This window comes from Astatotilapia calliptera, chromosome 12, assembly GCF_900246225.1.
Source record: "Astatotilapia calliptera chromosome 12, fAstCal1.2, whole genome shotgun sequence".
In the NCBI taxonomy this organism is placed as follows: domain Eukaryota; kingdom Metazoa; phylum Chordata; class Actinopteri; order Cichliformes; family Cichlidae; genus Astatotilapia; species Astatotilapia calliptera.
The window spans coordinates 18,827,030-18,928,152 of record NC_039313.1 but is presented as its reverse complement, the minus strand read 5'-3'; the positions used below and the strand labels follow the sequence as shown (position 1 = coordinate 18,928,152).

At 39.5% G+C, this 101,123-nt stretch overlaps 7 protein-coding genes across 14 annotated transcripts; 1 reads left to right on the top strand and 6 right to left on the bottom strand.

Moving 5' to 3' along the window:
• Nucleotides 1–1,316: 1,316 nt before the first annotated feature.
• On the bottom strand, nt 1,317–10,099 carry slc2a11b (solute carrier family 2 member 11b). 2 transcript variants are annotated; one of them, XM_026187415.1, is made up of 12 exons: nt 9,953–10,099; nt 8,358–8,456; nt 7,871–8,031; nt 7,660–7,784; nt 7,389–7,518; nt 7,139–7,287; nt 6,658–6,845; nt 6,435–6,545; nt 4,170–4,271; nt 3,262–3,337; nt 3,037–3,164; nt 1,317–2,903 (listed from the first exon to the last, which is right to left on the bottom strand). In XM_026187415.1, exons 1-12 carry the CDS (start codon nt 9,989–9,991, stop codon nt 2,709–2,711), a joined length of 1,503 nt encoding a protein of 500 aa, XP_026043200.1. In that variant the 5' UTR covers nt 9,992–10,099; the 3' UTR covers nt 1,317–2,708. The 2 variants fall into 2 exon arrangements, with proteins under 2 accessions (XP_026043200.1, XP_026043199.1); XM_026187414.1 differs by lacking the exon at nt 9,953–10,099 and adding an exon at nt 8,586–8,735.
• Nucleotides 10,100–12,217: 2,118 nt separating this feature from the next.
• Nucleotides 12,218–22,076, top strand: LOC113033550 (uncharacterized). Of its 2 annotated transcripts, none has more exons than XM_026187464.1 (12): nt 12,218–12,386; nt 13,624–13,735; nt 15,272–15,365; nt 16,149–16,203; nt 18,744–18,884; nt 19,011–19,171; nt 19,254–19,352; nt 19,695–19,840; nt 19,963–20,134; nt 20,245–20,357; nt 21,338–21,425; nt 21,802–22,076. In XM_026187464.1, exons 1-12 carry the CDS (start codon nt 12,275–12,277, stop codon nt 21,853–21,855), a joined length of 1,347 nt encoding a protein of 448 aa, XP_026043249.1. In that variant the 5' UTR covers nt 12,218–12,274; the 3' UTR covers nt 21,856–22,076. The 2 variants fall into 2 exon arrangements, with proteins under 2 accessions (XP_026043249.1, XP_026043250.1); XM_026187465.1 differs by having other exon boundaries at nt 12,319–12,366.
• Nucleotides 22,077–24,421: 2,345 nt separating this feature from the next.
• Nucleotides 24,422–42,613, bottom strand: aifm3 (AIF family member 3). 4 transcript variants are annotated; one of them, XM_026187460.1, is made up of 21 exons: nt 42,154–42,613; nt 37,330–37,544; nt 34,022–34,235; nt 32,777–32,886; nt 31,861–31,970; nt 31,716–31,760; nt 31,532–31,628; nt 31,282–31,394; nt 30,741–30,827; nt 30,501–30,592; nt 30,275–30,405; nt 29,766–29,881; nt 29,440–29,511; nt 29,052–29,115; nt 28,862–28,938; nt 28,669–28,786; nt 28,468–28,566; nt 28,183–28,258; nt 27,947–28,051; nt 25,999–26,019; nt 24,422–25,854 (listed from the first exon to the last, which is right to left on the bottom strand). In XM_026187460.1, exons 2-21 carry the CDS (start codon nt 37,358–37,360, stop codon nt 25,812–25,814), a joined length of 1,821 nt encoding a protein of 606 aa, XP_026043245.1. In that variant the 5' UTR covers nt 37,361–37,544; nt 42,154–42,613; the 3' UTR covers nt 24,422–25,811. The 4 variants fall into 4 exon arrangements, with proteins under 4 accessions (XP_026043245.1, XP_026043247.1, XP_026043248.1 ...); XM_026187462.1 differs by having other exon boundaries at nt 26,003–26,019; XM_026187463.1 differs by having other exon boundaries at nt 34,022–34,199.
• Nucleotides 42,614–44,445: 1,832 nt separating this feature from the next.
• Nucleotides 44,446–45,213, bottom strand: cldn26 (claudin 26). The gene has a single exon (XM_026188903.1). The coding sequence runs from the start codon at nt 45,211–45,213 to the stop codon at nt 44,557–44,559; it is 657 nt and encodes a 218-aa protein (XP_026044688.1). The 3' UTR covers nt 44,446–44,556.
• Nucleotides 45,214–46,829: 1,616 nt separating this feature from the next.
• Nucleotides 46,830–56,022, bottom strand: lztr1 (leucine zipper like post translational regulator 1). Of its 2 annotated transcripts, XM_026188256.1 has the most exons (20): nt 55,702–56,022; nt 55,401–55,597; nt 55,251–55,313; nt 55,112–55,168; nt 54,650–54,729; nt 54,450–54,558; nt 53,611–53,694; nt 53,470–53,527; nt 53,223–53,362; nt 52,935–53,136; nt 52,377–52,487; nt 52,189–52,281; nt 51,636–51,731; nt 50,457–50,640; nt 50,191–50,360; nt 49,375–49,658; nt 48,970–49,119; nt 48,249–48,354; nt 48,055–48,135; nt 46,830–47,618 (listed from the first exon to the last, which is right to left on the bottom strand). In XM_026188256.1, the coding sequence occupies exons 2-20, from the start codon at nt 55,550–55,552 to the stop codon at nt 47,502–47,504; spliced, it is 2,337 nt and encodes a 778-aa protein (XP_026044041.1). In that variant the 5' UTR covers nt 55,553–55,597; nt 55,702–56,022; the 3' UTR covers nt 46,830–47,501. The 2 variants fall into 2 exon arrangements, with proteins under 2 accessions (XP_026044041.1, XP_026044040.1); XM_026188255.1 differs by having other exon boundaries at nt 55,401–56,022.
• Nucleotides 56,023–58,010: 1,988 nt separating this feature from the next.
• gal3st1a (galactose-3-O-sulfotransferase 1a) lies at nt 58,011–69,061 on the bottom strand. Of its 2 annotated transcripts, XM_026186975.1 has the most exons (3): nt 68,486–69,061; nt 60,007–60,157; nt 58,011–59,747 (listed from the first exon to the last, which is right to left on the bottom strand). In XM_026186975.1, the coding sequence occupies exons 2-3, from the start codon at nt 60,132–60,134 to the stop codon at nt 58,604–58,606; spliced, it is 1,272 nt and encodes a 423-aa protein (XP_026042760.1). In that variant the 5' UTR covers nt 60,135–60,157; nt 68,486–69,061; the 3' UTR covers nt 58,011–58,603. The 2 variants fall into 2 exon arrangements, with proteins under 2 accessions (XP_026042760.1, XP_026042761.1); XM_026186976.1 differs by lacking the exon at nt 68,486–69,061 and having other exon boundaries at nt 60,007–60,331.
• Nucleotides 69,062–70,019: 958 nt separating this feature from the next.
• pes (pescadillo) lies at nt 70,020–100,804 on the bottom strand. The gene is made up of 15 exons (XM_026186974.1): nt 100,615–100,804; nt 100,360–100,439; nt 89,196–89,349; nt 88,908–89,017; nt 88,463–88,634; nt 88,283–88,372; nt 87,837–87,953; nt 87,666–87,743; nt 82,804–82,893; nt 72,731–72,861; nt 72,514–72,639; nt 72,015–72,199; nt 70,897–71,060; nt 70,639–70,806; nt 70,020–70,398 (listed from the first exon to the last, which is right to left on the bottom strand). The coding sequence occupies exons 1-15, from the start codon at nt 100,636–100,638 to the stop codon at nt 70,324–70,326; spliced, it is 1,764 nt and encodes a 587-aa protein (XP_026042759.1). The 5' UTR covers nt 100,639–100,804; the 3' UTR covers nt 70,020–70,323.
• Between the last annotated feature and the right edge of the window lie 319 nt (nt 100,805–101,123).

Sequence of the window (101,123 nt, the reverse complement as noted above, 5' to 3'; positions counted from 1 at the left end):
AAAACGAAGAGTTCTTTCATTAGTGAAATCTGAAACAAACCATTTGGCCTTCAACAGGCGTCTAAAAGATTAAGAAACTAATGTAGCTGAGGGAGTGATCTCTGTGGTATTTCAACCTTGTACCAGCCTGTGATTCTCACACATCAATTCTTGGGTCAAAGAGAAAAATAACTAAAACAAAGGGGCCTTATTGAATGACAGAGTTTTCCTGCATAATGTCACTATAAAACAATATCCAGTAAATGCTACCATGGTACTAAAATACCTAACACCTGCAGCTAGAAAAACTACCTTAAGCTCCAAACACAGTCTATTAACTGTATTTGAAGCTGGCTTAAAGGCGGCAGGGTGGAGAGTGTGTGGAGAACAGAAAGAAGGGAGGTTCAACCAGGGCCTGCAGCTTACACATGCCTTGCAGGTTAATCTGGCTGTGTATGGTCTTTGCTTCCTGCTGAGATGACGACTTGCTGTTTAAAATCAGTAGCTTATTGTTTAAAACAAAAGAAAAAAAAAACTTGGCTGCCTACATTTTTCTGCTAAGCGAAGCGTATCATCTAAATCAGGAGTTAGTTGGATTGCTAAGCAGCTGGAGCTGGTTGGATCTTTGGGGCTGAATTTTCATGCTCTTCACACACATTATATTTCCTTCAACTTCAAGAAACTCAGTGGTTTTTTCAGGTGTTTTTTTTTACATTATAAGCTTTGATTATATTTTAATTTTACACTTTTAATGAAGATGTTATGACAGCTGGAACAAAGAAAAAGGAAAAGGAGCTGTCTTCTTGGTTCTGGGTTTAAGGTATCTGTAGGAATGGGAAACAGAACTAACATGAGTACTCAGTGACATAACTGTGGTTAAAAAGCAAGCCATTGCCATTTCCCTGTACATCTGACCACATTTGAATTTAATTATCCTTCTCCTCAATGATACAGAATTATACCACTTTAAGCAGTGTCATTGGTTTATGTGGTAGGTACCATTACTAAGCAACCATGTAACTTGCTGTAACTAACAACCATGTAACTCACTAATCAATGACGGAATCTCTTCTTATACATATTTCTTTTTTTATATATTCAATATATTTTCTCTCTGAGTAATACTATAAACAAATATTAATACTTCTAATACTTTTTCACTCTTTTTCACTCTAATACTTTTTTTATTCATGTGATGCATGACAAACTGTAGAGTGAACTCTTTGTTCTCCTGATCAAATGTCATGCTGAAAGATTGGAAACTGAAATATTAAGCAGCTGAAATGCCAAGCAAAGTTCACAAATGATGAAACGTTTTTATTTAAACTGGTCTTTATTGAAAATTCTCAGAGGAGCACCTTTTATTTTTTATTTTAATCTTTATTTAACCAGGTTATTCCCATTGAAATTAAAGGTCTCTTTTACAAGGGAGACCTGGCCTTAAAAGTTACACAAACCAGCCTTTATTATACCAACATATTATATATAAAGATTACTTCTTCAGTATTAGTTGGGCTAAAGAGACACAATCACAACTGCCTAGAAGATCTAAAAAGGAACTATAGTTTACAGCACAATTCATTATTAAGCAACATACACCCACCAGAAACTTTTAGGTACACTTTGATCCCACTGGGCAGAACCACCTTTAGCAGATGGATACACTGTGGTCACGAAAGGAAGGAAATGGTCAGCAACAGCTGTCAGGTAGGCTGTGCGGTTTAAACAATGTGTGCCAAGAAAATATCCCCACATCGCCACCAGCCTTAATATAACCCTTAAAATTCTAATCCTACCGTCTGAATATTGCCACAGAAACTCAGACTCTTCAGACCAGAGAACATTTTTCCATTCTTCTGTTGTCCAATTTTGGTGAGCCATATGAATTTGTGGCATCAGGTTCCCGTTGTCAGCTGACAGTAGTGGTACCTGGTGTGGTTTTCTGGGTGTAATGGTTCAACATGTCATCCTTTTCTGTGCCTTGTTGTAACGACTGGTTATTTAAGTTACTGTTTCCTTCCTGTCGGCTCAAAGCAGTCTGCCCATTCTCTTTTGACCTCTGGCATCAGAAGTTTTTTCAGACCATTCTCTGTGAAGAGATGGTTGTTTGAGACAATCCCAGTAGATCAGCAGTTTGTAAAATATTCTGACCAGCTTGTCTAGCACCAATTTTTTGCCACTTTCAAAGTCACTTAAATGTTCATTCTGATGCTCAGATTGAACTTCAGCAGGTCATCTTGATCATGTCTGCACGTTTAAATGAGTTGCTGTTACATGATTGGCTGATTAGAGGTAGTGGGTGTAGCTAACAAAGTGGCTGGTGAGAATGTTAACCTGAGACCCTGCATCATCAATTTGCGTATTTCATTTTGCTGTTCTGCACCTTATTCTTCATTCTGCTCAGCTGTGTTTTATACGTTGTTAAGCTGTGTTGACTTTATTGTATTGTGCTGTAAAATGACCTGATTATCCCAATATTAGGACTTGATAAAAAAAAAGTATGTAACAGCTTTGTAATAAAGTAACAACTCCCTGCTCAAAGAGAAAACTTAGTTTATGTCCAACTAATCAAAAATAACAAGGCAAAATTACAAATTGCATCCCAAACATGAACCTGGGTCTCAGGAAGTTATCTCATGTGTTCGCTATAAATATTTCAGATTTGTGTGATAAATATTGTGTGACATAAAGAATCACTGATTAAATAACCCTGTTTAACGAGGCACATTTCATATTGAAGTTGACAACAGTATTGTCCCTGCTCCGTCCGAACAGCCGATCTGCCTCTTTTTGGAAGACTGGAACTCGTTCTGGATTTCCAGAAAGGTTTTGTTCTTGGTTTCAGGGACAACAAGGAAGATATATATTATCACCAAGCAGCAGATAACCAAGAACACCAGGAAACAGTACTGCTTCAGTCCGAGCTGTAAAAAATAAAACAAGTGAGTGGAACATATCCAAGTACAACATCGAGGTTTAAATGTTCATTTTAAATGCAAGAAATGGTGATAAAATATTCCAAAATGATCATAGATCCTCAACCATTTGAACACCTACCACAATGAAGGGGAAGACCAGGCCAATGAAGAAGAAACTGGACCAGTTCACTGACCCTGCAAGCATGTACGCTGCAGGGCGCGAGTTTTGCGTGAACAGCTCAGTTGTTAAGATGTTAGTCACACCACCTTCATGGGGGAAGACACAGAAGAAATCCCTGTTACAGCTGATGTGCAGACGCAGCTGATGATGCACATGCTTCGGTGAAAGAAAGAACATTTTTACCTGGTCCTAAGCCAAAACTTAAGATGAAAGCAAAAACACAGACCATGCTGAGGTATGGAACAACTGGGCTCGCCTCCTGAGAACAAGGAAGTTGTGCAAAAGAAACGTTATAACACAGGTAGGGACATGCCTTAACCTCTGTGTGGCGTTCAGGTCTGTTGGACCCGTTTTCAGTATTTACCAAAAGAAAAAATATGTAATTTTGATTGTTTCTTCAGACTTTTTGCCTTTGGCTCATTTTCTGCAAAGAATGCATACAATAAAACTTCATAGAGCAACCCTGCACATTCATATTGTGTGTTCAGGTGTGTTTTCAGTGTGTATGTGTTTGTGCTCCTGCTTTTCCTGCACATTTTAACCTCTGGGTTGTGGGAACCACAATGTAGTTTCTCACGCTCCATCCCAGGCTGCATATCGAGGGTGGGGCACAACAAATACAAATAGCTTGACCTGTGTGGCTGCGTATTGGTCATGAACTCATTCTCTGCTTAGCACTTTTAGATGAGTCAGTTTTGGAAGATGATGCAGAGAAACAGTTGAGTTTTATCAGATGTGATGGTGCAGACAGGAAGGAACGACGGGACAGACTCAAACTCTGCAGTGATAACTCTAGCCTTTAGCACGCAGGTCACTCGCTGTCAGGTGAGCACTCTGACAGTGCTCACCTGACAGAGTCTGACAGTAAGCACGAGGCTGACCTTTAGTCATCTCCAAAATAAGCTTACCAGCGGCCAACACAGGGAGAAATATGGATGCCAAAAATGGTTAAATTGCATAGTTTACTTGTCCAAGGACTGAAACACCTCCATATGTGATGCAACCAGGGTAACGAAAGCATGAACACCACACAGGGCTTAAACCCTTAAATATCTCTTTTTAAAAAGATTTCTTGGCCTGACGATAATTACCTGAAAAGTTAGGGTCAGCGTGAATAAAACGCAGCAGATAGCCATCAGTGTGTATCCTCCCATGATGAGTACTTTCCTTCCCAGACGGTCAATGAGCATACCCTGTGAGACACACAGCATGTCACAAGACCAGAAAGACTCCAGGCAAACATCTCTTTTGAGGATTACTCTGATCCATTTCATGTTCTATTTCCAGCCATCTTACACAAACGTCTTGAAATTCTTTTCTATTTTTCTTCCTGATGGTTTCTTTTTTATAATCTGACCGCCTCTGACAGTTCATCGCTTGGAAGCGATATTTGAAAGGTCTCATCTTGTGATTTTAAGATTGCTGTAAGTGTCATAGAGGATCATTATTTCTGTGTTTGCTGAAACAAAAAGAAAAATTTGAAACTAAAGTTCAATGTATTTTCCAGTTAAGATAGATTATAAATACAAGTATGCACAACTAAAGCCATTTCACACATAAACTCTGAACAGTGTCAGGAGCTGGACTTGGTCACATGAGACACATGACACCCGGGAGAAGATAGTTCACTTCAGATGTGCTGTCTCACCTGGCAAAACTCAGCTTGCTTCAGGAGATCCTGCCTCCTCGGTAGAGTAAGCCGAAGTTATTGCACTGCAAAGCTGAGGTCTATTGTGACTTATTTTTTAACAAATGATAGTCCTGAGTGGGCTTGCATGAAATCTTATAGTCTAAAACTCCCTTGTATTCATAATCTGACTCAGTAAAAATAATTGTAAAAGTATATTAATATTCGGACCATTACACACATTGTTTTGGGTTTACCAGTTGGATTCTTTGTCACATATTAGTCCAGTAATGGGTAAGCAGTCCTTCACCCCAGGAAAAGCAAATGTTACTTTTAAAGGCTTTGGGCTTAAAAAGTGTAAGATCTGTATCTTCTAACCTCTGACGTCATCATGCATTATGAATAAGTGAGGCATACATTTAGTCTATAAAGAAAACTTGCCTGTAAACAAGAAGAAGTTTTATAAGAGTAAATTTCACTTCACAGACCACCACAAGCACCCCAAGCAATAGCAATGACAAAGAAATTCGTAGAAAAAAAATGTCACATTAGAGTTTTATGATATTTGTATATCCTGAGTTAAACTGGAAGCAGAGATCTCATAAAAAGGACTACAAGTCAGCTTATGCTTTGAGTCATACTTATAAGGTGAATACACTCAGATTAACACACAATAACTGTGTAGGGCAGGGATGATGCATACAGCTCACTTTGATCTTAAATGGGTCAGAGCAGTAAAACTACACAATAAATGTGTAAAATTACAAAAAAAAAGCTCTGGTGGTTCATGTCATGTAATTAAAACATATCTAGTTTTCATTTTTGTGGGCATTTCTATAGTAGGTAGTGAAAAAACAGGAACTTTCTTGTTATTTAATTGTTTATCTATTGGGCCAATTCTGGCCCCCAGGCCTTATGTTTGGCACCCTCAGTGTAAAGGGACTGGAATTTTTTTTGAAGTCAGAGTTAGGTAAAAAATGATCCCAAAATACATTCATCTACACTTAAATCTATTGAGTTTATTGGGTTTTTAGAACATATCTGTGTAAATATAAAAAAACTAGTGAAGGTCTACAATAAAGAGATGTCTTTATGAATGGAAATACAGAAGGCTGACAACGAGGCGCAAACCACTGGTTACACTCAAGAACAAGAAGAAGATTCGACATGTACAGTACTGAAATAGATTCTTTGGGTAGATGAAACACAGAAGCCCAACTGATTGGAAGAGAAAAGCATGGCGAAGGAGAAAATCTGCTCGTGATCTGAAGCATGAAATGCTATCTGTCAGACATGGTGGAGGCCTAATGCATAGGCATGCATGGCTGAACAGCATTATAATGTTTACTGATTATGTGACTGCTGATAGAAGTAGCACAAAGGCATCAGAAGTTTGCACAGCTATAATTTCTATTAAAATGGATAATGATCCAAAGCATACTGCAAAGAGTTTGTCTGAGGCAAATAAATGGGATATCCTTCAATGACCAAGCCAGTCACCTGATTTCAATCCACCAGAGCATGATTTTTTAGTTCTTAAATAAAAAACTGAATGAAGACCCACAAACTAGCAGCGACTGAAGATGGATGCTGTAAAAGCCAGGGGAACATCTCAAGGGAGGAGATCTGGTGATGTCTGTGGGTTCTAAACTTCAAGCAGTTGCAGTGGATTTTCATCCAAATACTAAAAACAATACTTGAAAATACATGACGAGAAACTCATACTTACACATGTTAAAGCGGTGATGCATTCACAGGCACCAGTGCCGACAGTGGCGTATGGTATCTTATCACTGGGAATACCAGACTGTTTGAACACGTAACCTGCGTAGAAGTAAATCTACAGGGAGTGTAGAAAACAAATAAAGAAACAAACACAAAACCATAACTTTCAGTTCTTTGGAAACTCCTTTTTTATCTTTGTGTGAACTTTTTAAAGTGGTCGTACGTACAGCATTGATGCCGTTCAGCTGTTGTGCAGCGTTGAGCACCATGATGGTTAGAACTTGCCAGCGTAAAGAGCGATCAGCAAAGAGCTCCCAGGGTTTCTTGGCCTGTAAACCTGATAAGCTATTCCTCTCCTTCTCAATATCCTCTTGTTCACTGTCACAATCAGCTATACCGTGCAGCTGCTTCAGGGCTGCAGACACATAAGACACACAGGACTTCAAGTTATTGCACTTCCTTCATATCTGACTAATCTGCGGTGGCTGTTTGCTGTTTGGGGGGGTGTCCTGTCAGAAGGTTTCCACCGTCAGAAATTCATCACATGCTTGAAATGAAAAGATAAATGTCTCTGCCTCTGGTTATTTCTGCCAAAGGGTAGTCTTTATACATTTTATTATTTACGCTGTCACATGCACTAAGTCATCTTTCCTGGAAGAACACAATTCCCAGCGATCTGAAATGGAAGGAACGGTGCAGCTGTTTTACCTTTCTTACAACCCTCTTCATCCCCTTTGTCGATGAGCAGATAGCGTGGGCTCTCAGGGAACCAGGGCAGGATCAGGAGCTGCAGAAAAGCTGGGATACAGGTGGTGGAGAGCAGGATGGGCCAGTACTCCTCTTTCCCCAGGAGCTCTCTGTATAATTGTACAAGGACTTCAGCTTGATATTTTCTTTGAAGGGATGTAGCATTGGAACTGTGTGAAAAGTTCTTCTTCTTAATGTGTTTATTCATCACCTGAGGCCAATCACTTGTCCGGTAAAGATCCCCCCAGTAATGAAAATTGAGGTTCCCATTCCCATAGCACCACGCAGTGAAGTCGGAGCTATTTCTCCCAAATATAGAGGTTGAACACAAATGGCAATGCCTATAAAAATATTTAAAAGACATTTCAGAAGGTTTTCATGCAGCATCATTATTAGCCATTATTAACTGGACATCTAATTCATGTATCTGTGTTTCTCCAAGATTTAGAAACAAAACATTTAAGTGTTCCTGATGTACTCACCTGCATTTAATCCAGAGATGAAACGTCCGATGATGAGTAATTCAAATAACCCTGTAGGATAACTCAGACCCATCAGCAAAGCAGCCAGGAGTGCAAATATGTTATTGGTCAGCAGTGTCCCTTTTCTGGAAAGAAAAAAATGAATCCCATTATTTATAAAAGAGAAGACAATTTTTCATTAAAAAAAAAAACAAAAACAACATGTCCATACCTTCCGACCCTCACAGACAATGTTCCACCAATCAGTGCCCCTATAAGTCCTCCTAAAGTGAATATGGACACGATAGTGGACCAGAGGAGGGTGAGACCATCATCTGATATTTGAGTTTGGTAACGCTCGCTCCAGGTTTGGTTGATGAAATCTTGCACATACTGGAGAGAAAAGAAGAAAATTGAACACAAACACTGTTTTTTATCAACACGAGTGCAAAGCAATGTCTAAATACTGCCACTACTCTTATTATCAGTCTACTTTTTTGTCACTGAATAACATCACTGTACTTGGCGATCATTAGACCGCCTGTGCTTGTTAGAACAAATTATGTGTTGTGTGTTTGTGTGTGCGTGTTCTCTAATATCAGAATAACAAAAACAGTGACTGTAGTCCACGTGTTACTAAGTTTGCCCTCAGACCGTGTTTTGATCATTTAGATCAATAGTTATGGAAAAAGTCCAGTGAGAGGCAGCAGAATTATTACCGCTGTGGGCGCATTGATGACAGATATATTATATCCATACTGAAAGGTCCCCCCGATGCCAGCAGCACACACAGCCAGCAGAAGTGATTTGTTTGGAAGCTGCAAACAGAAAAACAGACCCACAAACAAAAGTGTTTCAATATCATCTTGGACAGAAAGCTGCGTCCCACCATGCTGCCAAACGTACTTTTATTTTTCAAAACCCTTAATCCATTACAATCCACTTACCTTTGGCCGCCTTCTATCTTTGGTTGCTTTAGCTAGAAGAGGCTGATATTCATTCTTGTATTCTTTTGGCATGTTTTATATTTTGCTTAAAGTCCTGGATTCTTTGAGGGAGAGCAGAATATCAGAGTATCCTTCTCGCAGGAGCTTGCATCCAACAGGAAACTTAAAGCGGATGGGGGGATGAGTTTATGCCGGGGATAATACAATTGATCTGTTGTCAGAAAGTGTCCTTAGGGTGTGGGGAATTGGCTAAATTATTCCATGTTTATTCAAAGTTCATGGCGCACTAACTGAATCCAAACACAGCATGCAGTGTAGTTTAATTACTTTCACATAAAAGAAGAAAAGTATTTCAGGATCCACACATAGGGGAGTTACATAGCATTATGATTTTGGTCTACCGAAAACATGTTTCACAAAGAGTAGCACAATGTGCACCTATTTTAATATATTTTGGTTTCTTTTCTTTTTTTTGTTTTTAAAGACTTGCATAGCTCACAGGTTTGATGCCATGGAAGTGTGATGCATGCCTACAGGCAGTATGCAGTACCACATTCACATTTTAAAAGGCTGAGAAAAAAAATCCATAGTTATGCCGTAACATATGTCCTAGGCTATACGCTCAGCAGTAAAGATGCTATGTGCGGACTCCCCCTATAGTTCAAGTATAGAAAAGCAGTTGGTGAAGTTTTTTGAATAACTGCAGCCGCTGGATGGATTAACTGTGGAGAGCAATCTGGGCCGGCCATGGTGCAAGGTTTTTGTGGCTGCTGTCTTTTCCATCATAAGGACTCCAGTCTCCGTCAGAGGAGGGATGCCCGGAAATGTTTATAAAGGGCAATTCATTAGCAGTTTAATAAAGTTGATAATAAATATTCATAATTTAAGACATTCTGTATACAACAATCCGAACTGCAGTTATAATACATATCAATACCAAGTACTTTAAACGGATTTTTGTCAATCTGGCAACCCAAAACCACGCGCTTTTAGAATTTAAATATTTATTTAGGATTTATTTTAGGATTTAAAATATAAATGACATTTATTTAGGATTAAAATTATTAAACTACGGATTACAGCTCGCATCCTCCACAGACACTAGCTACGTTTTATTTCATGTGAATTTAACGTTTTTCTTCACGACTTTGCCTCGTGACTGGCTCTCTTTAGTCATTTGAGGAAAGACGTCCGAACCCAGGAATTTTTTTTTTTTTAAAAACCCCAAAACGAACAAAAAACAAGAAAAACAAAAGGAAACAAAAAACCCTGCAAATATTCTAAAATAATTTATTTTATTTATTTCTTTATTCTTTTTTTTTTCTTTCTAACAGCCCTCATTGGTTCCAAACCCATGTATGACTCACCTCTTTCCTTGATTCCGCACGTCCCTCATCCGCGTTCATTTTGAAAGCTGCCGTAAAGTTATGCTCGCAGAAACCATTTACAAAGACTAAATTTTGCACTTGAATCCAAGTTCTGACAAAGTAGCTGCCTACTGTAAGGTGCAGCACATGACCTCGGCTCAGCGTAGAGGCTGATTAAGAGGTTGAGGCACATTCCTGCTGCATGGTGAAGCTTGCTCTCGGGTAAAAGAGGGCTTGTTAACCCAAATATTAAAATAATATTCACTTTGTGTTACACACTTCACACTTACAGCTTGTTTCAACTGTCATGTGACTTTTTTTTAGTTTGGTTCATGTATTGTGGTCACGAGAAAAAATAGTACAATAGGTTCTCACTATATTCAAAGATGATAACACAAATTTATTGTTCAGGTAGCAGAAGATGTCATCTGCTAATTTGTAGTTCCATAAAATTGGATTCTATTTTCCATGGATGACTGCCTCCTAGGTAAATACATATTTGGGTTTGAATTACTTTGGATAAAAGTGATAAAACAAATAATTTCTAAAACGTTGACACTGATTTTATTTCCAAGGTCGCTGCGCTCTTAAATTTGTAAATCATTCAAAGAGTTCTGTAGCTTACCACAAAAAAACAAAAAACGTTTTAATCCCGTGAGAACTTTTGAGACTCTAAAAATGGAAATCTCAAATAGAGTTAACAGTGGATATTTTTTTCAAAATGTACAGCTCAGCTTTAGTTTCAGTCTGTAGTGATGATTTGTTGATCAACGTTAAAAAAGAGACAGAAAAAAAAGGAATACTCTCTTCCGACACAGCTTAAAGCTTATTCAAATAAAACCCACTGAAGTTACTTGTAGTACAAAACAAATAAAAAAAAGGTTGCTCTTTGATAAATATGGTCATTATACTGACCACATTTATGAAACAATGACGCAAAAGATCATTCATTCAGCTGATGCTGTGACAGCGCTGTTTCCACAAAGTTTTTACCATTTCGTTGTACATGTACAATGACAATAAAGGGCGATTCTATTCTATCTATTCAATGGACATTCTATTGCACCAGCTCCACTCTATACTACAGACGCAGCAGAGCACAGTCTCCCTCAGGCTGATCTATTCAGGACACAAAAAACGTGTCATTTTTACTGTTTATGAAAAATGTATAAAAAATTGTAAAACTTGTATGATGCTTAACAAGGAGGTGCAGCAGGTAGAGTTACAAACTAAAAGGTCAATGTTTGATCCCTGGGTCCTTCAGTCAGCTTGTTGAAGTATCCTACTGAACCCCAAACTGTCCCCTCATTGGAGTGTGAATGTGTGCAAGGCATGGAATAAAGTGGAGCATGAATGTGAGCACTCTATCTGAGTGCTCAGTTAGGTAAAAGTGTCAGTCCATGAAAAATTAAGGACTGGTACTTATATCACACTTTTACCTAACTGAGCACTGGAGGGAAACCCCTAACCTCATCACTTGACTTAAACTTTTTGATAAAGATAGGGGTGAATCAGGTGACCCTCAACCATTCCTTAGTTATGCTGCTATAAGGTCAGACTGCTTATACCTTTGATACACTGAGCATTTCTTCTTCACTTTTCTTTCCCCAGGTGTTCATACACTACTGCATGCCATTGAATTGTGTCTTTTATACCCCACAATCTGTGTTTTGTCCTGTCTCCCCGTACCCTCTTTGTCTTTTCTCTTTACCCTTACTCTGAGTTGGTTGCACCAGAAACTGAACTGGTTCTGCAGGAGTTTTCTTCCTGCTAAAAGTGTGTTTTTTCTTTCTCATTCTGGCCGAGTGCTTCCTCATCAGGGGTTATCTGATTGTTGCTGTTTCCTCTCTAACCTTACATTTAAAGCACCTTGAGGCAATTATTGTTGTAATTTGGAATTACACGAATAAAACTGATTTGAACTGTAATAGTTTTAATAATAGTTTTGTCAGTTATAATTTAGCCTATTTATAATAATTGACTTCTTAACGCCCACTTGTAGTACCATTCGGGGCCCACCAGGGGTCCGTGGCCCACATTTTGGGAGCAGTTCGGGAGGGGCGAGAGCTAATTGTAGACATTCAACATGGCAGCAATTTTGTCATATTTCTATGGACAAAGGTCAGTAATACAAACTAATCATTAAATAATATTTAAAGCCACGCAGGGCATAATAACACCTGTGTGTTCAGATGTCATGATGACGTCTGGCCGCAGGGGGAGCGCTTCTTCAGGACATAACGGTGTTTGTGCAACCCTGAAACCCTTCCCCGTGTGGTGTAGGAAAGGGCAGAGAAGCGGGTTCCCCTGGCGTCGTTAACCATGTCGGGTAGAAAGCCCAGGTCTGTGGCAAACCCCCTGGAGTCTGCGATCACCACACCGAGTGAGAGGATACTGAAGGAGTGCCACAATCTGTACGTGGACAGCGAAAACGGTAAACAGTCGATAATCTGGATTAAGGCTAAAGCAAAGTTAGGACCGCAAAGTAGAAACCAGCCCGCCCTGGCTGTGGTATTATGGTAACCGAGCTGTGCCACTGCTGAAGCCCCCGACTGAAGTTTATGTGGACTTAAAGGTGTAATGCTGCTTGTTTAGTGTGTGTGTCAGTCTGCAGCAGCTGCTAGTGTGTGTCAAACACGTGACGTTGAACATCTCAGAGGCTCCTCTGCAGCCTCGCTGGGCAGTGCCCCATCTGACTGTATGCATTGATGCAAAATCACATACACATAGATATATAGAGACTTCATTGATCCCAGAAAGAGGAACATAATTAAAGTGCCGCAGTCGCATAGTGACGGCCTTATACTGTAAGATATTACAGTTAAAAAAATCAACAATTTAATAAGAAAGCCTCCTGTAGTGTGCTTTTTATTAATGGGAGATTATTATACCCTTCTGGGGTGCAAGCAGAGAAAAGCAGAGAGAATATCAACTTGTTTTCTAGAAGGTAAACATTTGGAAAGGTGTGGTGTCACGAATAATCCTGTAACTCATTTTAGTTACCTTGATCACCATGTGTCCTTTAAAAAACAACAACAACTTATTATAGTGTAATAGCTAAATAAAAACACAGGCTTGTATAATTTGTTATATGTCAACCTTTGCCCTCTCTTCCCCTTCCTTAAGAATAACTTGAGAGATAACAAATGAGAGATGCCTCTAGACCTTTGTATTGTATGTCAAAATCAAGTAGATATATTGGAATTACATTTCTAAAAGAAATTTTTGCTCCAAAGAGGAAAAAACCTTAGAATTTATGTTCATTCTTGGGAGTCTGATTTATAAAACAAACATACACATTGTGACCGCATAGGGTTAGGGTTCAGGTAACTTAGACTTCAGAGGTTTAACATAGTAGAATTTTACTTTAAGCATAACTGTCTTGGAGCTCATGCCAGGCAACAGGCATCAGTTTATTTTGCTTTTACTGTGATAATTGTCACTACTGAGAAGAGTTGTGAGGGAGGACAAGTGGTAGTCATTTCATCTGCCACTTTGTAAAATTTTCCTCTACCTACTCTTTAACCATGTACGATTAACTATGCATCTGTGCAGGCTTACTATTTACTCACAACTACATTATTTTATTTTAAAACCAGTCTAGAGCATCACAGTACAAAGGTACCACTATAGTCATTGCATGTCATGATTGTGTTGTGTGTGTTTTTCAGGCTTGGTAAAAATTGCCAGCAGCCTGGGAATCCGTCTTCTGCCTCCCAGAAAGAAGATCATCGTGATGATAATGGGTAACCACTCTGCAGGAAAGAGCTCCTTCATTAACTGGTATTACTGATACTTCTTATTGTTGTTGTGATCTAATAACGCTGCCTGACCATCACATGCTCTGCTCTATGTTTCAAAGAGAGACTGGTGTCGAGAACATCCTGTTCACACATGACTTTTTGAAAGCGCTTTGTGGTTTGAATGCAGCCCAGTTTTGCCCCAGGAAGTGTGGATTTACAAAAGAAAATGGGGGAAAAAACAGGTGTAATTTGTTATTTTGTATGTCAGTTAAATCTTTTGTCACCATCAAAGTTTTGTCCTCTTTTGAATAAATGCTGGGTAGGAAATATGTATGCTGTAAGATTAGTGACCTTTAGGCTACTCCCTTATTCGCGTCACCACATTGGGTGGATCTGCATATTTGAAATGCAGATCGAGGCATACAATGACACTGTAATACTGTCCCACATCCGTGCTAAAAGAAAGAGCATCAAATCACCATTAATAAATACCATATGTACTGAATCAAATATAAACAATGTGTGCAGACATAAGAAGGAGGGTCTTTTCTGAAACAAGCCTTCCTGGGATTTGTGTCTCCTCCTGTCCTTGAACTGGGGACCTTTCACAATCTGGGAAAAACTTCCTCTTCTCCCTTCTTCTTCTTAAGCTTCTTATTTTCCTCTTCTCCTCCTTTTCTTCCTTCTCCTCCTCCTGACCCTTCAGGGGTTGCCAAAGCAGATTATCTCCCTTCCCGACCCTATCCCTAGCATCCCCCTCTGTCACTCCAGCCTTCCCCACAACCATGTACATCTTCTGTGGTCTTCCTTGTTTCCTTTACAGACAGTTTAGAATAATCAGTAACCCAACATGCTTGTCTGTGGTCTGTGGGTGGAAGCCCCAGTACGCAAAGAGAACCCACCCAAGTCCCAGCTGGCCAATAGATTCAAACTCGGGACTTTTTATGTTGTGAAATGGCAGAGCTAACCACTGCACCACCGCGCCGCCCCTGATTCTAACTGATCTGACATATTTTAGAGAGAGGGGGCTTTCTGCTGACAAATTGGTTAAGGTGACATTTTTTTTCTATTGCAATATTTGTTAATTTGTTAAATCTTTCAAGATTCTTATATACTCATCTTCGCTAATGTTGAAGATGCTCTTAAGGTCATCACTTTGATTATTACTGCTTAGAGATTGCAAACTGGTTCGAGGAGTGTTTTTCTACCTGACATTTGTTCTCTAGTCTCTTGATGTCCAAATTCTGTAATATCCCACTGATCACACAACTACATCCTTTTAAACAAGCCACAAGCTATATTATTACAGATGGATGGGTTTGTAGGTAGGTAAATTATTCTAAACATTAAAACATGAAAGAATGAATTTAGTTTCTTGTGGATAAATCAAATTTACCAAGCAAAAATTCAAACAGTGCATTGTTTGAGCTTCTTAAAATGTTAGGATTTGTTTATTTTCCCTTTGATTGTAAACAGAATCATTTTGCAGCGTTTTTTCACATGTAGCTTTCCGCAAGAATTGAGGCGTTGTTGCTTTAGCTCTTTCTCACTTTTGATGGCGTTATTATCTTTCTAGGTATGTTGAAGAGCACATTCAGAAAACTGGGGTGGCCATCGAAACGCAGGGGTTTACCTTCATCACAAGTGGACGCAAAAGAGAATCTCTGACGGTAAGATCAGCGTGGACACGGCCGGCATGTGCAGCTGTGCCACGAAAAGATTTCCCAGCCAGAGCTTAAAAAGGAAAATTGTGACAGTTAACTCTTTTACTTCAGTGCAATCCTTTAATTTTGTTCTCAGTATTTGTTAAGAAGCTTGTTTTTATATTCAGCTATCACCTTTTAGTTTTGTACTCAAGGAGATGTTGCGATTGTTTGACTTCAGTAACATGAACTGAAGCTGCAGTCAGTCATAAAGGCTGATGAAGCAGGGTGTTTGATGTTGGCATTTATGTAAGGCACTCCCTCAGCCAGTGGTGATTTCTCATTCTATATGCTGCTCCACTGAGGGGCTTTGTTGTGTATGCACGCACACACACACACACACACACACACACACACACACACACACACACACACACACACACACACACACACACACACACACACACACACAGAAACATCTTTGCAGCATGAGAACAGGCTTGGGAGACACCTGCCTCTCGGTCGTCTCTGATATCCCTTCCCTCTGCCTCTCTGTTCATATCCTGATGTGGTGAAGGGTAGGAGTATGAATAATACATTTGGAGTGTAGGACTGCAGAGTAGAAGGATTATCTCCAATGTGCAGGAAGAGCTAAGGCGTGCACACTGAGCCGCAGCACACCAGCTCGTGTAAAGCACCAAGATGAGAGAGGACTCTGTTGTAGAGGGGCGGGAAAAGACTGCAGGGGAAAAAAATGCAGGTTTGTCTCATCGGGTTGTTTCTAACACTGTCCTGTTAACTCTTTCGCAGGGGAATGCAACGCTGCATCTCTATCCTCACTTTCGACCGCTCCTGGAGTTCAAAGGTAAGACTTTACTTCTTCAACTCTTTACTATACTACATTTTCATGCTCTCTCAGTGAATGTGCAGATAGTTCCTTCTGTGAAACATTAGATTTGATATATATTCCACGTGCGGGTAAACAGTAAAAACTTGGGGCTTTGCATCTCTATGCCTTTGATCGTGATATTTCTATGCTCATTGATGATCATCACCAATCAGTCTCTACAATTCGCAAATTATTGGAATCGAGAGTTAAAACTGCAGGAGATGAATGTAATCACAAACTGCAAAAAGGTAGCTGTACCTTTGAGGTTTAAGATAAGGCTCTGCTGGTGGCTAATGAATATTTACCTCTGGATGCTGCTGATCAAAGTCGGTTTTAAAGACGCGTTGTGATCTGTAACATCACAAGAATGTCTGCCTGTTTAATGCTCGGTTACTCGTGGGCTGTTATTAATCCTTATCACAGGCTTCTGTGATTTAAGGTTGGGTTTAGGTCCTTCACCTTGATGACTCAATAGTGAGTCATAAACTTGATGATAAATCGGTCCAGACTCCTGTTTTCTTCTTCTCACACACGTGCGGCGCTCTGATATTGTTTTAAGACAGTTTTGCTCAGATCTGTGCGTCAGCAGCGCTCTGGATACGCCACCGGACGGCCGCTGTGAACGTGGTGATCGTCTACAGAGTCTGGGTGTTGCCTGCTGGCTGAGTGGGGGTGTGCAGCGGAGGGTGGGGGAGTGTGTTTGAGTGTTGACAGGCAGTGTGTAGAGAGTGGGGGTTCACTGGGTGCGGACCAGAGCGAACACTGTATGGCGTATGAGTCACACGCCCCATCGGCAGCAGTGCAGTTTAGTCAGAAGGAGCTGCTGAGAAATGTCACAGCTATTAGAGACGGCGCAGCCCAGACTCCAGCAGCAACAGCTTCGCTCCGCAGGCCTGAGCCTCGCAACAATCTGCTGCTGGAATACAAGCAGGATTTTTATTTTCAATTCATTTCAACTTTATCGTCATCGTCGCCGCCGCCTGTGGAAACCAGCTGTATGAGACATTTGTTTACCTGTCACAGCAGCCGAGGATGACTCATCAGAAAAGCTCCATATATTCACATGTGGGAGCAGCTGCTGGCTGCACACTTTGGTCTCCTTTGGGATGTGCTTCTTAATTTGGCTTCATACTTAGATCTTTATGTGTCTGTCTTATCAACCTGTTGTCATGGGTTTAGCCTGTATGCTTTGTGGGAACTGACTGCTTTTGCTGCACATTAAAAAATAATCATATCCGCTGGTTAATCAAGGTCTTTGGCTTCTCAGATTCCTGTAGAAGTATTTGCACCATGTCTGCTTTCACCTGTTCAGCTCAACAATTTCTTTTTTGGTCTTGGTCGATGCAGCGTTATTGCAGCCTTTGCCCTTTTCCTTGTGCACATGATCTCCTGCACGGTCCTCTCAGTTACAGTCAGTTCAGGAACTTAGCGCACATTGGCAAGTATAACTCTCATTTTCAGCTGGCAGAACTTTTTTCCTTTCCCGCACGGATCGATGTATCTGTCCCCGTTTGTGCCTGTTTATTTAGGATTATATGGAATAGCTGAAGTGCGGTCTTGCAGCGCTCTAAATTAAAGCTACTTTATGAAATCCGCACACACCTAAACACAAACATACATATTTTTAATGTTTCTTTTGCACAGCAGGGATATCTCGGTACTCAGAGACTTTTCTTAGGCGTGTGATAAGAGGCAGATCTATTGATATTGTGGCCATGCTGATGTGGGAGAAACATGAGGGTATGCTAATGTGCCAGAGGAGCAGTGGCTCTGCTCACTGCAGCACAAGGATGCGATTTGTGCTGGCTGTTGACACCTGCCTCTTTGCATGAAACGGCCTCAGTGTCATCCCAGGCCTCCCTGGTGTGTGTGTGTGTGTGAGTGTGGGTCGGCGTGGGAGGGGTTACTTTGTCACTAGTAGGGATGCATCTCAATAGTGATCCTGTTCTATTTAAGGGGAGGGGGGGTGTTCTTATGTGTGGTGGTTGTGGTGGATTATCGTAACCTCTCAGTGCGTTGCCTCACAGTCGTTCTTCACTGGCTAGCTTTATGTCCCACGCCCCACACTAAAGCTGCCAGTTGAAGAGCTGTTGTGTGTAACCATGACAACAAAGCTCTCCACAGAGGGCAGTGAGGAAACAGAGGCCTCGTTAATATTTTCATGATTAGAAAAACAGAAATAAAGTTTCATGTGCGAGGGTGCGGCTGCTGTATCATCGTCACAGGACGTGAACGTATCTTTTCACACGTGCACAGCTGTGTCTGTGAAGAATACGATCGTTTTGGAGTTAAATTATAGCTGCCGTCCCCAAAATGCAAAGCTCTTAGCATAAAAGTTGCCTTGAGATCTTGTTGCTGATCTCCCTCAGGCTTCCAAGTATTGACCGCACTGCGGCTTCCTGTAGCACACAATATTATAGCCATTAGAGGCGACATTTTCCTGCATGGACTGAACTCGTTACCTTAGTTACTGTGTCTTTATCTTTTTGCACATGCACGCCATCTCTGTTTTCCAGGTGTTACTGACTACCTATCTGCTGAGATCTCCACCTCCAAGCAGAAGAAATTCAGCCTGGTGACTTTCGTGGACACTCCGGGTTTGGTGGACGGGGACATGATCTACCCTTTTGATGTGAATAGTGCCATCACTTGGTTGGGTGTGTCCTTTAGCTTAAACTTGTCTCTTCAGTGGTGATCTGTCTTCTTCTTCTTCTCCTTTGTGTCTACTGTACAGCTGATGTACAGCTGCAGGAATGTAATAAATGCTTTTTTTCTCTGAGCAGGAGAACAGGCAGACCTGATATTTGTGTTCTTTGACCCGATGGGCCAAGCGCTTTGCAAACGCACGCTCAACATTGTGGAGAAGCTGAGCCAAAAATGCGCAGACAAGCTGTTGTTCTACCTCAGCAAGGCAGATGAAGCTGGGAAGGAGACAGACAGACAGGTCAGTTTACCTGATTTGTATAATTTATTTTTGTTTCAAAGAAAGTTGAACCTGTGAGATGAACTTTTTTTTTTCTCATCAGAGAGTGATGATGCAGATAGTCCAAGAACTGTGCCGCCGTCCAGGTCTTAACAAATGTGGCTTTGAGATGCCAACAATATACATCCCGAACCCACAGAAGGTAAAATGATCTGTGTTGGTTACTTTAAACTGCTGTGTTTGTATAAAAATTACTTCTGGTTGTGCAAATATTATAAACCACGGCAGTGCAGTTATCGCTGCACCATCTTATGATCTACAACCACGAAGCGTGCGTGGTAGATTTGTGCATCCCTCAAGACCTCCGCTTCATTTCTGCTGAGCGAGTGCAGCTTCACTTTCTGCCAAGTCCACAAGGCTGTCAGTCAGAATGCCCTCAGGATTTGTCATGGAACTTTCCAGACCATCCTTTATTGAGATGTGCAGAGTGTTTTTCATGTTCAGTCCAAATCTGACGTGTTTACGAGCTGTTTGTCTCATGTAGCCGAGCAGGTGTGTGAACCAGATCGATGGCGTTTGTCAGACCATCGAGAAGACCATTAACCAGGCTGTTCAGAAGACACTGAATCAGCTGGAGAAAGATTCTGACCTTATTTGTTCCACTATCAGCAGCAGACTAGAGCAGGACAGGTATGACCTCTTGCAGCCTTGATAAAACATATTATGTGTACACTGAGCAGATAAGCATCACCAGATACTATCAGTTGTGGAAAATGTATGATAGCACATTATTGTTATGGTTGTGTACACAGGGCTGATGTGGCTTGCAACAAAAGCATCCGTCTTCATTCATTCCTGTGCGGTGCTTTGGGTGTTTTCCTGCCTTTACTCTTCATCCTCAGTTTTATTGTGAGCACCTTATCCAAAGAGCAGCTGGAGGAGCTGTTGGGTGAAGGTGCAACTCGAACCATCACTATCTTCACAGTAAGTGCTCTGAATGAATATCAGTTTCATAATATTTCATTAATTACTTCATTAGTGACTTAACATAGTGTCCTGAGCTCTCTGACTGTCTATTACTGTGTGTCTGAAAGGGAATAGTGATGTATTTATGGGACTGGATACCTGAAGATGGGCAAGTAGTCTTTGTCATCATTTTTGGGGCTTTTTGCTACCTCCTGCTTTTCCTGGCAAAGTATTTTGCAGGGTAAGTGTGGCAAAATGCAATTTAACTCGTAGAGATTAATTAAACAGATCGATTTTGTTCATATTGACATGACAGCATCACACAGTTGCTGCAGATTCGTCAGCTGCACGTTAATGATGCAAATCTCCCGTTCCGCCACATCCCAAACAGATAGTGATCTGATCAGTAGTGATCATTTTCACACCCTGAATTGCAGCGTCAGTTTTTGGTTCTTAGCCAACAAGAATGGTACCTGGTGTGGTCTTCTGCTCCTGTAATGTTAAAAGCAGATGGGTTAGAGAGCATTTAGAGATGCTCTTTTGCTCACCTTGGTTGTAATGACTGGTCATTTGAGTCACTGTTACCTTCCTTTCTGGTCATTCTCGTCTGATTTATGACATCAACGAGGCGTATTCACCCACTGGATATTTCCTCCTTTTCTGACCATTCTCTGTAAACCTTAGATATAGTTTTGTGGGAAAATCCCAGTAGATTAGCAGTTTGAAATATTCAGACCAGCCTGACTGGCACCAACCACAGTTCATGTGTGTGTTCAATGTCACCCGATCAAGGAGTAAACTAAACAGGGACTGGTTCATTCAAATTTTCAATTTCTTTGTAGTTTTCTGCAAACGGTTTTTCTATTTTTCTGTCCTTTTGAATGCTCTTGATGGTTGAATAAGATCATTATAAGATCGCAAGGGCCTTATGTCGTATCAAGACATTAAAAAGACTCCTTTAACGCTTTAAAGAACTAGGCCTGAGAACCGGCCTGTATGATACGCTCAAACATATAAATCACATTTCTTCCCCCTTCTGATGCTTGGTTTGAACTTTTTCATTTTAATATCAACTTGACCTTGTCTACATGTCTAAATGCATTAAGTTCCTGCCATTTAATTGGCTGGTTAGTTTTGTGTAATGAGCAGTTGAACAGGTGTAGACTGTACATGCAATTACAAACATGAGTATTTTAATGCTGTCATGTTCTTCATTCTCAGCCGGAGGAATAAGACTCTGACGAAGAAGGAGAAGAGGACGATGACAGAGTACAATGATTACATCCAAGATATCGTCAAGACTAAGAAGGTTAGATGTACATTTTGTGTCCTTATGCTCTCTTAACTAAGTTGTTTTTTCATTTGGATTGTGCAAATCTAAAGGCCACAGTAATTAAGTATTTTATTGATTTGTTATTGGTATAAAGGAAATTACTGCCAACTCTGCTGCTTCCCTTCATTTTATGGAGCTTTTTAGTGTTGATCGGGTTTTTTTTAAGTGAGCTGACTGCTAACTAAAAACTAGAATGCTTCATAAGGTAGTAAACTTTATGTCAGTGTTGTGTTTTCAGCTAGTTTAACTTCCCTTGCTCGGCCCAAAAAGAAAAGAAAATCAGTTCATGCGTGTTGTCAATTTATCAAACATCAGGATTGTGAATCTCACACAGGTAACTTTTTTTCCACAGAGTAAATTATATGAATGGTACCTCCAGCAGTGTGCAGCAGAATATGACCTCTGACCCTGGGTAAGCTGAAGACACTTTGCACCAGTACCTGTAAGCTCGCAGGTGTAAGCTCTAAATCAGCCGAGATCACTGCCAGCAATTATCATCTCAGCAGCTGATTTTAAAAGTGCCTTTATTACTAATTATTGGAGAAGCTATGATTGTAGTTGTTTAATGAAAGTCAGACTGTGACTGGATTTTTTTTTTTTTTTATAGTCTATGGGTAATTATTGCGAGAAAAATATGAAATGTTTACAAATTACAAATTTTGAACTTGGGGCTGCCTTTACCAGAAAACACATTTTCACAGTGTCCTCTATAAAGTTAGTTCTCATTGTTGTCATGTGATCGGTCTTTATATCGCACTACACTGTCCTGAGCACAGTGTTACCAGAATGTGTTTTAAGCAATAGCTACAATAACCAATGCTGTGATTAAAGCCTGGGCATTATAGTTGGACATCTGATAAAAACATGTTTATTGCGTTGAATCCTTCTCTTGCTTCCAAAGAGCCAATCACTTATTTTTATATATAAATCGTTGTCGTGTAATCATTGTTAGATGTTCCACAGACTTTCAGTACAGCACAGTACGGTGGCCTAGAGGTGCCACACACAGCAGCAAAAAGAAACATTTGACGGGAAAGTTGGTGACAACATTTCTTGTTTGTGACCGGATAAAATTCAAGTTCCTGGGAACAGGTTGACTCTATCATTATACGAGCATGTTTGCCCTACCCCCTGTAGAAACACAATATTCCCATTGTTCAAACCAACAGAGGATATTGTATATTTTGGCCTTGTGTCACCATTGTAATGATTTACATGATCCAGTCAAAAGGCTGGATTGGCCTTTTGTTCCCGCCTTACGTTCCTGTCCGCTCTCTACTCTTCTATCAAATAGAGGCTATAAAAATGCCACCTAGAAATCCTTGCTGAGGATCTGCTTTAGCTGCGAATGGTCCCATGGTGGGGATTGTAGCTCTCAGCATAACACAACCTCATCTCTTTGACCATATTTCTTTTAAGTGGGCCTCAGGGCTTTCAAGTAAGGTTTTTATATAAGAGTAGCATAGAAGCTGGAAATCTCTCCCGACTGTAGCCGGCGAACTTGATTTTGTCCAGTCACAATAAAAAATGTTGCCCCAACGCTTCTGAGAAAGGTGAGTTTTATTTTATTTTTTGTAATGTTTTTGTTTGTTTGTTTGAAGTTTCATTTAGTTCTTGTTGTAGTTTTTGTTGTGTTTTGCACCTCAGGGACACCATAGTACAGTGCGCTGTCAGGTACCTCTTACTTGTGTTAATAAGCACTGAATCCTGCCGGTCCGTTATTGATAGATGTAACTAGTGACACCATATATTGCCTTCACCACACTGTTTGTAGATGTATTTATCAGTGTTGACAGATGTCAACATGTGAGGTGCTTTTTCTTAGAGATGCACTGATCCAATGCTCTACATTACCATTAGAGCTGCTTTTGAGGTTTTCTTTTTTTTAATTGCAGTGACTGATATAAATAAACCTCTAACATTAGTGAGCAGGTTAATCGGTCACATGAAGATGGTTATCAGCTCGATAAGTTAACTCACAATTTTTCTACATGGCTACGAATGTGTTTACATGAACTGCATCTGATCAATCTGTAACAGCAGATCTGTCCGTTTTATAGGCTGATTTTACAATGGGAGGTAAAACTATAATATTAGAACAATATGAAGCAGTCAAACACACACAACACTGGCTGAAAGCAGAGTGTGTGTACGTAATAGAAAGATTATATTATTAAAAGGCACTTTGTGAAGAATTTTGGTCAGTAAGACTGGAAAAGCACTCCTACATTAATAAAGCCTGGCCGATTGAAAGCCAGAAAGGAAAGTTGGTATAAATGCTGACTGTGTAAGTCAACAGACATACTAGCATTACAGCTCTATCACGAATAAACAGCCACAGTAAATTGTGGATGAGATGCGTGTAAGGCAATTGTTGCCTTACCCTTTCAGCTGCAGAAAAAATATGAAAAACAGGTCAAATATAGATCTAACTTAGCTGCAAATGAGGTCCACATGCACAAATATGTGCCCTGTTTTAGCATCCTATATGAAGGAGTCTATATCTATATTCCTTATTGATGCTAATGACAGAAAAACTTACTCTTCCAGGAATGGTGATACTATTTTCTGCTCCAGAGCAGATTAGCTGTCTGGCATAAGTTTCTATGGTTATATATCCCAGAAAGATGTGAACTGCCTTTGTAATCCACAAAACCCAGGCCTAAACTTGAAGTTACCTGGCTAAGATGAAATCTTGCTTCATAATACATGATGCACTGAAAGAGTTGGTGGCAAAAGCACTGAGTTGACATTTCAGAATTTTTATCAGAATAGAGAAGTTGGATCGGTGCATCCTTACTTTTATCCAAGCCTCCAGGCTATTTGCAATATAGTTGTGGACACTCCCAGTTTGTTTGTTTTTTAATGTTAGATGGCTCACAATTCAGATTTTTTATATATATAGTTGTGAAACTTCATTTATAAATTCTGTGAAATGTTTGTGCTACTGCATGAAATCTAGACTCAAGTGATTTCATCTATATTTTTAATAACCATGAATCAAAGAATGAAATCTGTCAAGAAAAACATGCAAAAACTACGCTCTGTCACCTCTTTGGAAATCATTAAACATTTTTTTTAAACCTGTTACACTTTTTTTTTTTCCAGTTAATACAGTCAAGAACAGACATGCAAATAACAAGTAGAATAACATGAAAAATAAAATGTAACATAAAGCAGTTATTGTTGGAAGACTTTTATTTCAAAGTTTAGTTATAAAAATGCCATTCCAGACATCTCTGCAGGGAGAACAATGCCTTTTTAATCGCTTTGTTGACGTGTGTGTCAGAGCTCAAGTGTTTCGGGATCTGCGGCACTCCAGGATGCAATCAAATATCTGCTTTCTATCATGAAGCGCATTGCAAGCTCTGAACCACTGAAACTGCAGTAACTGTGAGGAAATATTTAAGCAACAAATTCAATTTTTCTGCTTGCAGAGGGACCGGCAAACCCAGGCCACAATCCTCAGTTCCCTGAGTTAGTAACAAACAACGTCTCTACAGGGGTGACGGCTATGCAAATTAACCTTAAGCTACTATTGCTCACTATTCATTTCCGAGGGGTTATACCTACTTGTTAGAAAATACACGAATCTACAATGCAAGCACTAGTATGTGATCAAAGAATAAGAATTCCATTTGTGCACTCTACTAGCAAGGCAACCATAACAGAGAGGTAAGCTGTGAGTCTAACCATTATAATAAATCACAAATTAACGCTGCGAGTGAGAGTTGGTAAGTAGGTTAAAAGCTGCATTCAGGCTTGTGCTGAAGTGGTAACACAGTTTGTTTTTATTGCAGATTTAAGCTTTGCTCATGTGTCTACATTAAAAAAATTTTTTACTATTTGGGGCTTAATTTAACTCCTGTTATAGCAAGTTATACCATGCAGATCTACGGCCTGTATGCAAGCATACGACCACGTCTGTCATTCACTGGAAAATGTATGCTCTTATTTTGTTACAGTGCATTCAGGATTATAACTATTTACAATATTATCTGTACAAAAAAACTCATTGCCCTTCCCTGGCTTCTTATAAACAAAGTGTACAGGTAGATACATCTTGCAGCAGCACAGAGGCTGATACCGGTATTGCTTCATTGTGAAACAAGACAACATCGATAATAAAAGACCTGCCGACACAGTCGCTCAGTGTTTTCAGGTCGTGCGTGGCTCCTTTTGTTATTTTAAAGTATCTCTTAGGAGAAAAAGTGATGTCCTCAGGTAAGCATGTCCCAAACAGACAGTCATATCAGCAGGTTTGTGTGTGTTGTGAATAGACTGTGATAGCTGCTCAGTATCTCAGCACCATGAGTGTCCATATGGAGGTGTCCAAAGGGACTGGGAACTTCAGATGGGAAGTCATTGAGAGCCTTTGTCAATCAACCAAGAAATGTCTCCAGTCCTAAAACACACACACATAAAATCCCATTACATACAAACAAAAACATGCCAACAAAATCACACGTTAGTTGATAAATTACAGCTCCTTGTGAGTGGCTGTTAATGCGTGAAGCAGAAAGGAGAAAAAGCAGATATTTTTCCATACTTGCCAAGTCGTGTTAACATCCTTCAGGTTTTTTGCAAGCATTATTAGAAACAGAAGACACAACAACAGTATGGTCACAAAAACAAGGAAAAAGTGGACACAGGATTCCAGCAACATCATTACGGTACGGTTCTGCTGCATTTAACAGATCCAGCAGTTCCTGATAATAGTCAAGAAACTGATTTGTAAACCCTCTCACAGAGGCTCCTTAACCAGTGTGTGTAATTTCATAGTATTAATTGTGATTAAAGCTTTGTGTTACCATCACAGTTTTTAATCCTATAGCTGCACAGTCATGAAAAAAAAAGTTTTCACAGGACTTTCTGAAATCCTGTGAAACTCCAAGCACACCCCATGATTCAGTAGTTTGTTGAACCACCTTTAGCAGCAGTAACTTGAAGTAATCATTGTCTGTGTGACTATCTGATTTTTTCATCACCCCTCCAAAACTGTGCAAATAGTTGTTATGATGTGTTTGTGCTTATGTGCATTGTTTGGTTTTCACCAAACATGCTGCTATGCTTTATAAACAAACATCCCCACTTTAATGTGCTGCCCTGTTCTTTATTGAGAGAAGTTGGGTTTTTCTAGCAGCCCTTTTAAACAAATTCTAGTTGTTTGGTCTTGTTCTAGTTTTACTTAATATTATATTACTGTTAATGTTTACTCATAATAGAGAGCATCACAAGCAATTAATTCTTTTTAGAATTTATATACAGTTAAAGGCATAATAGTAGTATAATATTATATATCAATAATATTATTGGTGGTTAAAGTGAAACATGGAAATTACAACTGCTTAAACTATTTAAATACTTCATAACTATGCTGGTTCTTTCTTAAAATGCAAATGTACTCAGTGTATTTGCTATACAGTCAATGAATATTTTGTTAGGTACACCTGTTCAACTGCTTGTTACACAAATGCCTAAACAGCCAATCACATCTCAACAACATAACGCATTTAGGCATGGAGACAAGATAACCTGTTTAAGTTCAAACTCTGCATCTGAACGAGGAATTAAGGTGAATTTGAGTGACTTTAAACGTGGCATGGTTGTTGGTACCAGATGGGCTGGTGTATTTCAGAAACTGCTGATCTGCTGGGATTTTCCCAAACAACCATCTCTAGAGTTTACACAAAAAACATCCAGAGGACAGAGGAAAATGACCAGACTGCTTCGAGTTGACAGAGAGGGAACAGTGACTCAAATAACCCCTTATTTCAACCAAGGTATGCAGTAGAGCATGAATGAATGCACAACACATTAAACCTTGGAGCAGATGGCCTACAGTAGCAGAAGACCACATACGGTGCCACTCCTGTCAGCTACAAACAGGAAATTGAGACTACAATTCATGCTCACCTGAGACACAATATTCACCAAAATTGAGCAATAGAAGAATGAAAGAACTTTGCCTGGTCTGATGAGTCTCAATTTCTGCTGTAACATTAAAATGGCAGGGCCAGAATTTGGCATAAAGAACATGGACACATGGATGCATCCTGCCTTGTATCAACGGTCCAGGCTGGTAGGGGTGCTGTAATGCTGTGGGGGATATTTTCTTGGCACACTTTGAGCTCCTTACTACCAACTGGGTACCACTGGGATGTGGTGGAACGAGAGATTCAACCTGGTGCCAGCAGGGTTTAACTAATTGTCAAAAGAGTGTATATAGTTAGTGGGGAAAATGTGTAATTCTTAAAATACAGTTTTAAAATATCAATAAATCATGTAAAATATCTAAATATATAATTGCTCTGTAGTGTGTTCAAATAAAACAATTTATTTGGCTCACAGAAAACTTCGTATGATTATAAACTCCATCTCTCACTGTGGTTTCTGTCAGATTGAAAACATTTGTCAGGTATTTCTTTAACATAAACCTTAGACACCAAAACTATTATTGTAACCACGACCAGATTCTGGTCCGGAAGGACACTTACTCTACATCTCGCTTCTTAATCGTCTTTCCGGATCCTAGGACCTCTGCCACTCGGGATACAATGGGATCATAGTTCATGCTGGCGACAGAAACCACCTCCTCACTCCTATAGATGGACCAGAGGAGGAAACAATGAGAAGGTACCTTCACAATAAAAGATAAATATTAGTTCACAATAGTTAAAGAACAACAACACACAAGCGTACTAAGATATCAGAAAAATTCTAGGAATCTTACCTTGTATAAAATGCTACAAAGCGCAGTTCATCCAGATCTCCTTGTATAATGACATCATCAAATCCGTCACCATAACCTCCACAAATAGAAACAAATAATCCGACTCAGGCCTAATTCTTGGTCACGGGCTTCATTTTTGTTCAGCTAGATGGCAGTGTAGTACCAATATTTCAGGGCACACGCATTTCCTCTCAGTCTCTGATCTTTTTTTCACAGTCAGTCTTCCTCTTAACACAAATTTTCAGGCTAAAGCAAACACTAAAGATGGTTGGAAGGCCCGCCTACCTGCATAGCGTATGGTCTTCCCAAACATGGCTGACCAGAAGTAAGGCACGGTTTTGACCTCAGTGGCTCTGCCCATCATGCTAAGAGCTGCTACCTTTCCTGTTAGTGCCAGTGGAAAACGCAAACATTGACATAGTTGAGTTATAAAAGCCTTAGTTATGGAGTATGAATGCAGTCAAGAACATGCTACAACAAACTCACCGTGGACATGAGCCATTTGCCAGTGAGGGATGTTCACCTTCTTGTTGTTGCGTGGTTGGAAAGGAAACATCACCACATCTCCTCCAGCAAAGACCCCATCAACATTTGTCTGCATATTCTGGAAGAAAGATGGAAGAATTTAACGAAATGGGAGTCAAAGAGTTTAAGTGAGGCTCCAGGCTCTGCACAGCACCTTGTTTACAGTAATGAAGCCCTTGGAGTCTAAGTGGATGCCGCTCTGTTTCAGGAACCCTGTTGCAGGAACGCTTCCTGCAGGAGAGCAGAGCAAGAGTGCAAAAACACACTTTTAATGTCACCAAAGTAATTTTTAGATAATTAATGACAGACAATAAGGACATATTCTGTATTATGTTTCATATCACCTGCTCCAATGACACACACATCTGCCCGCAGGACTTTTCCACTCTTCAGTACAACCTCTTTCAACTGTAACAGGGAAAAAACAGCTTGCAGTTATGTGCTAGTGTATCTATTGATATGCTAACAACTCTCACGCAAAATAAATGTTAATATAAAAACTGGTATTTTTATTCAGTTAGTTTTTTTTACTGAGAAATGGGATTATACATGTAAAGTCACGGCGTCTCTCAAAGTTATTTAGATCATTTCCCCCAAGAGATGGATGCAATCTTCAATATCCCAAGTTCAGTGGACACAATGTCTATCTCCTTATCTGAGTTTTGCCACGTTGTCAAACAAGAGACAATAGTGCGTCCGAGCATTGTGCTGTTTCTCTCACTTTCTGAATACCTGTCCGTGATGGCCAACCATCTCTGACACCTCGTTCAGCATGTAGAATTTCACCCTGTTTGCCTCAAACAGCTGCGAAGACAAAACGGTTCTAGTGAATACTCGAAAACAGAGAGAGAAAAAGTTCACCGCTGAATTTTCATGTGTCTGCATGATCAATCGCCGCTAATGAGAAGATTTACACTCCCATTTGTGGCGCAGTATTGACCTGCGAAACATGATTTGCATTTTAACTAATAGTTTCCTCTCAGGGAGAATGCTGATGATAGAATTGTGGAAGTGCTTCATGTTCTGAAAAGCTTGATTTCCCAGGAGGGCGTCTCTACCTTCATTATGGCTTTCCCTACTTTCTCCCCGAGAGCTTTTTTAAAAGGGACCGACTCGATCCCGATGACAGAGACTGAGTGGGCCTTGTCAGTCAGAGCTGCAGCCACCTCCATACCTGCCGTCATAATGAATAAACAGCACTTAACATACACACTAGTTAATGCAGGATGACACAAAACAGTAATACATTAAGAGTTAACACCTTTGGAAATGAGTGGACAATTTTTTTATATGCAAAGCTGTACTGTGAAAAAAACATGAGCAATGAATAGTAGTTAATATATAAAGAAATATATAATGTCTGAATGAATTAATATATAAATAAAACAATAAATGAAAGAATATAATATAATGTTTAAAAACTGTACAGTGTATCAATATATTAGTTTTATCTGTTAAATAAAAGATAAAAATTTGAATATCTGATACTTTTCTTTTCTGAGAAAATCTTTTTTGCGAATTTAAATGTTATGAAAACAATATGTTTATAAATGTGTCTTTGTCTCACCCACAAATGACGTTCCCACAATCACTGCATTCTTGTTGTTGGCTAGCCACGCTATGCTGTTAGCATCCTCGGGCGTCCTGAGGTGAAACACATTCCTGACATCTTTGCCCTTGTAGTTCATTGGTTTTGGTCTTTCAAGCAGGAACAGGAGCACAATCGGGTGTCAGTTTACTCATTTACATTCTCAGCTCTTTGGCATCACGAGAAAAGAATATTTTTTGCTTACTTGCTTCCTGTAGCAATAAAGAGTTTCCTGTACTCCATCCTCAGGCCATCTTCAAATATCACAGATTGTGTTTTCACATCTATTGCCACCACCTAAAAAAACACAAAACAAAAACAATGAAGGTGTAAATTGAAGTTTTCCTTCAGTTTCTTTTTTTAAAAACAGTCCTAACAAAAAACAGATATATACATATCATTAAACATTAATGAATGATTAATTAAACATTTAAATATTAATCACCTCTTTCTCTTTGAGAAGTTCAATGTCATGATCTTGCAAGAAGTCCATGGAGCGCAGTCTCAGCTGCTCTGCCGTGCTCTCTAAGGACTGAGGGGTAGCAAGTTAGCACTGAGCAAAGCAAACAGTTGGAACAAAGTCTAGAAATGTCATTTAACCCTTTCATTCCCACGCTATTGCTCGAAACTGCAAAGTCACAATTAATCATATTCAGCCTGTTGTAAAAACACAACAGATCCTGCAGTCATTCTAGTCACAGAAGTAATAGGCAGTCTCTTTTTGACTTGGCAGCCTTTAAAGTGTGTTCTTACACCAGATATGACTGAAAATCTTAGTCATATTTGGAATTATGAATTATTTATATATATTTTTTATGTACAAGCCATTTTCCTTTGCTTTGTTGGTTGTTCTGAAGTGTGTAGCTTTTCCTCAAAGAATTGTTTTAGCAGCGCTGACCACAGCAGCACCTCTGCGGTCTGTTATGTAACTTTGGTGGCTAAGTGAGGTCTATCTCATTGTATGTGTTCAGGGTCTGTGTACAAACCTTACTCAGTTTAGGCCTGTCATATGGAGGATGTTTGTCCATAGTGCACATGACAATGCGATCCGTGAAGCCCTCTTCCCTCAGTGTTTCTGCACACACCAAACCGGCTGGACCTGCCAGTAAGTTAACCAAAACAGATGCACATAACATTGCAAAGAAGAAACTCAAAGAAAGATGGAGTTATTTAGGGTCAGCTGTGAGACATAAAACAATAAAGAGGATATACACACACACACACACACACACTAACCTGAGCCAATAATGAGAACATGGCTGAATCCTGTGTTGGAGTTAATGACTGCTGAACATCGGGCCATGGGCTTTGACCTTTTCTGTGACTGAAGAGCCTGAAAATCATTAAAGAAAGATCCTAGGTCAATCAGGTGGTCAGCTGACTTTCCTGCATGAACTCTTCATCTTCTTCTTCGTGTTACCTGCTTGTTTGCCCGAATGATCACCTTGTCCTTTTCAACTCTGACCTGCAAACAGAATTATGTGATGTGTACACTTTTTGATGATCATTAAAAAGATGATTAGGCAGGAAATGTGTTAAGAGGTAGCACCAGTGTGGAAGGTCACCTGAAAGATGGGCAGGCTGTCCAGTCCAGGGAAGTCCTCAATGTCTCCTGTTGCAATGTTGAAACATGCACCATGCCAGGGACAACGCACATGTCCTTTGGACAGCACACCTGAAATAACAGCATATGGCCCATCCATACATTTTGTTTAGCAGTCTAAGCAGCGACATCCAGACATCTCATCCACTTCACACTCAACTGTCACTGCCTGATGAGGACAGAAGAATCACAATATCTGCAAGGACCAGAGATTTCATCCTGAGGCCACTAAATCAGAAACCCTCCATCACTAGTCTACACCTAGAAAATCCATAAAAGTCATGAACAGAATCACTGACAAAGAACAGTCCTGGTCTTTGAGTCCAGCTTTTACTGGTAACAGGTTTACTACTGGCAATGTGGACCAAGCTCTTGCTGTGGTTATACGGGGACTGAATGGCCCTTAGTTACTCCCTACCCTCAAAGCATTGCCCACAGGAAAAAACACATAGACTGGTTGAGCAAACAATCACGAAATCTATCATCATAGAGTGTCCTGGGGTTCATTATACTTACTGACATTCTCATGCTCAAACATTGTGTTTGTTATGGACAAACTGTGGTTAGCACATAAGTTTAGTAACACAGCACCACTCAGGTTCAGATCTGTCAGGCTGCCCCTCCCAGTCATACCCCTCCTGGTCACACTGTTGTTGCCAATATGAGTATTAAAGTCCTTCAGCAGAACACTTTTAAGCACCACGCCAAGTAACTTCAAAAAAGATCAGTACACTTGATTGTCATTCAGCACAAACGATGGTCAGGACCTATTCCCCCTTCTGAGGGTGCAGGGAAACAGCCTTCTCATCCACTGTGGAACACTATGTGCAGACATCGAACTCGCCCCGTCACTCCATAACTAAAAATATATATCTCACCTTTAACCAGAGGTGCTCCATAGTGTGGACACTTGTGGCCCATGGCTGTGAACTCCCCATGTTCTTTAATCAACAGAGCCCTGCCGCTTCCCAAATCAACCTCTCGCATTCTGTCAAGCACACAAAATAAAATGATAGTCAGATCCAGAGTAACTGGACAATGACACGCTTTCTGTAATTTTGCCTCTGTGCACCAACTCAAACAGCTAAGATGTGATTGATGATGTGATTGATGTGTAAACTTTACTTTGAAAGGATTTTACAACCTCAATTCCAAAAACATTGGGACACTGTATAAAATGTAAACATAGAAATAAAGCACAATAATGTGCAATTCGCATAAATTGATATTTTATGAGATTTTATTCACAGTAAAATATAGAAGGTGTGATGGGGGAAACAAAAGGCTGGAAAAGTAAGCGGTACTTAATAGATACAGCTGGAGGAACATTTTGTAGGTAACTAGGTTAACTGGTAACAGGTCAGTAACATGATTGAGTGTAAAAAGATCATCTTTTAGAGGCAGAGTGACATCTCTTTGGACTTCATATAGTCAGTCCTGGTGAACTATCACCACTATCATCAAGTTCTGGGAATCAAGTCCAGATCTTTCATCTGCTCAGTTTTTCATTAAATTACGTGGGAACTGGCCTCACCTAGTTATTAAACTGCTTGTCACTCAAGTGTCCAACCTATTTTTGAGCTTCTGAACATCAGACACTATGTATAATAGATGTCTTTAATTCCTAAACAGTTAATTCAGTACTTCTGTTAAAGTTTGAGCTAAAGCAGAAAGTCTGCACTTCAGCCAAATTTTGATTAATTGATTTAAAACTCATTGTTTCATGTACAAAACTACAACACTATCCCAGTGTGTATGGCTATAACTGCATATGTTTGGTCATGGATGCTTCTAACAAACAATTTCTGCACTTTAAACAGGAGGCACTGTATTTGTGCTACATCTATGCAGGTCACCTAAAAACACTAAAAACAAAGAATTCATTCATTCTGGGTGACCTCCAAACGTCCTCACAATTTAGTTCTTAACTAACATTAACGCTGGGAAATGAAATTTCGCCTTATCTTAACGGAAAAGGAAACACAATCCTGATCTCACAATTTAAGACAGTCTTACCTAATTCAATACTTCCCAAGCTTTACTTTCCTTCAGTATTTTAACATATTTAAAATGTGCATCAACAGGTAAGTGAATAAAAAAAAGCTGCGTGATCACGTTCTTACTGTCCATTTTCCAGATCTTTAACGTGGCACACAGAGGCCTCCACATAGTCCCGGGGTTTGTGGTAGAGAGGGAGCAGGGTGGAGTCATCGTCAGAGCCGTGAGCCAGGGCCCCGTTAGGTCTGCATTCAGCAAAGGGGCTCGCTTTGCCATTAGGCGACAACCCGTCCACCTCTTTTTCTTTATCCAGGAGAGAGAGTTCCACTTTTACTTCAACTGCACAGCAGAGACATGGTCCAATCAGAAAATGTGCGAAAACGCACAGCTGAATAAATGCAGTTGATGCAGAATTATGGTGTGAAGGTTTAAAATGAAAATGATTTCAGGGGATATTGATGCTAACGATCACCAGTGGACTATCTTTATTATTCCATAAACCTGTTCTGTGCTATTTCATTTCTATCCTTCTCTAGAATTTATAGCAGCAATTTTCCTTACAGCCTAGAGAGATGTCTACAACCTTAGGACAAATTGACTCCGACATCCACAAAGCTCAAACAAATGAAAGCAGGAAGCATGTGCAACCCTGTCTTCTTTTTTTCTCTCCCTTCTAGTGCATACCTCTTATTCAGTTGTTTCTTTGGTGATGTGGTATAAAAATCCCCAAAATAGGGAGATAGTTTGACAATTTGCATAAAAAAAAAAAATCATCAGTTCATTCTCAAAAATACGATTTAACCAGGTTGAAGAGGCTTTTTAAATGATGCTCGTTAAATAATGCGATATTCATGGGAGCGGTGGAGATTTAAGTGCAGCTTCAGCTCTCCCAAGATGACAGCAAAAAATACAGACTGCAGCAGCACGGAGCACATTAATCTATGTATTTTGGAGCCACTCCGTTTTCTCTGATGCGCTGCTGTTTGCTTTGTATTTGCGAACATTAAGAAGCGGTTGTGTAACTCCTTTTTCACTGCAGCAGGCTTTATCTGTTCGGCTGGAAAAATGTGCTGATCATCCGGTTCTTACACAGTAATCTGGCTGGAATTTTCTCCCGCTGAGCAAGTCTTAATTAAAATCAATGGAAAATCATAGTAGTGAGTGCATTTGCAGGAGAAAAGAAAGAGAAAGCTTTCCACGGCTGAAGAGAATCTCCAGAAGCAGCTGTAATATCTGAGGCTAAATAAGACGTCGTCACACTGATGCTTCATTTGATCAGACTAAGTAGTTATCAGGGTTATAACATACATAAATATATTTGATCTAATTCTTGTAAGTTGCCCAGCACAGACTTACATTTACTCAGTAGCAAGCATGGCATAGATAATTATGTAAAATGTTCAGATTTTATATTTATTTTTTGTATTTCTTCACATTTTTAGGCAAATGAAGATGGTACAGCAGTTTGTCTTTAAAGGCCTCCCTCCATCATAGACTTTCTAATGGTGCAAATTTACTCCCACTTTTTACTCACTTCTATATAAATGTGAATAAATGATCCTCTACAGTATTTACTGTATATTTAGAGTGGGAGTCATCCTTATTTATAAATCATAGTATAAAGTATCCGAATAAGCTACTTTATAGGTTTCATGTTAATAATGTTCTTTTCCATCTCATGCTTTAACACGGCTGCCTGGGTAGAAGATGCTCTAAATCGCATTGTACATGTGTATAGTGACAATAATAATCTTTTCTATTCTTCTCATTCTATTAGAACTTGAAAGTGACTTCAGCCTTTGACCTGAGACATTTTTCCAGTGTAGATAGTAAATCTTTGTTGTGCATTGAGTGTGCATTAGTAGCTGGAGGTTACACTGTTATCAACACTTATTACTGTTCAGCTGCCTGACAGTCATCATTTACATACAACTAGAGTCTCTGAACAGATGATGAAATCTTATTCAGTGCACCTGAATGTGAAGTCGAGTATGTTATTAGAGTACCTCTTAGCAATGCCAACACTGAGGTGATGCATAAACAGATCTCACACATACTGTACACATGTCAGTTTTAGATATTTGTGTCTCAGTATGTAGTCCTTAATAACCAAAGACAGTAGGGAGAGCATTTAAATTCCTCCCACACACACACACACACACACACACACACACACACACACACACACACACACACACACACACACACACACACACACACACACACACACACACAAAATAAACTGCAAACAGAGGAGGCTGAGGGGAAGTGTATAACAGGATTTGGAAGCAACAGCTCTGAAAATGACAAACAAAGACACCAAACGGTCCCGATTTACATTGAAAAGCTTCATAATTTTAACCTTGTATAGAATAAAAATTAAAATAGTGTGCTTTTTGTATAATTATTGTGTTATATTTTCTTCACTATCCTTACAAGTACTACAAGGACTACAGTATTTCTTTAAAAAACATTCTGCATTCATAATGCCATCAGTTTTAACAAGATTCCCAACATCACTGAGTGAAACAGCCCCAAACCACAACAGAGATTTCATCATGTTTTACAGATGGCTGTAGACACTCACTATTGCACCTCTCTCCTGCCCTGACGTACATATTAACAATTTGAATGAAAAATTTGGCTTTTTGACAGCCACGCTTCAATTGAGAGCATTGCTGATGAGGCTTTGGTGAACAACTGAAGGGTTAAATGCATCACTCAGGTCGTGCCCCAAGTCTTGTTCGATTTTTTCCTATTTCTTAAGGACGTTACTTTCACATACTATTCATGTGCTGCAGATAGTTTATAGGCAGGCTTCTTCTTCTGTCTGGCACTTGTCCAGTTTCTTCACATTTTTTAAGGACACACTGTGCACCATGCTGTGATATGGCATGTTTTTTTTTACTAAAAGCTTTTTGGGAATCACCTTGTTAGTGCAAAAATACAATTTTATATCCATCAGTCTTTGTTACCTTTGGCATTTTTCATATATTCAGCTAAAGAAATTGGAACAAATTTTGTGTTTTTGGACGGCAGTGACAAAGTGCCTATTTAAAATAGTTTTTTTTTCTAATGAACACTGGTTTATCATTGAGTTAGGTCCCTTGTTGAACAGTGTTAAACAAAAAGCATTATTTTAAAAATGGTAAGGTACAAGGACTGGAGTGAAATGAGAGAAAGCAGCCAATAAATCCAATACATTTTTGAAAGACCTACAGAAAACCCAGAAAACCATTTCTTAAGACCACTTTAAAAGAATTAAAAGCCTGGCTCCTTTGAAGCAAAATATAATGAAACGAAGGATGACTCAAGGCTTATAAAGATGTATATAAAGACAAAAAAAATATCCAAAAAAGTAAAGGACATCATACAGCAGTTGTGGATTTTACAAAATTTACTAATGCTTGAATTGGGCAAACAAGCTGTTTACCTGGTTTGGGTTTGGAGAAGCATCCTCCCATGGTGGGCCCAGGATTGAGGGACACCCAGGGAGAGGGAGGGAGAGGGGGAGAGGAGAGGAGGGGAGGTACAGTCAGATCGTGGAGCTGGGCTGCTTGTTTTGGAGGTAACGGTAATGCAGAGCTGGAGGTCTGAGAACCTGCAGGTCCAAGCTGGCCATCGCACACGTCAGCTCCTCCACATAATCTGAATGCACAGAGCGAGTGAAATTGTAAACAACACACACACCGTCACACTGTGATGACTTGCTGTTAAAACTACAAGCGGTAGAAAATGTACTTGTGTTGTTTTTATCATTACCAAACTGATATTTGTCTTTATGTCTGTGTTACTAATGTGCAGCTGATGTCGCTCTGTGAAGGACGCAGAAGTCAGACCCTGAGGAGAGCCCAGCCACTGTTTAGCTTTGTCTATGTAACCTGTTAGTGCTTGTAAAAAGGAAGCAATTGTGTTAATTAGGAACATGTCCACACACACTGTTGCCTTTGTTCATGCATATTGCATGGGAAACTGTTAAATATTAACAGCACTCCGACACCTATTAGCTTTCTCGTCACACTGCGCTTTACAGGGAAGCAGGGGCCCCTTGAGTTTTAAAATCCCCCTTGTTTTGTTTCCACATTGCCCTCACACATTTCTGCCAGCTCTGGTATTTCACCCACACATACTGTAGCTAGTTACTCACTGGCTGCTATGAATCTCAGCATACACAGGATGGCAGGTGTATCACTCAACGTGGTGCAATCCATCACCAAATTATCCTATTGAGGTTCAACCAAAAGGACTGCTTGATATTCTGAGCACATCTTAATGTCCTTGAACTTTAGAAAAAAAAAAACTTTGCAGTACTGAATGGAGCGCTGCTTAGAGAAAGTTCCTGAAGACAAATGAGAAATGGAAAGATCTCCTCTAATTGGACAGAAATCTGCAGCTAACAGTGTGTTGGTGTTGCATATGTAAACTGTATTTATTTGCTCTGGATGAAGGTAGATTTACTCAAGTACTTATGATACTTAGGATGGTCCTTAGGTTCTGAGGTTTGGATTCTTAGTTAATGCAATTGAGTTTAAGGGCTCTGTTTGAGTTTTATTGTTTTTCTAGTGATGAGATTGAGATTCAGTTTTGTAATCCTTGGTTTTGAGATTTTCACTTTTTTTTTTTAGGATTTTTAGTTCCCTCTGGTTCCCCTGTCTTGTATCTGTGTTTGATATTTCATTGTTGTGTTATTTTCTATTTTCCTTTAAAGGTTAACCTTAGTTTAATGGTCTGTTTTTCCATTAGCCCCGCCCTAACTGTATTCAACTGTGCTGATTATGTTCAGTTGTGGCTCATCCCCACCAATCTCCTGTTGCCTCTCAGCCCTCTCTGTGTGTATGTGTAGACCCGCCTTCCCATTATTTAAAGCATCTGTTTATGTTCCTCTCTAATGCAGCTCAGTTTGTTCCCATATATTTTGGCTCTGTTTATTTTGGACATATCAACTGCGATAAAGTCTCTCTTTTATTTTCCTCCTTCTGGTCTCGTATGCTGGATTCAGGCTCTGTTTATACCACCAAACTTGACAACTTAAGTATATTTTTGAGCTACTAGTGCTGCACACAAAAATATTCATTTTATGCTCTGCTTTTCTTCATTTCCAGAAAAAGTTTAAATTAAAATATTTTTAAAAATAAATAAATGGATGTTAAGTGCTCTGTCCAAAATTGACTCATTTCAGGTGGGAGGCGCAGTAGTACAGTGGTTAACGCTGTCACCTCATAGAAAGAAGTTACTGGGTTTGAACCTCCTGGGCCCCTCTCTGTATGGTTTCCCTGGCCCTGTGAGTGCTCCAGGTTGTCCCCAAAACATACGTGTTGAGTTGACTGGTGACTCTAAACTGGCTAGAGATGTTGATGTAATGTGAGGTGTTATATCCAGAGTGTATCTTTCCTTTTGTCCTGTCAGCTCAGATAACCAGGCTGGATAAGCTGATGGATGATTTGACCTTTCAGACCTGCAATCTCTTACAAAGGGCAATTTGTAAAGACCTTTTGCCAGTGTTAGCTCTTAGTCTAAAGTTGCTTTCATAAGGCGCTATAGACTGAGCGTGAAGTTGCATCTGATAATGGAAATATCTTAGCAGGTTAATTGTACATTAAGCAGTTTTTAACCTGCCAGCTCTGTTTCTTTCAATGTAACAATAGCACAGGTATTGTCCAGTGAAATCACAGCATATTTCACTCCTGCCTGCTGTGTGCTCTAACTAGACAACACTCTTCCCTAAACCTTCTGAAGTGTTGCCAGTAGTGAGAACGCATGTGAGGTGTATCATCTCCTGCTGTGTGCCACATATGAAAAGGACAACTGCAGATTCTACAAACATTATTTGGAGTTCAAACACTTTATGAGTTGTAAGTGTTTCAGCAAGAGACAGAATCCCCAATAAACTTTTTAAATGGTTTGCTAATCCAAAGACGTAAAACTATCCCAATACTTCACCAAAAGCCAAAGATGGCCTTTTTGTGAAATATTGGCTAGATCTCACTTCATTAATCATCTCAGGACTCTTCAAATGTATGTCATGGCCCTTTAAGTAAACCCTATATTGGAAATTGCTACTAAAATACACTTGTGCACATTTTTTTGCTAATCATTAAGTAGGGTCTATTTTTCCGTTTTTGTTTCAGGACTTTTACTTAAATAAGGATAATATTTTAATGTAGGAAAACTTGCCCCTTGCTTGTTGTCCCTTAAATAATTCATCACCACTGAAACTTTGATGAACAACAAATTGGATCACAAATAGCTACCATACTGGAGCTCCAGTAAACCCAAGATATTTTGTGCAAAACTAAAGTAGGTTAAGCAGATTTGGTCCTCACAACATATGACGCAGATCCCTCACTCTTTCTCACTGTTGGGCCTGTCCCCAAGCAGTGCTAATAATCCTGCCTGCAAACAAGCTGTCAGCTTCACTCACTTCCCTACAAATGCAAAACCTGTTACTGGAATGTCAGAGGGGAGAATTAGCAAAATGCCAACTCCTGGTTGGTGGAAAAGAGGCTGATCTATAACGTGAACGTGAGTGAAACAAATGCCAGCCCTTTGATGGACACACCCACTGAAATTACCACGCAAACTGTGATAGCATGTGTAACGTTAGCAGAAGAGGAACATGCTGCGATCTCCATATGTACTAAGAGAAAATCAGCTTTTCATTGCCTCATTCACTTCATAACACCTCGACTATTTTAAAACACCTGCTTTGGCAGGTATCCTGACAGGTTAGCCTGTAGTTAGAGTTCTCTGATCCTTGGCTGATAAAAGGCCTCATGCTGCTTAATATTTGACCACGCTTCTTTCTTTCCCTCACAGTCAGCTCTTCTGGTTTGTGAAATGCAAGATAAGCCTGAGGAGTCATCCTGCAATTGCGCAAACCTGCTGCTGAGCTGACAGGCTCTTACTGACCATTTATTTTATTTACTAGCAATTTAATGAAGTCTTCAGTGCCCCTGACAAATGTATAAAAATGAAAGCATTTTAATCCTTGATCTTTTTTTGTTGGTGTCTTTTTGCTGTTCATGTGTTAATTGTTTGCAGTGAAAGGAGACAGGAGGGACAGGGAAGTGCAGCAAGTGTCCCAAGCCATGTCTGAAGTTAAAGGTGTTCCCTGAAATGCCACCAAGCTTCTGATTGACTTCTGTTTACTCCAGTGCCTACGTGTCACAGACTATGAAAGAAAAAAGTGTGGATTACAGTTACCACAATCCCCATTAGGAGGCTCCAGTGTGTGTGTGTGTGTGTGTGTGTGTGTGTGTGTGTTGAATTTCATTCAGATTATTCAGAGCAGTGTGTGTGTATAGTCTTGCTTTTGTTTCCTTTGAGTTGAAGAAATAAATTCAGCTCCATGTGACGCCAACAGAAACGGGAATATAATGTGTGATAAATAAAGTATACATTTACCTGATTACAGAGTCAGGTACAGTCCTAATTAAGCTTTTAAGGGGAATTCAAAAAACCTTACTGCTTCACATGATACAGCAGCTGCCACGTGGTTCAAGAAAACAAAGACCAAATAAGCATTCAGTGTTATTTACTGTCCAACAGCACAGAGTTCATGAAGTAGACAAGTTCCTGTGGCTTTATGTTGACTCAGATGCCAATATGTTTTGTATGTCTGTAAAGCTTAAGTTGGTTAACAATGGCACTACATGGCTCTATCAGGTAATTTTGCTGCTACTTTGAGCAATAACCTCTCCATGATGTCATGGAAAACTGGAACTGAGTTCTTCAGAGGGGTGTACACCCCTACAGGGCAGCTGTACTTCCTTAGAGCAGTTCTGAGAGTGACCAGTTTCTCAGCACACACACGCAGACGCATACAAAGATACACATGGCTGCTGTCAAATTATGATTGGAGATGTGCTGTGATATATTTGATCTGTTTTCATTTTTGTAAAAGTTACTGGTGTATATGGACTGGAAAACATTATCTGATATGTGTGAAGCTGGAGAGATCAGAATTTCTCCAAGATTTTCATCTATTCCACTCATGAATGTGTTTTTATTAACAAACTGATTTGTAGAGAAACAGTGCATGTTTCTCTACAGAAGAGCCCCCAGAGCAAGCAACTTCCTTTAAAAGTACTGTATGTGACCACAGTGCACCAATGCAGGCAAAACCCACTTGAAGAAATAAGTGGGATCTCTCTCGCGCACGCGCACGCACGCACACACACAGCATCACATAAACACATATAAAGTAATTACCTCAAACTCTGAGTCCCTGGTGTAAAATGAATGTGAAGGGTCTTACCCGCGTGCATGGAGCAGGTGCACTGAGATCCTGTCAAAGTCCCTGGTGCTCAGCCGTCCCCGCGGACCACGGCAGCATATTAGCACGGGTCTCCTCGCAGTCTTCTCCCTCTCCGGATTGGCTCTAGTATTCCCAGTCTGCGTGTCCCTCCGTACCCTCCTCCGCACTCCTCTTCTTCCTCTTGATGCAGCAGAGGCTCCAGTGAGTGTGTGGGTGAGTGTACGTGTGTGTGCGCTCTGCCCCTCTCAGAGTCCCCCTCAGCAGCAGCAGGAGCAGCAAGAGCAGCACACTGAGCCGACCGGTCGTGGGAGTTGCTCTCTTTTGCAGTCCAAGCCTGAAAACGCAGCACGGAGGACCTTTGCCAGTTTCTCAGCTGTATGCGGTATTGATGGAGTTGCTGAGGGGATGCTAACACAGCATGAATTCTCACCGTTCCCTGCTCTCCTCCACCCAACCCTCCTCTCTCTTTCCTAAACACACACACGCTCTCTCTCTCTCTCTCTCTCTCTCTCTCTGTGTGTGTGTGAGTGCACGCGCGCCAGGCTTGCTTTTCTGTTCAGACCCTTTCAGCCTCGCCTTCAAATGTCAAAGACCTGACTTGCCAGCTAAACCTGATCAAAGACTTAACTACCCTCCCCAAAGCACTGCCCCAATGACTGCCCACCTATTACACTGGCTGCTCCCTGTAAATGCTGCTTCCATGAGCATCATCTGCTGTTAAAACTTACCAGTGTTTGGATTTATTGCAGTTACACTGACCACCAGGGAACATAAAATAAACACCGAAGGTGCACTTACCGTGTGTGTGTGTGTGCGCGCGCGCGTGTGTGAATGCTACACTTCTATCAGTGTGTGCAGCAGAGGAAGAAAGCCTAAAAGTGCAGTTGTTGCAGTAAATCCTGGGTTCAGTGAGGGGGTAGCATGGAGACGGATTACAAAGGTATAGCCTACTAAGTCTTATAGAAATGAGCTCTTGAGTTATTTCCATTCCTTATGCTCCCACTGTGGGAGAGATGGGTCAAGATCATTCACCTGATAACCACACATTCATTTCTATGGAAATGATGATGACAGCAGTGACACAGGTGATGATCAGCATGCAGGACCAAAACCTTTATGGTGTTTTCAGAATGCTAATGCTTTCACTTTAAAAAAACACAAAACAAAACAAAACATATTATAGAAGAATAGATATCATACTAGATCATTTCCACTCTCCACATGGACTAATTTGATGTTTGGCAGCTGACAGGTGCACACGCACTGCTCTTGTTTGATGGAAAAAGCATATTTGAGTGAAAGCCAGGGTGGGGCATGTGGATATGCACGACAAGATGAACTATCAGATTCGCCCAGTGTGCAGGGAAGGCCATCTGACATCACTGACACATCACTCAGTTTAATTGAATTGCCAGGGGTCACAGAGAGCTGCAGTATCTAAAAAGCCAGATCAAGAGAGCAGGGAGAAGTGAATGAATCATTCCTGGCTTATAAAACAAATGCTCTGCCAAAATATTAATGCCAGCAGTTATCAGGGGTAGATTTAACCTGTTAATTAGATTTTAACCAATCGGTAAGTAAATGCTAATAACGTACATCGCCCAGCCAAAGAAACATCAGTGCCCTTTTTTGGTGAAATAAAACAAAACAGTTTACATCAGTTCTGACAAAAACAGTGAGCAACAGAGTACATTAAGCTCTAAAAGGAGCTGATGGCACCAAGCCCCCTCCCCATGAAATGAAATTCAACACAGAGGAGCTGCAGCTCAAGAATGCAACCCCTGCTCATTTACTCACTCCTGCACGGCAGTGAGCACTCAGACTCTGCTCACAACTAATGTGGGACATTTTCATTACCGACCCGAGTGCTGTTTACTTATTGTTTAGTGTGCTGATTTTAGGTTTCTTTAAGTTTCTTCATCTTTCAGTTCAGCTAATAAATCGGTATTATGGTGCTAGTAGGTTCCTTTCTGATGTTTTGAAACTTTATGACGCTTATTGCACACATCACTCAACATTATAACTAATGCATGAGTAATTCAACCAAAATGTTATTTTGACTAGCTACCATACCATTAAGTGAGGTTCCAATGGTGTGTATGTTCTACTAAATAAATTGTCCTCCAATGCTTTAACAAGAATAAAAACTACAGCAGTCATCTACTGTCTCACATTGTTTTAATAAAATGTGTCGCACACAGTTGCTTCAGATTTTTTTCTTCTAAACAGAGATCACAGAAAAAAAAGTTTTATTTCCAGTTTGAAATCCAGTAAAAAAAAACAAAAGGGCCCCAAAAACACTTCTGTGCTTCTCGGTAGAACTACTGTAATCTTTCACAGGCTGTCATGCTTTCATATAACGTACATGAACACGCAGATATTACACATATGGGAATATGCAAGTTATAAAACCTCCGTCTTTAGGTAGTGCTGTGTCTTTTGCTTCACCTGTGGGCTGTTTGGTACACTCGATGTCTGCCGGTCGTAGTCGCCCATGCACACAGCTACAAAGAACAAAGTCCCTCCGATGACCAGTGCCAGTCCTCCGAACCATCCGGAGAACATCGCCTCCCCATACTCCCATCGTGGCATCACATCAGGAAAACCCTCATCCCAGAAGTCCACCACAGTTGTATAGGCCACAACAGACACAGGAGCCAGAGTAGTGAGCCCAGACACCCAGGACAGCACCCCACTAAAGATGAGGAGCCTTCTCTTCACACCAGGCGGCTCCATACACATCTCAACCCCCTCCAGACCCGGGAAAGCAGCCAGTACAGCTGAAGCACCAGTACCAATAGACACTGACATGAGCACCCTGGAGATCTGTAGGTCCAACGGCAGTCCCATGATGGAATCGTAGGCCTTACACTGAATTCCCACTTCCTCGGTGTAGAGGCAGGTGTGCCACAGCCCAGAGAACCAGTTCTCCACTTCATTGAGATCAGAGTTCATTGTTTTCCAATGTGGAAGGAAGGTGGTGATCAGAGATGTCACCAAGCCTCCAACTGTCACAAAGAGCGCGGTCCTTTGCATCATTTTAGCTGTTAGAAAAACCATCTTCTGCCTTTGTGCAGTGAAGTCTGTGCTGTGATTCTGTGTCCAAATCTAAGTAAAGTTAGGTAAGCCATCCAAGTGGCTCTGTAGCTCGTCCCACCTGCTGGACAGACCTGGACGGCCCACTTCTTACTTCTTTAAGAAAATGCACCTGATAAGTAGGAGAAAATCTCGTACCACACAACAACGGCCATACTGTTTGGTTTCAGTGTTCAATGTCATCCCAGTGAACAACGAACTCTGTATTTAAATGAAACCAGATATGAGCAGAGGGATTCTGGGCCGTGTGTTTGCACAAGTCAACTTGAATGAAACGAGCAACCTGTGCATGAGGGGCACATAAAAAAGAAAGACATAAAAGTTACTGTTTCACGTGACTGTGAACTTCAGTACAACTTTAAACGTTTCAGCAAAATTAGGTGAGGTATGGTCTTTCGTTTTTGATTATATATTATTTGTTTAAGATATTTATTTTGATTTGCAAAATTTCTCAAGTATCTCTACTATGAATAGCACTTTGTGCTCACTGCAGCAATACAAAAGTCCAAAAGAGTCCAGCACTTTGGGAATTCCTCTGTGGGTTGTTACAGATCCTGCAGTACAACTGCCAGCTTGTAGAAAACCAATATAATGCCTCTGCATTTAGGACAAACATTTTGTCTTAGTCCCATGAACAAAATTTACTATAAACGTTCAGAAAATACTTTTCTTTTAGTTTTATTCATCTCATACTGGGATTAAGGGTGACCTCAGTACATACATAAGAACCTATAACACATCTCAAATGAATAATTAAAATTAAACCACTTAATTTAATTTAGATCACGTGAGTAAACCAAAATCGCTGCAGTGCAAAACCTTGCAGATTCAAAAGGAATTCATCCGCTCAAACCAGGGAGTGTTGTCTGAACTTATCATGCATGATCTGTGGAAACTGAGACCCCTGACGGACATGCTAATTTAATGAAAGGTCAAGGTCTGCCCTTCAGCTTTTTCACACTGTGTTTAAGTTGCACTGGCTTTAGTTTGCAACAGTAGTCTGAATTTTAGATTAGCACCAGTAAGGCCAACAAAAGTGTCTTTGAATATTTCACTTTAAACATCAGCTGTTTAAAATTAAAAATTATACTGCTGGACTGGATGAGGACTGCTGCCCCACTTTAACCCCAAACACTAAAAACAGCAAAACAACCTGCCGGCTGATCCAGTCTAATATGGTCCCTGCATAAAGCCAGTGAGGATGGCCAATGCTGTAGTTTTAGGCAAAGCTGACATAATGGAGTTATCGGCTCTTTGCACAGATGGCTGTAGGATTTAAAAGCAGTTTAAAAGTTAGGTTTGGGCTCAAGAATAAAGTCATCTGTTAGAGACTCTAACAGATGACTTTATTCTTTTTGTGTAGTGTTATCACGAATCTAGAGCCCAGAAGATTCGTGATAACACAACGTGACAATAGCTTCTAAAGAGAGGTTAAATCAATCAATTCTGTGGTTTCAGAAAAACTTCAGTTTTTTGACACATTCCTTTGTGTTTATTGATTAACTGACAAAATGGTTGCGCACAAACTTCAATCACGTTGGTATACTGGTGAATCAGAGCACAGGCACAGAACACATGACTCATTCTGTAAGAGATTTATTAAGGCTTCAAGTGCATGATAACAGAATAATATCACTAAATACTAAGTTCAGTATTGTAGGATACACAGATTTTGTTAATGGTAAGAATTATCACAAAGACATGTGCCAGCAACAGTACTTAACACAGAGATATATTATAATTATTTTCATATGATTTGGATTCTTTACCACAAAAGACATATGTAAATAATACAAACTTAAATGAATAGAGATTTAGATAAATAACCCATTTGACTTTAATAGATGTGATGGTTTATTGAGATGATACATCTGATGAAATTGAATCCATTTCTATTGTCACACTTGTGAAAATATACAGTAACCTGTATATTTATCAAAAAAAAAAAAGCCAAAGCAACAGTGAGCAGAATAATCTCTTTGCAAAAAAGGTCTGTCTGTACAAAATAAATAAAAGCAGAGTTATACATGAAAAGATAATTTTACACTATTTAACAATTCTAGGTACAATCTGGTTCCTTCACTGATTTCATTCCTCGCTGAGATGCAGAGGGACAAACAACAACAACAACAACAATAGCAACTCGATACAGTGTGGATAAAAGGCATCAGTTGAATGGGGTATGACACATGCAAGGAATGATTAGGTGGAGCAGGGATGTATGGCTTCTGCAAGAGTAGAAAAGAGCCGTCCTAAATATCGGAGCACATCTCGGCACACTGTTTGTCTGATATGTGTGTGGCTAGCGACTCAATGATGTCCAACAACAGCAGCTGGCTGAGAGACCTCAGGTTGGGGAGCTTGGATACCTTTGGGAGGGGAGGAGAACAAAAAAAATGAAAAAAAGAACAGCAAATTAAGATAAGACAATGAGTCAAAAATGGGGAATAAGCAGCACTTGATTGCTCATGCACAACAAAATGAAGATAAAAGATAAAAAGAAGATAAAAGCTTAACAGAAATACAGCAGAGCTAACACTCCAGTGAAGTAAAGTGAAAACTGAGTGCTTCTTTGTTCCTTTGGATAACAAACAATAATCAGAGCGACACCTCATCGCAATGTGATGAGGTGCTTGTACAGCCGGCCAGCCTGTAAACAGTCTCCTCTTCACGCAGAAGATGGAGGGTGATCCACTAAGAGGCCAAAGGTGTCAGTCTCCCGCAAAGAAGAGGGGACTAGAGGGTTAGCTCAGCTGCAGTGAGTGGGCAGCAAACCCCCAGGGCTTCGGATACAAGCCCACCCACCTTGATGAACTGGTGGACAATAATGTGGAGACAGTGCTTCTTCATGTCCAGAGCCTGGGTCTTATCAGCTGCCTCAAGAATCTGAGAGAGGATAGCGAGAGAGAAGTGAGTGAAGAAATGATTTATTTTGTACAAAAGTGAGGGACTGCATTGTCCAATTAGGTCACTGCTCCCCCTGGGAGAAAGCACAATACCTGCAAGACATTCTCCACAGTGACGTTCATCTCGAGATTCTGCTTGCAGTAAGCCTGCAGCCTGTTGTTAGAAAACCCATAGTAATATGGTGCAGCAAACAGATAGCTGTTAATCCAGGGTCAAGGATGTAAACCAAGTTTACCGCAATGAAACTCACATTAACCAAAAAGTAAGGCCGGGTGCTTTGACAACCCATGTGGCTTAATTTTCGAAAAAGCTTCAGTGTGATTTAGAAACTCACTATATGAAACTGCAAATTTAACAACTCCATAACAGAAACATTTTAGGCCCTATTTTGTTTCTGGCATTGACATATTTATGAATTATTTCATTGTGTCCCTGAACTTATCTACTTATAAACCATTTATAAACATTAACCAACACTAACTCTTAACTTAAACATCACCATCTTCTAACTTACAGATAAAAAGTTCACACCTTTTTTATGTTAAATATTGAGTTCTTTTGTGACGAGCCAGCAGTTTTACTGTTAGTGATACAAACGGTACTCGATACAAATGTCTCTGTAGGAATATGTTGTGTTTTTTAAGGACCTGAACAGAAGAAAAGTATTGAGGTCTGTTTTTAGACAGAAATTAACTAATTAATCATTATTATTATCTAGGCTATCTTTACTCATTTCATTTTTATTTATATTTGCAGAAATGTTAAAGTTAAAAAAAAAAAAAACCCAAAAAACTCTACAATTGAAAAGGATACAGGGAATCCTCTGGAGGCATGTTCACGTCACCATAGTAGATATAACGCAGCATCGACTCAAAGGCCTGCTTACTCGGGACCATCTCACCAATGGATATATTTACTTGACCGTCCACGGGCATGAAGGAGCGGAACATTGCCTCAAAGTAACTGAGGAGTAACAGTATCAAAAGGATAAGTCACACCATTAAGCTGAAATGGACCATGACCAACTGTGATACAACATCAAGCCATTACAGAAAGCAATCAAATCTACTCTAGAGTAGATCTAGTAGTAGTAGACCTAGAGTCAACTATCGGCACAGGAGCATAAAATCCACATTAAATCAAATTCAGCTTAAGTAAGGTACCAAAAATACAAAACAAAAACAAAATAACCCATCCATAAAATCTACGCTGATCTACCTGGACCGAGCTGCTAGTATGGCTTTGTGTGCAGGCCGTGGGTGACCATCTAACAGCAGAATAATGTCACAAAACTCAAAGCCGCTTCCCTCCAGGTAGGCCTTCATGTCCTGCACCAGGGAGGTCCCGATGTCCACAGGCTGGTCAGAGTACACCCTAGGAGGAGGCTGCTGCTTTCGTCGCACAATCTCCACTATCAGGGGAGTGGAGAGATGCTCGAACTCTTTCGTCATGATAACCTGGTTAAAGTGTGACTCCTTAACCACAAAATTAAGGCAATGTTCCTGAAGAAAGAAAAAAAGATGTTGGTATTAGTGTCATAATAGCTAGTACTGTCAAAATTAAAGCGTTAACGCAAATCAAGCCGGCATCACGACTAACGCGGAAAAAAAAAAATTTAACGCATCTGGAGCGCAGAATGACTCAAAATCCCTGAAGTGTTTCTGTCAACGCATTTCGGGCAGTTTGTCCAAGTAGAGTTACCTTCGCACATGCGCAAATGGGCAGTAGATCTGGTAGTGACGGGGAGCTGAACCAATCAACTCAATTTGGAAGATATATAAGTTTTAAACAATCAGAAACAACTTTTTTTGAGTTTTAATGAACAAAATGTTAGCAGGACAGCATCCGTAAACTCTTGTTTGTTTATTTTCCAGACTAGAGTCATATTCATTTAACTTGGCCTCACTCCATCTTTTTACCATGGTCGTCCATGTTCCAGCCCAACAGTTTGAAAAGCAGTGAAATTAAGAAACTTTAACCACTAGAGGTCAGTATAAGACGCTTTTCAGCTGTTAACATTTAATCTGGACGTACCTTGAGCTGGTCGAGCTGCAGTTTGTTGGCATTTTCACAGACACTGAGAACATTCTGCAGGTCGACTGATGCTTCAATGTACTGCACACAGAGCTGCTCCAGCCGGGAAAGCTTAAAGCTAAGGGCCAGTTTGTACACATCCATAATCAGGAGAACATCCTGCACATGACCTGTGTAGACAGATACACACACGAATAAACATTTTCCCTCTCTTTTGCAGCAAGACTGGTAACAACCAAATGTGAGAAGCATGAGCAGAGTGGTACCTCTGCGAGGGTACTGGATCTTGTCTGTGTAGAGAAACTGCATTAAGACTTCAAAAGGCTGAGCCTCCGCTTCTCTGATGGATACCTCCAGCAGCGGCTGTGTGCCCGATGGCCTGTTGCCTGCTGGCATATCTTTTGAGCCTCCAGCTGCTCCTTCATCCTCACTGCTCTCCTGTTTTGTCTTCTGTAAGGCAGTAAAGTATGCAATTATCATTCTGGCTCAGTGAATACACCAGTGACCCATTACTCTTACAAATGCTTATATTATATATCTTGATGCCTCAGACCTACAAGCTTAGATAAATATGTTCATTAAAGCATTAAATGTGCAATATTTATGCTGCCGCACCTTTTCTGTGGTGAAAGCCTCACTGACTTTTCATAAAACTGAAATTTAGAGAATGTAGCTCATCATCCAGTCCATTACATTTCACGGGTTACTAAAATGGGGACCTTGACTTTGCGCACAATTTGGGTGAAGACCCAACTAGGTCAACCTTTAAATTTGATTCAGTTCTGACGAATACTGTAGGACTAGATATTCTTGTGAACTGTGGACCGACGACAGACGCCTCGCCATGGCGGATGAGCTGAAAATGAACTAAAATGATTACATTTGCAGCTTCACTTTGCGCATTAAGTCTGGACTGAGTTAATTTTCTATAAATATGAGTGTCTGAAAAAATACGAGCAATAACTCCTTGATTTTCCCCTTCAACACTATTGTTGGACAAATACCAAACACTAGCCTTTTATTACAGATAATTACCAAATCATTACTCTTTCTTTATGACAATATCGCCACTCTAACCTATTTCAGTGGAGATGGAAACCAACCAATCATGATGTGATCACGACTAATTGTTTCCTCTCCTGCGGTGTTCATTGTTTTAAAAAATTTTTTTAAAAAGGTGTTTCATTTCATGATGCCGCACAGCTTGAAGAGTGCAGGTTGGAGGATGTGGATTCAATTCTAAACCTTTCTGCCATTTAATATTTGAATTGTGACACAGGTGCTTGAAGTTGTGTCACCATTTCACCGTGTTTCTGATTTCCAAGATGTGGAATAGGTTACAGAGTTACATAATCAGCCTGATTTTTCATATTTATAAATATCTTCTGAGATCACTGACAGTCTTGTATGTGTCAGAGGAGATGCACTTGGTGCATTGTCCTAACCTGTCGCTGCCTATCTCGAGCCTGCAGGATTTTCTTCCGCAACCACTGACATCTTGCAGTCACTATGGCGATATGCCCCAAGACTCTCTCTTCACTCTGCAAACAAGACAACAATGTCAAGTCAGACAAGTGGAAAAAAACAACAACAACAAAAAAAAAACAAGTTTGGCAGATCATGTGCGAGTCACCATGAATTTCAAGAATTGCCTTTGGGTTTGTGAGCCTTTATGTAGCTTGCCATCACCAGTGTGTGAATGGGTGGATGACTGGATATGTAAAGCGCTTTGGGGTCATTAGGGACTAGTAAAGCGCTATACAAATAGGCCATTCACCATTTTTATTACAAGAAGACAGTTGAGAAAGCTGGGGAAGAGGGCAGGGGGAAGCCATGCAGCAAAGGTGTCTGGGACAGATTTGAACCTAGGCCCATGCAACAACCTCAGAGCATACTGGTAACCTACTCAACCCATGTAGTTAAACCGGCACCTCACCTTGACGCTTTAATCAGCAGTTTAGAGGCTTGGCTTCCAGTTTTACAGCAATGAAAACTCACCTCGCCCAGAATAAACTCCACATCACAGAACTGACGGTTCTCCCACAGTTTGCCATAATCCTCATGGAGGGTACACTTTGGGTAGCATGAAAACTACAAAAGTGAAAGTTTTAGCAATCAATCTTAAGGCAGGACAGACTTTTTAACTATGGTAGTATATCTCAGCAATGAGGTGATTTGACACCAACCTGGAATCTGTACATCTCCCCACTGCGGACATTGTTGTCCACAGTCCCGCCAAAGATGTACATGGCATCCAGAATCACAGCAGCAGCATGGAAGAGCCTCCCACTGGGCATCTGAGAAAAAACAAAAACAAAAAAAGATAAGAGTTTAATTGCATATCTGTAAAATTCACCTACATGTGTTTTATATTCCTATCTGGGGTGACACAAAAGGAACACCATACCACTATGATTTACAATAATATAAATTGTCTTGCACAAATTTCTGCAACAAAATGCAGACTGTCTACAGCAACGAAGAATGTAAAGTAAGTAAACTCAAAATGGCTCATCACTCAACAGCTTTTCCAAACATATTGTGTTTGCATTACATTAAGAAATAGTACAATAGATAGGAATGGAGCGTACAGGAACAAAGTGTTCTCGTTTAATAATTTACTGTCCTAATAAATAATATTTGTGATATCATTCATCCACCTCCATATCTACTAACATAGTTCTTTGTGTCAACAAATGAATGATATCACAAACACAATGAACATTTTCCAAATTTTTTCATACCTCACTGTCATGGCTGGGTTGGATCACCTCCCAGGTCTGAGAGTCAACATCATAGCAGTGCAGCTCATTGGGCAGGGTGTTGTCAGCAGCACCTCCAAATACATACAGGTGCCGGTCAAAGGCAACCATAGTGTGTCCATAGCGCCTCTGCGGAGGTGGAGGAGAGCCACGCAGCAAATGTTCGGTTGGTATACGTGTCCACCTGAGAACATGGGAGTTATGAGTGTCGGGTAATGCTGGTAAATATAGTATAAGTAGCTGAATGATATAAAAAAGGGTGCTGCTTACATGTGGCCTTGGAACTCAAACTGAAAGAGGTTGTTAGTAATTTTGGCTCCACTCTGTCCAGAAAACACAAACATCTTGTCCCTGCATACGGCGACAGGGAAGTTGCAGCAAGACGGGGGAATTTCACCACTCTGATCGATCTGATGGACACAAAGACAGAAAGACAGACATGAACAATGACCAAGAGTTTCTGAGTCTTTAACTTTAAATGTTGTTCTCTTTTGTTGTGAAAATGAATGAAACATGCCTCTTCCCAGCACGCGTGCTCTCGGTCCTGCAGACTGATGGTCCACATGTCGTTCAACCTATACGTGGGCGAAATAGTCACCAAGGTTATGCACAAAAACAAATACATCTGCAGAAAATGAAATAAAAAATTCATACATACCTGGCATTTCCATCATAACCGGCAAATATCCAGAGTTTATCACTGTAGACTGTGGCCCCATGTGCAGATCTGGCCACTGGCAAGCTGGAACAGAGATGCAGGATTTTTAGGACTAGTTTCAAATGACAACACTTAAGTATAGTCCCAGACTAAATTTTTATTTGCCTCTGTACCTCAAAGGGCCTTGCAAAGACTTAAAACAGTTGTAGATTTTGCTTGTCCTGGATTAAACTAAGCAGACTGCAAGACTGAGGATTAGAGATACTATGGGATTAATTTGAACCTTAAATTAATTTTTGAAGGAGGTGGGCTTAACTTTTATCAGCAATTTTGCGAAGAATAGAGGATTTTGGAGTTGGGGGGGCTGTCATGCTAGGACATAGTAGAAGGCAACTGTGCACAGTGTGAGGTCCTCCAAAGTTTTAGTTTAGCCAGTAAACATAAAGGCACATGCGAAACCAGCCCACAGTTTTTCCAACATATTTTATCCTCCAGACAACCTAAAGCACGGGTGTTGAACCCCAGGCCTCGAGGGTCGGTGTCCTGGAAGTTTTAGATGTGTCCTTGAGCCAACACAGCTGATTTAAATGGCTAAATGACCTCCTCAACATGTCTTGAAGTTCTCCAGAGGCCTGGTAATGAACTAATCATTTGATTCAGATGTGTTGACCCAGGGTGAGATCTAAAACCTGCAGGACACCGGCCCTCGAGGCCAGGAGTTCGACACCCCTAACCCTAAAGTATTAAGGGTGGGAACCACGGAGGCAAGATACAATAATATCATGGCACACAATAACAATGTTTGGTCATTATTAAAAAGAAACGAGTTAATACATTACCTTCCCTCCACTTTCCATTCAGTCCACTGTCCTGTAGCAAACTTGTACTCAAAAAGGTCATTTTTATTTTTCAGGTTTGAATTTGAGTAAATGTCTCCAGTGTAGCCCCCTAGAAAATATCAAATTTGAACATTACAGAAATGCCACCAGAGTTTAAAATGGATAAAATGAAGGATTTTTATAGATAATGAAGGATTTACCAAATACAAACATGCTGCTGCCATAGACCACAGCTGAGTGGTGGTATCTGGGGGCAGGTGGCGTTCCAGTGGTGAAAGCTCTGTGAATTATAGACATGTGTCAACTTTTATTTTATTATATGGTTAAGATTGTGTATGTTTTATATATACTCTGGCTGATTTGGTGTCTTGTATTGTAATACTTTCAAAAAGTGTCCACTGTGGAAATAAACTGATCTTTATGATTACTTTTTAGTGCTCCTTGTTCTGATACTCACTGCATGCACACTATGATGGTCTTAAAATGTAAATGGCCTATATTTGTATAGCGCTTTACTTAGTCCCTATGGACCCCAAAGCGCTTTACACTACATTCAGTCATCAGTCATAAATGTGTGTTAATCTGGGTTATTCCGTGGATTGTGATATGTATTGCAACGAAGTAAAATCAAACCAACTGCGGCTGTGAGGCTATAGCCTTACCGACACCAGGAACAGTCCTTCACATCAAAGCGAAGCAGATCATTCAGCATGTTTTTGCTGTTGGGTGACACAGAATTCTCACATACATATAATAACACATATATCTGAAAAATGTCTGCAGAAGTCTTGTAGCCCTTACCCATTATCTCCCCCGAACACATATATTGCATCTCTGTAAGCCACCACAGTGTGCTTGCTGCGCCTGCGTGAAGCCGCATGAAGTTCAGTAAAACCACAGGTATTCAGTTTGAGTGAAGATGCTGCTGCTGCTCAGCTGTCCACACCTTACCTTGCACCAACAAACTCATCGCACGGAGGGAGTCTTCTCCAGCGATGAACAGTCTCAAATGGGCCGAAATTAAGTGTCAAATATTCCACGCTGTCAGAGCAGCTGTGGTCGAAATCAACACTCGGAGCCACTTTAGTTGACTTACAGGACATGTTTTTGCTAACTCCCCGGCTCAATCAGATTTCAGGGCCACTCATCTGCAGGGACGTGAACGGTTAACGACGCTGTTAATGCCCCAGGATAAGTGCTAATACTTCTGTCACTACATGTAAATCTGGAGTGACATTGGTACTACTCTTACCCAAGTCTTCTTTGTTAAAGATTAAGGCTGTTGTCCTTCAGAGAACTGTTAGCTACAAAAAAGCTCAGCTAAACCTGGCTAGCTAGCTAGCCTCTAGCTAGTGCTACGCCCCAAAACTAGCAACATGAAGAAGAAAACGACAAGTTAACGAACAACGCTAACGTTGCGTTAAAACATCTGGCCAACCGGTTCGATACCTACGATGTCATGATATTACACAGACAAAAAAACAACACCAAGAAATCAAAAGCAGTGGTAAATCCACGCCCCCCACAACCCTGTATGTTGCGGGTACTTCACTTCCTGTAATATTAAAAAGGCGGAGTCAAAGTGCTTTCAGTCCTGTAATCTTGAGTAGTATGAAACACTATAGGTATTAACGTTAATTTACACTTTGGAGTCCTACTCTAAAAACCTGTCATAGATTTAGCACCGTCTTCAAAGCTGGAATGTGTTAAAGAGTCTTTGAAATTAAAGATTTTAAAGCACGTTAAGCAAAGAAAGAAAATAAGGAAACTAAAAAAGCTGCAGTCACTCATTGCTGCAATGAGTTTTATGTTAAAAACAAGGATATAGTGTCCACTTTCACTCTTTATCTCTGAAGCAGTAAGTGGTTCTCTGTTGTTAGCTATCTGCACTGAAACAGAGGTTAGATAACTTTATAAATGAGGGTTTTGTGGAGGATGGCCTGTTTGAGTCAGGTGCCCCAGTGGCTCACCAAACTGACAAGCAGGAGTCAGACAAAATCCCCTCTGTGTTTGATTTTTCCTTGTCTGTTGGGTTGGACACACCGAGCAGAGAAATCTCAATTCCAATGAAGTCAGAAATGAAAGGTGTAATCTTTTAATAATCAATAATGGCACAGTGTAATATGTCAAATGTCGTTCATTTCAGGTTTTATTTGTCAAATTTTAATTCCTGTCAAGGGTTACATATTTTTTTCCATTACAGTACATCCTGATATGTAAAACCGTAGACTTAACAGTGTTTCTAAGTCTATAACTGTCTTAGCACAAATGTTAAGGACATCTCCAAGCAATGAAAAAGTATTGTGATCATGCAGTTTTTGTTAAAAACATAACCATCCTCATTGAACTTTTCATGTTTTATTTTTTATTTTACAACAGCAAATAGCATTGGATTTAATTACAATCTTCTAACACTGATCTTCAAAATAAATGCTTTATTAGGTCCGTTTGGAACCACTACAATTTTGAGGCATTATCGGCACCAAATGCTCATTTTAACAGGAAACTTGTGAAATGTTATTCACCCATCCATAGGCTGATACAATATGGCCATTTATCTTAACCCACCATTTTTAGGAACATATATTTCTCATTTATTTTCAGAGATGTTGAGCCGTCGTGTACATTCATTCAGAATAATCCCAGGGCATTCAACAAAATTAAATGGTTGTTTTAAATAAACAATATTACATTTCATTTTATTCTGAGACTTAGCTTATCATATATTGCTAGTAACAATGGATTATTGTATGGAGGACAAAATCAGGAAATTGCACATTAGTTAAAATCAAATCATTAATAATACAAAACACTAAGAATAAGCAATACTGAATGGAAAGAAATACTGACTAAATATTATAGGTGAATTTACAAACATAAATTAATGAAATGAAATTGCATTTCTTATGAGTGGTTCTGATAATAAGGCCGTGTAGACATCCGAGTGGTGTTTGACACTCTTGGTCATTGTACATTTAGGTAGGACCTTACTTGACAGACACATGTTTTAGGTTATTTTCCTGCTCTCTACACAAGTCACATCACATTGTCACTTTACCTCCCAAAACAACTGGCAAGAGCAACACATTATTGTTGATTATCATTGAGATTTAAGCAGCAAACAAAAACGGAACAGTAAAGTTCTCACATGAAGAAAATGCAACATTTATCCTATAAAATTAAGGTATTTTTACTGCTAATTACATCATTTTTACTGGCTCTTTCATTTATAGATTCTTCTGTTGTTATTTATTAAACATATTACATGACAGACATGGAGAAACACGTTTATAGTTGATAACATTAATGATGATTTGATTTAGAATTTGTAGTGATAGGACTCTCAAGTAGACTGATAGCTAATGCCATTCGTTTAAAAAAATCTATATACATATACACACACACACACACACACACACACACACACACACACACACATATATACATATACATATACACATACATATGTATATATACATACATACGTGTATATATACATACGTACGTACGTATGTACATACAGATATACATACGTACATATGTATATACATACATACATACATATATATAAATAAGAGAGAGAGAGAGATACTCACATACTTTTTAACATCATGACTGATTTTGTCCTCCACAGATTTGTTGCATATTTTCACATATATTTCAGTCCTTAGTGGGGAATCAGTCAGTGAAATGTTTTGACTTTTTCAGGTGAACATCAAAGACTTCATTTACTTCAAACCAACTGATATTCCTGCCATGTTTTCAAAATGCTCAGAAGTTTCTCAGGGATGTAAATAAATATTTCTTATCAATCCATCAACATGCTTTAGAACGTCATTGTGAACTTCATAGTTACGTCAAGTGCTCCATTAGAACAAGCTGACATCTGGGAGTAAGAACAATTAAATGGACTCATAGTGGAGAATACTAAGCCTCGGCTGCATGCAGTAAACTGATTCAGTATTTGTAGAGCATAACTTTTTTTTTTTCATAAGCTCTCATGATGTACATCACAGTGCACAATGATGTACAATTCAAACAGGCAAAGAGACAGGAAATATGATACGTCATTAACCTCCCATTCTATCAGCCATGCAGTAATTCTTAATACAGTGTTTCAGATTTAAATTGGCCTCTGGTGCTCACACACTCAGTTACCAGTTAATTATATCTCGGACATGGCCCCACAACTTGGTAATCCAAAGGTTCACCCCAAGCTCTGTTAAGTACTGAATCTCAGGCATTAACATCTTGCGACACAGCTTCCGATGTGCTTTGTCTATATTCTTTTTTAAATTATAGCCCATGATAGACTTCTCTCCGATTGGCTGCCAGGGCTGCATGTCTGTCTCTTGGATGCTGCCAGCTTCTACAGCATGGCCACCCTCAATGCAGATAGATGTCATCTCTTTGTTCCTCTTCTTGAGCTCTGCCACATCCGCAGCCATACGCTTCCGCCCATACGCATCTACTTTCTTCCAGAAAGTTTGATTAAAATGCTGGTATAGCTTCCAATCAATAGCATTCCACTCAAGGGCTCTAGCTCTCAGCTCAGGAGTAAATTTAGACACAGTGGATCCCTTACGGATATTGAGCTTAAAGAAGAGCAAATCATCCATCTCCCAGCAGAGGGCATCCTTTAGCAGGATGAGTGATTCCTCAAAGTGTTCCACTAACATGACCAGCTGAAAACGGTCACTGATGAATTTGATTCCTTCTTCCACTCGCGGATCATTCATATCCAGAGAGTTGTCCAGTCCAAAGTCAAAAAACAGCAGATTCTTGAGGTAGTAAGAGTTGAAACTGTCTGGATCAAAGTACTTGTGGGGATCACGTAGGAACTCAGTCAGCTTGTCGTCACCTGGTATCTTCCAAGTAAAAGGCACCAGGCGGCCAAAGTAGTGGAAGGAGGATTCAAAAAGCTCTGCAGGGTCTCGCAGAATGGTGATGTAGGATGTGTCCACAGGCAGCAACTTGGACACTTCAGGTGCATTGAAGCGCATGTGATTACAAATAATATTGAAACACATTCCCGGTCTGTAGTCTTTAACCTGGGAGCGCTGGAAAAGAGATGGGTAGAAGAAGTCATTTCTGCTTTTGGGAAAAGCAAATTTGAGCTGGTGTTTCTCTCCAAATCGGAAAAGGATGTTAAGGAAGGTGCTGCTGGCTGTTTTGTGGGTCTTCATGAACATGATATCAACTTTAGGAGCACAGGTGTAGGCAGTGTCTGAATTGTTGATGGTTGGTTTGGGGTGGGACTGTGTTGGACGGTGGGCGCAGGAATAAGGCACCGGAACCCTACATAGATGAAAAGGAGAACAAACTATAAAGACATATGGGGTTTTGTGGAAATTATCTCTAAATGATGTGACACAAAATAAACAAAAGCATCAACCCATCGCACTTGAGAAACTAGAAAGAAAATATTTGTTTTTAAAAAAAAACTTCAGTTTTGCATTTTTTAAATACTTAAATAATTGAATGTGAAATATATTCCTTGCAGACAAATGCAAATTTTACATGAGGGTTTCTACAGAACACATCCACACCATCTTACTCAGGCAGACTGAAGTGGACCTGTGAAGTGGAGAGGCAGTAAACAAAGATCATGCAGCTTGTCAGGAATGTACCCAGGACCAGGCTTTTGCACATGGACCTCCATTGGATTCTTTGCTTGCCAGTCATGGTCCAGCAGAAGAACAGCTCACCTGAAACGCAGAACAAATCTCTTCTTCATCCTCATAATATGAGGTCTGTAAGATGAAATGGGGCCTGATTATTCAAAATCTTGTAGGATCATTCGATTCTGGATTTGACAAGGAGCCAATCAAGAGAATCCAGTAAAGGAGAAATATGCTCTCTCTTTCTAAACCCGGTCAATACTCCTGCTGCAGCATTTTGGATCAACTGAAGGCTTTTCAGGGAGTTTTTAAGACACCCTAATAATAATTAATTACAATTAAAATTGCAATTAAAATAATGACAGTAGTCTATAGTAATAATCAACTTGTTTCTCATCACCACAGGACAGGATATTTTTAATTTGAGAGATATTGTGCAAATGGGAGAAAGCGTCTACATATTTGTTTAATATGCACATTGAGCTACATATTCTGTTCAAAAACAACTCCAAGATTCCTCACAGCGTTACTGGAGACCAAGGTAATGCCATCCAGAGTAAGCATCTAGTTAGAAAACGTCTAACCATCTATATAAGATTTTTTGCGCATTGTACAATACAGCATCATGGATAGATAAAGTTGGGTATCATCTGCATAGCAGTGAAAATGTATGCTATATCTTCTATTGATACTGCCTAAGGGAAGCATGCATAAACATAACTGGAACTAATACAAAACCCTGTGGAACTCCATAATTAGCCTTAGTGTGTAAGAGGACTCTAAATTTACATTAAAAAAGTGGAGTCTGTTAGCTAGATATGATTCAAACCACTGCAGCGCAGGGCCTTTAATGCCTATGGCATGCTCTAATCACTGTAAAAAATATTTTTGGTCAACAGTAATGACAACATGCTCTGATTGCTGTAATAAAATATTATGATCAACAGTATCTAATGTTGCTCTGAGATCCAGCATGGCAAGTCCACTATCAGAGGCCATAAGAAGATCATTTGGAACTTTCACTAATGCTGTTTCAGTACTGTGAGGGGCTGGAGTTAACCCAGAAAGATCAACTGGAGAAAAAGACTCTAGATAAATATCAATGGTATTGAAAGAAGCTGTACACAATGTAATGTTTTTAAAATGGTCATGAGTATTTTTTTCTCTAATGGATAAATTTTTAGGCAGCACAATAGCAGGGTGGTTAGCCCTGTTGCCTCATGGTGAGAAGGTCCTGGGTTCCACCATCTTCTGCCTTTCTGTGTGGAGTTTGCATGTTCTCCCCGTGTCTGTATGAGTTACCTCAGGGTACTTTCCCATAGATTTGAATGTGAATGCAAATGGTTGTCTGTCTCTTTGTGTTAACCCTGCAACAAACACCTCTCATCCTACGGTAGCTGGGACAGGCTCCAGCACCCCTGTGACCCTGAATTTGCCAAGTGAAAGAATGGATGGATTTTATTTGCAAAGAAATTCATGAAGTAGTTAAGATTAAAAGAATGCTTGACTCAACAGAGCTCTGACTTTTTGTCAGCCTGGCCACAATGATGAAGAGAAACCTAGAGTTCTTATTTTCTTCTATCAGTGAAGACGAGTAAGATGTTCTAGCTTTGTGGAGCGCTTTTGAGAAACAAACTACTTTCCAGGCTAAATCATGATCTTCTAAATTAGCGAGACAACATTTACTCTCCAGCTTACAACTTATCTGTTTTAAGGTGTGCATTTGAGAGTTACACGAGGGAGTCAAATATTTTCTAATTTGAGATTCTCTTTTCAGAGGTTCTACAGTATCCAGATTCAAATGCATTGAAGATGTAAAATCATTAACAAGATAATCAATTCTGTGAGATTAAAGTTCAGGTACCTGCTCTGCACTCTGCTGGCACAAGGCACTGAAGAAGATAAAACTGGGGGAATTATATCTATAAAGTTAGTTACAACCAGTGTTGGTCAAGTTACTTGAAAAAAGTAATCAGTAACAAATTACTGATTACTTCCCCCAAAAAGTAATCCCGTTACTTTACTGATTGCTTATTTTCAAAAGTAATTAATTACTTAGTTACTTTTTTAAAACACGATTTACAACCTGAATAGGTGATAAAGCGATAGATCTTTCAGCCCAATTCTACTTTTTCTACATAATCCATCATACAAAATGTAATCAAATGGAAAGGTCCCTTTTTAAAACTTTTATTAGTTTTAATCTTTTAACTTTATGCATCAAGCAAAAATTTGATTATATGCAACATTCTCTGACTGGAAGAAATTTGTTTAATATTCAAACCTATTTTGTGCACATTCCAGCACATACATTTTTTTTTTTGTGTGTGTTTACACTCAGTCTTTCAAATAGATGCAAGTAAAACACAGAAGAAAATAAATAAAGTCAAAGACTAGCGGTCCTGTTGCTCTATTTTCACCTGTAAAGCAGGAGTTGGGTAGGCGGAGGTTTACCCTGGTGCAGGTGTGGCACAGCGGTCAGTGGAAGAATCCGCGAATTTCTCTGTGAATTTCCCATTACCTGGCAGCGCACTCGGTGCTTGCTTGGATGTTTAGGGGTTTTTTTCGCTGTAAAAAGAAGTTTTCTTCCCACGCACAACGGACATTAATGTTTTTGTCACTTTTTATGGAATCAAACTCAAAGTAAGGTCAGTACTTCCACACTTCCGCACGCTCATACTCTCTCCCGCACTTGATATGTTATCCATTGTTGATCTGCACACAGCTGTTGTCACAAACTCGCACTTGCTTACGTCACTGTCATGAGACATTCTCGCAAAAAAAATCACGGTTTTAGTAACGCAGCGTTCCTACGGGAAAGTAATGGTAATCTAATTACCGTTTTTGCAATAGTAATCCCTGACTTTACTCGTTACTTGAAAACGAGCAACGCGTTACTTGTAAGTACTTGTAAGTAACGCGTTACTGCCCATCTCTGGTTACAGCACCTTCAAAAAGACATGTACTGTAATGAAATGTATTCCCCAATTCTGTGTGATCCTTTATTGTAAATTTAAATGTTGGAAAATATCCGACAATAGAGGGTTTTGGGGAAATATTGTTAAATGTTCAGTTTCTGTAGAATAAGTTAGAAGAAGACCTAGAGTGTGGTTAAAGTGGTGGATGGGTTCTTTTACATTTTGAGAGAAGGTAGTCAGAGGTTAAGTTTAAAAATGCCATCCAGAGGCTTTCGTCTTCAGTATCTACATGTATGTTAAAATCACTCACAATAAATATTTTATTTGAGCACTAAATCAGATAAAAAGCCTGAGTAATCAGATGGAAACTCCGAGTAAGGTTCAGGTGGATGATAGATAACAACAAATAAAAAGTTATTATACAGTTAGTATAACTCAGGGGTGCTGATTCATTTAAACTAACATAATCATCCTGCTGTAACCAGGTTTCTGTAGGGCATGGTGAATCAGTTTGTTGACAAATGATTAATGCATGTTCTAACAGGGAGTTAGAACATGCATTAATCTCATATCTCACTGTTTTACTCTTTGGTACAGTTGTATGTGATATATTGGTACTCCTGTGATTTTTTTTTTTTATGTTTGTAAGAAAGAAGCTGCAGAGAGAAATGTAAGCCTGCAACTTTGCTTCCTGGTCTCAACTCTGGATAGTCATGTTTTGGGGAGTTTAATCAATTTGGCCAGATTCATAAAAATGAGAGCTGGTTTATCCAAAGTGGGATGTGTGTCATCTGTCTTAAGACCAGGTTTGCCCTAGAAAGTTTCCCAGTTATCTGTAAAACATACATAATTATTTTTGACACCACTCAGACAGAAGGCAAATTAAGAAAAACATGCAGCTAAACACGTCACTACTGGTGCGAATGGGGACCAGAGAAAGCTGCAGAGTTCGATATTCTTTTGGCAAAGTTACACACTGATTTAATATTAATTTTAGTGACCTTCGATTGACTTAACCAAGTGTCTTTACTGTTGATGTGAATTATAATTTTACAAATTTATGTTTATCTTTAGCCAGGAGTTTTAGGGTTCCCTCAGTGTTGCCTGCTCTGGACCCTGTAAGACAATTATCTATGGTTGCTGGTTTCTCTAGCTTCACGTCTCAAAACAGAATCACCAAGCAGAATTTGTTCCTCAGCGGGTGTGTCGCTGACACAGCATAACAAGAACACTTGAAATGATTGATTTAGATAGTTTCTTGGTTATTTAATTGTAATTTGATTACAGGGAGTATAATCTTTGTTCGGTTGTGTGTGCAGAAGTGCACACAAAAGCAAAGTGAAAAGAAAAATGCACCACAAAGGCAGGTGAAAGTTGCATTTGTCATTTAGGAAAGGAAGCACTGAATGCGTAGCTTTAACGGTGGTTTTGGTACATGTATTGCTCAGTGGGAACACTCTGACAGAGGGCAGGAACAACAGCTATTTTGGTTTAAAAAAAAAATTAAAGAAGCTCACTAATAGCAGGTTTACAAACCAGTAATTTTACATGGACAGCAGTGCTATAGTGTGGCCTATAATTTAAGGTGCTAAAGAATATGAACCCACAGGGAAAGGTTACACTTACATAGTTAACCTTGGCTGTCTAGTTTCACTGAGATTAAGATCTCTTTTTCAACAGAGACCTGTCGAAGAGCAGGTAGGTACAGATCAATAAGTACAATCTTTCAAAATGCTCCAATGAAGTCAGTGAATGTAGTTTCACAATTTGGTCCAGCTTGTTCAAATACATAAGCAGCAAAGTATTTCCACCTTTTCCAAGTTGAGTGTGAATAAGCGGTAACATACTACATACTGTATATAATGTAATTGTATCTAATGAATATTTTAAACAGAAAGAATTTGAACTGTATGAGGAATGACAAAACAACATATTTGTTTCTCAGCTTCCTGTGAAATAAATAATGCATCAACACGGAAAGTGATATTGCATTCCCTCCTGCAGACTGCGATAAGGCGAGCCATCTGCTCACTCAGCTACATAAGTAACGAGTTGAAACTCACCACCTGGAATTTGTAACATTATCTGAACCAGTGTGAACCCAATGCATATACATTCTTTTAATTAAAAATTAACGACAGCTTAGCAAAACATAGTATTCTTTGGTATCAACTTGTCAACCACTAGTGGAATAAGATCGCTTAGAGAGAAAATTACCAAATTAAACTACCCCTTTCCACCCCCAATCCTCAAAAGGTTTTGTACAGTTTTGTAGTTTAGTCAAATGGTTCCTAATCTGGGGTGGGGCCTCTGCAAAGTGTCTCAAGCAGTGTTGGGTGTAGCGCATTACTGTAATTAAATTACTCTACTTTTTCAGTGGAAAAGTAACTGATTACTGTTCATATTTAGGTATTTTAATTACAGTTACTTACAATGTACTTGCGTTACATTGTAAAATAATTAAACTCGCTGAATATCATTATTTAATTTCAATAATTTATCTTCTTAAGGTAAAAGTAAACTCTGCCGCTTTAACATCACTGTAGTGCAGGTTCACGTCATTTCGCGCCACTTTGCTGCATAGTCGTATTCTAAAGCGGAAGATGTCGGACTCTGCTGGAGCCTGTGGCTCTTTTATGAAATGGACATATTCCCGTCTCTTCACTTTTCTGAAACAAGCAGACAAGAATATTACAGTAATATGTAAAAACTATCGGCTGCTGTTAATAGCACGAGTAGTCTACTGAAGCGCCTGACACGAGAGTATAGACGAACACTTCTGAGTGATCCTTGTTCATCATCCATGGATAACGCCGCGGCAACTCCTGCTAAGCAGGCAAAACTTGATTTTACTTCAGCAGCACAGAAAGCGTCTGAAGGTGAGCTTAAAAAATAATTACAGGCTACATTGTGGAAGAGATGCTACCGCTGCGTACTGTAGAGTCTCCATCTTTAAAAAAAATTATTTATTATTTAAAGAGTTTCATTTCTATTGTTTGTCCACTCAAGGTTTATAGGGATTTTAAGAAGTATTTAGTTAAATTACTTATTGAGTAATTAAGTTACTTTTCAGATACAGTAATTAGATAAGTATTTTAAATACAATATTGATTAAGTAATTAGTAATTAGTAATTAATTACTTTTTTAAAGTAACTTACCCAACACTGGTCTCAAGATATGTGAGTGAGCACAAAATTAATAAAGAGTGTGAGTGTGTATGTGTGTGGGGAGGACTTTTCAGACTTATAGTGAAAGAGAGCAGGAGAAGAATTAGAAATATAGAAGTACAAGGACTTACAAGAAGTACATGTACTTTTGGTAACAGTTGTATATATGAATTATACAGAGCTGACCTCCTTACGGACAGAAGCATTCCAGAATGTTTGGAGCTCTCCAACTGGAGAGATTCTCGAATGTTTCGGAGTTGTAGGAGTGTTATGGCCTGGCCTGTAAATGTTCCAGTCAGTGACACAGGGAGGCATTTTGCCAGCATAGGACAGCTCTGTGTTGTGACAGAACTAAATTGCCTGTTATGTGCTGCTGCTGCTTCATAGACATGTCATCACTGTGCAACTCTGTTTCAGTTGCTGTTTACATTCTTGGATTACTGGTTCCTCTACCATCATGGCGTCAATTAAACACCATCCCACACAATAATTTTGTCTTCGTGAAGTAACAGCATACACAAAAGTTGCTAAAAATTATATTTTTATGTATAATGTAGAAAGATAAACCTATTACAGTGACCATTCTAATAACAGCTTTAAATTAGGTTTCCATTAGAAAATGATCATCTGCGTCCCCTCCTTTTCTGATCAAAGCATAACTCCTTAAATATTTTTTCTTTTAGTCATTATTAGGGATGGGTACCGGTGTCGGTTCTGACATAAACGGTAGTAACCAGACCGAAAAGCAGCGCACATTTCGGTGCTTTTTTTTCCCTGAGCTGTGATACACCTCTAGCCAATCATTTTACGTTTCCAAGGATAGTAGGTGGGTCCAGGTACGTACGTTCTTTTAGAGCAGAGCTACAGATTAAAAATGTCCAAGGCAAAGCGGTCAAAAGTCTGGCTGTACTTCACAGCAAAATATGCAAACTCAGCAGCCTGCAACAAGTGCTTTAAGCTGATACCTCCTTTGACAGTATCACAGTAACACCTCAAATCCGATGAAACACCTGGCGACGCATAGCGTTTTTTTAAAAGCCGAGAAATGCGCCGTATTTGATAGCTTGCTGTGAGACCTCACACCGAGCACATCTACTGCGGGTGGGTTGCCTGTTATGCAACATCCCCCAAAAACACGAAGAGGAGAGTCCTGGCCCCTAGCCCTGCCAGTGTAGCAGAAATGATGACGGATGATGATGCAGCAGCAGCCGTTCTTCTCTGCGTGAGTAGCTTAATGTTGTTCGTGTGTAATTTACGTTGAGTAGGCGAACCACGTTATTATATTAATGCATGTAAGGTGAACTAGCAAACATCATCATAGCTACATGCGGCTGTCCTCTTGTTTGATGGCAGATACTCCCTTCACCCTGGCCAAAAAGGCTAAAATGACCAAAGAAAAAGTGGAAAACAGTTAAACATGAGAGTTTTAGGACAAAGTTTGTGTTTTTTCCATTGTTTAAGCACTGCTTCCAGCCAAGAGTGATACCATATATGCCCCATAGCTGCAGAAAAGGCTAACATTGTTATCTTTTTACGAAAAACAGCTGAACATGAGAGGTTTTTGGACCAATTTTGTGTTCTCCATTCTTTAAGCACCGGTTTGAGCACCGGCACAGTTTCAAAAGTACCGATTTGGCACCGGTATCGGATAAAACCTAAACGATACCCATCCCTAGTCATTATAGTAAGTCACACATGGCAGTGTGCGTTTGTCTGTCCTGAACTGAATCTGACAGTGTTTTTGCTGCTTTAGAGAATCCTGACTGTGAAGTACGTCATTGCTTCTTTTGGACTGAGGCCAACTTTCGAATGAGGTTTAGAGCAGATCTAGCAAAAAGTCCATGCAGAGAAAAGTAACTGTGTTTGAAGTTGGGAATAGATTGTTCGCCTGCAAAGGTGCAGTGAAAACATTTCCCACAATAATATCAAAACACTAGCCTGGATAAATAAAAACTCCGTTGTGAGGGTAATGTTTAGATTTTCACTAAAGCTTGATTTATCAAAAATGCATCCCTGGGTAGGATCAACATTAGCATTATTTCACTTACTTTCCTGAATGTTTCCTCATCTATCATGGCTCTTAAGCTTTGCATAGCTGGACTACAAAGTTTGTTTTTTCTCTCTCCCCCATTTATATGAGAAGGAATTGAAAAGAAAGAGCATAACATTGTTTTAAGAGTAAACATTAAGGGTAACAATTACTAGATTTAGTTGAATCGCTGCATTTCGTGCAAAAACACTGGAGAAAAGGTGTTGGAAAAGTACAACATGCTTAGAATTGAGATTTACTAAAAGATTATTGTGAAAAGAGCGGAGAAGAAATTCTTACCCTTATGCGCAAGTCCAAAGACAAACTAGTGGTAATGGTAATTTATTGACAATCGTTTAGTCCGCCCAGTTCCCAAAAAGTGAATACAAGTTCATCTCCCTCTAACGGCTGTCCTTGTATCTTGATTCAGACAAAAACATGCCACTATTGACCCAGCACGGTCCTGCTGTCCTATCACATGTCCTGTGCAGCGCAGCTCATTCATCTGATTGCGGTTCCTCTTCTCTTCTTTCTCTCCGCCTCTGTACGCACACCTGATGCTTTCAGGCAGCCAGCTGCCTCCTCCCTCAACTTGATTCCAAAACTGATCACGCTGAACAAAGCACTGCAGGGAAGCTCATCAAGCCACCTGTGACGTCAGTAATTGTGTCAAGGGACAAGCACTTGCTAGGAAGCGTAAAAGAGGAGGGGTGAGAGGGAGGGAGGTTGAACTGGTGAGGGAGGAGTGAGACTGTACAGTGCCTATTCAGTGTCTACATACAAAAGACCATTGAGTGTAGACACTGGAGTCTGAGCTGCAAGCTGATATGAGGGGTAGAAAACAGCATAAGAGAAACAAATGTAGAAATCCAGAGCACAAAGACCGAGTGTACTAGTTGATCAAGGCTGCCGAGTATGTGTTGTTAAATTTTACACCACAGATCAGATATTTGATATTTATTTCACAACAAACCTGCACATAAGTTTTTCCAGCTTGTATTTACAAAGGATTGATCTTTTAAATCTCCCTTATCTTTATCTGCAATTCATTAACTAAAGGCTATCGATATTTTAACTCTACATACAAGTTATACCACACGGTACCTTCTGATGTGAAACTGCCATCCTAGGCAACCATTTCAGCAGAAAGTGAACATTACTGGAGCAACAAGTCTATCTGGCTTTGTGTACAGATACTGCAATACGCTGTCAAGATACCGCCCAAAAAAAACTAAACAAAAAACAAAACCACACTACACATGAACTCCATCTTCCTCTAAACTGATTTCTCGGTTCTTGGAAGGCAGACTTGAGCTGTGCTGGTCAACCCACATTCATCAAGCTCAGGCACAACACCGTTTTTGTTCAGCGGGGAGTGGTTCTGCCTGTAGGCAAACAGAGTGCTAGGCTGAGACTTGAACTGGGTGGGCTTGTGAGGAATGTAGATTTGGGTCCTAGGCAAGGGATGAGAGGCTGCAGCGAGTGTCAAACTGTGTGAGGAAACCAAGGAGCGGAGGGGTATGATGGGTGTAGCCTTTGCCCTCTGAGATGGTGCTTTGGTCTTGTGGTTCTTCATCATTACCACCCACTACTTAAGTGTTAACCAATCAGCAAAGAGGTTCAACCGACAGCAGCAGCATGACCTGAGCCTCTGCAGATGTGAAATCTTAAGCCGTGCGTTACAGATTATATTCTGACCTTTTGCCATCTTGTCTGATCCATGCACAGCTTTAAAAAGAAACAGCTGCCCTAAAGCTACAGCCTCAAGGATAAATAATCATTTTTCAATATGGCGCCAAGACTAAGAGAATCATTTCTTCTTAGAGATGCAATATCACAAGTAACAGGTTTAATTCAGTCCGTTTAACTGTAAAATGTTTCGGTTACAGATTTTAAAATAAACAGGAAGTTGTATTGTACAATACAGAAAAGTGGAGCACAGATCAAACAGTTACTTTTACAATAATAATCACACAACTAGCATTTGTGACAACCTGCGCTGTTTGAAGTTCTGCAGAGGTCATTAGAGTGCATGTAGCACGCAGAGCTCTACTGCACTTTCAGGTTTTATGGTATGTAAACCTGCAATGCACTGAGTCTCAAAGTTAAAAAGAAAGTCAGTCTGAAGAAGGCACCAGTTATTTTCGGGCCTTTTTCTTTTTTTCTTTTTCTGAATCATCGTGAGCCTTCCTCTTGGCAGCAAGCTTGTTAGCCTGTAAAAAGAGAAGGAGCCCAGTTAATGGAAGATACTCAACACCAGTTACGCAACCATTTTTAAGCTCAGTGAACTCAGCGGGGGTCAACGCTGGGCTGCGCCGTTCTCTCCGCAGCGGCTACATAATACTGGTAAACACTGTGGCCTGAGATAAAATGCTCAGTATCAACACTAAAATATTCAAAGTTAAAGCTTTTAGGTTGAACAAATATTCTTAGCGAAGCGGCAATGTACGCACCTCACGGACTTTTCTTTTCTTTCCAAACATGATTTTGTCATAGAGGTACTTTTCCTTTTTCTTCATCATCATAATGGCCAGACGCTTCTCCTCTGCTTTCTCCTCCTGCTCCAAGCGTGCCTTATTTTCTACCTTCAGCTTTCCAGGTGTCACTTTGACATGTAGAGACTAAAAGGGAATGAGACGAGTCAATAAAGATTCCAAAAGATCTAAAAAATAAAATCACAATGACAAAGAAATCAGGATCTGACATATCACCTTGCCCTGGGATCTTTGTTCTTCCATTTTCTTAAGGTTTTTCTCTTCTGCTACTTCCTCTTCATCATCCTCTTCATCACCATTGTCATCCTCTTCTTGTTCTTCTTCCTCTTCCTGTTCTCCCTCCTCCTCCTCTTCTTCCTCATCCTCCTCTTGTTCATTGCCTATAAAAGGAAGAAAAAGGAATTATTTAAAATTAGTGCTGCTGACATTTCAATCCTGTGTGCCTATATTAAATATTCATCTTTTATTTTCATTACTGTGTGATGCCAAAGTGGCTTTTTAGGACTCTGATCAGATAAACTATAACCTCCACAAGCTGTCTCGCTTACAGTTCTTTTAGTAAATCACAACATTTCGATCCAGCCACCAAGAAAAATTTAATCATCCAATTAAGAAATGCTGGCAGTAATTATTCACATAAGCAGACCATCAGAACAGTTCTGTGTTAAAGTCTCCAAAACAACCCAAAAAAGGAAGCAAATTATTAAACTTTTTAAATCAATCACAAATATCAATTACATTCATTCAGATTAAGAGAGGCCGTGAATGTCTATTTAACTCTCCACATGACATTTTAAAAATTCTTTTATCTGTTTTCAGGTTGTTACATGGCCTCGCTCCAAACCACCTCTCTGAGTTGCTGCACTTGCACTCCCCTTTCCTAGTCGCTCAGATCAGCTGACCAACTCCTTGTATATGCCGAGGACACAGTGCAGGCTCACAGGGGACAGGACTTGGTGTAGTGGCTCCCAAATAGTGGAATTTGCTGCCATTTCACATTAAACAGGCTTCTTTAAAAAAAGGTTTTATTCAAGTGTGTTTTTCTTCCTATGTCCAACCCTTTGCTAAGTGGTTGTTCTTTATAAATAAAGTTGGCTTAACTACTTGATTATGTACAATACTCATAATTTTATGATGTAACAAAATAATGACACGAGACCATGGTTAGAGGTTATGGTTATCTTATAATTTTCCCTCCTATGCATCTGTTGTTCATTCAGATCTGAAAGTATTTTTTGTTTGTTGTTTTTAAAACTAGGACTCTGATCAGAGGGGAAAAGTCAGCGAATTGTGGGCGTGACCCGCATACACACTGAGATATAACTGAACCACACCTGGTTTTTCTCCTCGCTGTAAGGCCATCATCTTCAGTTTCTCTGGAGGCACATAGTCACCTTCCTTCTCCTCCACAAACGGAGACAGGTGAGGGGGTAGAGTCACCCCAAGGAAATAATCCTCCACAGGCAAGAGAATTTTGGCATTGACACAGTCGTATAGCCACTGGGGTTGGATGTAGTATCTAAAACAAGCAAAGGTTTCGAAAATCATCTGTTATGATGGCAAATAAGTGCATATTTTCATGCGTCTACTATGTAATAATGAGAATACAATCTTGCTCTTTGGTGAGGATTTTTTCTGCTGCAGGACCAAGGGGTGGGGGGGATGGGAAATATTCCAGTGAAAGGAGTCATTGTAAAAGTGGGTAATGTACATGAATGACACACTTCCTGTCTCTAGGATTACGAATTCTATGACAAAATCAAATACCTCTATAAGGAAAAAAAAAAACAAAAAACCTTCTCATACATGATGAAAAGCACAGCATTTCTCTACCTGTTGATATACTGTTTGCCAACACTGGGCCTGTCAATAATTTGATGGGTGATGGTCTCATCTGTCACATCGTATGTGCTACCAATGCACACAGACTTGTCCCAGGATACCTGACCTCCAAAACACCTGAAAGGCAACAGAGATACACAAAAGTGAAAAAGTCAGCTTCAGGCTTCCGTGGACGTTTCTTTGCTTCACTGTAGCATCTCTCGCTCACCTGATGACGAATGCCAGAGACTCTCTGGGAACTTCTCTGTTGAGGTAAAACTTGAGTCCCTCAAAAAGCTTCTTCTGAGCTTCTTGCTGTTTCAGTTCCTTTTCCCTAGCCTCCATCTTCTCCATGTCTTCCTGTAGCGAAGAAATAAAGGGAAAACATTAATTATTCTTCAGGGAATTTCTATTTACAATTAAATCAGAAAAGTTTAAAGTCATTGCTTTAAAAACAAGCCAGCAACTAAAAGATGATTTTTATTTATTTATTTTTAAACAACTTCCAACTTGTTGATGTATTATGGTGTCTGATCCATGACAGAGGAATTGTGCAGCTAGATTTATTGGGATTACAACCTTAAAAGAATTCCAAAAGGCAAATGTAAAAAAGCTATGTAAAAAGTACAACTCACAACTCGACAATTAATACATTTACTTATCTCTGAATTTAAGTTGCTCAGATTTAACTAAAGAATCACAGTCAGGTTCAACAAACTGTCTGAACCGGTGTTAAATTGGTCAGCAATGGTGATTAGTAGACTCTTTGTTATCTCAGCTGGAGCTGATGCACTTATACATAAAACAGTGGTTGGTGGCATCTGATGACCAATCCCAGACCTGTCTGGAGACTGAAATTTAACATATGAAAAGCAATTTAAAACCAATAAAAACATGTGACATTTAATTAAATAATCAAGGGTAAAAGCAGAAACTGTTGTGTTGTGACAATTTATATCACACTGACTATGCATGCTTTGAAGTCTAATAGAAACGACTACTCAGATGTTGGATAACCAGCTTTAAAGTACCTTATAAATAAAGTTGGCTTGGCTACTCTATCATATGTATAATACTCAAAGAATACAAAATGTAACCGAATATTAGTGCAGGCTTCATCACATAATTTCCTTAGGGATTAAAGTATTCTGATTTTCTTGCATCTTTTCCACCAGCTTAGCTTGTAGTGTTTGTTGCTTCCAGTATTACCAAGCTACTGCTATGCCTCTGCTGACTGGCTATCTTAAGACAGCAAAAACATTAACATCTCCATAACCAGCTCCTTCAGAGCCTAGACATGGCTTTGCTTGCCTCAAGATGTGGCACACAGCACCACTGCCTATTCATATGGGTGGCAGCACTAATTGCATGGATATGGAGTGGATGACCTGGCTTGCCATGTGCCAGTAACAAATGGAGTTCAATGGTCCACAACTAACAGACAAAGTCCTAGTGGTGAGATGCACTGTGTTATCCTAAAATCACCAAACAGATGCCACTGATAAGCAGTAAGCTACGACAGCTTGCCCTTGGGTCTACGTAGACTCATGGATGGCAGAAGCTGATTTTAAAGGAATGCAGTTTGTTGCATCCCCGTGGACCCCCCAGCTCTGAAATGCAACCATGGAAGTTTGCAGCCAGTTTGCTCACTAATTCCAGGTTAGGAGAATTGAATTGGCTTTTTCACCCACAATAGACCTTGAGCATACTACACCTATATCTTGAAGGGTAGATGCATTGTGACCTTACTCCTGACAACCCAGGAATAAAGTCTATGGGACCCTGAAACACCTTCAAATATTAACCTAGCCAGCGGGCAAGCCCCAGTGTGATGCTCCACTCTGGAAGCAAAGGAACTAGAGCATCTTGTAGACGGAGCTGGTCTTTGTGAACAACAGTGCAACCTGTACTTCATCAATAGGAAGTACAGGTTCCTTTATTCTGGTCAGCCTGAACACTAACCACATAACAGCAATACCATCTGTTCCAAGTTAAATTCATGTTATTGGCTTGAAAGGGGTGTCCTCAAGGATTACCACAGCCTCACTGACTCCGACTAGAGAGTAATACCATCACTGCTCGTGCACCAACTTTCTAACTATAGACTACAGCTACAGTATCATAAATGAACCAACAAACATCTTTGAAATTTCATGCAGCCAGCAGAAAACCACTCAAGGGATTACAGTTCCTTCCTCTGAGATTATATGTCTGTGATTGAGACTCATTGGGGAAAAACCAGAGGGTTTAGATTGTCTCTAAAAAAAAAAAAACCAAAAAAACAAAACACCAAGCTCCAAAGGAACAGGGGGTGTAACTTTCCAGGAAAAGTGACAGGTTAGTAGGCCGCTTTAATAATGTGCAGATTTTATCTGTTACGTTCTCAGAACACACAGGAACGCCCGGATAAGATTCCAAAGCTCAGGTAAAATTAATACACCAGGAAGTTACACCTCATGTCTAAGTAATAATTAAGTCCTGAAGTTCCCTGCTTTGTAGTAAAGCTAATGTCTCAGAAGCACTAACATTTTTCAACCTAACTGCACGAGAAATAGACAAACAAAAAAGTTAAATAAAAATATGTGCTCATCAGGCATGTAAAAAGTTTGAAAAGAAGCCAGATATCTATAAGATCAGCCACAGTTTCCACAGTTGATCTGTTAATGCCTTAACCCCTTAAGACCGGTCGGAGCGGGCACGCTCCGTTTTGCGCAGCCATTTTTAAATTCCTGTAGAACTGGAATCACATAAGCTAGCACAATCATTTTTTTGCATATGAAACCGGAGGAGTTGTACTTGCATCTTATGCATTCAGCTTGTCCTATGACACGGTTTCCTTCCACATATAGCTTTGAAAATAAATTGAATAAAAAGCATTTGCAGCGACAACAACATAATATTCCAGAAACACGTTTTGCTGATCCGATCAGCTGTTCATAACACTTCCTACGTTGGAATAGACGTCAGCATGTCCGCCATTACCTGCCCGGAAGTGACGTCATTTTCGCGGAAAATGTAGGGTTTTTTTTTTTTTACCTTCAGGGCCTTATTTTTAAAAGTCATGTTTGACTTTTCCGTATCGTTTCTGGGATGCTTCAAACAAAAATTACACTGCTGGAAATAGTTTATTTTGATGCACATGCTGTTTTTTGGGGGGTAAATTTGCATTATATTTATTTTCGTTTTTCCAGCAGTATATAAAAATTGGTGTATCTAAAAAACAAAAAACACAACTATGAAGACACTCAAAATAAATTTCCTGTGGTTCGAAACTATTTTGTGCAACTTTTGTGTATTTAGTTTTGAGGGATAAACTTCTTAAATTTCTCTAACTAGAAATATATGTTAAAAAACAACCCAAAATGATTTTCATTTTGTAGTTTATTGCACGTTTTTGCAATTTATGTAGTTACTATGCACTTAATGCATATATATTATATAAATTTGGGCTATAACGGTTGTATTGACATATAGCAACTTGAAACAATCCCAAAAATGGCTCTACAGCATGTAAAAATATCAAGATAAGCTCTGGCAAACTTGGCTCTATGGTAGGTCTTAAAGGGTTAATAAAGCACTTTAGTCTGAAAGCTGTAATGTTGAAAGATCATTCAGGTGAGTTGACTTGAAAACTTTATAAAAATACAATCTGTTATTCTAATTTTTTATTCATAAAATTCTCCCGATTAAGTGCCCATGCTTGAGCAAAAAAGTTTTTCCCCCTCTGTAATTGAAAAATTGTTACACAACTGATTGTTTCAGTGGATGAAAATACTGTTTTATTAAACTGAGAACGTATTACTAAGACTTAAACTTTTTAATAAAAATTAAGAAACCCAACAAACAAAAAAAGAAGCAAAAAAGCAGAACTGTCTTTTTTGGCAAAAAACCCAAAAACACGCACACACAAAACAGAATATTTAAATAAATAAATTAAAGCAGAGTTTGAACTACCTACTACTCCTACCTATAATTATAAAAAAGCAGAATGAATTGACAAAAACAATTGTTAACTTCAAATCAGTCAGTGACAACAAGCTTCCCAGGATGAGAAACATATCGTCAGTAGCAACCAAACAAAGCTGTAAATCCCTTGTATCACAGCTTCAAAAGATCAAATGATGTAACCATTAATGTTTAACCTTAGAGACCAATTAGAGCAAAAAGAAAGAATGAAAGTATTTTCTAAGATAAGATAAGACTTTAATGATCGGACGGGGGGGGGGATTTGTGTGTTATTACAGCTCATTTACAGATAATAGAAGAATACAAGAATATAAAGCCAAGAAATACTAAATTAATAAATTAATAAGATGATACACTACAGTGGGGCAAAAAAGTATTTAGTCAGCCACCGATTGTGCAAGTTCCCCCACCTAAAATGATGACAGAGGTCAGTAATTTGCACCAGAGGTACACTTCAACTGTGAGAGACAGAATGTGAAAAAAAAAAATCCATGAATCCACATGGTAGGATTTGTAAAGAATTTATTCGTAAATCAGGGTGGAAAATAAGTATTTGGTCAATAACAATACTTTGTAACATAACCTTTGTTGGCAATAACAGAGGTCAAACGTTTACTATAGGTCTTTACCAGGTTTGCACACACAGTAGCTGGTATTTTGGCCCATTCCTCCATGCAGATCTTCTCGAGAGCAGTGATGTTTTGGGGCTGTCGCCGAGCAACACGGACTTTCAACTCCCGCCACAGATTTTCTATGGGGTTGAGGTCTGGAGACTGGCTAGGCCACTCCCGGACTTTCAAATGCTTCTTACGGAGCCACTCCTTTGTTGCCCGGGCGGTGTGTTTTGGATCATTGTCATGTTGGAAGACCCAGCCTCGTTTCATCTTCAAAGTTCTCACTGATGGAAGGAGGTTTTGGCTCAAAATCTCACGATACATGGCCCCATTCATTCTGTCCTTAACACGGATCAGTCGTCCTGTCCCCTTGGCAGAAAAACAGCCCCATAGCATGATGTTTCCACCCCCATGCTTCACAGTAGGTATGGTGTTCTTGGGATGCAACTCAGTATTCTTCTTCCTCCAAACACGACGAGTTGAGTTTATACCAAAAAGTTCTACTTTGGTTTCATCTGACCACATGACATTCTCCCAATCCTCTGCTGTATCATCCATGTGCTCTCTGGCAAACTTCAGACGGGCCTGGACATGCACTGGCTTCAGCAGCGGAACACGTCTGGCACTGCGGGATTTGATTCCCTGCCGTTGTAGTGTGTTACTGATGGTGACCTCTGTTACTTTGGTCCCAGCTCTCTGCAGGTCATTCACCAGGTCCCCCCGTGTGGTTCTGGGATCTTTGCTCACCGTTCTCATGATCATTTTGACCCCACGGGATGAGATCTTGCGTGGAGCCCCAGATCGAGGGAGATTATCAGTGGTCTTGTATGTCTTCCATTTTCTGATGATTGCTCCCACCGTTGATTTTTTCACACCAAGCTGCTTGCCTATTGTAGATTCACTCTTCCCAGTCTGGTGCAGGTCTACAATACTTTTCCTGGTGTCCTTCGAAAGCTCTTTGGTCTTGGCCATGGCGGAGTTTGGAGTCTGACTGTTTGAGGCTGTGGACAGGTGTCTTTTATACAGATGATGAGTTCAAACAGGTGCCATTCATACAGGTAACGAGTGGGGGACAGAAAAGCTTCTTACAGAAGACGTTACAGGTCTGTGAGAGCCAGAGATCTTCCTTGTTTGAGGTGACCAAATACTTATTTTCCACCCTAATTTACAAATAAATTCTTTACAAATCCTACCATGTGAATTCATGGATTTTTTTTTAAACATTCTGTCTCTCACAGTTGAAGTGTGCCTCTGGTACAAATTACTGACCTCTGTCATCATTTTAAGTGGGGGAACTTGCACAATCGGTGGCTGACTAAATACTTTTTTGCCCCACTGTATATACAACAGTAGCTGAGGTTCTATGTACACTTATACACAGTATGTGTTATGGATAGAGGGTTGTGGAAATATGCAAGTAATAAATTTAACTATTCTACTACTACTATCCCTGTGTAAGTAACATATCTATAAGTACCTGTAAACATAGGCATGTACATGCTCAATTACATTGGTGGGAACTACTGCGTTAGCGCAGTTAGCTTGTTAACGTGTTAACGCCGTCCAGCCCCACGGTAAGTCGTTAACGGAGATTTGCCGCGTTATGGCGTTAATGTCATTTCAACGAGATTAACGCTGACAGCTAGAGCAGGGCGATATGGCCAAAAATATTTATCACGATATATATTTGAAAATTTGCGATAACGATATAACCGACGATATAATTGATGCGAGACAAAATACAACTCCACAACATTACTAGTGCAAAAAGACAACCTTCCATTTATTTTCACATAAACAAGAAGCTGGTTTTTATGTACATTAAAGCTTTATAAAAATTTAACAGTGCAAATGCAAATTCCTTGCTGAAAGTTTAACCAAAAGGCATTTCCAGTAGAAATGGGCTGACATATCCTGAGCATAACCATGTATAATATCCACTGAAGTTAAAAAGAGGTGCTTTGCAACATTAAACTGCAGTGTGCAGTAGGGCTGCCACGATTTGTCGACTAGTCACGATTACGTCGACTATCAAAATCGTCGACGACTGATTTAATAGTCGACGCTTCGTTTGAAACTTTGTACGATCACAAAAGACGCAGGAATAAGTGGCAGGATTTAAGAGTGTAATAACGGACTGAAACAGAAGATGGCAGCATTGCATGTACAAGGATGTCAGCTACCGTTAAACCCCGAAGAAGAAGAAGAAGAAGAAGCAGCTGTGTCCCAGAATTCATAGCGCGGCCCAGCGCAGTTTCCAACAATGGCGGCAGCTAGTTAGTTTTAATGTTACTCTTATTATTCTTTCTGGGTCACAAAATAAACGTTTAACATATTTTCAGGCGAGAATGTAGCTGTGTAAACCTCAAATATCTGCTCAGTTTATCAGGACACCACATATTTTCAAAAGCGCTCCGACGTTTTCGGAGACATCTGTTACCCACTAGCTCGTTAGCGAGCCGGGGGCTAGGCTCACTAGCGCCGTGAGAACACCGGACTCCCCGCAAATCGTTTTCAAACCCACCGCCGTCTTTCGCTACTCAGGTTAAATATATATGAGTCACTTAGATAACTTAAAATGTTATTGTTTGGCTTTTTTTTTTTTTTAGTATTTTATTTGTTCCTGAGTAAATCAGTTTGTCTGAGATTAAAGTTATAGTTTTTACACAGCTGAATAAACGTCAAGCAGACAGCTGATTATCAGAAGTGTGAGATGCTCCAGAATATACTCCAGTGTCCTGTTATATTTTAGATAGCAAGGAGTTTATTAATCTTCACCGAAACAATCTGCAAATTTCATTAAAATTCAATAAACTATCATCTTGTCTTTATTTTTAGTTAGCACTAGTGATGGGACGTTCTGTATCGAGGCTTCGGAGCGTGTGTCGAGTAATGGAGGGGGCGTTTCCGCGAAGCGCGTATCGAGGCTTGCTTCATTTATGGGAGGAGCTGAAAATGATGACGTCCGAAGCCTCGCTGCCCGGCTGTACCACGTGACTGGTTCATGAAGTGGTTCGAACTTTGCCGCGAGCTATGACAGCGATATAAACCCCTCAGACTTCATTCAAAAATGTGGGAGAGTTGCGGTTAGTGTGAGTTTGGAGACCGTTTGGAGGTTTATGAGAGTGAGGAGAGAAAGTCTGGAGAGAATGGAGCCAGCTAAGAAGAGGAGGATGTCCTCCCCTGTGAGGGAACATTTTGATCTTATTCCTCCCAACAAGGTATGTAAATTTCTACAGAAGATGTATTTTCATGATACTGATGGTGCAATACAATTTATGTTAAGCTGTCTTTACTTTTGTACAAGGTGAAGTGTTTGCTATGTGCCAGGGAGCTGGGATATAACAACAACACCTCATCCATGCTTAGGCACTACAGAGCTTTGCATGAGAATAAGGGGAACACCGATTGTGGAGCAAGACCAGGTGAGCCATCAAATGCAATGATAATATAGGATGCAGTAATGTTACTAAATTATATAACAATATTATACAACTGTAATAAGTTACGTGTGTGATATTTATATTTGTGCTTTGTCTTTATTGTCTTTCCTCAGGAGAACAATCTCAAATAGATGAAGACCTGGTCAGCATGGTGATTGAGGACTCACAGCCATTTAGCATTGTGGAGGACAAAGGATTTAAAAGATTTGTTAAATCATTAAATCCTAGCTATGTTCTCCCCACTAAAAAGGTCGTAAAAGCAGTGAAAATTTAGTTTTTACAGAATAAAATGTGAACAGGCAGGACTGAGGCTCAAAGCCTCAGTGTGTAGCTGTCCATACCTCAACGTTACAAAAGCACAACTACTGTCCACACCCCAACCACACCTCACCTCACAGTAAATGATCATTTCCATTTCAAGCATTTCCAAATAATCATTTCCCATACTGCCACTATAAATATACACAGTATACTGCCATCACTACAATATACATGTTTTACACACTCCTTTTGTTGTTGACATTTACAGGCTGTGTGCAAAATGCCACACTCTTCAAATTCATGCCAGCTATTATTTTTACGTCCAGTAGGTGTCCTGCTAGAGCAAATGAAGCTTCATGAAGCTTCGCGTTGGGGTGAACCAATTGGATGAAAAGCTTCAGTGCTTCATGGGGCTTCATCTGCCCATCACTAGTTAGCACAGACCTTAAACACTTAAAGCTGTAAGCTAATGATAGTTATATAAGAGCAGATGCTGCTGGTGCAATAAGCTGTAGTTTTACGTCTAATGGATGATGATCTGATTAGTCGACTAATCGCAAAAATAATCGGTGACTAGTCGACTATCCAAATAATCGTTTGTGGCAGCCCTAGTGTGCAGTATGCATTTTTCGGACCATAAGGTGCACGGGATTATAAGGCACATTAAGCGAAACAAAGCAGTCAGATAAATCAAACTTTATTAAACTCATTCTTCTTGCTTCCTCCACTTCTGTACCATTGATTCATTAATGTTGAATTCTCTGGCAGCTGCTCTATTCCCATGTTGTTGCAGTATATTAATGACTAACCTTGTATTGTGGATGGATTATCTCAGTTGTTCTCCTGACTGAAGTTTGGTCCGTTTACAGCATCCTGCCATGCGATTGCATTTGTCTCTAACCATGAAGAACCTTCACGTTAACTTTTATAAGTGGAAAAGTGTTAGTGTTCGTCCTCCAGCTTCACTGTTTATGTTATGCTAACATAGCTGTGTCGCTAGCGATCACGTAGCACATCATTATATACCAGCTAGCCCAACTTCAGTAACCCTACAAACATCACTGCTGTTTAGTTTCCTGTCTTCATTTATGTTGGAAGTGATAGCAGAGCTGTACGTTTGATTTTTTTCAGAAATCTCTCAGTCAGAACATGCAATATCATGCTTAGGTAACTAGCGAAACTAGCGAGCTAACTTCCGCTAGCTTCCTGCTAACTTCTAACTCCGTTAAATGTAATAACTTTTGTTTTCATGGATGCCTGGAAGTTAAACTTTATAGTTACACCTGGTAAAGCAGCAATGCTGATCGTTTTATTAAAGATGAAAGAATTTAGACAGTTTTTAACTCTAAGTGATGCTGCAGTGTTGTTTGACCTGAAGCATACGGAGTTTAGGACCCAGATTACTCCCAGATTTAAGAGCATCTTAGTCCGACAAATATGACAATAACAACGGCCGCTTGCATGTTCTGCAAAAAAATGTGCTTTGTTGTGTATCTGACGGACAAACACCAAACCAGTTCCACATCACGGAAGTTGCACCATTTTTACAAACCAATTCTGGTTCATCTGTTTCACTCAACAATCGGCCATGTGCATATGAAAACAAAGGCACTGCGCATGCGCGTTTTACTCCCATTCTATCGCGATATTTCATTTTCCTATCGTTGCCTAACATTATACCGGTATTACCGTGAACGGTATAATATGGCCCAGCCCTACTGACAGCACTGGTGGGGACACAACGAATATGACTGCACATTTATGCCGACATCATCCTAGCGCAAAGACAAGTGGAAGCAGACAAAACCAACGAGCACGCATGCTACAAACTTTACCTGAGCAATTTACCATGACACCACAGTATCGCACACACGTCCATAGATTTATAAGAGGCATTATGCATGAAGTGGTGATCTGTGTGTTTTGATTATATTTCTCAATAACAAATAGTTATGCCTTGCCTGAGTAAATCGTAAGATACATGTGATGTGTCGTGTTTTGCAAGTTAGCTTTCTTACCCCTTCACTGGGAAACTGGTCCAGTTGAGCCTCCTCCTCATCTGCAGAAGAAACCACGCGTGCCAGACTGGCACTCAGAGCTGACAGTTTCTACAAAATCAAAAACAAGGTAAGCACAAGTGTTAGCATTTACACCTCAATGTGTGCGTACTTAATAGATTTAGTTAGTTTAGTCAACAGTTTAAGCATGAGGCTTTTAAAAACATGAGTTTACACAATTTCTCTATTAGCATACTGAATGCTTTTAGGTAGACTACATGTTGAGCTCTAATTAAAGTGTCTGAAATGATATAGGGCAAGACCTCATGTTAAGTGTACTGTATGTGTAAGTTAAATTAATACACTTACAAGTTGCTTTATTACAGACACCATAACAGTTTATTTATGCAAATACCTAATCTGCCAATCACATGGCAGCAACCTTTCTTTCTGGCCAGGCTGGTGATGTCAAGGCAACAGAAACTTGAATAACCACTTATTACAACCATGGCAGAAGAGCATCACATCAATTTCGTGTAAACAACATGAAAGCATGGCTCCATGCTTCTTTGTATCAATAGCTCAGTGGCGAAATAATAATGTGGGCCCCTTAACTGGTCATCATTTAAACCCCACAACCTACCCGAGTATTGCTGCTGACCATGCTCATCCCTTTATGACCAGTGTAACAATCTTCTGATGTTTGCTTCCACCAGGATAACACACCATGAAACAAAGCTCAGATCATCTAAAACTGTTTTCAACCTGAGCATGACCATGAGTTCAATGCACTTAAATAGCTTATAGAAGTCAGCAGATCTCAATCCAATAGAGCTCCGCTGGGATGTGGTGGATAGGGAGATTTGCACCAGGGCTGAGCAGCAGACAAATGCACTAAAATCTCTGAGGAATGTTTCCCCCAACTTGTTGAATCTATGGCATAAAAAATTCAGGCAACTCTGAAGCAAAAAGGAGGTCCAACCCAGGCGTAACGCAGTGTTTCTCAAACTTTTCACATCGAGTACCACCTCATAAAATATATGGCTCTTGAAGTACCACCCCTATGACCGACATTAAAGTACAATAGTATAGGCCTACTGAACACCATATACAGTTTACACGAAACAATTTTATTTCTTATATGAATGTTATTTATTTTAACTGTCAGAAACAGAATGTGACAAGTGATAATAATAACAACAACAACAACAACAACTATACTGCATTAAAACATTCACAGCAGGTAGGATATCCAATCTTTAAGTGATGCCGCATGAACCCTGCTTCTGGGTACTCTGCGTTTATTAAGGCTGTTGGGTTTTTAACATGTTTTACTGCTTTGTATTTTATTCTATTCCATTTGAACAAGCCCCTAAAAAAAGTCAGTGATCACTGTCCGCCTGTCTCGGTTTTTATTACCACTAGTCATTTTAAAGCCCAGTTTTTGTAACCTTATGATGTAACTACACCCCAGCCCATGCAGCAATATATTAATGACTAACCTCGCATTGTGGATGGATTATCGCAGTTGTTCTCCTGACTGAAGTTTGGTCCGTTTACAGCAGGGGTCCCCAATCCCAGTCAACGAGGACCGGTGTCCCTGAAGGACATGCGTCCTTGATCCAACACAGCTGATTTAAATGGATAAATTACCTTCTCAACATGTCTTGAAGTTCTCCAGAAGCCTGGTAAAGAACTAATCATGTGATTCAGGTGTGTTGACCCAGGGTGAGATCTAAAACCTGCAGGGACACCGGCCCTCACGGACTGGGATTGGGGACCCCTGGTTTACAACATCCTGCCGTGCGGTTACATTTGTCCCTAACCATCAGGAACCCTCACGTTAGCTTGTAGCGAGTGGGAAAATGTTAGCATTCATCCTCCAGCTTCACTGTGTTTATATTATGCTAACCATAGCTGTGTAGCTGGCCACCACATAGTATATCATTATATACCAGCTAGGTAGGACTGGGCAATATGGCCCCAAATTCATCTCGATATTTTTTAGCTGGATGGCGATATACGATATATATCTCAATAATTTTTTTTAAAGTCATAAAGTAAGAAAAGAGAATTCTTAGTCAAAGCTGTGTCCCAGATGTCACACAGGCACTTTTGGTAACATACAGCATATATGTACATTAAAAAAAATTACTCAAAAATAAATAAATACATTATTAAATAATAATGCTTGATAAATAAAAGAAAACAATGTTGTTGTTGTGCACAACAAAAAGCTCACAATTGTGCAGTCAAAATGTAAACTAAAAGATGCTGAGCATAATAACAAAGAGACACATTTCGCAGCTGCTCTGTTCCGAAGTTCTACTGCGTGACTGACAGCCTGGAGTTTGAAATCCGCTTCGTGCCATTTATGGTCCTTATACACACACAATACGGTAATAGACTATGTGCACGTTAACATATGCTACTTCTGGTGCGGAAACTCCTGTTGGGAGCTTGATTTCCGGTGTCCTATTCGCGCCTTGTTTACGGTCCAAAACAAGTTAAGCAAATGAATGAATCAAGCGGCGATTTACATTTCTATAGATGTCTTGAGCATTTACCCAATATATCTGTAAATGATGTTCATCGACTTGTCGATATTTTTTACCCCCGCGCCTCAGAGCAAAGGGATTCAAATGTTATATTTCTCAGCTGTCCCTCGTTTATCGCGGGTGTTATGTTCTAAAAATAACCAGCGATAGGTGAAAAAAAGTAGCCAATTTTATTTTTTGACAGTGCAAAACCTTTCATGGACATCGTGGACATACAGCACTGCACTTCAGAGTCACACTGCTAGGGATCGATGCAGCGATTCTGTACTGTACAGGAGAGACGTCACGGAGGAGATCGTCTGCAGCGATCAGGACGCAGGATACAATGTGACGTAAAAAAAAAATAAGCATGCAAACTTGCACTAAAAAAAAAAAAAAAAAAAAATCTGTGAAACAGCGAGGTGAAAGGTGAACCGCGTTATAGCGACTACACTTGACTAGCTGATATCGACATAACGGGGGAAACATCTGGTTTGACTATTCTTCACCTGTAGTTTGAATGCTGAACATTTGCCTGTTTAAATCATAAGACCAGTCACTGTACAGAGATGTGTTTCTGAATGTGGACGATGTGTCTTCTGCTGCAGTAATGCAGTTCTGCTTGTGTTGAGTGATGTAAACAACTGATCATCTAAACTCTTTAAACGTCAAAATTGATCATTAGATTTTTTTTTAATGACACAACAGTGGTGAGTGTTCCCACCTTCTGCTCTTTGTAACTTAACGCGATCTTTCAGTTTTTGAGTTTTGGACATGATTTTGGAGTATATCTTCGCAGTAGCGATTGACCGCAAAGTAAAGCTACCGGAAATTTACAACCCTACATCCGGTCTCAAACCAGGAAGTTAGCATTTTCTCGTGCACAGGGTCTATACTACGTTGAAGCACAGTACGTATTACTCCGCGAGGCTCCAGACTACGGTAGCCGTAATGCTCCGACAATCCATCAAGCGGTGCAGCTCCGTAGCTTAGCAAAGTCATATTAAAACATTTTTTGACAGATTGCTGAGTGCTGTGTACCACATAAAATTGGTTTGTGGTCATCAAGCACAGAATTCATACACAAGGCGTGCTGTCAACTTTTGAGAAAATGAAAGGATTTTAGGCGTTAGCATGATTAGCTCGTTAGCACGGTTAGCTCGCTAACACGTTGACGCCGTCCAGCCCCATGTGCGGGGCGATGCACGGTAACTCGTTAACGGAGATTTGCCGTGTCCATCTTGTTGTTGCCTGCAGGTGAAGCGATGGGGGAGGGGGAGTTGTGTTCAGTGAAGGAGAGAAGCGAGGCCGAGTAACGTTGCGTAGAGACAAAAGTGGACGCAAGAGAGGCAAACCTGCGGCTCCACAAGTATAATTATAACGTAACATAGACTATATCGATATAAAGGATATTGTCACATCTTATCTCGTATAAAAATATATCGATATTTAAAAACAAACAAAAAAAAACCTCAATATAGCGCCCAGTCCTACAGCTAGCCCAACTTCAGCAACCCTACAAAGCCACTGCTGTTTAGTTTTGTCTTCGTTTATGTCAGAAGTGATAGCAGAGTTGTACGTTTTAATTCAATCCCTCAATCAGAACATGGTATCATGGCGTGTTGGGAGTGACTAGTTATCTCCAATCATGCCTTGGGAACATGTGTTGCCGTTTAAGCGAGGAAACTTGTGTTATTTACATCTGTTATTGTTGCATGACTCTTAACTGTTCCTGTTAATGCTACAGTGTAAATGCATTGGCTGACTGAGCGGGTGAGTGCATGTAGGGGGTTATTGAACCTCTGAAGCACTGTGTAGTACAGCTAACTATTCAATAAAGAGCTCCCCCTGAGCTCCCAATGACAACCCCACTGGATATAACCTAGTAAGGAATATGGATCATATTCAGCAGAGCACAAGTCTAAACTTTATAAATGCACATTAGCACATATCCCAGTTTTATGTCTCAGTAAAGCTGAGGGAAAATAAAGACGACTCCTGCTTGAATAACAGAATGCATTGTCTTTACAGATTGCTGAAGCCAGGAAAACAACGTACCCTGTGCTTTAAAAGCTTGTTTTAGAGGTCACCTGGGACATGTTTTTTCCCAAAAAGCATCAACAACGCTTTTGCTATCCTTCCTGGAGAAGTTGTGTGACCGAGTTCTCTCTGCCACTGAAGTGGTGATATAGTTTTAACAAAAATCCAACGCTGCTTTATGCTGGATGGTTTAAGTGAATTTATTCTGTCACTCTGGATAACCAACAAGCCTCCTTTCAATGTAATGAGCACCACAAACAAAAGACATCAGAGGTCTTTTACACTGTTTAAAACAAAGTGACTCACCTCTAAGTAACTTTCTGAATTCATGGCATAGTCATCCTCACTCTCTTCCTTAGGCTCTGACTCTCCATTACTGTCCAGCTGCAAAATGAGAGGCAATATTAACTGAGGGCAGGTCTGGTTACATATGATCAATTTATCATAAATCCTTTTTTATATTACAGTCCACGATACCTTTGGTGGGTAGACCAAGTTGAGGGAACTGTAGAGCCTGAAACTGACAAAGCCCAGCAGAGTGGTGTACAACTCTGTGAATGTTGCCATTACTCTGTAATCAACATCAACGGGGTGCTGAAAGAGAAACAAATATTAGTTTGACCATATTTCAGTGATATATTTATAAGTGTGAGTTCAATCAGAGTCACTTCCAACATAATTTTTAGTATATTCTAATTTTAAAACAGACAGGCTGCTCACAAGTTAAAGCCATCAGCAAAGTCAGTTTTCTTGTTCATAAGTGCCACACATTTTCTGATTCTTAATGAGCAGGTAAGACATTAAGGACAATTTTTTATTTACAATGTTGGCCTGGCAACCTACATTATAACCCAACAGTAATAAAGTGACTATTTATTATTAGCACTGTCCCTGTTGACTGCAATTTGCCAAACTGCACTTACATCATGGGAGAACTGATATGGCACCACCCATGTAATGAGCTGTCCCATCACCTCAGCCTGATAATATATTCCCTTGATGGAGAGGAAAACCTATCAAAACAGAAACGTTTAGCACATTACAGAACACAGGTCAACCAACTCTCACAGAGTCAGATCAATAACAGGCTGGTGAACTTGCACCTTTCGGAGAGAACGTGATGCGATCACATAGTTCATCCACTCCACAGTGAGGCGTCTGCACAGCTGGATTGTCTGCACATGACATTTTCCTGTTCGAGCAAAAGTGGAGAAGAGGAAGCACATGCAGAGGGCATCGTCGATATCACGGAGGGCATCAATGAAGGTTGGATACCTGCCAAACAAAGAAGCACAAGCAATATTTATGAGGTTTTGTTTTGACAAAAACATCTTACCTTTGAAATAAAAATAAAAAACAAAGATAACTTGCATGTTAAAAGCTGTAAAAAAAAAAAAAAAAAAAAAAAATAGATACTGACAGACTCCTAAAGACTCTGTTCTACTGTTACCCTACAATTTCAATTTAATTCATATAGTGGCAGAGAAAAAAAAGAAAAAGAGATCAACTATGCCCTCTTATGTTCAGTGTGAAGAATAACCACCCCACCTTTCTTTGATGATGTGATCCAATTTATAGGTTGGCTTGTTCTCTCTCAGTCTTTCCACTGCAGACCACTCTGTTTTTCCATAAGCCTTCTTAAGCTTACGCACAAATATCTACAAGACAAAAATAAATGTTGAAAATAACACAGGTACCAAAAAGATTGTCAACCAAATTGAAATCAAACGATAAACCAAAGACATGATGAGGAAAAACTGATTCAAGCAAAGTGATTTAAATATCCTTTTTATAGAGGTAAAGAACACTAAGGTACTGGTTTCTTATGTAATATACCTTGTACTCTCTGAACTTTCCAACAATTGGCTCATGGAGCAGAAAGCGGATGTCTTTGAGCAGGTAGAAGGTCCTTGGGGCTGTAGATCCCTTGTTCACCTTCTTCTTGTGTTTTGGCTCATGAGGGTATATGCCTTTGAGAATGCAAAGTCGCCTGAAAATCAGAGAAGAGAAATTATTTGTCTGCAACAAGGCACCTTTCTGAGAAAGGCTGGAAATCGAGATTTGGAACAAACTTGGAGAAAAGTAAGTTGCTATGATGGTATTTAAAAAAAAAAAAAAAAAAAATTTTTTTTTTTATTTATATATATATATATATATATATATATATATATATATATATATATATATATATATATATATATATATATATAAATAAAAATCGTATTAGGGGGAAAAAAATAATAGTTGATTGGTCCATCTTTGAAAATTTAAATATTGTTACATTTGAATTGCTGGTTTTACAAAAAACAAAACACCCAAAAAAAGTAATATTGGCATGGAGAGTAACACTTTCAGAACCATGGATTTATTTTGAAATTACCAACCACTGCTAAATATTCTGATCACATTCACTGAAGATGTAAGACACCTCAGAATTACTTGTTAAATTAATTTATGCACATTATATGTCAGATGTGATTTATGGATATAGTGTTGATCATAGAGAATATAACTAGGTGCAGATTCATTACTAACTACTAACATAACTTTGTCTCACTAACTTTGGTGTCAATACATTCTTTCTTGTTGATGGTAATGTTTTTACTGATGTGCTAATTAAATTTTGCTTCACTTTCGAGGCTGCATTAATACTCTTTGCATTTCACTAACTAGGAGCAGACGCAGTGAAAGAGGATGAGTTTTAATGCTGGGGTCAACCATCCAAAGCAACAGTGCACAAGAGAAGTGAAGAAGAGAGTTCAGGGAGGGTGGAAAAGATGGAAATGAGAGTCAGGGGTGATTTGTGGCAGAAGGATAGCAGCAAGAACTAGAAAAATTTGCATTTCCTGCGAAAATGCAGTGTGGATGCTTTAAGCTGAAGCTGTCTGCAAAAACTAGCTGAAAAAGCTGAAAAGTTGCAGAAATTGTAAAAACTTTGCAGAAGCAAAAGAAGTTTGCTAAAATGTAATAACTTAGCAGAACTGCAATATCTTAGAGGAAACATAATACTTGGCAGAAATACAATAGCATAGCAGAACTTAGCAGAAATATTGTGATTTACCAGAGACACTGTGATGAACTATGAATATTGTAATTTTAAATTAATACTATGTTTTAGCACAAATACTATAATTTGACAGAAATACTATCATTTGGCAGAAATACTATGTTTCAGCACAAATACTCTGGTTTAGCACAAATATTATAACATAGCATAAATACAATTATATAGCAGAAATGCTATATTTAGAAAGAAAAATATAATATAGTAGAAATAGTATGATTTAGCAGAAATACTGTATTTAGCACAAGTACCAAAAAGTAGCAGAAATACTATGATTTAGCAGAAATACTATGATTGAGCAGAAGTACTAAGATGTAGTAAAAGTACTTTGATTTAACAGAAATACAATTATAGAGGAGTAATACTTTAAAATGGGAGAAATATTGATACACACACACATACACAGAGCCTAAAGGGAAGAGTATTTGTGCCATGGAGTGTTAAGAATGTGAGGTCCATATTAGAAAAGCTGGTAAAATCATAACAGTTTGCAGAATTGTAATAAATGATGAATATGAATTACTGGTCTGTGACAGTGTATTAATTTGTAGGGAAAAAAACATGTTGACCAAGGTGGAATCGAACCCACGATCTTTGGCTTGCAGACCCGTGTCATTACCAACTGCGCCACTGGGAAAGAGAGGAGCCGCCTTGAAAAACAGGGTGATGAGGAGTCAGAATTAGATCGCGGTGAGAGGCGAAAAACGCAGTTTTTTGGAGTTACAAAACGTTGTGTAACTCAAAAACTAGGTGGACTAGAGGCATATTTCTTGTGCTGGGTGAATCAGCGGACTTTGGTGTACTTTGACTGCGATTTTCATTGCGCTTTGTACAACCGTCGCTGAGATATGACGAGAGAGGAAACGGAAGACCTCAGACATGATTGGCTGGCTGGGAAGCCGTGCAGGCCCTGATATGTGATATGTGTCTGAGTTCGCACAGAGGATTGGCTGCCTGGCAGAAATATATAGAAATAGTATGATTAAGCATAAATACTACATTTAGCAGAAATACTATATTAAGCACAAATCCTATAAAAAGCAGAAATAGTATATTAAGCACAAATCCTATAAAAAGCAGAAATACTATATTAAGCACAAATCCTATTAAAAGCAGAAATAGTATATTAAGCACAAATCTTATAAAATAGCAGAAATAGTTTGATTTAGCACAATAGTAACTAGAAAAATTTGCATTTCCTGCGAAAATGCTGTGTGGATGCCTTAACGCTGAAGATGTCTGCTGAAAAAAGCTGAAAAAGTTGAAAAAAAAACAACAAAAAACATTGCCCTGAGCAGGATTCGAACCTGGCCCTTCTGGTCTAAAGGCGGCAATTCACCTCACTGCACCAAACTCATTCACACAAAGAAGAGGTGGAGAGAGTGACAATTGTGGTGAAATTAGCAGAAGCTGCTTAGAATTGTGCTGATAAGAGGTGAAAAAGCTAAACATTTGGCAGAAAAGAGGTGAATCAGAAGAATTTCTGCTGAAAAGAGGCAAAGAAGCAAAAAGATGAGCTGAAAAGAGGTGTAGAAGCAGAAGTACTTGCTGAAGATGGCTGTATGTGTAATGACACACTGGAGAGCAGTGACACACAAGAAAGCAGAGCGCATGCAAGCAGGGAACATGTGTAGCAACTGTCACAGGTAGGATTCAAACCTCTGCCACCGGGTCTCACGGCAGATGCCCTACCCTCTGAGCCAAATGAGTTCTGGTCACAAGCAAAGATATGATGAGAGGGACAATGTGCACTGTGGAGCAGAAGCTCAAATTAGCAGAAAAGAGGTGAAGAGGAAGAACTTTGTTGTGAAATGAGGTAAAGAAACTGAAATTTGTGCTTAAAACAAGTGAAAAAGCTGAACTCTGAAATCCTGCTAAAACAGCAGAAGAGGCTGACATTTTTCAGCTACTCATTGAGCCAAACTGGTTCTCACGTAACTGAAAAAAGGTGGAAAAGCTTACAATTCTAATGAAAACAGCAGAAGAGGCTGAGATTTGTGCTGATAAGAGGTGAAAATGCTGAACCAATCAGAGGTACTGCTTCTGTCTGCTTCATCAGGCTGTGTACTTGTATGTATTTCTGCCATAGACTGTTAACAAGAATGTGAGGTCCATATTAGAAAAGCTGCTAAAATCATAAAACTTTGCAGAATTGTAATAAATTATCAATATGAATTACCGGTCTGTGATAGTGTATAAATTTGTACTCAAAAACTAGGTGGGATAGAAGCATAATTCTTGCACTGGGTGAATCAGCGGACTTTGGTGTACTTTGACTACGATTTACATAGCTCTTTGTATCTCCGTCGCGGAGACATGACGAGAGAAGAAATGGCTTAATTTTCGGAGTTTGAAAAATGAGAGGACAGATTTCCACCCCTCAAACATGTTTTTGCAGAAACACTGTAATCTCGCTCAAATAGTATGAAATAACAGTACTTAATAGATTTAGTTAGTTTAGTCAAAGTTTTTAAGCATGAGGCTTTTAAAAACATGAGTTTACACAATTTCTCTATTAGCATACTGAATGCTTTTAGGTAGACTACATGTTGAGCTCTAATTAAGTGTCTGAAATGATATAGGGCAAGACCTCATGTTAAGTGTACTGTATGTGTAAGTTAAATTAATACACTTACAAGTTGCTTTATTACAGACACCATAACAGTTTATTTATGCAAATACCTAATCTGCCAATCACATGGCAGCAACCTTTCTTTCTGGCCAGGCTGGTGATGTCAAGGCAACAGAAACTTGAATAACCACTTATTACAACCATGGCAGAAGAGCATCACATCAATTTCGTGTAAACAACATGAAAGCATGGCTCCATGCTTCTTTGTATCAATAGCTCAGTGGCGAAATATAATGTGGGCCCCTTAACTGGTCATCATTTAAACCCCACAACCTACCCGAGTATTGCTGCTGACCATGCTCATCCCTTTATGACCAGTGTAACAATCTTCTGATGTTTGCTTCCACCAGGATAACACACCATGAAACAAAGCTCAGATCATCTAAAACTGTTTTCAACCTGAGCTGACCATGAGTTCAATGCACTTAAATAGCTTATAGAAGTCAGCAGATCTCAATCCAATAGAGCTCCGCTGGGATGTGGTGGATAGGGAGATTTGCACCAGGGCTGAGCAGCAGACAAATGCACATAAAATCTCTGAGGAATGTTTCCCCCAATTGTTGAATCTATGGCATAAAAATTTCAGGCAACTCTGAAGCAAAAGGAGGTCCAACCCAGGCGTAACGCAGTGTTTCTCAAACTTTTCACATCGAGTACCCCCTCATAAAATATATGGCTCTTGAAGTACCACCCCTATGACCGACATTAAAGTACAATAGTATAGGCCTACTGAACACCATATACAGTTTACACGAAACAATTTTATTTCTTATATGAATGTTATTTTATTTTAACTGTCAGAAACAGAATGTGACAAGTGATAATAATAACAACAACAACAACAACAACTATACTGCATTAAAACATTCACAGCAGGTAGGATATCCAATCTTTAAGTGATGCCGCATGAACCCTGCTTCTGGGTATCTGCGTTTATTAAGGCTGTTGGGTTTTTAACATGTTTTACTGCTTTGTATTTTATTCTATTCCATTTGAACAAGCCCCTAAAAAAAGTCGTGATCACTGTCCGCCTGTCTCGGTTTTTATTACCACTAGTCATTTTAAAGCCAGTTTTTGTAACCTTATGATGTAACTACACCCGCGCCCTGCAGCATTGTGTGGATGCTTTATAGCATCCACACTATTGAGTTCCTGTTTTTGATTCTTTATCTTTATTTTCTTTGGTGTGGATGCTTTAAGCATCCACACTATTGAGTTCCTGTTTCTCTTTATTCTTTATTATTGTGTGGATGCTTTAAGCATCCACACTATTGAGTTCCTGTTTCTCTTTATTCTTTATTATTATTATTATGTGTGGATGCTTTAAGCATCCACACTATTGAGTTCCTGTTTCTCTTTATTCTTTATTATTATTGTGTGGATGCTTAAGCATCCACACTATTGAGTTCCTGTTTCTCTTTATTCTTTATTGTGTGGATGCTTTAAGCATCCACACTATTGAGTTCCTGTTTCTCTTTATTGTGTGGATGCTTTAAGCATCCACACTATTGAGTTCCTGTTTCTCTTTATTCTTTATTATTATTATTCCGGGTGTTTCCGTACACTTTTCGCCGTTTAACTACTTCCACAATTTTTGTGCTATTTTCACCGTTCAAACTTTAAACTATTCAGCTATTTTTGCTAATTCCTGCTACGATTTTTGCTATTTTTAACTATTATACTTTTTAAAATATTAAGCTTTTTTCCTTTAATTTGTCCCATTGAAATGAATGGGAAACTTCTGCAATTCTGCTAAATTTTGCCTGTTTTTGAAACTTAACTACTTCCTCATATTTTCACCTAGAACAACCATTCAAATTTTAAAATGTTCACAAATTATTTGGCTATTCAGGTATGATTCAGCTTTTTCAAATCTTTTACTGTTTTACTTTTATGCCTCTTAAAGTTTTGAGTTGCAAAATTTTGATTTTTCACAAAATACATGCGTTGTTATGGTTGCTATGCTGTTGCCTTCCAGTGTGCCACTGAAGCTTTTGCAGTCTTCTCTTCATGTCCGAACAACTGTTTGCTACTTGCTCAATTTTCACTCAACTTCCACAAATTATACATCAAAACGTAGGTATTTTTGCTGGCTTTCAGAAAATGTCACTATCATTGTTGTGGGATTTATAGAACTTTCGCAAATCTCCTCAGACTAACACAAGGTCAGAAAACTCTCCATATAAAGTCAATGGAGAGCTCGTTCAAAATCATCGCTGGATTTCTGTAATGAGAGGCATATTCGAATCGTCATATCTCCTTAACGAAGCGACTTTAAGACATGAGGCTTGTCCCCGAATATCTTCAGACACTCCTGACGCTCACAATTCAAGAATTTCTTTCTCACCTATTACCGTTCTGAAATGAGTTGGACTTGTTTGAGGGTAGGAAATTCGTCCGTCGCTCAGATTTCTTCAGATTTCAAACTGTGGAAATGAACCACTTTTTTCTCTCGTCATAACTTTTTGTTGGATTTCCACAGAGACCTGAAAATTTCCATGATTGTTCACCAAAGCCTGCTGTCTCTTACGGTGAAAGAATGATATCGATACTCCAAATAGATTTCGAGTTACAAAGCGTTGTTTGAGGGGAAGTCAAGACAGTTTTTGCTTCGCTCTACTAAGTTATGGTGCATTAGAAGTCAAATATCTTTAATAATTCATATTGTAATGATAAATTGTAAACACTGGAAGATTCCCCCATCTCTTCTGAACAAAACGGTGTAAGAATGACCGCTCTAGCCCCTACGGTTAGGAAATTATGGTCATTTGTTTGAGGGGAGTCGTCACTATGAGAAATAGGCTGCAATAATCCTGTGCCTCTCTGTGCCTGTGTGTGTAAAAAGGTGCACCTGTTTTGGCGGGAAAACGTAAACAGCCACTCTGATTGGTGGATTCAAATTCAGCAGCTCCCAGGCTGACCTAGAAACTTACTTCTCTCTCCCTGTGTGTGTGTGTGTGTGTGTGTGTGTGTGTGTGTGTGTGTGTGTGTGTGTGTGTGTGACAGAGAGAGAGAGGGAGAGAGAGAGAGAGAGAGAGAGAAAGCCTTTTAATGGGATGATCTCATTCTAAGATTCTAATTTAATATATTTAGACTGGGTGACTGAATTTGATCTTGGTAGTGTGTCTCTCTGTGCATCAATCATATCTGAGGTCTCCCGTTTCCTCTCTCGTCATATCTCAGCGACGGTTGTACATAGAGCAATGAAAATCGCAGTCAAAGTACACCAAAGTCCGCTGATTCAGCCAGTAGAAGAATTATGCTTCTAGTCCACCTAGTTTTTGAGTTACACAACGTTTTGTAACTCCAAAAAACGGCGTTTTTCGCCTCTCACCGCGATCTAATTCTGACTGCTCATCAACCTGTTTTTCAAGGCGCCCGCCCTCTTTCCCAGTGGCGCAGTTGGTAATGACACGGGTCTGCAAACCAAAGGTCGCCAGTTCGATTCCACCTTGGTCAACATTTTTTTTCCCTACAAATTAATACACTGTCACAGACCAGTAAAAAGACTGCAAAAATCCTGTTTCTCTCTCTCTCTGTGTGTTTGTGTGTGTGTGTGTGTGTGTGTGTGTGTGTGTGTGACAGAGGGAGAGAGAGAGAGAGAGAGAGAATGCCTTTTAATGGGATGATCCCATTGAAAGATTTAAATTTTATATATTTAGACTGGTTGACTGAATTGGATCTTGTGTGTGTGTGTGTGTGTGTGTGTGTGTGTGTGTGTGTGTGTGTGTGTGTGTGTGTTTGTTTAGTGGGAGAAAGAGAACCCTACCCGTATTTGGCAGCATGTCATTGTAGGATTTAAATTGAATATAGTTAGACTGGTTGACTGGATTAGAGCCTGTGTTTGTGTGTCCCTCTGTGCATGTGTGTTTCCTTATGTGTACATATTTCTGATTGTGTGGCTGTTATATATTTTTTTTGCTGATTTTTTTCATTTAACAAGTATATTTTAGGGACCCTCAGCATGTTCAGCATTTTTTCAGCTGTCCATTTTGCTTTTCCAATTTTTCTGTTTAACTTATTACTATTGTGCTAAATCATACTATTTCTGCTATTTTATAAGATTTGTGCTTAATATACTATTTCTGCTATTTTATAAGATTTCTACTAAATCATAGTACAGTATTTCTGCTTTTTATAGGATTTGTGCTAAAACAAAGTATTTCTACTAAATGTAGTATTTATGCTTAATCATACCATTTCTGCTTTTTATAGGATTTGTGCTTAATATAGTATTTCTGCTAAATTATAGTATTTCTGCCAAATTATAATATTTGTGCTAAAACAGTCTTAATTTAAAATTACAATATTCATAGTTTATCACAGTGTCTCTGGTAAATCACAATATTTCTGTTCTGTTGTACAATTTTTCTAAATCATAGTGTTTCTGTAATGTTTAAGTATTTTTGGCTAAATATATTCTTTCTGTTATCTTATACTATTTCTCCTAAATTCTTGTATTTTTGAGAAGTTATCATGTTTCTGGCAAGTTACAATATTTCTGCTAAATTCTGCTATGCTATTGTATTTCTGCCAAGTATTATGTTTCCTCTAAGATATTGCAGTTCTGCTAAGTTATTCCATTTTAGCAAAGTTCTTTTGCTTCTGCAAAGTTTTTACAATTTCTGCAACTTTTCAGCTTTTTCAGCTACTTTTTGCATACAGCTTCAGCTTTAAGCATCCACACTGCATTTTCGCAGGAAATGCAAATTTTTCTAGTTCTTTATTATTGTGTGGATGCTTTAAGCATCCACACTATTGAGTTCCTGTTTCTCTTTATTCTTTATTATTATTATTATTATTATTCTGGGTGTTTCCGTACACTTTTCGCCGTTAAACTACTTCCACAATTTTCAGCCGATTTTCACCGTTCAAATTTTAAACTATTCAACTATTTTTGCTAATTTCTGCTATGATTTTTGCTATTTTTAACTATTATACTTTTTAAAATATTCCACTTTTTTCCTTTAATTTGTCCCATTGAAATGAATGGAAATCTTCCAAAATTCTGCTAAATTTTGCTTGTTTTTGAAACTTAACTACTTCCTCATACTTTCACCTAGAACAACCATTCAAACTTTAAAATGTTCACAAATTATTGGGCTATTCAGGTATGATTCAGCTTTTTCAAATCTTTTACTGTTTTACTTTTATGCCTCTTAAAGTTTTGAGTTGCAAAATTGTGATTTTTCACAAAATACATGCGTTGTTATGGTTGCTATGCTCTTGGCTTCCAGTGTGTCACTGAAGCTTTTGCAGTCTTCTCTTCATGTCCGAACAACTTCCTGCTACTTGCTCAATTTTCACTCAACTTCCACAAATTATACATCAAAACGTAGGCATTTTTGCTGGCTTTCAGAAAATGTCACTATCATTGTTGTGGTATTCATAGAACTTTCGCAAATCTCCTCAGACTAACACAAGGTCAGAAAACTGTCCATATAAAGTCAATGGAGAGCTTGTTCAAAATCACCGCTGCATTTCTGTAATGAGAGGCATATTCGAATCGTCATATCTCCTTAACGAAGCAAAGTTAAGACATGAGGCTTGTCCCGGTATATCTTCAGACACTCCTGACGCTCACAATTCAAGAATTTCTTTCTCACCTATTACCGTTCTGAAATGAGTTGGACTTGTTTGAGGGTAGGAAATTCGTCCTTCGCTCAGATTTCTTCAGATTTCAAAGTCTGGAAATGAACCACTTTTTTCTCTCGTCATAACTTTTTGTTGGATTTCCACAGCGACCTGAAAATTTCCATGATTGTTCACCAAAGCCTGCTGTCTCTTACGGTGAAAGAATGATATCGATACTCCAAACAGATTTCAAGTTACAAACCGTTGTTTGAGGGCAAGTCAAGGCAGTTTTTGCTTCGCTCTACTCAGTTATGCTGCATTACAAGTCAAATATCTTTAATAATTCATATTTTAATGATAAATTGTTAACACTGGAAGATTCCCCCATCTCTTCTGAACAAAACGGTGTAAGAATGACCGCTCTAGCCCCTACGGTTAGGAAATTATGGTCATTTGTTTGAGGGGAGTCGTCACTATGAAAAGTAGGCTGCAATAATCCTGTGCCTCTCTGTGCCTGCGTGTGTAAAAAGGTGCACCTCTTTTGGCGGGAAAACGTAAACAGGCACTCTGATTGGTGGATTCAAATTCAGCAGCTCCCAGGCTGACCTAGAAACTTACTTCTCTCTCCCTGTGTGTCTGTGTGTGTGTGTGTGTCTGTGTGTGACAGAGAGAGAGAGAGAGAGAGAGAGAGAGAGAGAGAGAGAGAAAGCCTTTTAATGGGATGATCTCATTCTAAGATTCTAATTTAATATATTTAGACTGGGTGACTGAATTTGATCTTGGTAGTGTGTCTCTCTGTGCATGTGTGTTTCCTTATGTGTACATATTTGTGATTGTGTGGCTGTTATAGATTTTTTTGCTAATTTTTTTCATTTAACAAGTATATTTGAGGGACCCTCAGCATGTTCAGCATTTTTTCAGCTGTCCATTTTGCTTTTCCAGTTTTTCTGTTTAAGTTATTACTATTGTGCTAAATCATACTGTTTCTGCTATTTTATAAGATTTGTGCTTAATATACTATTTCTGCTTTTATAGGATTTGTGCTTAATTTAGTATTTCTGCTAAATTTAGTATTTCTGATTAATTATAGTTTTTCTACTAAATAAAGAATAAAGAGAAACAGGAACTCAATAGTGTGGATGCTTAAAGCATCCACACAATAATAATAATAATAAAGTATAAAGAATAAAGAGAAACAGGAACTCAATAGTGTGGATGCTTAAAGCATCCACACAATTACTGGACAAAGGATGTTGATGAAGGAGCTGCCTGGCAGGTGGAAAAGAGGAAGACCACAGAGAAGATTCATGGATGTAGTGAAGGACATGCAGAGCGTTGATGTGAAAGGAGGATGCTAGTGACTGGACTACTGTTGTGACCTCAAAAGCCAGGAGCCGAGAAGAAATGCACTTTTGTTTGACCCTGCACAATTGTCTACCTTGTTCAATACAAACGCATGGGTTTCACAGCACCCCCCCCCCCAAAAAAAAATAAAATAAAATAAACTCACTCACTGAGTTTTAAAGACTTTGCGTCATAAATGGGCCCTCGCACCTTTTCTCACCCAGAAAGCGTTAGCGTTACTATACAATAACGAGAAACTAATACAGTGCCGGCGGGGTATGACTAAATCGTGATTTAAAACACACACACACACACACACACACACACACACACACACACACACACACACACACACACACGTGTACAATTGCTAACTGCAACGTTACCTGAAATCTGGGAGGCTGAGCTGCAACTTCTTTCGAGCTCTGTTTCTTGTGATGTAGTTGGTGGCAGAGCCCCTCTCAAACTGAAAAACATAGGAAGATGCTCATATTCAACTTGTGTTAACAAGGCACATAAGCTCATCCGCGTCCAGAAGAATCTACTGTTTGAGAAAAACAAACTTCAGCTAGCTGTTAGCTAACGGGATAGTCAGATTTTGGTAATAAGACGCCCGACATTACGCGAACACCCACACCAACCTTTTTCTTTTGAAGACCTCCCATTTAGAGACAGTTTCTAACCCTCCACGGAGTTTTATCCAAATGTAGTTGTGTACAAATTACACAATTCGCAAGGGTACACAACAACGACCGACACAACACGCAGGAGATGCACGTGTGGCTTGACATGCGCGAAAGAGAGGCCCAAGCAGTAGGACCCAGGGGTGGGCCGTTTATTTGCCTGTTTACAAAGGAAAGCCGAAGCAGTGTTTGCACGTGAAACATTCGTACATATAAAACTTATACTCATCTTTGGGATTTTGTTGTCCACAACAAACAGCATATAGCCAACATGATGAAAAGCACCTTCTTTATTAAATCCGCAGTCATCTAAAAAATAAAATGTCGTGCCAGGAGTAAAGGTTTACATACACTCATCAATGGTGTGCTTTTAATGATTTCTTTGAACTGTTCTTTTTCCTGAGTGGAATGGTTGTACAGCACACATCGTTAATGACTTTAAAAACCAAGAGCTGGGTACAGAAGTT

Coding starts and splice junctions, on each gene's coding strand:
- LOC113033550 (XM_026187464.1), top strand. CDS start 12,275: ATGTCGGGTAGAAAGCCCAGGTCTGTGGCAAACCCCCTGGAGTCTGCG. Junction 19,172..19,253: donor GGAAGGAGACAGACAGACAG/GTCAGTTTACCT, acceptor TTTTCTCATCAG/AGAGTGATGATGCAGATAGT. Junction 20,135..20,244: donor GAACCATCACTATCTTCACA/GTAAGTGCTCTG, acceptor TGTGTCTGAAAG/GGAATAGTGATGTATTTATG.
- aifm3 (XM_026187460.1), bottom strand. CDS start 37,360: ATGGGAGGATGCTTCTCCAAACCCAAACCAG. Junction 30,406..30,500: donor TTTATTGCTACAGGAAGCAA/GTAAGCAAAAAA, acceptor CCTGCTTGAAAG/ACCAAAACCAATGAACTACA. Junction 28,259..28,467: donor GAAGACCATACGCTATGCAG/GTAGGCGGGCCT, acceptor CTATTTGTGGAG/GTTATGGTGACGGATTTGAT.
- gal3st1a (XM_026186975.1), bottom strand. CDS start 60,134: ATGACTGGCAAGCAAAGAATCCAATGGAGGTCCATGTGCAAAAGCCTG. Junction 59,748..60,006: donor GTCCACTTCAGTCTGCCTGA/GTAAGATGGTGT, acceptor TCATCTATGTAG/GGTTCCGGTGCCTTATTCCT.
- lztr1 (XM_026188255.1), bottom strand. CDS start 55,552: ATGTCCTGTAAGTCAACTAAAGTGGCTCCGAGTGTTGATTTCGACCAC. Junction 53,363..53,469: donor AGCACGCGTGCTGGGAAGAG/GCATGTTTCATT, acceptor TGTGTCCATCAG/ATCGATCAGAGTGGTGAAAT. Junction 49,659..50,190: donor TGCAGCTCGACCAGCTCAAG/GTACGTCCAGAT, acceptor TTCTTTCTTCAG/GAACATTGCCTTAATTTTGT.
- pes (XM_026186974.1), bottom strand. CDS start 100,638: ATGGGAGGTCTTCAAAAGAAAAAG. Junction 87,744..87,836: donor ACTTGGTCTACCCACCAAAG/GTATCGTGGACT, acceptor CTCATTTTGCAG/CTGGACAGTAATGGAGAGTC. Junction 71,061..72,014: donor ACAGCGAGGAGAAAAACCAG/GTGTGGTTCAGT, acceptor TTCCTTTTATAG/GCAATGAACAAGAGGAGGAT.
- slc2a11b (XM_026187414.1), bottom strand. CDS start 8,657: ATGCCAAAAGAATACAAGAATGAATATCAGCCTCTTCTAGCTAAAGCA. Junction 8,032..8,357: donor TCATCAATGCGCCCACAGCG/GTAATAATTCTG, acceptor TTTTCTCTCCAG/TATGTGCAAGATTTCATCAA. Junction 6,846..7,138: donor TGAAGAGGGTTGTAAGAAAG/GTAAAACAGCTG, acceptor ATGTGTCTGCAG/CCCTGAAGCAGCTGCACGGT.
- cldn26 (XM_026188903.1), bottom strand. CDS start 45,213: ATGGTTTTTCTAACAGCTAAAATGATGCAAAGGACCGCGCTCTTTGTG.